Below are 144,179 nucleotides of genomic sequence, written 5' to 3'. Positions count from 1 at the left end.
GTCCTTGAAACTTTAGCCAGATTAATCAGACAATAGAAGGAAATCAAAGAAATACAAATAGAAAAAAAAGAAGTCAAACCATCGATGTTTGCTGACAATATGATTCTATCTTTAGAAATTTTTTTTAAAAATCCACCAGAAGACTTCTAGAGCTTATAAATGAGTTTAGCAAAGTAGCAGGATATAAGTTCAACACCCATAAATCAATAGCTTTCCTATATTCCAATAGTGATTCAGCCAAGGAAGAAATTAGGTAAACTACAATAACCTCAAAAACAAATACTTGTAAATTATTCTAGCCAAGGCAATAAAAGATCTCTACAATGAAAATTACTGAACATTGAAGAAAGAAATTGAAGACTTTAGCATGTTCTCGAATAGGCAGAATTATTATTGTCAAAATGGCCTTAATAACAGAAACAGTATACAGATTCATGCAATCCCCATTAAAATATCAATGAAGTTCTTCACAGATTTTTTTTAAATCTTAAATTTATTTAGAAGAATAAGAGACTCAGAATATCCAAATCAATACTAAGCATGAAAAACTAAGCAGAAGCCATTATAATACCTGATCTGAAATTATACTACAGAGCTATAGTAACAAAAACAGCATTGAATGGGCTTCAAGATAAACATGAAGACCAGTGAAACAGAATAGAAGACAAAGAGTCAAACTCATATAACTTAACAGTCATCTGGTACTTGACAAAGTGCAAAAAATGTATCTTAGAGAAAAGACAGCCTTTTAAACCAAAGGTTCTGGGAAAAATAGATAGGTATATGTAGAAAAATGAAATTAGTCCCCTTTCTCTCACCCTGCACAGACTCAAATTGAAATAGATCAAAGACTTAGGAATTTGATCAAAAACTTTACAACTCTTAGAAAAAAACACAGGGTCAACACTCCATCATATTGATGCTGGCACCAACTTTCTTAGCAAGACCTCTGAAAGTGCAAGAAATAAAATTAATAATTAATAAGTGGGGTGCCATTAAACTAAAAGCTTCTGCACAGTTATATAAATGTTTAAGAATATGAAGAGAGAGAGTGCAGAATGGGAGAAAACCTTGGTAAGCTACTCCTCCAATAGGGGATTAAGATCCAGAATACACAAAAAATGTTCAATGTCTCTAGCAATTAGAGGAATGCAAATAAAAACTACTTTAAGATTTCCTCACACTTATTATTATCTTTTAACACTGTAAAAGGAAGGAGAGCATTGTGGAACATTAAGAAATTTTCATGTGTTTATTTTCTGAATAAGTTATTTCATGAAATGATTTATTTTTGCAGATTCTTAGGGTTTGAATCTTTATCTTAAGAAGAGAAAAGAAAGGCCTTTCTCTTAAAGTGGTTTCTCAACAGTCATAACTGCAAGAGACAACAGGGAGAGAAAAGCTTTCAAACCTTTTATCTGAATGTTCTGTTGAACTGTTCAAATTGCAAGAACTCATGTCTGAGTTTTTAAATTTGAAAAGTGCCCTAAATAAACTTTCTGCCATCCCCAGAAATGATGTGATATTATCTCGACAGGGGAAGAGAGTGGGAAGGTTTAGAACATTCTTTGAGCTTTTTCAATTGATGTTAAATGGAATGGATGCCTTCCTGTGTCAGGAGGCTGGCTCATTTGCTTCACCCTAAGCCTGCCAACGTCCAATATGCTGAAATTCTCACTCAGTGGTTCCTCTCCGTGGGATGCTTCATGCCACCAGGCATTAACTGTTGAACTGCCAGTCTCAAGTACAGCAGTGAATCTTCATAGTCTTAGCCATCAAGAAGAGTTATTTGAGAAATGGCTCCCTTTCCAGGAAGTGGTTTTGTGCCAGAAAGAGTGTGATGTAGAATGAATATTTCAACAAGAGTAGAAACAGATGGAGACCAAGCAAGACGTCAACCCAAGTGTCTTCTTCCTGGAGAATCCTCATTATGCCGCATCATAAAGACACCGTGCCTCCAGGTGTACAAATGATACCTGCAGTGTTCAGACTCTTCTTGATTGTGGAATGCAAGACATGTAACTTAAATCTTCTGGGTTCTCATTTTTCTCATATGTAAAATGTAGACATAGTTCCATTTTTCCATATGTAAAATGGAGATTAGTTCAACTAAAATTTTATAAAAATATATATTTTCACATAGATTTTGCAATCAAAACCTCCAAGACAATACAAGGGTCAGGCAGAAGGTGGCAGCAAGGGAAGACATATAAAGAGCATGTCAGGAATATCAGGGAGAAGAGATGCCCCCCAGTCCTCTGTCCTAAGAGACTTGCTTTCATGATTTTCTGTTGTATCTTGTCATTTTATGCTTTGTCACATAAATTCTTAAAGATATTTACTACAGCATATTGGTCTAGCATTTTTGGATCAACAGAAAAATATCTAGATTACATAGGTCCAACATGTGAACCCAGAGAAAGGTGAAGAAGTAGGAAGTGTCACTGGGAACAAGGTTTATTAGATACGAAAATTTAAGAAGGTGGGCTAAGCATTACCCAATCCTAGAATAAGATTCTAAGATTATATATATTTATATTTAATTATTACATAACTATACATATATATGTATATACATTTATATACTTTCAAATCTCTAACGCTTTTCTAAGTAATAGAATATGCTGCCCCAACTGCCCTGAAACCTTCCTAATTTCTATCCTCCAGATCTATCAAAAAAGGCCTTTTGAAGTGGCCATATTTTGTTCTCAGATCAGCTGCGGACTCCTAATTAGGCATTTTAGAAGACTGCATATATCACAAAAGGTTTTAGGGCAATGCCATCTGGAGATGTGCTGATCACTTACCAATTTGTCCAAAATAATCCAGATTGAAATATGTGTGGCAGAAACATGTGTCACACAGATAGAAGAGATCACATCAGAAGGTTTCATTCATGATTGTTCAGATGACTTTTTCCTCTTAGTTCCAGGTTAAAGAGGCTCCTAGACTCTTTATTATAAATTATTCATATTATAACACATTTAATTCTAATACCTTAGCCTTAGGACACTAACTAAGCGCAAGGAAAACATGGAACTCTGTTTGATCCCATTTATTCCTTACACACCTTTAGGTGTAAGCATTGAGAATGCAGGGATAAAAGACAACCTTTCTATCCTCAAGGAGATGATAGTCTGTTAAAGGAGAATGGCACACCATTATATGTATACAAAATAGTGTAAGTGTGCTTTCTTAGTAGCAGAGGTTGCCATGGGAGCACAAAGACATCAGCCATTGAGTTGGGTCTTTAAGGATAATAAAGAGTAGAAGAATGTTCCAAGCAGAAAACTAGAGAAAAACATGGAAATGGAGAGGAGTTTAGGGATTGAGGAAATATGATGTTTTAGCCTGGGTCTACTAGAAAGCAGAACATGAAGAATTAAGGTGCTAACACTAATGAGGGGTCCAGGAACATAAAAGTAGAAAGGTGGATAGGAGCAAGGGATATAAGATGATGCAATTTCTTATCATAGCTACAGCTTCACAAGAAGAGATACAGAGCACGCCATTCGCCAAGTATGTGTGCTCAGGACAACCCAGAAGAGTCATATCTGGGAACAGCCCATAAGCAAGCAAATATGTCAGTTTTCCCATTTGTCAGGGTTCTCCCTCCAGAAGGTCAGCTGGCCTCTTGATCACTGCTCAAGACTCCAGATCCTACAGTGGGGAGTAATGTTTATCCAATCTGAAAACAAAGGAATGGTCTCCATCATGTGGTGTGACAATCTGGAAAGAGAAGGAAGGAAGAGATCCAAAATTCTGAAAAGCTGTTTACGGTTTTTATGGTTAAAAAATAGAAAGCATGGAAGGAGCATGAGACAGAAATAGCAGAGATTAATTTGTAAAGATTTTGGGTATAATTTTGAAGATCTTAGATTTTATTGTGTGGGTCATGAGTGTTTATAGGAAAGGGTAGTTCAGCCAGTCATAGTACAGGGTTAATTGAATATCTAGGTAAAAGTGGATCTGCAATTTCTATTGATTGTTTCAATATCCGGCCAAGGTTAGAGAAAATTTCTTCTGGGTTCTTCCAAGTTGAGATGTAGAAATAATCAAGTGAGATGCAATAATTGTACAGGGAGCAGACAAACTGTCAATGAATAAACAACAGCCAATGCTCTTGTCTATTTTGCTTAACTTCAAATAGGAATTAAATTCTGATTTACTCAAACAACAGACGGCTACCAGGTCCACATGATTTCTTGAGTTGGTCTTGAATTTCATGCACTGGCTGGTATTGTTGTTGAAACTCTCTGGGAAAATGCCTGCTTTTCACACCTGGCTTACAAATCAATTGCCCTGGAGGACACAACCACATTTAATGTTCTTTGAAACACAACCAAGCATAACGTCTGGTCATTTTTGGAAGAATGATTTTTTTTTTCACTGTGGCATAGTAGTTGTTGTCTAACAACAGCCAACATTTCTAAACAGCTTTTCATAATCTGTGATCTCATTTAATCAGCTTAGCAAGTTTATGAGAAAGCACTTATTACCCTCTTGTGCTGTTATCAAATTTTAAAGACTCAGCAAGATTCAATTTTGTGCCCAATTTCTACAGCTAATTAATGATGCTGCTGAAATTCTGGCTCATACTTTTTGTGATTTACTTTACTATCTTACAGAGGTGTTTTTGTACGAGAATAAAGTTTTGTTTTGTTTTGTTTGGTGGCGGAGGTGCGGAGAAAGAGAGAAAGAGAAAGAAAAAGAGAGAGACAGAGACAAAGAACAAAGTCATAGAAAATGAAAAGTTATCAGAACATTCACATCCATAATTTTTCTGTGGCAACTTTCTGAAAATATTTCTGGAACAGATTTATCTTCTTAGATGAAAAAAAAAAAACCTTAGATGACAAAAAAAAAACCTTGAAGAAATGAATTACAGATATACTATGTGGAGTTATCCTTCCTATTATGGAATCTAGTTCAAACCTGTAAAAATTAGAGTTCCTGTGATTTTAGTATTCTGCTATTCATCTCAAAGATTTTGCAGAATTTTAAAAATCATGACCCTTACATGTCCAAATCCCCTGATTTCCTAGGGGGGATAAGAAAAGTGAAACCTTGCCTTCAGTAACAGAGACTGTAGAGCTGAGGAGTGTTTAGTATATGTATGTGTGTGTGTGTGTGTGTGTGTGTGTGTGTGTGTGTGTGTGTATGTGTGTGTGTGTGTGTGTGTATATATACTCCTTAATCTTTACAGTGAAAGAGAAGGATGATTACTTGCCTCCTGTGTTTTTTTCTAGCAGGTGAGGTCAAATAGGATAGGAGAAAAGGTTGAAGCCCCCTCAGACACTGTCATCTGTTCAGGCTCTGCTTTCCCAGTCCTGGTTATTTCAGATTATGAGTTCCACCTTTAGTTATCCACCTCTTTCCGGCTCTCATTCTTTGGTTTCTGAAATTTGCCTGGCAAACTTGAACCCCTCCCATGGATTCCTACCTCTCACTTATGAGTGGATTCTGTCACCTTCTCATTTTCAGCACCTCTGTGCAAGGTTTTGCAGCAGATTTCTGGAGACCCAGCTATTCCACTCCTCGGTCTATACCCAAAGGACTTAAAAACAGCATACTACAGGGACACAGTCACATCAATGTTGATAGCAGCCCAATTCACAATAGCTAAACTTTGGAACCAATCTAGATGCCCCTCAATAGATGAATGGATTTTTTAAAATGTGGCATATATACACAATAGAATTTTACTCAGCAGTAAAAAAAAAAAATAAAATCATGGCATTTGCAGGTAAATGGACGGAGTTAGAGAAGACAATGCTAAGTGAAGTTAGCCAATCCCCCCCCCCAAAAAAAAACCCAAAAACTGAATGTTTTCTCTGATATAAGGAGGCTGATTCATAGTTGGGTAGGCAGGGGAGGAATAACAAACTCTAGATAGGACAGAGGGGTGGGAGAGGAAGGGAGAGGCATGGGGTTAGAAATGATGGTGTAATGTAATAGGCATTATTATCCAAAGTACATGTATGAAGTCATGAATTGGTGTGAATATACTTTGTATATAACCAGAGATATGAAAAATTGTATTACTCTATATGTGTAATAAGAATTGTAATGCATTCTGCTGTCATATATAAATTTTAAAAATTAATTTTAAAAAAGATGGTACAAGGATAAGACATGAATTATCCCTTTTCCCAGATTCCCATTGAAACAACCAATGAACATAAAAATTAGGCTGCAGAAATACTTATAATATTTGAAAATTTCAAGTATATAGTGCCCTTAAATGTTTCTTTAAATTAATGTGCATTCAAATACAAATAAAGCTGGAACAAAATAATAAATAAATTTTAAAATAAAATATCCTCAGATCATGAGGAGATTTTTATTTATTTTGTTCTTATTTGCTTAAAAATGCTAAATAATAAGCCTGAATCACTTATGTCAACAGAAAAAGAGATGTTATTTGTTAGAAGAAAAATTCAAAAGAAGAACTAAAAATAGGAAATATAATGTTGGCTCAATTTTACAACTAACAAAGACTATAGTTCATTTTTATTTTGTCTACTTTGGATCATAAATAGCAATACTAAGTACTTTGAAATATGCCCCAAGGCTAGTAAATAAGAAGCGCCATAAAATTCCCACAGGAAAAGGACACTGTACATTTTAATGTTCTTGTGGTTAGGCAAAATGTAGATGTTTGAAATATTGCATAATGAGCTTAGTACTAAAATTTGAAATATGCTGTTAAAAAACAACAAAACGTTTAAACATCATTTCTAGTAAGCTGGTTTTAATTTTCTATTTAATCATAAAGAAAATACAGATTAAGTCCAGATTTCTTTTAAGCATCTCTATATAGACATATTTCATTTCAGCATGCTTATTATATCCCTTAAAGCATTCTTCATCAGCATTGTGACAAAGGGAATTTATCATCTTTATTTATTTTTCAGCTTACTCTCTTCAAGGAACACTGCGATACACTGGGCTGTATGTAAGAGATTCACCCAGTGGTGTTCCAATCTAAAGATATCATAACTTATTACTTAGATTGATACCAAACATGGAAGGGGTAGAGAAGAAAGAGGCATGGATAGATGATTACAAAAATTTATTGAGCCAGGTGCAGTGGCACACGTCTGTAATCCCAGCAACTCAGGAGGCTGAGATAGGAAGATCGCAAGTCCAACACCAGCCTTAACAATTTACCAAGACACTAAGCAGTCTCTAAGAGATCCTGTCTCCAAATAAAACACAAAAAATAGGGCTGGGGATGTGGCTCTTTGGTCAAGTGTCCCTCAGTTCAATCTCCAGTACCAAAAAAAAAAAAAAAAAAAAAAAAACCCTTATTGAAGAGCTTAAGAAATAAGAAACTATTAATATTGAACTTTCAAAACTCCTCCAGTGCAATATATGACAATTTATAAATTTTGTTGTCTTAGATTTTTATCATATTCACATATTCTTCCTGTTCCATGTAAAATCTTGAAACATACACATTCTCAGAGTCTCCTTTCACTAATTTTTATATGATGCTCAGAAGTACTACCTACTTCTTTCTAAATATCTTTCTTCCATTCTTTCTCGTTTTTTCTCTCTTTCCACAAATTGATCACCTGCTACATTCCTGGACACTGCTACAAGACAGATGTCCAAATGGAAAAAGTTGTAGACCTTATCTTCGAAGAGTTCATAATTGGGAACAACTAGGCAGTGAAACAGCACATTATATTATGTGCATATGTGAATATGTCACAGTGAACCTTACTATTATGTATAAATATAATGCACAACGTTTTAACAAAACCATAATGAAAGTAAAAACAAGCTCATAGTCAATAAGAGATTACAACTTGTAAAACAAGAATCAGAAGGTCCATAACAACAAATTCTGTTTTGGTTTGGGTTTGGGTTTCTCTTGTTTGGGAAGTTTTTGTTATTGTTGTTTTGTTTTTGTTTTTTGTTTTGTCTTTGTGGGATTCTTGTTTGTTTGTTTGTTTTGCTTTTCTTACATTTTGTGGTGCTGGGTTCACCAGGGCCTTGTGTGTGGTAGGCAAGTGCTCTACCCACTGAACCATATACCCAGCCCCATGATAGCAGTTTCTACAGCATCCCCAGCAGAGAAGAGGTGAGAAATTGATATATAAGACAGTTGATGAGAAGAGCTTGGGTGAAGGGAGATTAATTAAGAGGTTATTGCAATTTTCTTCCAAAGAGAAAATTAGATCATTGTTTATGTTTTGTCCAAAAGATGAGGTTAAGAGAAAATAACTGATGCAATAGGAAGCTGAGGGCAGGGACTGATAGGACTAGTTCTAAGTATGACATACTCTGTGGATGGAGAAGCATACAAATAACTTCAGGAATCACAGTACAATGTGACAACGATTATAACTGAGTTAATCTTTAATTTAGAAAAATAATCATAAAAGTCAAAACCCAGAAGAAACAATTAATTTGTCTATTAATAGTGGGAAACATTATGGCAAGTTTTAGGCTAAGGTCTTACTTTACCTGTACTATCTTAAGCTGATGTTCACTGCAACCCTAAGAATTAAGAGTGATTATAACCTGAAATTTAAGGATGAGGAAATGGATAAATAGGAAAGTTAAACAACAAAATAACACAGTGGCGAAATCAAGATTTCCCCAGGCTCCATGGTCTAGAGGGTCTACTTGTCTGATGTTAGGGTTCACCTGTAGACCTTAAAAAATATTGATTTCCAAGCCCCACCATAGACCAAATAAATCAGAATCTCTGTGTTTGTGACCCAGAATTTGCTATTTCTCTTTTAAAAGTCACCTACACACTCCTACGAGCACTCACGTTGCTTCAGCTCTGCAGAATGAAGGGGATATAGAATCTACAGTTGAGGGATTAACAAGAGTTTATCAAATGGGAAAACAGGAAAGAGGACTCCAGTAGAAAAAGGAGCAATGAGCTGAGACATGGAATGTTAGAACAAAGTGTGCGCGGCATACCAAGACCAAAAACTTTGTGGAGAGGAAAAGGAAACAAAAAAGGGAAAGATTGATTGTAACCAGATTTTGAAAGATCTTGAGTTCTATATTAAGAATCTGTTGTTTTATTCATCATGTAATAGAGATATTTTAAATTTTTTAAAGCATGGGAGTAAAAACTAATCTGATCTATACTTTAGGAGGAAAAAAAATAGCCCTGGAGGGGAACAGACAGAAAAAAGTTTAGTGAATGGCTTAGGGTTTCTTGAAATAAGATGAAGAATCCACACTGGGTAGGGGTTTCTGTTACATTTTACTGGAAAATAAACACATTGCACTACAATTAAAGTTAACCCTTTATGGTACTTTTACATCACAGTTGTTATCCCAAAGTTTGAGAGATTTAAAATAAATTTAACAATCCTTTTGGTATGAACAGAACTAAAGTGAATCACTAGCCTTCATCTGGTGTCAGGAGGTTTTATCCCACATGGAGTGAAGACAGAGAAGAAGTGGCAGCAGGAGTGAAAATTCACATTTTAAAATTAAACACAATTATGCTTCTTCAATCAAGAAAACTCTCATTGAACCATAGGAACAAATGACGTTTCTAAAACCACAATCGAAAATTCACATTTTAAAATTAAACACAATTATGCTTCTTCAATCAAGAAAACTCTCATTGAACCATAGGAACAAATGACGTTTCTAAAACCACAATCTCCCTTGTAAATCTTGCCTTCTTCACTGAAGGGTCGGAAGTTTCCAATCCCCTTACCACATGGAGATGGGACACAAAAAAAGTTTGGTTTCTTGCTTCCTTTACAACTGGAGACAGAGGAACAGTTCCCTGGGGTATGACATAGAGGACACAAGTGGTTAGACGCTCTTCTTGTGTGAGTTTCCATGAGAGGATTCAGCAATAATTCCAGCCAAAGGTACCCATTTGTACAGAATAGATTAACTTCTCATGCATTTAGAATGGTAGGAACCTATATGCCATCCTTGGGAAAATCACAAAATAGTCACTCAAATCATTTTATGCAAGGCCTTTGTTTTCTGGTAAAATCCAAGTGATAGATGGAAAAAAATCATAGTTTGTTCAAAGAAGATGGGGCAAAAATATCAAAGCTCCATTATCTCAAGGATAAACTATTTCAGATCCAAAAAATCAAGAAACTGGTATTTAAGTAAATGCACATATCAAGACTAGTTTCTTTTTTTAATTATTTGATGTTTTCTGAAAACAGCAAAGATGAAAAAAACCTTGAAGTGTGTTAATTAGTCACATGCTTATAATCAGAAACCAAATATGAATCTGTAGGGAGAGATCCTAAGAACAAGAAATTCAGGAGTCAGTCCAAATAACCTTATCTGACCTTACATAAATCTGTAAGTAGACATTTGAATAACTCCATATTCTTTGAAAAGGGGTCTTTAATTTCTGAAGTTAAACAATGTGACCTGAATATATAAATCTATTCTGCTGTCTTCTGAGATTCACCAATGTGATATTAAAAAAAAAAAGTTTAAAGGGGAATTCTATTTTGTGGCTGTGTGGCAAACCAGAATGACCTTTATAATTAAATGCTAGCATAATGATTTCTAAAAAGTTAATGAATTGCATTTAAAGTCCACATATGACAAAACCATAACTAACATAATTCTCAGTGATAAAAGTGAAATACTTTTTCACTAAGATCTGGAAGAAGATGCTTAGTCTTACCACTTCTATTTAACATAGTATGAGAGGTTGAATCAGAGAAAAAGATTAAAGAAAGTAAGAAATAAAAGTCATCCAAATTGGAAAAGAATATTATCGCCATTTTCAGATGAATGATCTTATATATTCAAAACAAAGACTGTACCAAAAAAACTGTTAGAACTAATAGAAACAAATTTAGTAAAGTTGCAGTGTACACAATCATCAATATTGAAGATATCCTTTGTCAATGAACTTGAAGAATCAATATTGTTGAAATGATCACATTACCTAGTACAATCTATAGCTTCAGTACTATCTTCATGAAAAATTTCAATGTCATTCTTCACAGAAATAGGGAAAAAAATTCCTAAAATTCTTTTGGAGAAACAAAAGATCCCAATCATCCAAAGCACTCTTGAGCAAAACGAAAAATAAAAAGCCAAAAGCATAATGCATGACTTCAAAATATAATGCAAATATATAGCAATCAAAAAGGCATAGGATTTGGCATAAACACACATACATCAATGGAACAAAATAGGGAGCCCAGAAATAAATCCACACATTTACAAGTCAATTCATTTTTTACAAAGATGCCAAGAACACACAATACGGGAAAGGACAATCTCCTCAAGAAAGGGTACTGGGAAAACTGACTTTCCCATGCAGAAGAATAAAGTTACTTGAACCATATGCAGAAAACAACTTCAAAATGGACTAAGTATTTAAATACAAGATCTGAAATCATTAAACTATTAGAAGAAAACAGGAGGAAAGCTCCATCACATTAGTCTCCTTAAAAGTTTCTTGGAAATGACCTCAAGGCACAGGCAAAAATAGATAAGTTAGAATGATAACAAATTAAAAAGCCTCTGCCCAGCAAAGGAAACAATCAACATGGTGAAGAGACAGCCTATAGATTGGGTGAATGTATTTGCAAACCCACAGTCTGATAAAGGGTCAATATCAAAATGTATAAGGAACTCAATTTAATAGCAAGAAAACAAATAAACTAATGAAAAAGTAGATAAAGGAACCAAGTAGACATTTCCTAAAAAAAGAAATACAAATAACCAACAGGTAAATTAAAAAAATGCTCAACAACCAAAACCATTGGAGATATGCAAATAAAAACTACAAGGAGATGTCACCTCACACTGGTTAGAACAGCTTTTATCAAGAAGACAAAAGATTAAAAGTGTTGGCAAGGATGTGGAGAAAAGGGAACCCTCTCATGCTGTTGGTGGGAGTGTAAATTAGAACAGCCATATGGAAAACATTTGCTGTTATTAAAAAATTAAAAATAGAACTTCCATATAATCCAGCAATTCCACTACTGGCCATATAATTCAAAGGAAATGAAATAGTATGTCACAGAAATATCTGCACTTCCACATTTATTGTGGTATTAGTCCCAATAGCTAACATACGGAATCAACCTAATGCTCATCCTCAGATGAATGGATAAAGAAAATGTGGTATAGACACAATGGAATAATGTTCAAGCATTTAAAAAAGGAATCCTGTCACCTGCAACAATATAAATGATCCTGGGGTACAATATAGTAAATGAAATAAGCTAGGTGCAGAAAGACAAATACCATATGATCAAAGTTATATCCATATATTTAAAAATTCAAATTCATATAAGTAACTACTGGAATAGTAGGAGAGGGAGTTGAAGGAGTTAATAGTAGGAGAATGTTGGGCAAAAGACACAAAATTTCAGTTAGGAGGAATACATTCAAAAGATCTGTTGTATGACATGGAGACTCTAGCCATTTTTTGTATTCTTAAAAATACCTAAGAGATTGATTTTAAGTTCTCACCACACACACACACACACACACACACACACACACACACAAAATACATATTAATAATGGATATATATTTCAAAACTGTAGGCATACTATAAATACCTTTTAACAAAGAAAATCTATTTCAATTGTGTTAGTCTATTAAGGGAAAAGATTCCTTGACTTAAAATGTCAATTCATTGCAGAATAGGTACAAAAGTAAGGACTCTATAGATGTCAAACAAAAAAGTAAAAGAACCTTTGTTTAAAAAAAAAAGAAAAGAAAAAAAGGTGGCTTTTTCCTAAGTCTCTGTGGAGAAATTTATTTTCTCTTTTGATGACTAAAGAGGGAATGGAGGAAACAGAAAGTGTCACGAGTATACTTCAGATAAGCAAATCCCTGCCCACCTGCCACGCTACTCCTTCCCCTTGTCAGGCCTCAGAGAAAGCTGAGGCTTCTGAGAGTTATATTGAAAGTATAAGGTGAATGTAAAGTAAGTCTGTCTTACAAAATGGTATCATTCAAAAATCAAATTGGTTTGACCTTGGTGCTGATTAGAGGGGAAAAAAAACCATCCCTGAGAATTCATAACTGCACCTATCATTCATACTACTAGTGTAGTCTGAAAAAATTCAGATGATTTAATAGAAAGTAGTTGGCTGTGCTCTATGCAGCAGCAAACAAATTCTCTCTAAAGGAATGCAATATCAATCCAGGCTTCAAAGAATTCCCACAGATACATTCAAAAAGAACATGATGATCTCACAATCAAAAATCCCAAAACACATTAAACACAAAGAACAATCATTGAAAGGCATCAAAAGCAGTAGCCAGTAGAATCAGATCTGCAAGATACCAGATAGAGGTATTCCTAGATACAGACTATAAAATAACTGTGCTTTACATGTTTAAAAAAAAAATAAAAGGAAGGCTTTAAAATGTGAGCAGAAAACCGAGAGATTTAGAAATAACTAGATTGGGGAAAACCAAATCATCCTTCCAGATATTCAAAATACCTTCTACCTTGGATATAGGGAGTCAATAGAGAAAGTAGCTCCTACCTAAACAGTGAGAGGCAGCCAGTAACCTACAAAAATGTTTGAGCCTGTCCCACAACAGGGGTTACAAGGTAACCTAGTGAAACAAATTCCCAAAAGATGACAATGTCCTAGGGAGAAATGGACCCCACAACTGTTTAGCCTTTTGCAGAGAACAGGCAACAACGGGAGGTAACAGAACTGGACAAGAAGCAAACATTTGAGATTTTAATAAAATATTAAACACCGAGTTTGGGCCATCAGCTCGTTTAGAATGCCTGGAAGACCCAGACCCAAGAGGAATCTGAACCCACCCACAAAATCTTTCCACTAATCTCCACTGGATATTTAAAATATCGGTGGCAGGAACAGAGAGCTGAAAAATTTTGCCTCTGTGGTAAAGACAAGCAGAGCCTGCCTAAGTTTGAGGTTGGAGAGCAGAACAATAGAAAAGTTCCTGCACCCCAGACCTTGTGTAAGAAAGAAGTAGAATCCACTGCTTCTGTCAGAGGGCAGGATAGCCTGTCTCCTCATCAGAGTAAAGTCCCTACCTCTCAGTCCGACTCAGGTCACTGCTCTCTTGGAAGTTATATGAAACCTCCTTTGTTCTAAAGTTGCTTTTTATCCCTTTGGCCATATCCTCAAATATAAGGAAAAAGTAAATGATACTACCTGACCCTCCAAAGACTGTTTCATAGGTAAATATAAATACTTATTTGATGAAATATTAAAATAGTCCATTCATTCTTATAATTGAATTCAGGTGCCTGGTTATCTAAAATTCATTGGGTAAAACCAAGATTCTTTTTCTAGGGTGAGCATCAGTACTCCACAGAGAAGCCAGGTGGAAATGGCCATTTCACCTAAAGGCAGCAGAGGAGGCTCTAAATTATGCCACAATCACAGTCCTCCCTGCTACCACCACCAAAAAGTAAAATTAAAAACCTCCTCCAACCTTCAAGTACTTCTAGGCAACTAGAAGCAGCATATCTGGAGACCAAGATTAGGCACATAGACAGTCAGACTAGATAGATAGATAAATCTGGAAAGTAAGATGCCTGTATGAGAAATAATTATATGGAGATGATTTTATTCTTAGATGTGAGCAGAGCACAACTATATATGGAGGGAGATAAAGAAGTGGGTGTCTAAAGAGAGAAGGGGGATAATTTAATTTTATAACCTCAGAAATGTGTTTCATTTCAACAGTGAAAAGTACAGTTTTCGTATGGGTTTTCTGTTTCTGATTTGGAAAAAGACTAATAAGCGATATAAGCCTTCAATAACACCCAGTTACTTGAGTTTCACTTAACAACTATTAATCTACTATGTGCAAGGTTTATTATGGTCATTTAGGAACTCACATACCAGTAAAGGGAGATCAACAATAAAAAAAGAAACATGATAAATTAATAAATTATTTGATATATTAGGAATAAGTGCTATGGCTGAAAGAAGGGGTAAAGAGGATGGGAGATTAGAAATGCAGAGGGTTGAGGGTATAAGCAGGATGGTCAAGATAAATGCCATTGAGAAGGCCAGATAATGAGCACACACAGGAAGTTAGGAGGAGCATTTGTGCAGAGGGGATTCCACAAGTATTTGAGAGATGGTATTCCAGATGTTTTCATGGAACAGGAAGCAGGACAAGCTGGCTGGAATGGAACAAGCAAGAAGAAAAGTAATGGGAGAGGAAGCCACCTCTTCTTCCGTATTCACTTTTAACCCCACTCCAAATTATTAAATGTCACTTAAGAAAATCCCATAAATGCAGTAATGGACTCCACTTTGAGATAAATAACCCAACCTGAACTGCTGTAACTCAGTCCTAGTGATGTTCTCCCTTCTCTAAATCATTTCCCACAGCATAATTTCCAACCCTGTTCTTAGCAAGATGTCTAACTTGCCCCTATGCCCTACCTGTCCACAGAAGTCCTTGACTCCTACTTTGTTCGGTAAAGAGAAGGATATGGAAATGTGCTCACATCCATGCAATTCCACTCCTCCTTCCCATCTTACTCAAAGGGAGAACTCACACTCTGACACAAGACCAGCCTCTGCACCTGGATGCATCCTTTACCCCTTCAACTGTCCTTCCCTTAGGGTCTCCTTGTTGAACTTGGGTGTCTTCCCTCAATCTACAGTATTCTTAAGCAGTTGCATTCATCTCATGCCATAATTTACATAAATGTAAATTTCCATCTACATTTTGACATGGTTTTCTAAGCTACATCTCTAGTTATGACTTGCCTCTGTGGTTTAAGCAGGGTTCCCATCCATGTACTAGATATATGTGTACTATAACAAATCACACATACATAGCATCAAATATCAGGCCTAAAGTCGGTTGTGGTGGTATACACCTAAAATCCCAGTGGCTTAGGAGCCTGAGACAGGAGGATCACAAGTTCAAAGCCAGCAGCCTCAGCACCTCAGCTAGACTCTAAGCAACTTGGCAAGTTGCCAACTGCAGGGAAGGGTCCTGAGGACATGCCTCAGAGGCTAAGCACCTCTGGGTTCAATCCCTGGTACCAAAAAAATAAAATCAAATCTAATGCCATCTCCTAAATATACTCTTCCCCTGCTTCCTATCTCAACTGATATTATCATTATTCTCTCAATCACTGGGACCTTTTCATACTATCTCTTCTTTATCTCTCACTTATAATCAGTCAACTTCTATAAGTTACACTTCCTGAGTGTCTGTCACATCAACATCACCCTTTATAAAATACCTGCATTTATAATTCTCACTGGCCTCATTCATTCAGAGAAGAAAATTAAATCATGCTCACCTTCTCTGTTGAGATAGGGATGGTGAGATAAGTGCCATTTGCTGCATCTATCCTTTTTGGATTTGTTATTTGTTTTTGTATTCTAGTTCCCAGTGAGGAAAGTGCTTAATTTCCTCAAACCATTCCTGTGAGCATGGGAGAAATGATTGGTTTCAATGTAAATTAAATCAATCTTAAAACCACACCACAACAGAGAAGTTCACAGGGGGAAGCTCTTGAGACTGGAGAAAAGTAGAAGCTTAAAAGACAAATAAGAGAGTTTGGAGAGAATTCAGAGATAGCAAGTGAGAGAGAGTACAGCATTGGAGAACATAAAATATGCAGAAAAAGCCTATCGTGTAGGGTGTCACCAAAAAGAAAGAGAAATGAAGCTAAAATGTAGGCAAGAATCAGGTTCTGTATCTGTGGAGGAGCCATTGAAGAGTTCTGAGCAGGGAGTAAACTGAGAAATATAGATGTTAGGAAATACACATGTTCTACTACTGTATGTTGGTGGAAAGACTTGGCTTAAGCCATTTTTTAAATCCTCCACAAAATCTAGTACAGTGCTTTCAAAGGATGTGTAGATGTCAGAAGTGAATTGTGTTAGATTTAAGTAAATGATAGATACTTTGTGGAGAGCAATGAATGGCTGTGTTGTGTGCAAAGCACAATCCTGAGCTGTCTAATTTGAAAGGGGACATATTGGGCTATTGTAAAGTTGAGACCAGCCTTGTGAGCCCCACTCTCCCCGTTTGAAGGCTGGTTGCCATGGTAACAGCTGCATGGGTAGGCTTATTTATAGCTATGCACTATCTTTAGTGAACTCCATAACAGATGAGAGAAAAATTCAACTGTGAAGCCATCTAAGTGCATTGCAAGCACTTAGGAAGAGCAATAGAATTAAATATACAGCAGAGAATCTCAAAAACACTACAGAGAGATCCATTTTAAACAACTGTTTTGTGAATAGTGTTCTGAGTAAATTCAAAAGATAAAGAGGTATAAACTGCCAAAACTCAGACTTTTGCATGCCCTCTGCCATCTCTTCTTCTACAATTTACAAGCGTAAGTACCAGGACAGATTCCAAAAACAAATTTCCTTTACCACTTATCATGGCAAGACACCTACAGACATTGGTCCTTTCCATTCTCACTATAACAACATGACATAGGCACTATTTTTATCTCCATTTTGCATATTAGGAAAGGGAAGTACGGCAATGTTAAGAGCTTCCCAAAGCCTAGGCAGTCTGTTGTGATCTTAACTACGAGGATATACTGACTTATTCGATATGTACAGCAGAAAGATCTGGGGACCAGAACCCATTGGGAGACCAAGAATCCATGCTTATTTCAACTTAAAGTGAATGCAAATCTAAAATAATTATTTTGTTAATGGAGAATACTGAGAATTAATGCTGCAAAACCAAATGTACTCAATTTCAAAGAAGACAAATTAGGTGCATCCTATTCCCATTTCTAATAAGTGACAGCGGGATTCCTTTTCAAAGAAAGTTTCCCTGTCTTCTGTCAAATGAAATAAAATTCACAGAAAAATTGATTACCTGTGTGAGCATGCATGTAAACTTTCGGAAATGCACTAAAACATAAACCTGTAGGATAAGTTTTAAAAGAATGGATATTGATGGCTATTGAGTCTTTTATTTCATTCAACCTTGACAAGTCAATGAAGTAAGAATTATTGATTTCCTAGTCAACAGATGAAAAAAACTGAGGCTCACAATGGGTCAGGCTTCCCGAAACACATATACCCAGTAGGCCGCAGCACTAGGCCTGAAAGCTGTCTTTCTAATGCTAAAGCTTGGATGTTTTCCCAATATACTGTTATGTCATCATGACTTAAATGGCTTGTTTCTCACAGAGGGTCTCCTCAAAGTCAAGGAAGCTGCCTTTGGGTAACCAAACCGCTTATTGTAAGAGAATGACAGGTAGCTATTTGCCCAGAGAGGTCCTAGTTCAATGCATGAACCACTCACTTGTTAAACAAATGTGTGTCATGACACCATGACTTGGGCTAAAATACACTAACATGTTGTGGCTAATGTTCTTCACTGAGGATAGCTTTGAGTAAACGCAAAATGGTAAAGCTTTGGAATTCATATCTATCACTAGTAATCATATAATCTAAGATTCATATATATGTTCATGCTCTTATTACATAAATATTTACCAAGAACCTACAACGTTCTTCTCGGTGTGGTATGTTCTAGGGATACAGTGTTGAATAAGACAAGTATGTATTATAATGTTGAATGGTTGTGAAAAGGCAATCTTGTACTCTGAGAACATTCAGAATAGCCATGCATTCAAGGAACTTGTTTCTGATTCTACCATGCACCAGGTAGCTTGAGAGATACTGAAGACCTATACTGAAGACATGCAGGTGAATAATTCACACTGCTAGAATAACTTAGACATCAACCTTTAACAATTTCTAAATTGAGTACCAAAAGGCTAAGCTTTTATCCAAGGTCATACAGCAAAATTGGACTTAAAACCAATGCTTAATGATATCTTTGTAATTCTCCTAAGGGCTCAAAACAGTGAGAAGCCTCTTTTAATCTCTGGCATTTCATGGTATGGTAGAATTCCTATCCTTTCTTCTAAGTTGGGGGACATGCAAGAAGAAAGTAACATCACGTCTGCCACAAAGATATGGGAGCTACCATCCCAACAACAAAGGATTATCTGGACCCAAATGTAAATAGTTCTAAATTTAAGAAATCTCTGCTCGGCACAGTGGTGCACACCTATAATCCCAGTGGCTTGAGAGGCTGAGGCAGAAGGACTGCAAGTTCAAAGGCAGCCTCAACAACTTAGCAAGGTCCTAAACCACTTAACAAGACCTTATCTCAAATGAAAAAATTAAAAACTGGGCTGAGGATGTGGCTCAGTGGTTAAATACCTCTGAGTTCAATCCCCAATACCCCCAATTAAAAAAAAAAAAGGAAAAGGAAAGAAATTTCCCCCTTGTCCTTTTTAAGTTAAAAAAATATAGAGTATGTGTGATAAAATAAAGATCATTCTTCCTCTCTGAAATAAAATAGGACCTCACATAAGGAACTCAGAAGTAGTCTTTCTGATAACACATACATGCATACACACACACAAGGTGAGACTTATCTTCAAATACTCAAAACTGGGGGAAGAATATTGGGAAGTTCATCACTAGGGATCCTGTTTGGATGAAAGGTTCATTTCCAACTGGACCATGATTATAGTCTTAGATAGGCCTTGACTGGTATACCCAAATTATTTCTGAATTTATATACTTACCAAGTAACTCTCAGACCTCTGCTTGCACTCATAAACATTTCAAGGAGAAAAGTCTCAATTCTGTCTTAAATCAAAAGTAAATAGAGGGCTGGGGCTATAGCCCAATTGGTAGAGTGCTTGCCTTGCATACACAAGGACCTGAATTCAATCCCCAGTACCAAAAAAAAAAAAAAGTAACTAGAACCAAAACTTTAGTCTCTAAGTTCACAGATCCACAGAATATCAAAGTTCAGAGACATAACTACAGCTCTCACCTGCTTCTGATTGTAGTAACTACCTACATCTTCTTACCTTTCTGACCCTGTTTCCAATTCTAAATATCTAAGTTAAAATGCTGAGTCTGGATTTTAGACATTTGGAAAAATTTTAATAATAACATGAACTGCATTAATAACCTAGCAATCCTTGAAATTAGACATGAGAATAATAAATAACTCTCTTGTGCTGATAAAATACTCATTTTAAAAAAATTTAATTATGAAATTGACTCTCTGCCTCAAGGAGTCTCCCAACCCAAAATAAAAAAACACAAAAGAATTGAAGACAAATACATTGGCAAAGATCAAAATATTTCTGAAGATATTTTCAGAAAGGAAAGAGGGAAAGATTTAACATAAGACAAAATAAAATCCAAGCCCTGAAGGTAAGAACAATGGCATCTTTATATTAAGAAAAAGATTCAACCTTTGTTGAACATCTATGCACTAAATAACAAAAAATGGAAAAAATAATAGTTAACATTTATTGAATGCTTACTATTTTAACTTTAATCTTCAAAGCAATCTAATGAGTTAAATATTGTCAGAGTTAGATCATAACTCAATTATTAAAATAAAAAGCAAAACTCTGATTTTATTGTTTACCTAAATAAGAAAAAACTATGCTAATCAGGTGCAACCTTTTAAATCTGCTGATACAAGGAGAAAATTATATACCTAGGATAAAAGTTTTTATGCGCAAATAATGTTGCCTTAAAATATATTTAAAGGAAAAGATCTGTTAGAAATGTATTGACAAAGAGGCAACAAGGAATGATTTCTACTGATCAAACTAATAAAAATTAAGCCAATTAGTAGGCTCTCTATTCACCTCACTGATTGTTTCTTTTTCTGAGAAAAAGCTTTTTAGTTTGAATCCATCGCATTTATTGATTCTCAATATTAATTCTTGCACTATAGGGGTCTTTGTAAGGAAGTTGGGACCTAATCCAACATGATGGAGATTTGGGCCTCCTTTTTCTTCTAATAGACAAAGTGCCTCTGGTCCTGGATCCTAGGTCCTGGATCCACTTTGAGTTCAGCTTTGTGCATGGTGAGAGATAGGGATTTAATTTCATTTTGTTGCATATGGATTTCCAGTTTTCCCAGCACCATTTGTTGAAGAGGTGTCTTTTCTCCAATGTACATTTTGGTGCCTTTGTCAAATATAAGATAACTGTAATTATGTGGGTTAGTCTCTGTGTTGTCTATTCTGTACCACTGGTCTACCAGTCTATTTTAGTGCCAATACCATGCTGGTTTTGTTACTATTGTTCTGTAGTATAGTTTAAGGTCTGGTTTAGTGATGCCACCTGCTTCACTCTTCTTGCTAAGGATTGCTTTAGCTATTCTGGGTCTCTTATTTTCCCAGATGAATTTCATGACTGCTTTTTTTATTTCTGTGAGGAATATCTTTGGGATTTTGACTGGAATAGCATTAAATCTGTATAGTGCTTTTGGTAGTATGGTCATTTGACAACATAAATTCTGCTTATCCAACAACAAGGTAGATCTTTCCATCTTCTAAGATCTTCTTTAATTTCTTTCTTTAGCATTCTGTAGTTTTCATTGTAGAGGTCTTTTACCTCTTTTGTTGATTCCCAAGTATTTTTTTTTTTTTGAGGCTATTGTAAATTGGGTAGTTTTCCTAGTTTCCTTTTCAGAGGATTTGTGACTGATATACAGAAATGCATTTGATTAATGGGTGCTGATTTTGTATCCTGCTACTTTGCTAAATTCATTCACTAGTTCTAGAAGTTTTCTGGTAGAATTTTTTGGGTCTTCTAGGTATAGAATCATATCATAGGCAAATAGTGCTAACTTGACTTCTTTATCTATCTGTATCCCTTTAATTTCTTTCACCTGTCTAATTGCTCTGGCCAGTTTCAAAAACTATGTTAAATAGAAGTATTGAAAGAGGGCATCCCTGTCTTGTTCCAGTTTTTAGAGAGAATGCTTTCAATTTTTCTCCATTTAGAATAATATTGGCCTGGAGCTCAGCATAGATAGCTTTTACGATGTTGAGATAAGTACTTGTTATCCCTGTTTTTTCTGGTGTTTTGAACACGAAGGGGTGCTATATTTTGTCAAATGCTTTTTCTGCATCTAGTGAGATGATCATATGGTTCTTATCTTTAAGTCTATTAATGTGATAAATTACGTTTATTGATTTCCATATGTTGAACCAATCTTGCATCCCTGACATGTCAGATAGAGCACCAATCTCTAGAATACATAAAGAACTAAAAAAATCTTAACACCAAAAAAATAAATAATAAAATAACCTAATCAATAAATGGGCCAAAGAACTGAACATACACTTCTAAGAAGAAGATATACAATCAGTCAACAAATATACGAAAAAAATTCAACATCTCTAGTGATTAGAGAAATGCAAATCAAAACTACTCTAAGATTTTATCTCACTCCAGTCAGAATGGCAGCTATTATGCCTACAAACAACAATAAGTGTTGGTGAGGATGTAGCGGGAAAAGCACACTAATACATTGTTGGTGGGACTGCAAATTGGTGCAACCAATATGAAAAATAGTATGGAGATTCATTGGAAAACTTAAAATGGAACAAACATTTGACCCAGATATCCCACTCCTCAGTTAATAAAAGTATGCTAAAGGGACACAGCCACATCAATGTTTATAGCAGCACAATTCACAATAGCTAAACTGTGGAACCAACCTAGATGCTCTTCAGTAGATGAATGGATAAAGAAAGGTGGTATATATACACAATGGAATATTATTCAGCCTTAAAAGAGAATAAAATCATGGCATTTGCAGGTAAATGGATGAATCTGGAGAATATAATGCTAAGTGAAATTAGCCAAACCCAAAAAACAAATGCTGAATGATTTCTTTAACTTAGGATGTTAATCCATAATATGCTGTGGTGCGGGGTGGAGGGAGATAGGAAGATTAAATGAACTCTAGATAGGGCAAAGGGGAAAAAGGGAGGGAAGGGGCATAGGTGTAGGAAAGACAGTGGAATGCAATGGTCATCATTATCCTAAGTACATATATGAAGACACAAAGAATGTGAATCTACTTTGTGTACAACCAGAGATATGAAAAATTGTGCTCTATATGTCTAATATGAATTGTAATGCATTCTGTTGTCACATATAGCAAATTAAATTTTAAAAAATTTAAGTTAAGCCAAGATATAGAGAAAATATTATTCTTAATAAGATAGAGTTAGATAAAGTTAAATGTCCTGAATCATTTTTTTCTAAATCTTACATCACTTATAGTACATAGTCCTTTTTCTTCTTTAGCTGGTGCAGCAATTCGCCAGTGGATTTAAGCTGAATTCAAGTCCTAACTATCTTGGGGCAATAAGGGTAGGAGAGATTATGTCCTTATGGAAACATGTATTGACCTATAATGTGGAGGCCTCCACTCTATCTTTAAGCAAGCACTTGATAGGGAAGAATGGGTCAATTCTGCAGGCCCAAAGGGTTCAGTGGTATCTGAGATTTCAAATTTATTGAGCCCAGACATCCCTATTTCAAATCTAAGAGTCCCACAACTTTCCAATCAATTCCCTGAATTTGACATAGAAGATGTGTTGGAATAAGGAATTCAAATTTCTCTAGAGGTCTGCTACTATTTTTTTTATTTTTGAAATTGGTGCATAATAGTTACACATTGAAGTGGAATTCACTATGATTTATTCATACATGCACATGACATGACATAATTTGTTCAATTTCAGTCTGTAGTTCCTCTTATTTCCCATACCTCCTCCCCGTCATCTTCTTCCTCCACTCTACTGTTTTCTATTTCCATGAGATCCCTTTCTTTTCTTTTTAGTTCCTGTCTTTCTCTAGCCTCCACATGAGAGAGCATTTGACCCTTGACTTTCTGAGTCTGACTTGTTTCACTCAGCATGATGTTCTCCAGTTCCATCCATTTACCAGTAACGGACATAATTTCATTCTTGACTGAGTAACACTCTATTGTGGATATATACCACATTTTCTTTACTCAATTGTCTATTGAGGGACTCCTAGTTTGGTTCCTTAACTTGGCTATTATGAATTCCACTGCTATAAACATTGGTATGGATGTTTCACTATAGTATATTGATTTTAGTTCTTCTGAATAAATAACAAGAAGTGGGATAGCTGAGACAACATACTGGCACAGCTTCCTTAATAAGACTCCTAAAGCTTAAGAATCGATGAGTGGAATGACTTCAAATTAAAACACTTTTGCACAGAAAAGGAAACAATTAAGAATGTAAAAGAAAGCCAGAAGAATGGGAGAAAAATCTTTGCCAGCTACTCTTCTGACAGGAGATTAGTATCCAGAATACAGAGAAAGCTCAAGATATAACACAAAAAAGATATAACACAAAAAATAATAATAATAACCCAATCAATAAATGGGCAAATGAACTAAACACACATTTCCCAAAAGAAGAAATGCAAAGGTCAACAAATATATGAAAAAGCACTGATATTTCCCCTCACTCCAGTTAGAATTATAGCTATGAAGAATACAAATAACATGCCTGTAATCCCAGTGACTCAGAGGCTGAGGCAGGAGGACCATCAGTTCAAGACCAGCCTCACCAACTTACCAAGATCCTATCTCAAAATAAAAAGGGATTAGGGTATAGTTCAGTGGTTAAGCACCCCTTGGTTCAATATCCAGTACCAAAAAAATACAAGTAACAATAAATGCTAATGAGGATGTGGAGGGAAGGTACATTCATATACTATTGGAGGATTGAAATTAATACAACCAATTTGGAAGGCAATATGGAGATCTGTTACTATTAAGTTTTAGATCTGGCTCTTGGACTTTTCTCCTCTTTTGGCTACAAAAGACAAGTCTCTTTATAGACTGCCAAGTAAGATCTTTAATTTTCTTTCTTATTGTTTTCTCCAGTGTGTCAATATTACCCAGAAAGAGACATCCACTCAATAACTCATAATTTCTACATCCCCCATAACTCTCATGTGTCTGGAATATTATACTAGCCAATGCATTTCCTTCCAATATTATCCCATTCCAGTTTATCACTAGTGAAAATTTAGCAATTGCACACATACAGCATGCCAGGAGACATCAGTACTCTTCCTAACAATGACAATGAGGTCATTCAGCTCCCAAATTGCACTATAGAGTTGTCTCCATAAAGCCATTTCTGGGACCAAGTCTCACAGGCTTGATTTCCTGAAAACATTCTGGAATAGAGATTTGTTTTGAGGTTTCTTGGAAAGTGATTTTATGACAGACACCTGTAAGAACTGGGTAGGGAGATGATGAACTGTGATGCATGATGTAGTTGCCACAGAGAATTTGGTTGATCCCACGGGGAACTCAAGAGATAGTGGCCCTTACGAGTTGTCAGAAATTAAGGCAAGGTTCATTCCTCATAATTCCACATTGGCCTCTTACTGGATGTGAGCTACCCCTGTGAAGGCAAAACCCTAGGAGAGACAGCTTCCTCTGAGGCAGTTCTGGTGAGGAATAGCTGTGAGCCATTAGCACATAATATTCCGAGAAACTGGAAGAATATCGTTGCTCTACAAACAGGAAATAGACCTTTATCTTTGTAATATTATCTTTTCTGTGTATTTTGCCTTTTTGACAGAAAATAGTCCTTACTGTGCATAGTCATATAAGTTTATTTTCATCATATTTTTAAAATGTTCTGACTCCCTACACTGTACTGCCAGATCCATATTTTTAAATTGATATAGAATTACTTTAAATTACCCTTTTAACATTGCCACCCTCAATCATTTACTCTATAAAGAGCTACTTGTTTCCCAAGGATTATTTTTAAACCTATTTATTGAAGATGCAATTGGAGATCCAAGTTATTTAGAATTTTTCTCACAATAATAGGTAGTCTTGATTGACTTTTGACAACTATTTGTGGTTTATAAATAAAAATAATTAATAATATACTGGAAATACCAATCATAATCTCAGTGGCTCTAAAAAAGTTAGTTTGGATGTAGCTAGCTGGTAATATGATCTAGGGTTCTGATTTCCTAGGACCTACCTTACTTAGTTAGTAATAAAAAGAGAATAAGATTTGAAACATATTGTTCAAAAGAGCAAAAACAAAATAATTTGTTAATCCATTTATGTCTTTAGTATAATTTATGTGTTACTTACTAATTTTTTCTAGAAATGAGGTTTACATGTTCAGCAAAATATCTTAGAAATTAAGTCAATGTGCATTCATTCTCTTTCAGTCACTCTTTGCAGTACTATTCATATTTAATGCAGAAACTCAGAGTTCCTAGAAGACTAAGGACTAAATGATGTGATATTCAAAAATACGACAAGTTCAATAAAAGATCTGGTTCTCTTCTCCACTTTGTTTTGTTTTTTTTTTGGGGGGGTTGTTTTGTTTTGTTTTGTTTTTTTCAGTACAAAGATGAAGGAAGTGATATGCTCACTATCTGTGGTCAGTAGCATAAGAATGATGGGTGAATTTTTTAAAAAATCCAAACTTCTAAGTTCCATTTGCTTTCTTTTTCTAATTAGCAGGAATAAAATTAAAATGAGTGAAGAATTCACAAGAAAATATTAGCTACATTGTATTACTAAGCCTTCCAATCTAGATATACCATATTCATAGATACTGAATTGGATATGTCAGCAATCTTTGAGTCACAGAAGAATGTGGGAGGTACAATATAATACCACTATTCAACAAAGATCACCACAATATAAAACTGATCATTGTGGTCATCTATGATCATACGTAGATCACTATGAGCCAACATCAGTTCACTGGGGGAAAAAGTCATTCTGAATGGTTAACAGATTGGGTAGACTAGAAACATGTAAGGTATGGTCTTTCTGAAGTTAAGCTCTGCATTTTATGTTTTATCTCTCATAATATCATTGAGAATGCAATAGAGAAATATCAATTGGTTTCCAGCACAATCAAAGGTATTAGGTGCTTACTGAATTATCGAACTGTCAAAAAACACCTATGAACCCTTTTGAGAAGTGAGGGCAGGGAGGTCTGCACCACATAAGAATGCAATTCAGATGGATAAAACAGCTGAGATGCTGTTCCAGTTCTAATGCTCTCCTGGATGGCTCTCTGAGCAAGTTTATCCCTGCTCTGATGACTGTGGCACTGCTCCAGTGAGATTACTGTCACATTTGTTCTGCAAAAACTAATCCTTGGCATTGGCTCTCAACAAAGCTTGATAACTAAAGTGTTCTTTTAGATTCTGCCCATATCTTAGTCTGGCAAGAACTAAGATTATAAAACTTTGTGAGGTGAACTTTCCCACTCCCACTATACCTTCACGTCTTATCAGCTCTGGATTCCTCTTCTCTGAACTCTAAGCTTCTACTATCCCTAGATTTTCACCTTGAGCTCTGCTTTTGATCAGCCTTGGAATAGCCTTAATCTGAAAGTAGTTAATATTCAAAGGCTATTAAAAAAATCACAAAGGCTGGTGTCTCCCAACAAGGATAGTTCTAGTGGCATGTCACAGCACATTTAAAGAGTGAAAAGAACTAAAGGAGAGAGAGAGAGAGAGAGAGAGAGAGAGAGAGAGAGAGAGAGAGAGAGAGAGAGAGAAATGTTAGTGACTGGGTCAGTTCCTGAGAAGAGTATTTGCAAAGAAGCAGAGATAGACCAAGATGACATTCCAGAACATTCCTCATGTGAAGAAGTCAGAGGTGGCCCTGGGCTTTGAGATTTTCTATATACACATGTGATGACAGCCTAGAGTCAAGGTGGAAAAGATGCCATCATAGGTCATTAGGACTGCCTGAATAATAGTCATGCAGTATGCTTGTGGAAATAATGCCAGAGAAAAACAGTAGGATCCCACCCTCTGAAAAGCACTCCAGCCTTATGAGCTCACTTACTACTGGGAACACCAAAATTCACACTCCAGAAGCTTCTTTAAAAATTAGAACTTTATAGTTATACATAGTAGCTGGGTTCATCCCAAGAAAATCATGCACACATGGAATTTGACTTTAGTTCATGATCCCTTTCTTCTTCTTCCTTTCCCTCCTGTCATTCCCCCCCCATTCCATTTCTCTACTCTGCTAGACTTCCTTTCACTCATCTAATTATTTATATTTGATTGATGTTTTACTTATAAATTTGAAATTCTCCGTGGTATAGTTCTATATGCACATAATATGATTTTTTAAGAATTCGTTCTGCATTGCCTCCCCTTTCCCATCTTTTCCACTCTGCTTCTCAATCACCTTCTGCACTACTGATCTTGTCTATATCTTTATGATATCCTATCCTCTATTTCTCCTCTCCTTTATTTTACTCTAGCATCGTATATGAGAGAAAACATTTGATCTTGGAGTTTATGAGTCTGGCTTATTTAACTTAGCACAATGTTCTCCATTTACATCTACCTACAAGCAAACATCATAATTTCATTCTTCTTTATGGTTGAATAGAATTCCATTGTGTATATATGAAAGACCCCCGAGACCCCAACCCAGAATGGAACACACGAGTCACTGGATGCAATCAGCAGGAGGAGTTTATTCTCATATAGGCGCCTATGGGTGCGAAGCAGAACCTCGGCCGTAGCTCTGGCAGCTTGCACACCCGGGCTCGGGGTTACAGGGTTTTTATAGGGTGCAAGGAACAGGATTCCAGCTTAGCACAGTAACAGCTATTTTATTGGCCCCTCTGGAGCTCCCTGAATAGTGGTCAGGGGGGGGGGGCAGAGTGGTTTTGGAGACCCACCCACTGGTTCCTATTTTTGTCCTCGTTTGCTCAAGTTTTGCTCCTCTGGAACATCTCGTGGTTTAACTGTCTGGGACATCTTGCGGTTGCTTTGTGCAAGACTTGAGGGGGCTATGTGCTGCTGGGGGAGTTTTGACATGAGGGTGTTAACATATGGGTTACAACATGGGGGGTGTGGGGCATGGGTTGCTGTTAGGAGGAAGCATCTTGTGACTGCAGGGCAAGAGGTTATATTTCTTAATGTTAAGCTTAAGGCTTTGAGGCTGGGGTCTTTCATATACACACCACAATTTCTTTTTCTTTTTTTTTAAAGAGGGAGGGAGGGAGGGAGAGAGAGAGAGAGAGAGAGAGAGAGAGAGAGAGAGAGAGAATTTTTTAATATTTATATTTTAGTTTCCTGTGGACACAACATTTTTGTTTGTATGTGGTGCTGAGGGTCGAACCCGGGTCCCATGCATGCCAGGCGAGCGCACTACCACTTGAGCCACATCCCCTGCCCCTACACCACAATTTCTTAATCCATTTATTTATTGATGGGCACTTAAGTTGATTCCATAATTTAGCTATTGTGAATTGTGATGTTACAAGTATTACAGTGGCTGTATTGCTGTTGTACGCTGATTTTAGTTCTATAGGGAATATACCAAGGAGTGGGATAGCTGAGTCACATGGTGGTTCCATCTTATTTTTTTGAGGAATCTCCACACTGCTTTCCAAAATAGTTACATTAGTCTATAGTCCCACTGACAATGTACAAGTGTACCTTTTTCCCCACATCCTTGCCAGCACTTATTATTGTTTGTATTCTTTATCATTGATATTATGACAGAAATAAGATAAACCATAGTGTAGTTTTGATTTGTATTTCCATGATTATAAGATATGCTAAAAATATTTTCATTTATTCGTTGGCCATTTGTGTTTCTGCTTTTGAGAAGTTTCCATTTAGTTCTTTTGAACATTGATTTCTTTGGTGTGTATGTGTGTATGTGTGTGGGTGGGTGTTAAGTTTTTTAAGTTCTTTATAGATTCTGGAGATTAATCCCCTAACTGAGGAGTAGCTGACCAAGATTTTCTCCCATTCTGTAGGCTCTCTCTTCACAATTGTAATCCTTTCCTTTACTGTACAGAAGTTTTAAATTTGATGCCATCCCACTTATTAATTTTTGGTTTTATTTCTTGCACTTTGGGGGTCTTGTTAAGAAAGGTGAGGCCAACACCAACATGATAGAGTGTTGACCCTATGTTTTCTTCTTGCAGTTGGAAAGCTTTTGGTCTCATTCCTAAGTGCTTGAACATTTCAATTTGGGTTTTGTGCAAGGTAGGAGAAATAGATTTAGTTCCATTTTTTTATGTATAGCTATCCAGTTTGTCCAGCACCATTTGTTTAAAAGGATGTATTTTCTCCAAAATATATTTTTGGCACCTTTGTCAGGTACCAGATGGCTGTAAGTACATGGGTTGACTCTGTCTTCTATTCTGTTCCATTGGCCTCATGTCTATTTTGATGCCAGTACCATGCTGTTTTTGTCACTATAGCTCTATAGTATAATTTCAGATCAGGTAATGATCTGATGCTTCCTGCATCAGTTGTCTTGCTCAGTATTACCTTGGTTATTCTGGATCTCTAATTATCTCAAGTGAATTTCAGAATTGTTTTTTCTAATTCTGTGAAGAATGTCATGGGATTTCATTGAATCTGAATATTTCTTTTGGCAGTATGATCATTTTGCCTATCAAGAGTGAAGAAGGTCTTTCCATCTTCTAAAGTCATCTTCAATTCCTTTCTTCAGTGTTCTATAATTTTCCTTGAAGAGTTCTTTTGCCTCTTTGTTTAAAATTAATGCCCAAGGTTCTTATTTTATTTTGTTGTTTGTTTTTTCGACCTTTGTGAATAGGATGGTTTTCCTGATTTCTTCCTCAGCAGAATCACTGTTGAATGTAGGAAATCTGTTGATTTATGGGTGTTGATCTTGCAATGTGTTACTTTGTCAAACTCATTTATAAGCTCTGGAAGTCTACTAGTGGTATTTTTTTTTTTTTTTGCAGGGAGGGAGTTCTTCTAGATATAGAACCATGTGATCACAAACAGATAGTTTGACTTTTTCTTTTCCTATTTGTATCCCTTAGATTTCCTTCTCTTGCTTGATCACTCTGGCTAATGTTTCAAGCACTATATTGAATAGGAGTGGTAAGAGTGGTAAGAGTGGACAGCCTTGTCTTATTACTGATTTTAGAGAAATGCTTTTAAGTTTTTTTCTCCATTCAGTATAGTTTTAGTTTTGAGTTTGTCATAAGTGGCCTGTATGGTGTTGAGGTAGCTTCTTCAACCCTTAGCTTTTCTAGCATTTTTAACATGAATGGGTGCTGTTTTATATCAAAGGTCTTTTTTTTTTCATCTACTGAGATGATTATGTGAGTCTTCTCCTTAATTCTGTTTGTTTAAGTGGTGAATTACATTTATTAATTTTCATGTGTTGAAGTAAGTTTGCATGGCTGGAATGAAACTCACTTGATCATGATGAATTATCTTCTTGATGTGTTTTAAATGAGGTTTGCTAATACTTTATTAAGGATTTTTGTACTATGTTCATCAAGGATATTGGTCTATAATTTTCTTACCTTGATACATCTTTTTTCTGGTTTTTATATCAGGGTTATACTGGCTTCATAGGATATATTAAGGATTGTTCTCTCCCTTACAATTTCATATAATAATTTGAGAAAGCATTGATGTTAGTGCTTCTATAGAAGTCTGCTAGAACCCATATGAGAATCTATCAGGTCTTGGGCTTTTCTTTTTTGGAAAGCTTTAATTGATGTTTCATTATTTGATATTGGTCTGTTTATTTAGGTTTTCCATATCTTTCTGGTTGAATCTGAGCAGGTCATAAATTTGTTTGACTTCTTCTTTTCCTATTTGTATCCCTTGGATTAGACAAATTTGACTATATATTTGTCAATATTTTCTAGATTTTCCAATGTATTGCAGTATAAATTTTCCAATAGGTTCTGATGATCCTCTTGATTTCAGAAAGATCTGTGGTGATATCTCATTTTTTCTTCTCTCATTTTAATGATTTGAGTCTTCTCTTTCTTTTGGTTAGTTTGACTAAGAGCTTATTAATCTTATTTATCTTTTTGAAGAACCAACTCCTTGTTATATTGATCCCATGTATTGTTTTTTATTCTCAATTTTATTAATTTCAGTATTGATCATAATTATGTTTTGTTTACTGATTTTGAAATTAATTTGTTCTTCTTTTTCTTAAGTTTTTTTTTTGTAGTTGTGTATGGACAGAATGCCTTTATTTGTTTATTTTTATGTGGTGCTGAAGATTGAATCCAGTGCCTTACACATGCTAGGCAAGCACTCTGCCACTGAGCTAATAGACCCAGCTCTGTTTTGTTTTGTTTTTTAAGACCTTGAGATGGAGCATAAATTTATTAATCTGGGATATATTTTAATGTATGCACTCAGTGCTATAAAATTTTCTCTTAGAACTGCTTTTATATTATCCCAGAGATTTTGGAATGTTGTATCTATGTTCCCATTCATTTCTAAGATTTTTTTATTTCTACTCTCATTTCTTCTTTGACCCATTTTTCATTTTGGAGAATATTGAACAATATTCTAAAAACACAATCTCCATGTGTTTTTGTGGTTTCTATTATTTCTCTTGCTGTTGATTTCTAGTTTCATTTCATTATGATTTGATAGAATACATATGATATTTTTTATATTTGCTAAGATTTCTTTATGACCTAGAATATTATTTAGAATTTTCATTTAAAAATTTCCAAGAACTTCTGAGAAGGTATTTTCACCTGTTTTGGGATGAAATATTCTGTAGATGTCTGTTAGGTCCATTTAACTTACAGTGTTGTTTAGATTGGAGATATCATTACTGATTTCATGCTATGATGACCTGTCTATTGGTGATAAGTGTGTCTTGAAATTACCCAGTATTGACTGTGTTGGGGTCTATCTGGAATTTTGAGTCCTGGAGTATTTTTTTTTATGTAATTGGGTGCAATGACATTTTGGGCATAAATGTTTACTATCATTATATTTTCTTATTAGATTGTTCCCTTTACCAGGATATAGTGGGCTTCTTTGTTTCTTCTGATTAATTTTTGCCTGAAATCTGCTTTGTTGGTATGAGAATAAGTACTCCTGTTTGCATGAAATATTTTTTCTATCCTTTACCTTCATCTGTAAGATGAGTCACTTATAAACAGCATCAGTAGATCTTGTAATCTGTCTTTTAATTGGGGAGTTGAGTCCATTAATATTCAGGATTAGTATGTATATGTGTTTATTAGTTGTAGATAAACACAATGCCTTTGTTTTATTTATTTGCTTTTATGTGGTGGTGAGGATTGAACCCAATGGTTCACACCTGCTAGGCAAACACTCTACCACTGAGCTATAACCCCAGCTCTATTAGTTTATTCTTGTCATGAAAGTTTTTATTTACACCTTGAATTTGAAGCTTTGCTGGGCATAATAACCTTGGCTTGCAGTTACTTTTTTAGAGCTTTAAATATATCACTCCAGGTACTCCTTGTTTTGCCTCTAAATGTGTCTTGAAGTTTCTCTCTTGCCATGTTCAAGATTTCTTGTTTTCTACATTAGACTTTTTATTATGATGTGCTTGGAGAACTTCTCATTTGATTAGGTCTATTTGGAGTCCTGTTTGTGTCCTCTAGGTGGACATCTATCTCATTTCTGATATAGGAAAATATTCTGTAACTATCTTATTGAAATTGTTCTTAATGTCTTTAGCTTGTGTCTCCATGTTCTCTTGTATCCCAATGATTCTCAGGTTTGATCTCTTGATGTTTTTCTGATTTCTTGTATATTCTGATCATGTTATATCATTTTTTTCCATTTGTTGCATTCTGTGTACTCAAGTTCACATACCCTGTCTTCAAGGCCTAAAGTTCTGCCTTCAAGGGCTGATATTCTATTTTCTATGCAATCTAAGCTGTTAGTGATGCTTTCAAGTGAATTTTTAATTTGAATGATTGTATCTTTTATTTCTAAGAATTCTGATTGGTTTCATTCCAATGTTTATATTTCTTTATTGAAGTAGTCTTTCATCTTCTGTATTTTCTCTTTTAGTTCACCAAACATTTTAATAATCAGTTTCTTACAATCTTTCTCTGGGATTTTTTATCCATTTCAATAGCAATGGGAACCTTTATTGGGGTATTTCAAATGGGGGAATTGTTTGCCTGTTTCCTCATGTTTTCAGAGATCTTGGATTTGTACATTAATTAAGGTGGATTCTAATTCCTCTTTTATATGCAAGTCCTTTGTAATTACTTTATTTGTTCTGGGAGTTCTCATATATTTTCATATATTTTGATACATGAGTAGATGTCAAGGGATGGACCTGAGGTCCCTTTGTGATTATTCTTAGGTCCTTGTTGTTGGTTTGGGGTTTTTGTCTTCTCAATTCTTTGAGCTATAGTAATATTAAAGCTCAGGTGGGGCTAGATTGTGTGTGGGGTGAGATTTACTATTGCTTTGTTGAGATGTGAGTATTTCTCAGCAGCAGAATCTTGATTTTGAAGTGTCTCAATCTCTTTCCAGCCTTTTAGAGGGAGAAAGGAGCCAGAAATGGCACTAATGTCAACAACAGACATAAAGCCTTGAGATAAATATCCAGGGTACACTTTAACATCTATAACACTAATTGCCAACTATATAGGAATTATGGAGTCAGCATTTAATACCAGTACCAAGAACAAAAAAAAAAAATGTAAGCTAGATCGGCATTTAATAGCAGATGTCTACTGTGCTGTCCACTATATCAATAATCACAACTTGAATGTCGAGACAGAAATTACATAATATATATAATCTCTATTATTTAGTGGTATTACAGTTTCTTAAGTAAAATGGAGTAGAAAAGGTAAAAGAAAGTTGGAAGTATTTGAAGAATAATCAAAGGAGAGTCAGAAGATAGGTAGCAGGTGTCAGCTGTAAAAAAAAAGAAGGAATAATAAATGAAAGTAATGAAAAAAAGAAAAAGGGGAGAGAGAGCAGAAAATTTGTGCTATTACTGGGAGAAGAGAGTAAAGAAGGGGAGATAGGAGGGCCCAGAACCTAGGTATAAATGACCAGCAAGTGTAAGGTCAAAATAATTCAAACCCTTGTATAATTGTGCTCTTGTATGTATTCATTATTTAGCCTAGATTAAGTCTAATATAATCTAGGCTAAATAATGAACACATGCAAGAGAGAGCTATTACTGTATAGTAAACTTATGTTAATATATTTATTGAATATATATGTAGAACATACATATTTGAACCCATCCACTCAGTGAGAGCATACACAACCACCCATGCAAACTCACATAAACACAAAACCATGCATAATGAAAAAAACTGAAAATAATACAATATTATGAAATGTTTTTTAGAACATTAAAATTTTTAAAAGAGTCAAAAAATTGGAATGTGAGGGAGAAGAAAAAAGAAAACGAAAAAAGTCTTTATGAGCCATAGAGGGCTTGTTTCCATTGTGGTGGTGGAATCTGTTGGCAGGGATGGATTTTTCAGTCTTTATTTTGGGCTCTGTATATTGGGCCACTGTCCTCGGGTTCCTCACCTAATGCCAGTTGAGTGTAATAGCTCTCTGCTTCCAATCTCCCAGTACTGGATGGGATAGACTAAAGAGTGTTGATGAATCATGTAATCGTGTAATCCTGTAGTGGGGATGATGCAGAGTTCTAGATTGAAGTTTCCAGGTGTTGGGCTTTGGACTTTGGTGGGTTTTGGAACTCTGTTGGTGGGTGTTTAAGATTTGTTCCACTCCCTCTATTAGTGTGGAGCTCCCTAGCTCTACTGGGCTTCTGGATCTCTTGTGCCTCTGGAAAAATTCATTTTTAGGGAAAAAGGACTAAAAAACCTCTACAGTTTTCACCTTCACCACTATGGATGTGAATTACTGGGTACCACCCTGAAGTGTAGATGCTGTGTGGCTGCAGTGAGCTTCTTTGCAAAAGCTCTTATGGGGTGGCAGCTATCATGGGATCTCTCTCCCTTGGGATCCAGAGACTGAATGGTCTGGGTGAAATGTTCTGTGTCCCTGTTTCAGTGTCTCTGGTTGAAGCACCCTCTGGGAATTTTCCCCTTGGCTTTTGTAATTTCCTTTATGAGTTCCCAGTCCCTGTCTCTATTCACAGCTGTGCAAGCTGGGTGGGAACACCTTTCCAGCACCTGGGAACATTCTTCTCACCTGTCAGCATGTTCCATATTTGCAGAGAGAATTCAGCTCACAGAGGGCTCACCATCAGCACAGAAAGCTTTCACCCTAGAGGACCACTTTGGATTTTTTTCACTGACTGAGATGCTCACCTACCAATTCTGCATCCATTAAAATCAGCCCCCCTCTGTAGATCCCAGGTTTCCCTAAGTCGATTTTTCTTTTCTTTTTTCTTTTTAATTTATTTATCCTTTGGCCACGCAGCTCTTTTGTCTATGCTCCTGCTCCACTCTACTGACAGCTGGAGCTGGCGCATCTCTAGGCATTATTTCTTATGCTTAAGTCACCGACGTTCTGCAGCTCTATGATTTTTTTTTTTACAGTTCAGTATTATATTTCAGAAGGTTCCTTTGTTACTCACCTCTCTGAGGAGCAGTCTTCCCATTTTAGAAGTCTGATGCTGAAGAGTGGGTGGGCTTTTCTCTACTCCACCATCTTGACCCTTCCTCCAGCAACTTGACCTCACTATAGATCAGAGGGTAATTTTGAATGAACAATATTTAAAACAATAGAAAAGAGTGTTGGAAAGTCATTTTATATGCTTTTTTAATAAGGAAAATGGAGGTAAATAGTATAATGACATTTTAAATAAGACAGAATTCTATGGTTTTAACCAAGAACTCTATCTAGTTTGTTAGATGACAAATTATATATTTTAGGGAAGTGAACATAATCATATTTTAATTCAGTAACCTAAGTCATCACATGATATAAAACCATATCGTGTATCGAAAATCTCTCAAGGTTTTTCAATCACTAGTTCAAAGAAACATAGTAAAAAAGAAAGTTCTAGTGGATCCTACAGTCACATCAAATTTCATATTTCATGGATTTAACTTGAAGAACGTTATAAATATTTTCTTCTTATTTTGGAGACTCAAATAAAATTAGACATTTAGAGCATCCTCCGTGATATTTGCTCAATATTTTATTAAGATGAATCCTTATTATATTCACCAAGAATTCCTTTCTTATTTGTGGAAAAAATTATCTTTTCATAAGCTCATAACTTAAAGTCCATGAGGTCAAATAAAATAAGTCAATATATTATCTAGTAACTGTTACTTGAATTGTATTTTATGCTGACACAAATCTGGACTGCTATAGAAAAATAAATCAAATTCTTTTAAGAGCATGAAAATAATAGAGAAAAATTAATTGTTATATATTTTCATTAAAACGTCAATTAATATTTATTGAAATCTATTGAAATATTCAGATCTTACATTATTTGATTATTTTTAGATTATTATATACAAAAATCAATGTTTTTTTAGTATTTGGTATTTGCTAGTACATATTAATTCACAGAGGTACTTGTATCTCATTTCTAGCACTTAGCAGCCGCAACCCCAAATCCCTTATTTCTTACATTGGAAACTATAGTTGAACAAAACTTTTCAGACTAATAAAAGATTTATAACAAGGTTATAAGTAGTCTTTTGATTGGATCTTGCTAGTATCACATTGGTTAGGGTTTGGTCTTGAACATGCACACACACACACACACACACACACACACACACACACACACACACATTCACACACACAAACAGTAACCTGGATAATCAGAATGTCCATTGTGGTCACAGATGGTCAAGTGACCAAAGTCAAACTAAGTGGAGCTTCATTGGAATGTTTTCTAGAACTATTGGGAAAGTAATGATTCTCTTCTAGGATTACCATTTAAGATGATACAGTTAAGAATGCTACATGGCCTTAGGAAAAGAGCTTTCCTGAGAATGAGTCCGACAAAGGAATGCAGATCTGTAAAATGGAATAAGAGAGACAGATTCCTGATGACATCAGCCTGGCCCTACAATCAGGTCAAACCAAAAGAGCTTACTCCTAAAAATATCAGTTGTGTGAGTCAATAGATTGCAATTTGTTTCTTTGTTGAAGCTGGTTGAACTGTTTCTGATATTTTCAACTGAAGGAGTCCAGCCAACAACATACTCATTAACATCTGTTTGTGAATTTCTTTTCTTATAGAAAATTATAGTACGCACACGTGCACACGCACACACACGCATTCACACACACACATACACACACACAATGTGCTACAGAAGTCTGTAAATATTGACAAAATGATATCTGTTTTATAGATAATGATTAAAAAAAACTCTATTGGGCTTTCACCTTCATATTTTCATAGGATTTTGCTGAAACCCAGTAACTTTTTATCTGATTGATATGCAACAACATGTTCTGCTTGCAGAAACTTTTTTAGCCATTGACACAAACGTGACAATACTTCAAATCATATCAGCCCTCCATCTGTATAGTATTATTTCTGCACAACAAAACTTACTCTAACGTTTGTTACAAAGTTAGAGTCATGTGAAACATCCAATCTTCAAAACATTGGGCAGAAAATGATGCAAACACCTGAGGATCCTTACCCATGACTACACAGACAACTATTTTTGGACTAGGGCTTTATTCCTTATCAATGCCAACTTGAAAGTGGCATAATTGCAAGTTTTCAAGATCTTTGGCTGGAAAGTGTATTGTCAGAGTTTTTTCGATTATCGCAGAAACTCATAATTGTATTCAGCTGCAAACAAATACAAAGCTAACTCTATAGAAGTTCAATGTGTCTTTTGTTCCTCTGATCAGTATCTTTGGTTTGTCCCATCAAGATGCCCTCAGTACACAGAATATCAAGGTTCACTATATTTAGTATAACATATGCTGTTGAGTTATTATGAAATATATGATAGTTTAATTTTTATTCCCTTTAAGATAGTAGAATTAGAACCACCAAGTTACCAAGTGGGTCTGTGCTAACATTTGGATCTCAAGAGCCAAGTCCAGGGCAGAAGAATAGCCAGAGTATAAATATAAACCAACATACAAGCAAAATAGTCTTACTGAACATAAATCCCAGCTCTCTGAGTAAGTTACCAAATACCCCTAAGCCTCATTTTCATATCCATCAAACTAAAAAAATGAATAAGTAGTACCTAATCATAGGTTTGTGATAGTTAAATTATTTAATTCATTGATGTATCAAAAAATACTAGCTATCAATAAATGAATACTAAATATTAAACAATGAACATTATCTGTTAATATTATTGCTATCATCATCTAAAAGTCTTTTCATGTCAATGAATTTCAGTCTTTTCAACTGTAAAGTGGGAATAATAATCCCTGACATCTAACTTTTTAAAATCAAATGAGAGAATTTACATGAAAAGCATTTTATAATACATAAAGGATATTAAAACGTGACGACAATGTTATGCTCTCTGCTATTGTCTTCATTAATGGCAGTGGGGTTCAAGAAAATAAGCACTTTCACATGTATTTAGCATCCAGAATGGACCAGGCCCTGCTCCGACATAAATTCAGTTCTCTAAATGCTTCTAATTATGGAAAAGATGTAACAAGAAAAACTTTAACACATAAAACAGCCTTTCTTACTATTTTACCTCCCTTCAACAGTAACAGATCAGCAAGGTACAATTGAATTTTCTATGATACTGCAAATGTTCCACATCTGTACCATCCCATATCACAGCCACCAGTCACTGAAATGTGACTAATGTGACTGGGGAACTAAGTTTTTCCTTTTATTTCATTTAAATTAATTTAAATTTCAATGGCCATATCTAGGTAGTGGCTACCCTATTGAATAGCACAGATACAGAAGGTCTTTAATCCCTTAGGTTTTAATAGGTTTGTCATTCCCAACCCTTCCCCCAGCTATAGACTATGATGATTGAGTTTCATTGAGACATTGTATTAAAGATCCATTTAAATGCAGTTTTCAACAAATATATATTTATAGTTAAATATGTGCCCATTATATATAAAAACAAGTTTTTACTTTTCTCTGTTAACAATGACACATGCTATTTAATTTAAATTAATTATATGAGAAGAGGCATAATTTTAAATGTGTATTATATTGATAGTGAGCCAGGAATATAATAAAATTTAAATATAAATGTGCAGAGATTGGTTACTGTGAATAAAGTCATAGCCAGATAGAAGCAATAAGTTCTATTGCACAGAAGGGTGTATAGTGTATACTTCAAAATAGCTAGAATGTTCTCATCACAAATAATGTCTGCAATAATAGATAAGCAAATATCAAGAGTTGATCAATATTGAATGTATAAATGTACTAAAACATTACATTATATCCCCCAAAGAAGTACATTATCTGTTAAATCAAAATTAAAAATAAAATAAAAATTTAACTATGCACCAATAGCATGAAATATGTTAAAAATTACCACTGTGGATACTTGAAATTCTTACATTTCACACAAAAATTACCACTAGTATTTGCATATTTTTGCTTGTTCTGTCTGGTTGTGCATATTCCTCTAATAGTACACTGCAATTAAAAATAAGACTTTGTTCGTGAGGACACCTTGGTGTTTTTCATTTCCACCTGCTCCCACTCATCCTTCCACTTTTCTGCCATGTTAAGATGCAACACAAGACCCTGACCAAATGCAGCTGTCTGATCTTGGCTGTCAGACCTCTAGAACCATGAGCTAAGGTATTTATTTATTTTACTAAAAATAATCATTATTCACACACAAATTTAAAGTATTCTTTCCATTCTTAATTCAATATTGGTTCTTGGATTATTCTAAAATCTCCCAATAAGCCACATGAGAATTTTGATTAAATGGGTGTAGCTTACAGGTTCCATGAAGTTCATGTTGAAATAAATTTGAGAGATAACTTATAAAACAGCCTTTCTTACTTCACAGATCAGCATAGTACAATTGAATTTTCTATGATTCTACAAATGTATACTCCTTACTAACTTGCTATGCTATCAGTTTCTGCATTTCATAAGTCCTGGTCTGAAATAATTTTACAGCATTAAGAATAATTTTATTCTTAGAAGAAAAAAATATTTTATAGCTATATGATACCTAGGCCCACCATAGCTCATGATTGACATTCACCTCATGTTTGACTTGAGTGATAGAGTCATGAACACATTCAGTTGATCTCCAGTGAATACATATCCAAGAATTTTATCTCTGTCTTCTTTCAAAGAGACATGTTTGTATCTGAGGCTGTGTATGAATTATGGGTTCGTTTGAACCATCACAAGGTGGTGGGGTTGCTTTTCTGAGAACTCTCAGTGAAATTCCACCAATTGAAACTGCTCAGTTATGCCGACACACTGCTGCTTAGAGATAGAGAGGAGGTGGGCATAAACTGCCAAGCCCCAAACAACTTGTTTTTCCCATCTTTATCCTATTTTCCTCAAGAAGCCTGTCACACTGAAACCCTTTAATGTTCCTTCCTATAAATATAAAACATGGGCTCATGTTCTTTGTTAGATCCCGTATCCATCAGAGCTGGTCACCCACTGTGCCCCCTACTTTCAATTAATAAATGAATCTTAATTTTATTCCTATAATTTCTCGCTAATTTTTTCTCAGCTGGTTCACAACTCCATGTAGTTTAATGATCCCTTGCTGTGCAGAACACAGGGAGACTTTTGAAAATATTTTTTCAATTTATTTTTGATTGATACATAATAATTGTACATACATTTGTGACACAGTATGAGAATTTGACACATCCTTACAATATATACAGATTAAATCAGGGTAATTATTATTTTCATCCCCTTTTACATCATTTATTTGTGTTTGGTGTCCGTGAACTTCTGCCTTCTAGTTCTTTATAAAGTATATCATAAATTGTTGTAAACTATCATCACCATATTGTGCTGTAAAACAGCAGGACTCGTTCCTCTTATCTAATTGTATGTTAGCACCTGTTATCCAATCTCCTGTCTTCCCTTTCCCTGCCCCTCCTAGCCTCTACTAACCACTATTCTTTCTTCTTCTCCAAGATCAACTAAAAAGAATGACTTATCTGTAACTTTTTAATATTAAAGCACCATTATTTCTTTTGATAACACAAATCCCTGGGATTACTGTTCTTCTTTTGTAATATCAGAATTTCTCAGACCACTTTTAAAGAAAAATAACTTTGAGGAATTTCTTAACCTTCGTGGACTATTTAGACACCTCAAATCCCCCCACTCTCAGCCCACAGAAAACAGCTGGATCCTGATCCATATTTGGGGTTAGATTTGCTGACACAAAAGAGGGGACATGTGAGGAGAGGAGCCCAGAGAAAAGCCAGACCAGACTCAGCCTAAAGAAGAACTCAGAGCCCCCAAGAGTAGATCAACATGAAGAAATTCAGTGCATTGCACCAGAAATAGCAGCAGATCTTAGGGGTAAGATGGGACGGCCTAACAGGAAAGGGCAAGATGGTAGTATAATCACATCTAACTTCACTCCCAACCTGTCCCCAGCCTCAGAGTGCCAATACCTCTAGGAAGGAAAGGTCATGGCAGAAATAAAAGATCTACTTTATTGGAGATGCAAAGCGGGACAACATGAAAAGAGCTAGACAAGGAAAGAAGGTGAAGGTACCATCCTCTTGGCTTGCAAGAGAGGAGCACGGGAGACCTGGAGCAACCGTTTTGGTGGAGGGCGGACACTGATCGGCAGGAAGAGAAAGGGCAGCATGAAGGCAGAGATGAATGGGCAGCCAAGGACCCATGGTGTGGGGACAGTGGCTGCAGTGACGGGAGGCTTGCTGAGGGCACATAGCAAGGCGAATCACCCCAGAGCCAGAGTCACCCTAGAGTCCGCTTCTTCCCACAGTTCAGGGACTCTGACTACCTATGTGAAAATGTCTTTCTCCAAGAGCCTAGGGGATGGTTGGTTTGCATGTGTAAATGATCTCAGGGATTCCTAGAAATATTTAGGGAAATGAACCACTTAATACGTAAACAGATAAGGGCAGGACATAGAGGTACCCAGATTTGGAAGTCAACTCAAATGTGACCAAATATATACTCACCTGTTAATAGAGCTTAAACTAAAGATATACGGTACAATTTTTCTCAAAGAATCAAATTATGGGTACATTTTATAAAATTTCATCTCTTATCTGAATTTCTAAAAGTGCTTTCAATGAACATGTAAGATTTGGGTTTCAAAAAATAAAATGTATTTCAAAAATTAATACCACTGTTTACATGTTACATTGAGAAAACTGAATGAAAAAAAAATAGCAAATAGTATTGGTAAGTGAGTGGGAAGGTAGGCACTCATACTCTGCCAGTGGAATCATAAAGGGTTATACTATTCTAGAATAAAATTTGGAAAAATATCCCCAAAATCATGAAGATTTTTTATAAAATTTTATCTAAGAATTCCTCTTCTAGATGCTTATAATGTATAAAGAATCTTCATGTTTTTATAACAACTATATATAGGTAGAAATAAGATAGGTAGCAAATTATACCTGCAATAATACACACCAAGCTATTAATTATGGCTATCTTAAATAAATTAGATTAAAAAATTAATGTGACAATAAACTTCTGATCCTATTTTCTTCATCTTTTTAATCTATGATTATATCCTATTTGATTCCTAGCATCATTTAATTTCTTGAGATCTCAGCACATTATTTTTATTTTATATATCCCTCAATTTTTGACACTTATTAGTTGAGTCTTCTTAACTTAGTTTTCTAATCCATTAAAATTTTCGTTTATCTTTATTAATTTCTTCTCCTGGTCTCTTTTTACTTCCTCAATTTTCTTTTTACAATTGTATGCACTGAAAGCTCAAGTATATTTATTGTTAGTTATTCCAAATTAACAATTTAAAAATATGATGTGTAAACTTCAGTTCTTAATCTGGGCTTCTTCTTTCAAAGGAGTAACATCATTTATTTAAACAATATCTGTTTTACAAAAAGTATTGACCACCCTGCTCATGCTATCATAATCAAATTTGCAACTGATAGGTAGGCTTGATTTTTAATGGAAATTGTTTTACTATTCAGCATCACTCCCTCTTTTACATATATTAAAATTCATCATTTTTAGGTGCACCGTAGTCTGCATTATGACAAATGTATACCATTACAATCAAGTTATAGGTTATTTTCATCCAAAACTTCCCTTGTGCCTCTCCAATGTCAACCCCTTCTCTCACTTCCAGTATCTAATAATCAAATCTCTGTTCCTACAGTTTTAGTTTCCCATGTCATGTTATTATATGAATATCCATAGTTTGTTCTTTTTTTATTGTTGAGTACTGTTCCATTGTATGCATGTGCCAAAAAAATGTTTATCCATTCCCCATTTGATGGATGTTTGAATTCCTATAAATACATACAAGGAGGTCTCTGTGTGAACATATGTTCACTTGTATAAATGTCTAGAAGTGGGATTGCTGGCCCTATGGCAAGTAGTAGTTTATGAGAAATTGCCAGACTGTTTTCCAAAGTGGCTGTGGTATTTTGCATTCCTACCAGCAATATCTAACAGTTCCAGATGCTCCATAGCCTCACATCCTTGTAAACACTCAGAATTGTTGGATGGGGTTCGTGAGAACCACACACACCCATCTAAACCCAAAAGCTGAAATGAGAAACGAAAGGTATAGGGAAAGCAAAGCTCTTAATGATGGTCTTGGAAAATCAAGTGTCTGGATGGTCAGGTACACCCAGAATGCTAACAATTAGCATTTTATCCCCTAGTGCACAGGTTCCTCCCCTGGTTCCTCATTGGCTGAGTACTTAAGGTGCACAGTATTCACAAACATCACCTAGATTTCACTGTCTCCTATTGGGTATTTAAAGAAATATCCCATTAGTTGTTCCCATCTTCCTTTATTCTCTTGTGGCAGAAAGCCTTCTTGAAAACCTTCTTGGAGTTATGTATACTGGCATGTACATAGCGCCTACATTTTTACCTGAGTTACTATTTCTTAGCAGAGATATTTCTATTTCTGTTGATTAGGCTGACCTGCTCCCCCACCTCCTGTTTGTCAAAGGGCTGTTCAAATACATGGAATTTAGATCTGCCATATCCATAGGCTGTGGTGCTATTGTGTGAATTAACTGCTTGTAATTTTCCATTCTGCTCTATTTCCCCTTCAATTGACTTTCTTACAACCCAATTTTACATTTAAGGCTAAATACTGTATTCTGAAAATGGATCACCAGTCTTTATTTCCCACAGGTATAGTGGGGGTTGTGCAGAGACAAACAGAGGAACAGGGTTCTTCCTTTGTATTTCCCCCCTTTTTGCTCTAATAAACACGTAGTACAGTTCTGATAAACATGTAGTATCTTATAGCTCTAATTTGCATTTCCTTGTTTCTAATAATAAGTATCTTTTCATGTGCTTACTTTCGATTAGTGTCTATCCTTTGATAAAGTATCTGTTCAAAGCTTTTGCTCATTTAAAAATTTTTCTGCCCACCCATTTTTTAAATTGAGTTTGCAATATTACTGTTGAGTTTTGATAGATCTTTCTGGAAACAAATTCTAATGTGTGTTTTACAAACATTTTCTCTTGAAATTTGCCATTTTATCAATATTTTTAATGGTTTGTGTGTCCTTAGAAATCTTTGCCTAATCCAAGGTTGCAATGTTTTCCTCTAGAAATTTTACAGTTTTGGGTTTGATATTTAAGCCTATAATCCATTTTGCATTCATGTTTAAATATGGTGTGAATATGAGTCATTTCATTTTTTTGCATATGTATGTACACTTGTTCCAACACTATCTTTCAAGGAATCTTATCTTTTATTGAATTACCTTGGCACCTTTGTTGAAAATCAGTTGGTCATATTTTTGTGGGTTTATTTCTGACACTTTCATTTAGTGCTATTTCATCAAATCCCATTTCATCTATATAGGCTTTTCTTATACCAATATCATTCTGTCTTAATTATTAGAGTTTTAGAGAACATTTCAAGTGGTCCTCCAGTTTTGCTCTTTATTTACTAAATGATTTTATTGTTCTATGTTCTTTGTAGTTCCGTAGCATTTTAAAATCAACCTGTCCATTTCAACAATGACAAAAAAATATTGATTGATATCCCATTGAGTCTATGAAGAAATGTGAGAATTGACATCTTTACAACACTGAGTCTTTCAACACATGAGCACAAGTTCTTCCTTCATTTATTTAGATTGTCTTTAATTTCTCTCATAACTATTTTTTTCAACATTCAAATATCAATGTTGTGTTTAGTTCTAAGTATTTTATATTTATGATGCTATTACATGGCACTTTTACTCCAATTGTTAATTTTTCATTGTTAGAACATAGAAAAACCTACTGATTTTTATACTCTGACTTTATATACTGATACTTTGCTAAACTCAAATAGGTCGCAGTTTTCGTATTTTTTGTTTGTTTGTTTGTTTAGATTGGGAGGGATTCTCTACATTGATCATTAGATTGCCAATTAAACACATTTTTTTTCCAATATGTATGCCTTTCATTTCTTTTTCTTGCCTTAGTAAACTGAGCAGAACCTCCCACAGTACAACACTGAATAAGAATGGTAATAATAGATAGATAACCTTTTTGTTTGTTTGTTTCATTCTTTCTGTTTTTGTATTTTTTAAATTTTTCGTTTTTGTATTTTTTTATTGATTCATTATAGTTGTACAAACTGATAGGATTTGTTGTTACATATTCATACATGCACACAATACACAATACAGCAATATAATTTGGCCAATAGCACTCCTCAGGACTCCTCCCCTCCCTCCCTGTTTTAGAACCCTTGAGCCCTTTCCTCTAATGATCTTCATGATATCCACCCCCATCTTTCTTTTCCTTTTGTCTCTCTAGCTTATGCATAAGAGAGAATAAACAACCATTAACCTTCTGAATTTAACTTATTTTATGTAACATAATGGTCTCTGGTTCCATCCATTCTCCTGAAGATGACATAATTTCAAATCTCTTTATGACTGAATACAAGTCCATCATGTATATGGACACTTATGTCCATATGTTGATGGACAACTAGGCTGGTTCCATAGTTTGGCTATTGTGTATTGTGCTGCTGTAAACATGAGTGTGCCTGTATCACTGTAGTATGACTTAAGTTCTTCAGGATAAATACCAAAGAGTGGTTGTTATGGCTGGGAAGTGGAGTATCCCCCAAAAAATCTTGTGTGTGAGACAATGCAAGAAGGTTTAGAGGTGAAATGATTGGTTCTTAGAGCCTTAACCCAATCAGTGAATTAATTCCCTGATAGGAATTAACTATGTGATAACGGAAGGCAGGTAGGGTGTAGCTAGAGGAAATGGGTCCCTGGGAGCATGGCTTTGGGGTATATATTTTGTATATGGTGAATTTCTCTCTGATTCCTGATCATCATGTGAGCCACTTCCCTCTGCCACACTCTTCTGACATCATGTTCTGCCTCCCCACCACAACCCCAGGAATGGAACCGGCTGTCTATGGACAGAGAGCTCTAAAACTATGAGCCTCCAAACAAACTTTTCCTCCTCTAAAATTGTCCTTGTTGGGTTGTTTTAGTCACAGTAGTAAAAAAGCTGACTACAGCAGTGGTATAGCTGGGTCATATGGAGGTATCCTGGGGAGATTCCATATGAATTTTCATCATGTTTGTACTAACTTACGATCCCTCTGACAGTTTAAAAGTGTTCCTTTTTCTCCACATCCTCTCCAGCATTTATTATTATTTATATTCTTGATGACTGCTATTGTGACTGGTGTGAGATGAAATCTCAGTATAGTTTTGATTTGTATTTCCCTAATTGTTAAAGATGTTGAACATTTTTTCATATATTTGTTGGCCATTTATGTTTCTTCTTTTTGAGAAGTGTCTGTTTAAGTCATTTGCCCATTTATTAATTAGTTATTTGATTTGGGGTATAATTTTTTTTTAGTTCTTTATATTCTAGATATCAATTCTGTATCAGAAGAGTAGCTAGCAAAGATTTTCAGCCATTCCGTAGGTCTTCTCCTCACATCCTTAATTGTTTCCTTTGCTCTATAGGAGCTTTTTAATTTGATGCCATCCTTTTTATTAACTCTTGGCATTATTTCCTGAGCTTTAAGTATCCTATTGAAAAAGTTGTTGCCTGTGCCTATATGCTGGAGTGCTGACCCTACATTTTCTTCTAAGAGTGGCATAGTTTCTGGTTTAATTCCTAGGTCTTTAATCTATTTTGAGTTGATTTTTGTGCAGGGTGAAAGAAATGGTCTAGTTTCATTCTTCTACATATGGATAATAAGTTTTCCCAACATAAATTGTTTAAAAGGCTATCTTTTCTTCATTTATGATTTTGGAAACTTTGTCAAGAATCAGATGACTGTGGATATGTGGATTTGTCCCCAAGTCTTCTATTCTGTACCATTGTGTCTGTTTGTCTTCTATTCTGTACCATTGTGTCTGTTTGTCTTCTATTCTGTACCATGGTCTACGTGTCTGTTATTATGCCCGCACCATGCAGTTTTTGTTACTATAGCTCTGTAGTATAATTTGAAATCAGGTATTGTGATGCCTCCAGTGTTACTTCTTTGGCTTAAAATTGCTTTGGTTATCCTGAGTCTTTTACTCTTCCAAATGAATCTTAGGACTGTTTTTCCTAGTTCTGTCAAGAATTCCATTGGTATTTTTGTTTCATTTTTAAATGAAATGAAGTCAGTCTTTCATCAATAAGTAAAATATTTCCAATGTAGATTTTCCATTGATGTCTGTTATAGGATTAAAAATTTCCCTTCATCTCTACATTGATAAGAGATTTCTTCTTTGTTTATTTAGGATGTCTGTTGAATTTTGCCAAAAAAAAAAAATCTGCATCTTTTGGGATGACTATATGATTTTTTTCTTTTTCAATCTCTTGATATTGCATATTGCATTGATTTCAAGTGTTAAGCCAATTTTGCATTCCTGACATAAATTTCACTTGGCTATCGCTATTCCTTTTAAAACACAATTTAATGTTTTGTCCTCTAGTTTGTTTCCTTTCTCATTTCAGTATTCCAGCAAGTATCTTTGAGGTCTACTCTCTTTTAGGCATTGATCCAAATACTAAGAAGGGAAATCCCCTTCCCTCTGGAACTTACATTTCATGGGCTAGGGGAGACCAGACAATAGAATGTACATTAAAAATGTTAAAAAGTATAATAGAGTATTAGATTAAAAACTTTCAGGTGCAAGTTACAAAAAAATCCCAAATCTCATTAGCTAAAACAATCAAGTATTCACTCTTTTATAGAACTTCACATTCAGAAAAAGGACATGCTCAAATCATGTATTAATCATTGGCTCAATAATGTCACAAACCTGGATAGATGTCCTCAATTCACCCTGGTTTCTCCAATGTCATGTTTACCTAAGATGGGTCTTCCCTATGGTCACTGTTAGCCTGCCAATGAGCTGGTTCTGGTGAATTTTCTTATTCAGATTGGAGAGCTTGGAATGCTAAAGTTGTCATTCACATTTCCTCACAGACACATTTCTAATGTTAATTAGTTTCTGACAATTAGAACCACTTGCTTGAGATTTGGAGGGCAGGAGTGAGGCAGCATCTGCTTTCTTGTACCTCATTTGGCTGAGTCTGCTGACATGCTTGGTCCCAGGCACCTGAGTTTCTCTGCAGCAGTGTCCATTCTCCAGATGCCTGGTTGTCTGTGGGTGGGGGAGGGTGAAGTTGCAGCGCTGACTTCATGCTCTGCTTTGCTAATCCTTGGCTCAAAGCCATGATTTCCTCACTCTAGCTCCCCCTGTTTGTGTAGACTGTTGCCAAGGTCAATAGCAACAGGAGGTTCTTAATTCTGTGATAGCTCCAGAAGTGGTCTCAAAGGTAGCAGCTCTCCTGTGGGTCAGTTCTGTATTTTCAGATATTCATTCCTAAAAGTCTAGCCTAAAATCTTCTCCCTTTGTCCTTGCAATAATTTAAAAGGAATAGTTCTTTACATATAATTCCTTTATATCTCCAAAACTAAATATGACTACCTTCACTGAAATCTAGCTGATGGAAGATCTAGGTATTTCCATCAAAAAGAAAGTCATCAGCCAGACTAGCGATACCTTGCCCGCCTCATAGGAATTATAGATGTGGAATTCTTTGCCACAGGAGAAGGCAAATCATCAAATAACCAATGAAGGTGCCATGAGAGCAAGAGCCAACACTGGGCAATTACTGTGTTTCAAATTTCTGATGCCAGATCCCCCGGTCGGTGCCGGTGAAGTAATAACTTTATTGTTCACTTCCGTGCATTTTCCTCCTGTGGTCTATCTTCAATGCTCAGAAGCTAACATCAGCAAAAGAGAAGTAAATGGGCCAGGTATGGGGTAAGAGAAACCCCATCTCTCTTTCCCAAGTGCAGTTTGGTTTCTTAAAGAGTCCCGACTGAGCAGGAAGTGTCTCCTTGAAACCCAGGTTAGAGTTCTGAGCATTCCAGTGGACTCTATATTTTAATTATTTAACTGTGTTTTAGAATTATGTATTTCCCAGAGTAACTAGAGAAGTGACTGGCCCTTCTAGAATGTTCATCCAAGTGAGAGGGAGAGAAGTAGCCACATATATTAAAGACACACAAGGAGTCTAAGATACAGTTGCCTTATTGTTAGACATCAAGCATTCATTGTGCTTGCTCGGATTTCTGTCTCTGCCTCTGTATTTCATTAGTAGTTATCATATTAACAAGAACTAATTAGGATGCCCTTTCCACCATCTGACATCTTTTCCCATACTCTACTTCTTCCTGCACTCCCTTGCTCCAAATACATAGTTACTTGGAAACTCTGCAAACTTAGAAACACTGCTTATTTCAAAGGCTGATTTTGTCATTTTTCTTTCCTTAATATCTTTTCCACAGTGTAAGAAAATATAAATGTGTGCCAGTTACATGGTTAAGCTAGGAGTTCCAGATGATCACAGTACTTAGGACAATGACATTGCTGACTACTGTGATAAAGTGATAATGTATTATCTTATCAGGATCAATTCTCACCTTCAATTGTGAAATTTGGATCAGTAATCTCCTAGGGTTGTTGTATGGATAAGTTGAATAATCTTTGAGAAAGATTCAAGAGATCAAGGCACATAAAAGTCACTTGGTTGACTCTGAATCAGATTTGAACTTTACTGTGTACACCTCTCTCTAAATCCCAGTCTACAAGTGCCAAAGGTCCTTAAATTGCAAAGCCTAAAGCACAATCTTATCACTGAGTTCCAAAATTCATTTGGATTAACTGGACTTTATATGGCAAAGAGAAAGAATGGAGGCTAGGAAGGATTTAAGTGTTTGAAGAAAGTTAAGCCACATTTCTAATCAATAATACAGCTGATCATTTCCCATGAAAGAAATTTATTTTTTACTAAAAATTAACAAGTTGTAGTTAATGGCAATCTATCACTGTATTAGTATAACTCAGTGAAATGCCATTAACTTTCTCTGCCTCACTTCCTCTCTTTAAAAAGGTGGTTATGGTTATAGTTGATGACTTTTATGACTGTCAAATTAAAAGTTATGTTCCCAGTGGGAGAGAGGGATTCATGGATTTTAATAACATCTTCCCCTCCATGCAGCATTGCCTGTAATAGGAAATCCCAAGGACCTGAGCGCTGGTGTGAATGCATACTTGTATAATGGAGGTTATATTTACGAGTTTGTAAAATAACATTAATAATGTCCCTTGTCTGCCATATTGTCCTAAAATGTGTTCCTTTCACAGTTGGCAAGAGCAGTTGGTAAGAAGAAAATCATTCTTATAACTTTGTGAACAACCTTCAAAACTAATTTCAATGGGAGCAGGGAGAATTGCAAAGATAATAATGGACATCTAAGAGGTACTTTAGAAAATCAGGTCTGAGGTTTCACAGTTCTGGTTCTAAATAGAAGTCACAGGTATAACCAGATCATGTGCACAAAAAGATATTGCCCATATGAAGCAGAATGTGCCTAAAGCCCCAAAGAAAGTTGTTTTCCTCAGTGTCTAGTTTCAAAGGAAGAATTACATCTAATAAAACTCTCAGTCTGGTAAGCACATTTGTGCTTAAAGATATTATATCTCCCAAATTCTGCTTTTGTTTGGGGGTTTCCTTCATGTGCTACTCAGTATAATGGACACTATGTCCAAGAAAGCAGAAATTCTTTTGAATTCAGGGTACATTGTCATTTACAATACGTTCTCCTATAAGCTTGAAGCTCAAAACTAAGAATACATGATTGATATTTTCAAGTAGCTTGTATAATGACATTCAATGAAGCACCCTCTCAGAAATGCTTGCACACTGGAGAACTCCTTGAATTCTCAAAGGACTTCCTGGAAATGCAGTGAAGCAGGCATTACAAGTGATGGTTCGCATCTAGGATGCTGAAATATAAACTAGCAGGACATTAGAGTAGATATTGCTGGTACTTGATTCAGATCCCCACAATCCTCTTATTCTTTCTGTGTACACCTTCCCCAGTTTGGGTGTGTTTTACTGCCAAGAGTCTATACCTCTGATGGCTAATTTGAGGCTTTCCTATGACTGCCAGAGCATATAGAAAGACAGAAGTGCTGAGGAATTTACATTTCCAAAAGGTAAAACTAAAGGGATAGGAGCAGGTCCATTTCCTTGCTCGGGGACAGGATAGCAATGAGACATAATCTACACCCCAAAGTTCCCCTATAGGATCAAGCAGGTATTACCTTCTGCAGGACTTCCTGAAATTGCATACCAAAGACTTAGTCCTCTCTCCTGTTCCACATTCACCACTGCCTTATTTAATATCTCCTGGGAACATGTCCCTAATGGATTATTTGTACACAAATCCTCAAGTTCTTACTGACAGAAGTCAAAATAGACTATGCCTCACCTCTTAGGAACAACCATAGATACAAAAGAAGGTAATCAAAAATAAAAGAGAATATAAGGGTTTACTCATGTTCATAATAGCATTATTCACAATTGCTAAAAGGTGGAAGCAACTGCATCCATCCATCCGCACATGAAAGGATAAGAAAAATGTGGCATGTAAATACAATAGAACATTGTTTGGCCTTCACAAGGAAGAAAATTCTGACATAGGCTGCAACATGGATAAAACATGAAAACATGCTAAGTGAAATAAGTCAGTCACAAAAAGACAAACACTATGTTATTACACTTACATGAGGTACCCGAGGTTGTCAAATGCATACAGATAGAAAGTAGAAGGTTACCAGGATTTGGGGGGAGGAGAGAATGGAAAAGTATTATGTGATGGGTACAAAGTGTCAGTCTTAGAAAATCGAAACAGTTGCTAATTGAATGGTGGCAATGGTACATCCATGAGGGAATAAGGGCTGGGTTGTGGCTCAGTGGTAAAGCACTTGACTAGCATGTGTGAGGCCCTGGTTTTGATTCTCAGCACCACATATAAATAAATAAAATACAGTTCCATTGACAACTAAAAAAAAAATTTTAAAAACCATAGGAATATATTTCATACTACTGAACTGAAAGTTAGCTTAGATGGTAAATTTTATGTTAGGTATATTTTATCTCAATAAAAACAAAATCAGGGGGAAAAGAATATAAGGATTGAGGAGTCACTTGTCAGACACAGGTCAAGAGACTTGGAGAGAATTCCTGAGGTAAGAAGTTGCAAGGTGCCTACAGAAGACCTCTCATTGCCATCTCAAGGAAACAAATGTTCTTCATTCCAGACATCCAGAATATGCTATAGGTGGCTGAGCCTAATAGCGCTCCTTACAATCCATCGGTTTCCTGAAAGCAGCCAGGTTAATATTAGAGCAAGAGCAGCAGATATCAAGAGTGCCAGAGTTGGAGTAGAAATCAGACACCAGGGGCTACAAGACAAACCTTTAAACTAACACTATATACTAAATGTATATAGATTTACAGATTCATATGTTGAAACCTAATCCCCAGATTCATATGTTGAAACCTAATCCTCAATGTGATAATGCTTGGAGGTAGGGCCTTTGGGAGATGATTGGGTCATGCAGAACTAGCACCCTTATAAAAAAAAAAAAAAAAAAAAAAAAAAAAAAAAAAAAAAGCTCAAGAGAGGTTTATAACTCAACCACCATGTGAGGGCTCAGCTCACTTGGGACCAGGAAATAGAGTCTCACAAGATACTAAATCTGCTGATGCCTTAATCTTGGACTCCCAGACCCAGACCCATAAAAGATAGATTTCTGTTTTTTATGTGCCACCTCATTTGCTGTAGCAGTTTGGTACTTTGTTGTAGCAACCTGAAAAGACTAAGACAAATAGTCAATGGGAATTTATGAGTCACCCACAGAAAGGCTCACAGGGATTCCCCAGGGAAGCAGCTCCATGTCATTACATCTTCTAGGGGAAATGGCATGTACACAAATCACCCCATTACAAAACATAAGACATGATGTACACCATGAGGAATATGCTAATTGAAAACCAAAAATAAAATGCAGAGTATAAAGAAATTGCTTCCAGATGAGATCTGCAGTAGCTACAGCTACGTGAACAAAAGCATGATAATGGTGTTCTGTGAGATGTAATCACCTACAGGAGAAGCTGAGGTACAAGTTATAAATGCAATAGCATATTGATTAAAGCATCTATTGACTCCAGCCAAATGTGGGACTTACTCAAGTGTTACTCACACTTAAACATCACATGCAGACATTCAAGCACTGCAAATGTTCCTAAGATGTACAAAGGTACCTGTTATACATGCTTATAAGTCCATTGCAATTCAGAAGTATATGTTTACTGCCTGCTTGGGTATGGCCAGAGGATGGAAGCAAGAGTTTCAGCAGAGCCTGCAGATCCATTCCCTCTGGATCTTTCTTCCTCACTAAGTTCTGTCTGAAGTCTTCTGATCTCAAAGGGAAGAGTCCAATCTTCATCTTTCACTTTTACCCTCCTAAAGGACATGCTAACCTGCTATTATCTCCAGAAACTTGCAAGGCTGATAAAATTTTCCCCAGAAAAGACTAGGTTCTGCTGGTCATTATAGCACCATTAATGACAAGTATGGTCAGTTTTCAATCAAAAATGAACCCAAGATATCAGCAAATTCATGTGCTCTTCATTGATCAGAATCCATGAGAGGAGCTTAATAATTTGGTGGGTGGGGAGCCTACGAAGGGAGAAACTGTTTACATGAACTTAAACTATCTCTGGGTTTTCTTGCCTCAGCAAGTGGAACCACAGTCTACCCACATGTCCCAGAAAAAACCTGTAAGTCATCTTCTCTTGCTAAGTCTGCTCACTTACATCTATTTAATTGCTATATCCTGGTGTCTCTGCCTCATATTTCTCAGTTCTCTCCTTCATCTCTAATGCCTTGGTTCAGACATGACCATGGCTCAGTGTGTAACCACTCCCAACAACTTTCCATCTCCCTACATTTACTCTGGCGCACTTCACTTGGTTCTCCACATCCCAAATGCCACAGTGAATTAGGAGAACAAAGAAAACCAAGCAAGAGATGATACTAAGAAAAGTTCTGCAGTGAACTCAGTCTTTAGGGGAATTCTAGAGACAGTGTAGTCATCAAAACCCAAGCAATGAGCTAGAATATTTGTATTTCCACTCAGCTTCATTTTTTGGTTAAGGCTGCCCTGCAAACTCCAGAAGGCACTTCCTGCTTTCCATCTGGGCAGGCAAAGTGGGTCCAGGCAGCCCTCCAACACTTGGATACAGGTGCTGTCTGTTGGAAGTAAAAGTACACCTGGGGCTGGTATGCACAAAAAAAGGTGTACCTGGGCCAAGCACTAAGAGTGTCTGCAACAAAATATTATTGGAACTTTCAAGATATTTTTTATTTAACTATTTAAAAAAGAAATTGATTCAACTGGTTCAATGGTGTTTCTATAGCCATCCATCTGGCAAACTTGTTCTAAAAATCACCACTGATTTTAGTTGCTATCAAATCCAGTGTTATATTTTTTCGTCCTTATCCTACTCTCAGTCTTAGCTGAACTATATTGTCTCCCTCTTGAAACACAGCACTCTCTTTCTTAGCATCTCTAACATCACACCATCTAGGTTCATTCCACTTCACACCAACTGATATCTTATTTTTCCATAAATCCAAATGTTAGAACTTATTCTCAGCATCCACATTTTCTTTCTTCATTTCATCTATGACCACAGCTTTAAATATTCTGATGCTGTAGCTTCCTTATTTTATATTTCTATCCCAGACCTCTCCTCCAAGATTTAAGCCTCATCTATGCAACTGCTTACTTGGCATCTCCACTTGGATATTTTTAAAACCATCTCAAAATTAGAAACTCCGCCAGTCTTCCAATTCTATACTTTGCACCCAGATGGTCAACACAATCTCTGGGACTCAATCTGATTGTTTTCTAGATTCCTACATTCAATCCCAGAGCATCCCATGTAGGATACACTTCTAAATCTATCCTGCATCCCCCCAGTTCTTTCTACTTCCACTGCCAAAATCGTGGTCCAATCCTGATTGTCCAGGTGAATGACAACAGTCAAGTCTGCAAGCTTTGACTTCCGTTCCCTTAACACTCAATCTCCACATAACGGAAATAATGACCATTTAAAACTGAATTCTGCCATTTCCCATTAAAACACTCTATTGGCTTCCCATCATATTTTAAATCCTGTCACTCCCCTGATTAAGGCACGATCGTGGCTTCCCAGGGGTTTTAGGTGAAATACTACAATGACCTATATCATCTGGTCTCTGTGTGCCTTTCCAACCTCACCTCACGTTTCCTCTACTCATTTCCCTTTCTCACATGGCATCCTAACGTTTTCCATCTCTCTCTCTCAGCACTGGAACTAGAACACTCTCAATCCTAGTTATTCACACAGGTGGATCCTTCTCACCTCTTCAGTCCACAGCCTAAGATGTTACCTCCTTGAAAAAAGCCTCCTGTATCCTTCTATCTTTCGTTCCTCACCCTTTTATTACTAACGAAAATATCTCTTCTCCATCCTTCATCACAATCAATACTCATTTTGTTCTTTTGTTCAACTGGTTATTATGTTTCCTCTGCTCCGTGGATGCTCCTGGAAGACAGGTATCATGTCTTGTTCACCACTGCATCCCTGGTCCCCAACAGGGCCTGATTCATGTCAGATGCTGAATGAAGACTTTGAGGAGATAAATGAAACATGGGGCTACTACCTCGTGTTTCACTTTTGTTCTAATGAGTTGACTATTTGACGTCATTTTAAATCTCATCCCTTTATATCTAAGATCTAACCATATCTTAGCTATGGCCAACAAGTTAATCTGAAATTCTGGAGGGGAATATCTCATGCTTTCCCTTCATGTTGAATTGATCAGTTAAAAATGTTTAGGGCAGATCAATGCTCAGAATAGGTACAGGACTGTAGGAGACCTTTCCAGAGTCATCTTCTATTTTAGATGGCAATGCAGAGAGTTTCACCGTGATATTTTTCAAACTGTTTTACATCAGGTCTTCTCCATGCCTCTCCTTTCTAACACCAGGTAGAGTCTTGGAGACTAAACCCTGGAATCATTTCTTGAAACTAGGTTGTGATACTTGATTTTTTTTCTCCTTCTTTATAGAGTTTAATTTTAGAATTTCAAAAGAGGATCCAATTTGTATGGTTGGGTTTTGGCCCAATTTCTATATTATTCAGTTATGCTAACTGGATGTGTTAAATGTGTGAATACTTTAAGAGGACACATCTGACACTCTCATGTCTAGAAAAATTTTTCTTTATGATCTGCATAGTTTATCATCTTTTGTCAATGCTAATTGAGATTAACAAAATGAAACTGTAGATATTATCATTCAAGAAAATATGGCTCCCACCAAATACCAAATAACTATTATTCTGACTGTATTCTGACTGTAATTCTCATTTTAGAAAAGTCTGAAAACGCAGAAAAAATTTTTTGAAAGGAGAAATTCAATCATCTACAAATAAGTCCATTATTGTATTTTATTACATTTCTCTCCAGTCTTTTTATTTCTTCATGTACATACTCACTCTTTCACTCATTCATTCAACAAACACCTAACATATGATTGACATCTATCACACGTCAAAAATAAGTCAAGATGCTGAACAAAACAGATGAGGTCATAAATTCATGCAACTTGCATTGTAGAAAGAGAAAGTACACAAACCAAATATTTTGGTTGGTGATAACAGCTCTGAATAACACAAAACCAGTAATGTAACAGAATAAAGTTCATAAAGGGCAACGAGTGAGGGTGGCAGCTTAGGGCAGGTTAACAGAGAAGACCTTTATAAGAAGAAAATATTTGACCTGAGATCCTGAAGAACAAGGAAGGGCCAGTCCTAGGAGGATATGAGGAAGAATATTCTAGGCAGAGAGAACAGCGCATGCAAGGAAGTTCTGTTTCTAGCAACTGCACTGAGTATGGTTAGATTTAGAAAATAGAAAGGCAGAGATATATTAATTGTACACCTTAGCCAGATTTGGGTATTCCTTGTTGTTTATGTTTTGGGTTTTTTTTTTAACCTAGAGAATTTAAGTTTGCATGTTGTCAAATATACCTGTTTTTTTTCTTTGTGATATCTCTCATTAGAAAGCCTTTTACCTAACCTTCAATCAGGAAAAAAAAAAAGTTTACCAGTATTTTTTTTTTACATATTTTATATTATGTCATTAGTACTTACACAGTTTATAATAGTGTTTGGCAAAAGTCCTAAGTGGATGTTTTTTCCTGGGCACAACTTTTTTGATGATCCTTTCTTCCGGGCTAATTTTGATAGCACCTTTTCAAAGGGAACTAAACTCTGGGAACTGATTCGAGAACTCCCTGTGGATACCCAAATCCATGGATGCTCAATCCCTTATAAAAAATGGCACAGAAGTTGCACGTATACACACATCCTCCTGAACCTTTTAAGTCATCCCCAGGTTACCTGCAATACCTAACAATCATAATTCCTATGTAAATAATTGTTAATCTGGGTTATTTAGCAAATAATGGCAAAGGAAAAAAGTCTGAGTCCAGTACAGATGAATTTTTAAAGTTATTTTCCACCTGTAGTGGACTGACTCTGTACTTGCGGAGCCCAGGGATACAGAGTCAACTGTACTAACTTCTTACATTGAAGGCGTACGAAGAGAAGCAAGACAGGAGCCAGTGAACTACACAGTCTATTAGGGTGTTTATTCTGGCTACAGTCTGAAGAAAGGATGATTCGGTCAGGAGCTGGGAATGTAGGAGATCAGCTGAGAAGCTCCAGCAGTGATTCAGACCAAAGGGCCTGAATGAGGATCCAAACACTGAGAATGCAAGAGAAGCCATGGGTGAAAACATTGAAGATGGAAAGCACCAAATGGCTGGGTGTATGGCTGAAAAAAAAGGAGTTCTAAGTGTAACCCAAAGTGTAAAGCTAGAGGCTTCTAGGCCCATTGTTGTTACTTCCTCAGACCAAAATGTCCACTCCTACTCTTTTATTCCAAATGTGAACTAAGTATAAGAACAATGCAAAAATAAAATAATATTTCTTCTAAGATTTACAGAGCACAATTACAAATTGCATCCCAACTGATTTTAAGGTCCCTAAGTCTCATCCAATGCATTTACACCAGGACCTAAGTCATATTTGTTCCATCTCCTGCTCTCCAATCTTCCCTCCTGCTTCATTTTCCTTCTTCCTCACCTGGATTAGCCCCAACAACAGTCGGAGTTCAGTTAACCTTTAGGGTTTGATAAATCCTAAGACGGTTCAGTAATTCCTGGCTGTGAGTCCATTCTTCAACAAAGTTGACCCAGGTTTCTCTTAGTCTTCAAACTGACGTTCAATCCCCATCCCTCTGCAGAAATCCCTGCAACACAATTACTCAGATAAAGCGATTCTCTCTAGGCTTCCCTCCTGGTGGTTTCTGAACTTGACTTGAACATAAATATATAAAAATGGGGTGCTGCCATCTACTTCTGCCTGTGGCAATATAGTACATAGGGTTATGGGATTTTAGAATTATTAGGATTTTAGATTATCTATTTTAGAAATAGATAGTTATGATATTTGCACAATAATGTGAATGTACTTTAATGAATTAATTATACATTTGAAAATGGCTAAAATGATAAATTTTATGTTATGTGTCTTTTTGCCACAATTTTTGGAAAAAGAATGATGTTATGGATATTGTTAACTAGATTTCAAAATGACCTCTCTGAATATCCATGGGAGGAATGTCTCATTATAGTACCAACATTGTGAATTACATAGAGGACCATATTTCCCCCTGACAATGGCCAAAAGGAAGGTTCGATCCAACTTTTGACCCTCCCTAGCAAGTGCATAAGATTTTATAGCTCTCATTTTTGTGCTATGGTGATTCCAGGCTCCTTTGTACTTTCCTATCTTTATTTTTTCCTTTTTGCCTCATTTTTCATTCCTATTTTCAATTTATTTTATCTTGCTACTCTATGTGGATCTTTGTAAGATATCTTAAATCATTTTAGGAATCTAATGGAATATAAATATCCTAACCATCAAAATATGGCCAGATATAGTGTTTGCTGATTTTTTTTCCTTTCATAATATGGTCTTTTTTTTTTTCCTACTGTGGCTTGAAAATGGTCTGTGCATTGAGATTGCCAAGAAATCCTATTAAACCTGAGACACATTTTTATTAGATAATTAACTGCCTCATAGTGAACATATTCTTTTTACTGACTTTATTCATACCTGGCATTTTCCGCTGTTAATGGAACACCAGCTGTCAAACCTCATATTACAAGCACGGTGATAATGAAATGGCCCTAACTCTGAGTAACGACAACTGTTGAGAAAACAAATCATACATACGCTCTGTCGAGCTTTTACTGCTTTCCACAATTACAAGGAAAAAAGAAGCTTAGCAATGCTTTTTTGTCCAAAGTGCAAAAAAAAAAAAAAAAAGCTACATCTTAGAAAATACAACAGACAATTAATGATGTACATTCTTTTTTGTGGCAAACTGGAAAAACATAAATCTTTCCTCAGCAGCTGCACACAAGCTTTTGTCTTTGGGGGTTGGGGAGTTCCCCCATGAAATAGAGGTGGGTTAGAATGGCAGAGAATATTCTTAAATAAGAGTCTCCGTGTTTAATCTGAAACCAATATCGAATAAGTGGGCACTTGGAAATGTCTTGGAAAATAGATGGGTCATTAAAAATGTACTTTGACTGATATGGTGGCAATATGAATTAATTTATCCATTCACTCAACAAATATTTGAGCTTTATATGCTGAGCCACAGGGATAAAACAGTGAGGAAAGATGTTTACTCCTTAGTCAAGGAAACAGAGGCAAAGGCAGGCAATTATGACACAGGCATTATATTGTCCTAGTAAACACAATCTAGAGGTTATGGAAGTTTCTAGAGAAAGTGACTTCTACATTGAGATCTAAAGAATATATAGGACAGGATCAATCTTAGGCAAAGTAGACCTGAACTGGAGACAAAGTCCACTTTCCAGAAAAAAAAAAAAAAAAAGGATGAGAACATCCAAAAGCCCTAAGAGGAAAGAATGGAGAATAAGTGATTGAGTCTGACTGGAACTTAGCATCCAGCAAAGCACTGAATAGCTAGAGAGAGAACTGGGGGGAAAACAGGAGGCACTGGAAGGATTTTGGGAGTGCTAATTACTGAACTTTATCCTGAGAAAACTGGGAGCCTGACTAGATTTACATTTAAACATGTAAACACCTAGCATGCATGTTTTAGATGAGATTGGAAGAAAGCAAAACATTTCAAAATCAGTGGACAACAGTCTATTATAACAGTAAAGGTAAAACATAATGGAAGCCTAAACCATTGTTGCCTACATGTTTTCATTTATTTATTTTAATTAGGTATATATGACACAGGATACATTTAGATTCATTGCACACAATGGCAGCACAACTTTTCATTTCTCTGATTGTGTACATATACCATCATACCATATCTGCAGCCATATACGTACCCAGGGTAATAATGTCCACCTCATTTCACTATTTTTCTGCCCCCATTTCCCCTCCCCTCCCTTCCCTCCCCTTTGCCCCATCAAAGCTCCTCCATTTTTCCCATGCTTCCCCATTATAGATCAGCATCCACTTATCAGAGACAACATTCATTGCCTACATGTTTTGATGATGCACTCATAACTGTAAAATGACTTTCAACATTGCATCCTTATGTTGTGTTCACTTACATATGTATAAAGTATAAACATATGTTGTATTAATAAATGGAACTAATAAACAAAAATAAATTTTAAATGAGATAAAATATATACAAACAAAAGTTCCAGTATTTTCTTTCTGCATCCCAAAAGACTATCTTACACACATTCCTGAATGTACATGCCACATTCTGGAGATCACTAGTCTGAATTAAGAAACTGATGGTGAAGTAGAAAACATGAACAAATTGGAGAAACAGGTAATATACAGAAGCAATAGGATTTGGTCAATTGAACATAGGGGGAGACGTAAAATAAGATGAGCAGCTTCTGTTTGGCTTCTGGTTCAAATATTGTGCTGTGTACTGGGTGATGGTGTACTGGACAAAAACAGAGCTCCTTTGCACAGACTGAAATGAGATGGAAGGGCATAGTAAAGGTGTGGAGAGTTCATCAGACAGTGGCTTGCAAAGAAAAAGAAAAGTCCCCTCATCTTTCCAGCTAAATGTATAAGTCATATATAATTTTCATTCTAATTAAAAGTGAGTATTTTCTTCCTGACAAATGCCCAGGGATCTCTTTTCTATTTGGGGCTGTATAATTAAAGAGTCGACAAGACAGAAAAACCTTAGGCTTTACTTCAAGAAGGTATCAATTCTCCTGAAGAACCATGGCCTTCAGATCTGTTAAATATTAATCTGCTAAATCAGGGTTCGGTAATGGGTACCATTAGGTAAAATGCCTGAAACAGACTATGAACCTTAAATGAAGTTCCAAATAAGTTTTCTGAAACTTCAAGCCTCCATGCTTTATGGCAACATATTCAGGGGCTAGAATTTCTATTCTAATATATAATTTAGAAAATTCTAAAAATCTAAAATATCTTGTATCCACTGATTGCATCTAATGCTCTACAGACAGCAACACAGGATTTACCTTAAAGCTCCAATGTCAATCACTAATACTCACTGTGGACCTCAAGAATTGTTGGAAGAAGGCAGGAAAGTGAAAAGAGCAAGCCAGAACCATATATATATAATTGCAACACTGCCTGTTATACGTTTAACTGATTTCTTCTGAATTCTCTCTTAATCAGAAAGATAGTGATTAAAAATTAAAGTCAGATGCATTACCAGGCTTGACCTTACACTGAAAGAGCATGAAGATTTATAATCCTTAGAAGACACGTTGTCATCTTGTTAGAAAATGCTGGTTTTAAATGGTGCTTGAAAAACCAAGTAGCTATAGGTAGAAAAATGAAATTAGACCCCTATCTTTCACCTTGCACAAAATTCAAATCAAAATGAATCAAAGACTTATGAATTAGATCAGAAACCTTACAATTACTAAAAGAAAACAAAGGATCAACACTCCATCACATAGGTGCTGCCACAGACTTCCTTAACAAGATTTCCAAAGCACAAGAACTAAAACCAAGAACCAATAAGTGGGATGCCATTAAACTAAAAACTTCTGCACACCTAAGGAAACATTTAAGGAAGAACCTACAGAGTGGGAGAAATTATTGGTTAGATATTCCTCCAATAGGGGATTGATATCCAGAATATACAAAGAATTAAATTATTTAGCACCAAATATATATATATATATATATATAACAAATAACCCAACAAATAAAAGGTCAAAAGAACTAAACAGAAACTTCCCAATTGAAGAAACACAAAAGCCAATAAATACATGAAAAAAAAATGTTCATCATCTCTAGAAATCAGGAAAATACAAATCTAAACTACACTAAGATTCCATCTCACTCCAGTCAGCATGGCAATGATCAAGAATACAAACAACAATAAATGTTAGCGAGGTTGTGGGGATAAAGGAACACTTGTACATTGTTGGTGGGTCTGTAGACTAATACAACCAGATGCATTACTGTCACACCATATAACCCAGCTATCTTACTCCTGGGTATTTTCCCAAAAGATCTAAAATTGGCAGACTACAGAGATAAAATCATCACAATTTTTATAGCAGCACAATTCACAATAACTAAATTATGGAATCAACCCAGATTCTCATCAATAGATAAATGGATTAAGAAATTGTGGTAAATATACAATTGAGTTCAACTCAGCCTTTAAAAAGAATGAAATTATGGCATTTACCGGTAAATGGAGACTATCTGCTAAGTAAAATAAGACAGACTCAGAAACTCAGAGGTCGAATGTCTTCTCTCTTATGTGGAAGCTGGAGTAAGATTAAGGAAAGAGGGGGGAATAAGATTACATAAAGAAACAATCAAATACAAATAGACGAGGGAGAGGAAGTCTAGTAGAGTAGAGGAAAGAGAAGGAGAGTCAGGGAGGATGAGAGGGAAAAGGGGGATCCATGAAATGAAATTGATTTCCATGCATATATGAGTTTCTTGGGATGAACTCTGCTACTATGTATAACCATTAAGCTCTAATTTTAAAAATATGCTGATTTTCTGGTATAGTTACACTCTCACTTGAAGGTTATTTAAATAAGGTTATTTAAATACTGGTATTTAAATGAGGAATCTCCACCTGAAAAGCAAAGTATTTTCTAGACATTCACACAGAGTAAATGGCAAGACCAGGATTCAAATAGGACCCATTTGCGTTCCACGAAAGTGATCCTAACCACTACACCATAGTCTCACAGGCTTACCAGCAGCACTGATCAGGTGCTCTAACATCCTGTGATAAAGGCAAAAGAAGTATTGCTATTTCAAAATGTAAAAGTTTAAGAAGACGAAAGCTTTCACCAAGTCACCTGGATCATGAGTACGGGAAGCAAAAATAAATGTGGGCTTCCTTAAACCCAATTCAGAACTTTTGTGCTATGGCACATGCAGGAACACACACACACACACACACACACACACACACACACACACATATGCATGCACATACACACAAAGCAACAAAAACTCAACTTCATAACTGCAGACTGCTGATAATGCCAGGCAAGAAATGCATCACCTTACACTGAAGAAGCTGTGAAAGCAAAAAAATCAATCTACCGTTTTAATAAAAAATGTGAGAAACTGAGAAGATGAGCTATGGTGCAATCACTTTGGGCGGATCTGGCTGTTTTGCTATTAATCATGTCTCTCCTGTGCAGTCAGCAGAACTTTATTCAAGTCTATTCAGTGCATTTCCAGGTCCACTGCAGAGGCACTGTGACCAAGCGGAATGAGATTATAAAACCATCATTGTATCCTCAGGACAAGGAACTGTGCACAAAATTGCAGCCTTCAAATGGAAAAGATTAACCCTGGGAAAAGACAATCATTTTCCCCAAGACTGGAATATTAAAATTTCCTGTCATGACACCTTATATCCTAGTAATTACAAATCTTGGATTTAAGACAAAATCTGATGACACATCTGGAATCACTCTTCAATCACTCCCTTTCTGTTTTAAGAAAGAATTTGAGCAAAATCAGATTAATACCTTACAACAAGGGTCTTAAGTTTTTTTATACATCTGATTATTTATCTTTGCTTTCTGCACCCAAACTAATTTGAGGACATAGCGACTGCCTCCGAAAACTTTTGACCATGCCTGCCTGGTGTCTGACACTCTGAATCATTTTGCTGATTACTGAGTTACTTAGAAGGAATGGGTAATATTTTCCACCAACTCTTAAATTAACCAATATGTGTCAATTAAACACCTATAATATGCAGGATATTGAACAAAAGCTGTAAAATAATAAAAGCAATAGTGTTATCAAGGACCCATCCCTACTCACCAAGAAGCCCATACCAGGTCCTAGAGCAGAATGTACTCTAGATCCAAGAATCCTCCCCTAGGAGTAGATGAAGCTGGTGGTGGACACAGGACAATGACTCCTCTTGAACTAAGGACAGCTGCCACTGGTTTACCAACTTCAAGGGTACATCCCAAGTGAAGATATCAGCAACAATCCAGCAAGCATACGTAGGGCCCCCTTTGCTAAATATGAAATTCCCTCCTAAGACAAAGTCACCTGAAGCAGAGGCTCTTGTTATATTAGTTCAAATGTCTTCTGTTGCTTAATGAAGGAAAAATCCAGAAAGAAAAAAACAAAAGGATACATTTGCTACTGTTATTTTATCTACTTTATTCATATAAACCTTAATCTCATTCTAATCCTGAACATCTTTAAATTGTTAGGACTTTCTCCCCTTACACTGTCCCCAGGTTAAGATAATCATAACAGTATTCTTTAAGAAATCTCTTCATTACTGAAAGCTTGCTACCCTGATGCTCTGGTGACCTCTGCACATTTGTATGCTGTGCAGTCCTATCCTGAGCCCTCTCTTTGTGCCAAGTTCACTCTCTACCCCTTCCTACCTTCTCAACTGCAGCAGCACAAAAAAACCCTCATAATTCTCTGCCCAGTGCAGTGGTGCACGCCTGTAATCCCAACAACTTGGGAGGCTGAGGCAGGAGGATCTCAGGTTCAAAGCCAGCCTCAGCAACAGCGAGGTACCATGCAACACAGTGACACCCTGTCTCTAAATAAAATACAAAAATAGAGCTGGGAATGCGGTTCAGTGGTTGAGTGCCCCAGAGTTCAATCCCTGGTACCCCCGCTCTCCCCCTTTAAAAAAAAAAAAAAAAAGCCCTCACGATTTTCTAGGACTCTAAGCAACCTCTCCTTTGGCAATACTATCTCAGAATAAAGACCTCCCTGACCACCATTCAAGTTTCTAAAGTATACCTTCTTTGCCTACTAGCCACAAAATCTGAGACTTCATGGGCCCCAGGTCCCTTATAGTTTTTCTGTTCACCCTTGTTTCATTGTCAGATTCACCAGTTAGACTAGCCTCAGGACCGACAGTGGTCTTGGTCTAACAGTCAAATCTTTCTGATCTCAAAAACTTCTAGGGTATGAAATGACTGTAGCAGTTTCTCCTGAATCTCCATGATGGTCTTCAAGTTGATAAACATGCAGATCAGGCATATATTATCCTAACTTTGTTACTGAGGTACAAAAGAATCTCTTTAAGATAAAGGCCCAGAGTGACATTATTCTATAGAAAACTATCTTCCTTCCATAGCTTTCTCCTGTTTCCCACTTTCAACATAGCCACTTACCATATTTAGGGGGGCAAAATTTTGACTTCATATTTAAAACAAGTTGGAGGGACTCTTAAAGAAAATTTTCACAGAATGAATTAAATCTAGTTCCTTCCATCAACCCATTCTAGGACATGAATTGCTTTGTCCAAATGCTGAGTTTCTACATGGGATAGTCATCAATTTTGCGCAGATTAGTATAAACCCATTAATTCAGATCCCATTAATTTGATACTTCCAGTGAAGTAAGACTGTGGTTTAACTGTATAATGTGAAAAAAATGCTCTCCTAAGCAAATTAAGACAAAATGATAAGAGAACTACCAATGACATCAATCTTCAATATCTCTAAGTGCATTTTTCAAGACCCTGGAAATACTGGCATACACACATAACATTCTTCATTCATCCGGTCATGACTGAATATTTTGTTTGTGCCAAACAGCTACCCTCAAGGAATTAACAATCTCCTAACTACAAATTCTGAATTTCCTCACAAATAGTATAGCAATTTCTTTCAAAGCACTCTGTAATTTGACAAGTATCTGTTGAAGTATGTTCCTAGCATTGACTGAATCAGAATCATGACTCAAGTATTTTAAAAATGTTAACTCTTAGGCTTCATTTTTTTCAACAAATACTTATTAAATAATTTTAATATGCCAGGTTCTCTTTTGAACCCAAGAATACAGAAACAGAATACCTTAACATTATGTGATTTACATGTTTAGGGGAGAAAGAAATAATAAACAGATAAAATTCCCAATATGCCTTCTTCCATTTGTCTTCCTCCCTCTGCTGCTCTCCTCTAGGATTCCTGGCTTTACGGACTCATATTTTTACATTGCCTGTTACACGACAGCACTGACATCTCTGCATATGTAATCAGAAAACGCAGCTACGGCCAATGTTGAACCATGAAGATTTCATCCCAAAGCGAGCTGCTAGACAGGACAACAAAACAGGGTACCAGCACTTCCTCTAACATGCAAAACAAGTGGCTTTGATGAATAAGTCTCTATATTTAGCAGAAGCCCGTCATCTTGACTGATGTAGTGATCCCTGGGAATATTAATACTGTGTATACTCTAAGTCCTTACTTTTCTCAAAAGAAAAATAATTAGCTTTTTTCCTTATTTGAAAAGCCATTGTTGCTTTAATGGGAAATTTAAGGCTTGCATTTTGACCTTACAAAAGAAATACTGAACCACATACTTTTTGGATAATTATGGAAACAATGCTTTAGGGAAAGTTTGAATCAAGATAGATAAAAGATCTCATACCTAATCTTGCTTAAGGATTCTGTGCAGATGGTCCATTCGCAATCCAGTCCTGAAATCCTCTCTCGATGCTTCTCACCTACATATCAGGGGTCCACATTCTTGGAACTACACTTTCCAGAATCCCTCCAGCAGAGTTCTGGGTTAGAGAATGCCAATAAGAGGTCCTTATACATGATTGGAAGGTAGGACAAGCCACCTCATTGTTCCCCAGCTGCAGTGGACATGGGCTCCTGCAGGTTTGTGGGATTTTTCAGGTACCTCAACCTGTTTCCTCATGAATCTCCGAGCTTCATGAGGTTTCTACAAATTTCTGATGCCCTGGTGATGAGCCCAAGATCTAGCCATGGCCTTCCTCCACTTTCTATATTTACTATATCTATTCTAATGGTTTTCTAAAACAGAAACAACAAACAACTTAAGAATGCATATTCCATTTCATTGTTATTTTAACCATGAAATGCAAATATATAGGAGCTAGGAGCCTCATTTCATAAAAATGTATGCGCACATATTGAACAAGATGGCCTTTTTAAGAATTATGTATTTCTCGCAGGTAATTCAGGTAATTAAACTGGCTGAACTGTAAAGGTCATATTTCTACTAAAGGCCAATTTACTGAACATCAGATAGATATTTTCCAATTCAGCATCCATCTCTGTTAGTTTTCTAGAGCAGTTATTTTTAAAAAGTACCACAAACTGACTGACTTAAACAACATAAAATTTATTTTCTCACACTGGAGGTTTGAAGTCCAAGACTGAGATGTCAGCAGTGCCTTCTGAATACACTGAAGAAAGGTCTACTCTAGGCCTCTCTCCTGGCTTCTGATGGTTGGCAATCTTGGGTGTTCCTTAGCTTGTAGATGCATCAACCCCATCTCTTCCCTCACATTTACAATGTGTTCCCCTGTCCATGTGCATGTCCAAATTTCTCCTTTCATTAGGGCACCTGTCATATTGCGTCAGGGTCCACCCTAATGACTTCATCTTAACCCATTACACTTTCAATTACTCTCCAAATAAGTCATATTCTGAAGTTGTGGGATTAGGATTCCAACACATTTTATAGAGGGACACAATTCAATGCTTAACAGCATCCTTCAAAAGTGTCTGTCAGTAGTGTCAAGGCAAGAGATAAACAACACCAACAGACTGCAAGCCTTGTTTTCATCTGATAACATCCTAACCCCAAAAATTGTAAGTTTCCCTCCCACATGTCACTGAACTGAAGATGGGAAAGTCTAGAGTAGTAGTGCCATGAGACACATGATTCATAAGGACATGAGACACATGAGACCTGGGTTCAGTTCTGCACTAGGACCTGTGGGCATCATCAACCTGCACAGGAAACTTACTCCCGGACCTCAGGTTCCCTGCCTGTAAGACAGAGAAAATAGTAACTTTTCTACCAGCAGTACTTCTGCAATTTCTCTACAGGGGAAGCAATCAGGTTGGAAAAGAGCTTAAGGTAGCATTTGCACTGCATTTTACAAAGGGGAGAGATCAGTTTTCTCTTTCAAACAATAAGAGGAGCTATTATGAAATATTGTGTGGGAATGTACCCTAAGGCATCATTATGTACTTTGTCAATCATCCTGGGTTATTTGATTCTTAACTTACTTTAAATATTATTAATATACTTATATTATTATAACCTCTCCTACCTTATATTTCAAAATTGTTTATTTTAATCTGATATTAGACTAATATATACTCATTATAACTTAAAACTCAGGAGGAAAATAACAAAAGTAACTTAAAGTTAACTACAGCCTCCAATCCAAAGATGTCTTTTGCTATCTTTTTTTTTTGAATCTTGTTAAAACTTTTCTATAAACTGTGCATGCAGGGGGATGGAAGGGGTCATAAATTGGGGTCAACTGTATATTGTGTTGTATGACCTTATTTCTTCTAATACATTATAACAACAATCTCCACTTCATTATTCTTCTGTGCAATTACATTTAAAGACTACATAGAATTCTGTAGCATGAATGCACCATGATTTATATTAGGATTGGGCTATTTTCATTTTGGGTTACAACATATACCAACATAACGTCCATCATGGAAGGTGAATTTTGACATTTCCATGATAATTTCTTTTTAAAATCCTATAAATTGCAGCTACAAAATGTTAGAATATTTTTCATATTAGAAATTTTTGATACATATTACAAAATTTCCCTTCATTTTTTTTCATGCTCTCTCCCCAGAATGGTTGTTTTTTTTTCTTTTCATCTTTGAAATTTACCTAAATTTTTAAAAAATATATGGAATAATCATTTCAAGCCGTGGCTCTTTGATTGCAAGTAAAATTGAACATGCTTTCATAAATGTATCCTCCATTCACAATTTGTATGTGTCTGAAATGTCCCATGACATTGTGGTCATTAGAATGTTGTCTTTCTTATATTGATTATTGGGCTGTGTATATATTAGGGGTACTAATGCTTTATGTATTAGATATATTATAAATGAGCGCAAATTATTTGTATGTATTTTATGGCTCTTATGATTTTATAATATCCAGAAACTTTACATTTTTATACCAACAGATGTGAAAATCTTTGTGCTCCTTTGGGTTCTGGAAAGCCTTGCCTGTCCTGAAGTCAGAAAAATATCCAAAATGTATTACTGATGTTTTTGTTTTACATTTTATATTTAGGTCTTTTCTTTAATCCTAAGAGCAATATGTGGTCTTCAAAATTCAAGCCATGCAGAAATAAACAAAGAAAACTTTCTTGTCCAGTCTTGTCAAGTCCCAGGTTACAGGGAAGTTTGACTCAGCATGCACCCTTCCAGACCTTTTTAATATATGTACATATAAAGTACTTTCCTCTTTTTGTTTATCTAAATTTTCTAGTGTGTCTAAATGTACACATTCTGCTTACCTGTAATGAAAAAAAGAAGTTTTAAAAATGAAATGGGAATTTAATTCCAAGACATCTTGGGTGTATCTCTAGAATTTTGGGGAGAGACCTAGATAGAGACATCCTTCCTGGGAAGCAAGGCAACTTATTTGTTTGCATATTACAATAGAAATATCCATGAAGTTCTTCACCGGTTACTATTCAACTGGAAGAGAACCAACCTGTTCAGTTCTTGGCACACCATAGCTGCTCAATAAATATTAATTAATTAATTAGGCAATAAAATAGTCTCCAGGAAACATCTTTGGGGACCAGAGTCTTGATTAGGAATCTGAGGGGCACAGGTGGTGTTGTCATTGCTTCTTCCAACTAACAGTTGGGAGTTTCAAAGAGAAAGGAGGCTATGGGAGGTGAAAGGCTGTCTATGCAGATGGTGTCAAAGAACGAAATTTAGATTTCTGGATCCCAATCTAAAACACTAAAATGATAAGCTTTGGACTAGAAATGTAGCACATGTCAATAGAACAAGGAAGCATATGTTTGTCCAAAAATCAGCTAACCTGGTTAAAAAGTCTTGGCCAAGGGGCAGGACTCTGGTTGAAACTTTGTCTCAATTAAGCTCAATTAAACCACATCATTAAACAGCTTTCACCCTAGTCAATTTTACCTTTTAAAATTGTAACATAGTTTCTAAGAGCCCTTCTAATCCTAATATCCAATGTGTCTCTGAAGGGGAAGGAAGAAAATAAAAACTAGGGAATGTTTCCACTTACTATGGAAACCCAGCAGGTATGACCTGGAAGGCACCACAATGCCCAAATACTCAGTAGTGTCCGAAAGATGATAAATAACTAACAGCAGATCCAGGAATAATAGCCATGGTCTCAGATAGTTACAGGCCATTATGTAGGATGTGGAGAGAACAAAGAAATCTCAATCTCTTACAAAATAAAGACACATCATGGTAGTCCTCAGACTTGAGAGTTGCTCAGAAATAGAATGTTGTGACTTTTGTGAAGAAAAGAAAGAGAATTTTATACACAATGGAATATTACTCAGCAATAAAAGAGAATAAAATCATGGCATTTGCAGGTAAATAGATGGAGTCAGAGAAGTTAATACTAAGTGAAGTTAGCCAATCCCCAAAAAACAAATGCCGAATGTTTTCTCTGATGTAAGGAGGCTGATTCATAGCAGGGTAGGGAGAGGGAATATGGGAGGAATAGACGAACTCTAGATAGGGCAGAGGACTGGGTAGGAGGGTGAGGGAGGGGGCATGTGATTAGAAATGATGTGGAATGCGATGGACATTATTATCCAAAATACATGTTTGAAGAAACAAATTGGTGTGAATATACTTTGCATACTTCCAGAGATATGGAAAATTATGCTTTATATGTATAATAAGAATTGTAATGCATTCTGCTGTCATATATAAATTTAAAAACTTAGTAAAAAAGAGAATTTTACTGAGTTTAAATAAGGTGTGCACCTTCTCAGAGATTCTTAAATGTTTAGGTGAAAATACCCCAAATACAGGGATGAGAACAAAAGATCAACTCTAATAATTCATCCATCCATCCATCCATCCATCCATTCATTCAACCTGAATGATATTCAAAACATTTAGCAATTGACATGGAACAATCAGAATGTACACTGTATCCAATAAGAAGAGATACTAGCTGCAAATAAATGCTATAGTGTTATGTGATATATAGTGATATGTTATAGATATATCCATCATCCTCCCATACAATAATTAAATACCTAAGATGTGTGTGTGTATGTGTGTGTATATAAAACATATGGGTTGCCTTTAAAGAAACATATACATCCCTAGCACATATGGTGCAACACTATATCATGTACAACCAGAAAAATGAAAAGTTGTGCTGCAATTTTGTACAATGAATCAAAATGCATTCTGCTGTCGTATGTACCTAGTTAAAGTAAATTAGTTAATTTTTAACAAAAAGAAACACCTACATCCCATCTTAAATGGCACCTTAAGCCCAAATTACTGCCAATAGATTCTAAGACTGCATATTTTCTCTTTCAAGAAAAAGTTTTTTGAGATTTTCAATCTAATTAAAAAACTTATTTTACTATGAATGTTTGGTTTCATTCTCTGTTTAATTGGTTTTTTAAGAACCACAAGTTCTTTTATATCACACTTTGCTCATTCTTGGGACACTGGAATAAAAACATCCAATAATATTGCATTTCTCCATGCCTTGTATATATGAGATATGTTTATCTTACCTTTACACAAGAAATTTAATCTAAGTAGGTATTAAATTGATATGGTCTCAAAAGTCTCATCATGGAAATTTGAAATCAGTGCCTCATTATTCTTCTATATTTATCCTTTCTAAGGAGCCTTTTATTCCTTTGCAGGTAACATTAGATGCCTTGAGATGTTTCTCTTCATCTGTTAAATTTTGCCAGCAATTATCTAGATATGAGTCTCTTCTTAATTTTAATTCTCTTTCTCATTTTTACAGATCCTTTCAGGAAATTTTTCTGTGCTTATGTTATATTATTTATTTCTCCTCTATTCTTTTCTTATACTATTCCTTTTTTCAAAAGGCCTATTGTTATCAGCAGACAGTTTTCTAGAATACGTACATAAATTTTATGCTATAAATTATAAACATTATATTACATACATGTAGATCTTAGCACTGGCCTCAAAGTCAGCTCCTCTCCCTGGCTCTGATGCCATTTCTCCATTGGCCCCATGATGCTGAGGTTGCTGACATCACTTTGTTGTTGTCTTGTTGTTTTCAATCCTCACAAGAGAAGCAGTCTTCCCAGACGCTGTGTTTATCAGCATTTTTTATTTCCTTGACCTTATTCAATATACATGTGCACACTTTTTAAAATGGGATCTATAATGAAGGGGGAATTGATGTACACAATCATTGGAGAAATTTCAGGTTTGGGATGAGAAAACAGCCTTTCTGATATCATACATTTTCTTGATGCTAAACTATAGAAAACATCAAATAGACCTAGATACGACACTGTGTTGAAGCAGTGATGCTGGTTTTTACAAATATTTGTTTGTGTCCATGTGTAAGTTCATATATAATTCATAATGACAGTCTATTGTTTAACTACTAACCTTTAATAGAGAGGGATTCAAAAAACCTAAAACCAGAATTAATATAGTCAAATATATTGTTACTAGTGTGGTGTAAGCAGAGAGCACTGAACAGCTTACATAAAGAGCAATCCAAACAATGCTATACATTGAAGTAAATTGAAAGACTTCTTTCGTTCTCATAATACATGGTTGATAATCCTCCTCCCTTTGGCTTTCTTATTTTCCCTGACAGAGCCTGTAGAGTTATATAATTGCAAGATGAAGTGCAGCATGAAAAATGATTTTCCATTTGATACCATCCACTGATTAAGCAATTCAGTTTTCAGCAATGTCAACAATCATTAAGAAAAGTCAGGGATTAAATACTGTATAAAAACAAACAAACTAGGCAAATGAATAAACTGGTTTTTTTTTTTTTTACAATTTGCAATATTTGATAATGGAATTCTGTACTTACATGAAAAATTATTCCACCTGTAAATAATGATGATATTACAGTTACACACAAAATCATTGCAATGCAGTGCATTTCCTATATATCTTCTATGATCATTAAGTAGTAAATCCTTCATGTTACTCATATTTATAGTCTTGACTCCTTGAGGGATCATTGTCCTATAGGATCACCTTGAACTCTTCAACTTTATGTAGAAAAGTCTGAAGCAATTCATAAGATAGCATTACCTTGCTTATAGAGTCTTGCTAAATATTTAATTAGCCACAAATTGTTAGCAGGTCCATTAGCATGACCTCATAGTCTCTTCAGAAGATTATATGTGACTTTCTGTCACCTAATTGTAGAAAGATAACTGAGTCTGGGGGGAACTTTAGAACTGTTATAAACAATGCTACTATGAAAAACCCCATATAATTTAATTGGGTAGTTTCCTAGGAGTGGAAATGTTGTAACATTTGGGAAGTATACGTTCAAAATTTTTAAGGAATTATGGAACTGTTTCCCAGAACACTGTATCATTTTTCATCCCCACTAGTGATGTCTGAGGGTTCCAGTTTCTCCACACTCCTCCCAACACTTACTGCTGTCAGACTATCAAATCACAGACATGCCAGTCAGTGTGCAGTGATATTTCATTGTGATATTAATATGCACTTCCCTCATAACAATTTTTAAATTTTTTTATTGTATTTGGACATAATACCTTTATTTTATTTATTTATTTTTATGTGGTTCTGAGGATCGAACCCAGCACCTCACAGGTATTAGGCAAGTGCTCTACAACTGAGCCACAACCCCAGCCCCCCCCCCATAACATTTTAAATTGTACTTTAGCACTTCTCTCTCTACTTTGCTTGGCTGGATGACTCCATTTTTAATTCAGTTCCTTGTTCTAATATGTCATCTAATCAACTCTCGCTTCAAAAGTTCATGTTTTCTTTAACTGACAGTACAGTGTAGGTACATTTCTGTTTCTTGCTACAAATTATTCTCAAAAATATGTTTTTCCTTCTGCTTTGTTCCATTATCATTCAGAATTATTTCATAGTCTCCATGTCAGATTCCATTCCGTTACCTTCCACTTTATTTTTTCATCCTTGAATGAGTATCGCTGTAACCTGGACTGGTAATTAAATCAAAGTGGTTAATTTCTCCCTGAGTTCCTCCCCTGATAGCCTGGCCACTGTAAAATTCTTCTTGAAATGAAGGAAAGTTCTATAATCTTGCAGCCTGCGGAGAGGATCTGGGACTAGGGGACATCTCGGCAACTGTCTTTTGGTGACCACTTCTTTGTTGAGAAGCCACAACCACTTTTCTGTTTAATTCTCCATTCCTTGTACTCAGTGTGACTGAGGAAGTCCTTCTTCCTGATATGACTGCCCCTCAATTTTGGGGGTGACCCCATCTCATTAGTGAGGAGTCATGTCAAGCAAAAGCCTGATACCTGCTGGCTTCCCATTTGGTATGGCCATATTACTCTTTCAGCCCCGTCAGAGCCACATCCAACTGCTATTGATCTGTGGTGAAAAAAAGGAGCTCCGGGTGGCATGCCCCTCGCTATTGATTCTTCCTTTGCCCATGGAATGTATTCATCTTACCAAGATTTTCACTTTAGGCACAGCCAGTCCTTTTGACCTGCAGATTCAGGTGGTGTCCCATAGAATAAAATTGTTTCATGCAATTTATTTTCTATTTGTCCTGATCCCTTTATCTGCTATTTATTCATTTTTTAATGTCTTCTTTCTTCTGTACCTATCATTTCCTGTCACCTTTACATCTCATGTCCTCTTCTCTGTATTCCAAGGGAGCATCACAAATTTGTCTTCTGCACATCTTACATAATGTTCTAAAAATCTCTTTTGCTTTATGATCTCATTCTGATTTTAAATCTGAAATCATGTTTTTAACTTAATTAAACTCCACTCCAGCTCTTCATTTCTCCACACCTTTCAAGGAGCACTTTTGTCATCTCTCTGTGATGTCTCATTATATTGTCATTGACCTTTCCTCGTAGAGCTGGTGAGATGCTAAGAATTTAGTTCATCCCATAAACAGATGCTGTCAAAATGCTTTATAAGCCCTACAGCAAACCTTTATCAAAAATCTGATGCTTCTGTGCTTTTGTGTTTTTTTTTCCCATCTCATTCTTGAAAAATCCCATATTGGTTTTCCCTACCCACATTGGAATAAAAGAGGTCTGCCAAGGCCTAGGTTTACTCTCACTGCCCACCTGGTTGCTGGACTTCAGTATGAATGCTGCTATATGCATCTTTACTTCACAGTTCTGTGAACCAACCGCATCTACAGTGAGGAGATTTCATGTGTCGTTTTCCTCATGTTTGGTAACATTGCTGTGACAGAGGCCAGCTTTCTCTTCACAGCGTTATGCCTAGCTCAGTTCTGTGCCAGTTACAAGGTCTGGCCCTCCCAGGCCTCCCTCCTGGACCCTGGGCTGGGGGCAAAGCCCTGCTGTGGTGCCAGCTTTGGACTTGGGCTAGTGACCACAGAGTTCATGGGGCTGCTTTCAAGTGTTCTTTCTCCATAGTAGAACCATGGATGCTAAGCGATTTGTTCTCTGACTAGACCCCAGCTCACCCCTGACTTCCCCAAAAAGATACAGAAGTGAGTTTTTCAGTAGCTGTCACTGCCTTAGAAAGGGGAATAGCAAGTCAGCCATTTCCTTCATCTTTAAATCTTTCTTAACTCCAAAATCTGGGAAACTTGTTGATTCTAAGTTCATTCATTCCCCTCATCTCTTTACTAGTGATTATTGGTCATACCCCCCCCAACCAATTTGGAGTCTCAGGATCTCTTTCATGTAGTACCATAAATGTTGGTACACACACACACACACACACACACACACACACACACACACACACACAAACTCATACTATACACACAGTTAACACATTTCCATTAAGATCAGGAACATGATAAACTGATATTACCACAATTAACTATCATTGTTCCAGAAAAATCAATGCAATTAGGCAGAAAAACAAATCCAGTGGTATAACTAATAGCAAAAAATATGGTTAAAACATTGTTTGTGATAGGTCTACTTGACAAGTGGAAGGAAATCAATAGTAAAATTGTAGGAACTTAGGAGAGCATTCAGATCCTATTTATAGTTGAAAGGAACACAATACAAAAACCAGATGAACATTGTTACCCTCTGGATTATGTGAAATGGTGACTCAGCTGTGTGGCGGGGGGAGTGTACAAGAGTGTGGGGGGGGTGTACAAGACAAGAATATCAAAATGTCAACAGTGGTTATCTCCTTGGATAAGATCACAAATTTTTTTTTCCTCCTTATCTCTATTTTTGAAATTTTCTACAGTGAACATGCATTTGGTTTCACAATAAAAAAGATATTTTTAAATGATAAAATGACAATGAGTGCTCAAGTGCCCAGCTAGATTAGTCACTTCTTTCCTATGATTCACCTTAGTGAATATTTAGGAATACATTAAGAAAGATCTTCTTAAATAACAATTCATGTAAAATTGATTATTTATTTTTTATGACAGGTATTTTAACAAAGCACATCTGAAGAATAAATCCGGACAAGCATAAGAACATCATGAAATCAAGAGCAAAGGACTAAAATTCTTCACAAAGAGCTTGTGGGTTGGTGTATAATGAGATTCAGGATTTAATAATAGAAAACAATTTCATTGTAAAATGTGTATATTAATGTCAAGTTGGGATGAAGTACAAATAAGATCAGCAGCTCTGTAGCATTATCTCTTTTGTCTTGTAGATCCCCTTTCTCACCTGTGTCTGAATAGCCTGGGAAAATACCATTCTTCCTGAAAATCTAAAAACTATTTATAAAGCTAAATTGCAAAGGGACTTTCCAAGGGCCACTCATCTGTTTTCCAGGACAAAAGATAATACTGGAATAGACATCTGGTGCAGAGTTCTCCAATCAAAACAGATTCCAATTGTAAATCAGCAAATATTTTTTAGAATATATCAAGTTCTCTGGGCATTTATACACCCTGAAATTATTTCAATTCTGTCCCATCTTCAAAAGGTAAATATCTTTTTCCCAGGATAACTATGAGGACACCTGGGCTCTTTGAAGGGATAAGTCTTGCTCATAATGAAGAGCAAGATGGATACTGCTGTCTTATGTAACAAATGTACAAAGAGAAGCAGATGGGGGACAGCTGTTGATGTCAGGTGAGAGGTTTCTTCTGATCTTAGGATGAAAGTGACAGAAGTAGTGGGTTTCTTTGTTAGGTAAAGCCCAAAAACCATGCTAGATGCCATTCGAATAATCCAGGATGCGCTCTTCGTCTCAAGTCCTTAATCAGATCACCACTGCAAAGTCCCTTTTGCCATGTAAAACAGCATATTCTTTTGGGTTCCAGGCGCAAAGATCTTGGCAGATCATTATTCAGCCTCTTCCATAAGACTAATGTAAAGATGAGATGAACTACAAAATCAATCAAAGACCTAAGAGTAAGACCTGAAACTATGAAGCTACGAGAAGAAAAAGGAGAAACACTTTAAGGGCACTGGTAGAGGCAATGAATTTTTTAATAACATTCCAAAAGAACAGGAAACAAGAACAAAAAAAAAATAGACAAATGGTATAGCACACAAAGAAGCTTCCACACAACAGTGTGAAGAGACAACCTACAAAATGGGAGAAAATATTTGCAAACTCTATCTAACAGAGGATTAATATCCAGAATATAAGACAAACTCAAAAAACAACCACATACATACATAAAAAAAGAAGTCTAACTTAAACTTTGGCAAATGATCTAAATAGATATTTCTCAAAAGAAGAAACATGCATGGCCAACATACACATCAAAAATGTTCAGTATCACTAACTAATCAGGAAAATGCAAATCAAAACCACAATGAGAGATCAGCTCAACCCAGTTAAAATTGCTATTGTGAAAAAAAGGCAAAAAAGTCAATGCTGATAAGAATGTAGAGAGAAGAGAAGTCTTAAACACTGTGGGTGAGAATGTAAATTAGTATAGCCTTTATGGAAAACAGCAGTAAGTTTCCTGGAAAAAAAATTAAAATAGGTCATAAGATCCAGCTACCCTACTTCTGGGTATACACATCCAAGAGAAATGAAATCAGCATATCAAAGAGGTGCCCGAAATCCCAAGTTTATTGCAGCATTATTCCTGATAGCCGAAACATGGAATCAACCTAGGTATCCACTGACAGATGAATGGATAAAGAAAATATGGTATATATACACACAATGAGATTTTTCAACCATAGTAAAAAGTGAAATCTTGTCATTTGTGGCAAATATTTGGGTGGAACTAGAGGATATTATGTTAAGTGAAATAAGCCTGCCACATAAAGACAAATACTGTAAGGTCTGTTTCATATCTGGTAGCTAAAAAAGGTGGTCTTGAAGTAAAAGAGAATAGAATAGTAATTGTGAAGAGCAGGAAAGTGGAGGGAAAATGAAGAGTACCAAAACACAGTTTGAAGAGAAGAAATATGTGCTGTGTTCAACAGCACAGTTGGAGTGACCCGCATTCATAAGAACCTGTGGTATACTTTTTGAAGAACTAGAAGAGGGGAGCTCAAAGTTTCCAAACACAAAGAAATGGTAAGGAGATAGAATGCTAATTCTCCTGACTTGGTCAGTGCACATTATACACAGGTATGAAACATCCTATAGTATTCCATAAATACACATAATTGTTAGATGTTAATTTAAAAAAACAATTTTTAGATGAGATGAGCCACTGTAAGAACAATATTATTCAGCAGATCTCTAGAACTTATTCATCTTGTATAACTGCAACTTTATACCCATTTTGAATAGCAATTCCCATTTCTACCCACCCCCCATTCTCTAGACATCACCATGCTACCCTCTGCTTCTGTGAGACTAGTCTAGGTCCTCAGGTTTTAGCCAGCTTTTTCATCGCTGTGACCAAAGACCTGACAAGAACAATTAAAGGAGGAACAGTTTATTTGAGGCTCGTGGTTTCAGAGGTCTCAGTCTACAGATGCCCAACTCCATTGCTCTGGGCCTGAGGTGGGGCAGGACATCATGGCAGAAGAGCATGGTGGAAGAAAGCAGCTCAGGACGTGGCAATCAAGAAGCAGAGAGAGAGCTCTGCCCAGCAGGGACAGTATATAAACCACAAAGACACAACCCCAGTGACCTATCTCCTCCAGCCACATCCTACCTGCCTACAGTCACCAGGCAGTTAATCCCTATCTCATAATCTAATCATTTTACCTCTGAATATTCTTGCATTATCTTACACATGTGCTTTTGGGGAACACCTCCTAACATCAAATAAGTGGAATCATGTAGTCCATGTCCTTCTGTGACTTAGAATAATATCCATCAAATTGTGTACTTCAAATATTTGCAGTTTTTTAAATATTAACTATATCACAATAAAGCCATTTTTAAAACCTACGAAGCCAGGCATGGTGGTGCTTGCCTGTAATTCCAGCAGCTCCAGAGGCTGAGACAGGGGGATCACCAGTTCAAAGCCAGTTTCAGCAAAAGCAAGGCACTAAGTAACTCAGTGAGACCCTGTCTCTAAATAAAATACAAAATAGGGCTGGGGATGTGGCTCAGTGGTCAAGTACCCCTGAGTTCAATTCCCAGTACACATACACACAAAAAAAAAAAAAAACTATGAGATGTTAGCAAGTACAAAGTATTTATAACAGTGCCTGACTCATAGAAGTGTTAGCTATTATTATTGTGACTATTATCATTCTCATAGCGATGAGTTGTACATGAATCTGGTAACTCTCCAGGAAAACAGAGGAAAGGCCATGCATTGCTCATCTAGCCCGACACAAAAAATTGATGTTGTACAATATCAACTTTTTTTAAAACCTCAAGTGCCTAGCAAATGACCCCTTTGTGTTTTGTTTATACCATTACTATTTAACTTAATCACAAATGCTCTTCCTCCAGAGAAAGTCGAAAGGATATCAACATTTATGCAGCACCTACCATATCGTGGTTTCCACACCTGGAATTTCATGAAACCTTCATGACACTCCTGGGAATCTGGTGTTGCTGTCCCCAGTGATCAGGTGAGAACTAAAGTTTGAAGAGGTGAAATAATTTGCCCACCACCACACAGTTTAGTGAGTGGCCACACCAGGTCTGTTTGATCTGCCTGACTCCAAAGCTCACATTCTCTTCATGTCTCACATCTCCTCATAAAACCCCAAATGTGTGTGGTGAGGTACATCTCTCTGAATTCTGCCATAAAGAGGAGAATAGTGAGTTTGGAGAAATCAAAGCAGCTGGTTGTCGTCTAAGTGCCTCCAAAATCAGGCACATCTGGGAACAAAGGAGACTTGCCTTCCAGAGAGGACAGGGGTTCTCAGTCTCAGCACTAGAGACACTCTGGACCCAGCAATCCCTTGTTGTGAGTACTGCAGGGTGCTCCCAATCCACCAGATGCCAAAAGCAGCACTCCCAGCCCAGATGCTACAGCCAAAAATGTCTCCATGTATTTCCAAACATCCATTGGGGAACAAAACCAGTTCCAGTTGAGAAATACTGCCCTGGGGCCAACATCCTGTGATTCTGAGGGCTTCCATGCCAGAAAGGATACAACTGCTCAGTATCAACTGCCCCAGGTCACATTAGCCTGAGACCATTTAAGAACTGAACCAATAGTGAAAACTAGACACTTTGGTACTGTTTCCCTGGACTCTCTGTGGGACAATGAGCTGACAGACCCAAAGCTAAGGAGTAAATGCCAAGGAACAGTCTATCCACACAGTAAAACAATGCTTGATTTATTTTTCTAGCCAAATTAATGTTAGATGAGAATATTAATTAGAGAGCTGCTACCTGGGGTCCCAGGATTCTATTTTTCATAATGTCATCTTACGAGTATTATTGTCCTATATAAATATAGTCTCAAAGAAAAAAATATCACCTGTAATCTTAAAAACACACATAGATAATTACATTTATATAATCAACATACATACAAAATGTCTGCACACCACATCTACATACAAGTATATGTAGTATGTAATCGACACACACACACACATATATATAAAATCACGTTCAGCTCTCAGTTTGTATTTTCAGTCTGTCTAATCAGTGATAGTTATTTAAAATCTTTAGAGTCAAGTTTTCTTCAACTGATCACTGTTTTGCCTCGTGAACTTGAACAACTATCTGAGTTTTCTGTGCCTTTGTATCCTTATCAATAAAATGGAAATAATAATAGTGCCTCCTGCTAAGGATAAAATGAGTCAACACATGTGCCTTTACAATATACATTATAGATGGTGTCTCACACATAGTATACACTCAATAAACTTTAACTATTACTAGTATATCTACATCTAACATGCTTTTCAAAAATACATGGTTTTTAAAAATTTTTTTAGTTGTCAGTGGACATTTTATTCATTTTTTAAATTTATTTATCTATTTATGGTTCTGAGAATTGAACCCAGGGCCTCACGCATGCCAGGGAAGCACTCTACACCTGAGCTACAACCCCAACCCCAAAAATACATGTGTCTTTTTTTTATTCATCTCTACTTTATTTCAGATATTGTGACATAGTAAAGTGAGTAGCAGAAGGCTATTTATGAATTCTACTATAACAACTTAAAGTCCCATTTCATGAGTTTCTTTATCTGCAAAGTTTATTAACCAACACTAGTCACACACAAAGTAGAAAGTCAGAAAGCAGAAACAAAAGGCACAACCATTTTATCTTAAGAAAATTTGAACAACTTCCTTAATAGGATTCAATACCAGAAAAAATGTTTTCACTCTGACCTCACCAATATCAATAGGCCAAGAAAAAATATACAAAAGTACCTTGTGGTTTAATTGCTCTATGCATTTATTTTCTATTATTAATGCAGAAAGGGACAAAAAGCTCACAAGGAATCTGCACAATTCACAAGACACACTGCAGGGACAAGAGTGACTTAGATGAATCAACAATATTCTAGGGTCTTGGTGGACACATTCCTGGGACATTTTTTTTAACAACAACAAAATAATGTGTTATTTGGTAGCCTGGTTCTTTTACTGAGTAATGTATCATAATGTTGTAAACGTCTCCATGCCTCTAAACCTTCGACAACATGATAGTATGTACTGGCATCAGGTCAATATTGGCATCAGATGTGCCATTTTAGGTCGGGAGCCATTTTATCTAGAGGCTTCAAAGTTTCAATTCTGGGGCAATGCTGCTTAACTTCCCGTAAGAACATGTGCCTGCTAAATGATCATCCCCTCCCCAGCTTACGATGCAACTCCTAAGCAGCTTATGAAATTCCTCTTGTGGGCTATAAAGCTGCTCTGTAACTATTGCTCTCCTCAACAGCCTTGTTGGTTTGCCTCATGTTACTGACAATAAACCTCTTGCATTTATTGTCATGTGTGGCGTGGTCTTTGGACTTTGCATGGACTCTGTGAGTGTCCTTCCAGTATGGATGGACCTTATTTAACATAAACAGTCTCTTATGTGGACACCTGGAGGAAAGTTTGGAATATTAAATATTGTACAAACTTGAACATCTCTCGTTATTACCTTAGGAGACATTCCTAGAAGTAACGTTGTCGAGATAAAAGGTTATTATTATTGTGAAACATTTTGGTATACTCTAGGTCCCAGGATGTACACCCTCCAGAGTTTTTTGTGACATTTTACACTCAGAGAAAAGGAAAGGGCCTAGGAGACAATGGCATGTGAGCCAGGTAGAATCATTAACTCAAGGGACTTTTCTCCCCAGCTATTTTGAACAGAAACCTGAAGCAGAAATGCAAGGTGTGGGTGATATGGGGCAATGTGGGGTGGACGTGGAGGGCTGCCACTCCAGCGTCTCTCCAGCCCCAGGCCGTACTAGGCCTCAGCACACTTCTGATATAACTCACTACACATACAAAAAGCATCCATTGGCCTGAGGGTCAGGAATCCCCCATTTTGCACCAGGAGGAATTTGGGGAAGTCAGAGGACCATTTCTCAGGTTTTCTTTTTTCATTTATCACATTCAGGGATCGAATTCCTCTTGGCAAGGTGTTACAGCCCTTGTGTCAGCAAAGACTAGTATAATTTAGAAATGTGTCCCTAAAATAGCGAAAGGGCTCAAAAGTCTCAGAGGCAGCAAAATCCCTAAAACTATTCCACTGGGAGGAACCTTGCCAGAGGGAGCTAATCACATTGAACTGCAGGAGAGGCAGCTACAGGACATGAAATATACCTGCCTGTTACTAAAGAAGGAGCCCTGAAGAATGGGTCATTGATATTTGTGCTTTGGTATTTAGAGAAGTAAATGCAAAATCATGAATTCATGAACTCTCAGTACTATGGGGATCTTCAAGGTCACCAGTTCTAGCTCAGTGGTCAGCTATTGCCTGACGTCCATTTATAATTGTCCTAAGTGATTGTAAGGTCAGGCAGCCACAAACAAAAGGAGGCAGATTCTAAAAGGCTACTGAACAAGGCTTTATTGAGATTTTGCTCCCAGGCGGAACACTCAGACCAACAGAGTGGGGAGAAGCCCGTGGGGCTCAATCAGACTAGAATTTTTACTGGGTTTAGGGCAGGAAGGAAGGTCTTGGGACAGGAAAAGGGGTTTTTAGAGTCCCTTGTCCTACTGGAGTTGGTCAGTCGGTGGGGGAGCTGGCAAGATTCAGGATTGGCCAGGAGAACCCGCTGTATTGACAGAAGGTTCCATCAGTGCCTGATTGGTGTTTCTTTCGGAGCTTATCATCTCAAACTGACCTAACAATGATCTTCGACCTTGGACATTTACAGTAGCAGGTAATTCAATATTTCACGCAGACAATTCCCTCCGTAGAACCCCTACTGTAACTAGAAATTCACCCTCACTGAGATCTTAAAATCTTAAACAAATAAATAAATGTCTTCAAATCCTTGATCTGTGAGCTAAGGTGTTAAAATATTACTAGCTAGCTCCAGATCTCTTAAGGAAGGAACTTACTTCTTTAGAAAACTACTTGGTAAGCTATTTTTGGTTGACAAAGAGTAGTTCTCAAGGACTTAAAGTACAAGGAGAAAGCAAAACCAAAGTGGTGTGTGCCTTAGAAACTAGTGGACTTTGTGGGTAGGGTGAGCAGGCCAAGGGTGGACATGGGTTTGGAATTAGGAGCAGGGAGAGGAGGGAAACAGACAAGTGAACAACCCTGAGGGAAATGTGGCCAGTAAGAAATTCCCTGTGCCTGAGAGTCTTTTACGAATAATATTCCAGGGCTGGGGTTGTGGCTCAGTGGTAGAGTGCTCGCCTAGCATGTTCGAGGCCCTGGGTTCTATCCTCAGCACCACATAAAAATAAATAAATAAATAAAGGTATAAAAAATAAATATTAAAAAAAATAATATTCTAGCTAGATGCAGAGGCACACTCCTGTAATCCCAGTGGCTAGGGAGGCTGAGGCAGGGGCATCTCAGGTTCAAAACCTGCCTCAGCAAAAGTGAGACCCTAAGCAACTCAGTGAAACCCTGTCTCTAAATAAATACAAAATAGGGTTGGGAATGTGGCTCAGTGGTTAAGTGCCCCTGCATTCAATATATGGTACCAAAAAAAAAAAAAAAAAAAAGATATTTCATTTTTTAAGTTAAATTTGTTTCCATAGTACAAAACATGTATTACAATAATACTTTCAGAAAGAATTTAGTAATATATGTACCCCATTTTCTTTTAGCCTGACGATCCCAGTTCTAGACATTTATCCCCAAAAATTAAATTAAAATATGAAAATGCAATTTTTAAAAAATAGGAAATGATCTAAATCCTAAAACAGGGATTGTAGAATAATAATATATAGAATCATAATGATATAGCTCTTTGATGGCATATTTGCAATTATTAAATATGATGTGAAAAATAGTTTAACATGAGAAAATATATAACAAAAGATATTTATATTAAAAAAATAATAATTAAATGTTAACCTAGGAAGTAAACAAAATGACAAAGAAGTTCTATGTGTAACAGTGGTTCACCTTCTGCTTTGAATATAGCCCTGCTGCTCTGCCACTGCAACTCATTTTTAAAATGGACATGTTTCTTTTTCTTCCTCTCTCCCTGCTTCTCCCTAATCTCTCCCCCTCCCTAATCTCTAGGGAAACAGGATTACCTTTCTTCCCTATCCTAAGCAGAGTTATCTGTCCTTGAGCACACACCCACCATAGGAACCAAGTAATGCAGACTTTGGGGACGGCACCAGAAGATCTCAGAAATGACTATCTCCCAAGTTAACAAGTGAATTATAGCTCCAACAGAGAACATTGAAATGTGGCCTTTGAGTCACCTCTTAAAAAGCCTGTTGATGGCAGAATCTCAGCCTCTGGGACAGGAGTCCTCTGTGTTTCTCCTTTGCTAGTAAAGCAATAAACCTTCTTTTTCCTTTTCCTCAAAATTGTATCCCTGTTAGTGGGTTGGCATCAGGGACAACATATACACAGAAAGAAGTCACCACTAAGGATAATTTTTCTCCTATTTTTCCAAATTTTAAAGCATTTTTACATAGCAAACAGGGCTAACACTTAGGATGAGGAAACCCTTATAGAATCTATATTCAAACATCAATTTTAAGCCTCATTTAAATGTTTTATTCCTGTGGTTCTTCAGCAACTAGAGCAAAATTATCTTATTTTCCTTCTAAAAGTCAGGGGAAGAATTATGAAAAGACCCACATACAAAGCATTTTCTTCTCTGCCACCAAAGGAAACAATATAGGGACCAGGGAAAACAGAAGACGAGTGAGAAGCTCAAAGCTGTATACCCAAGGTCACTAACTGTGAAGCCATCTCTGACCACCAACTCAGCAAATGGCTTCTTATAACTGGTGCCACTTCACCTCACTCTGCCTTGTTACTTCCCCAAATTCCTAGGATCCACCTGGCTCTCCTTTCTCATTACCAGTCCCTCCGAAGTCATCCCCAAATTCTTATGACTGGATCCTTCTACCTCTGAATTCTTACGTCCCGTACCATGTAAGTGAGATCAGGCTCCCAGCCGGGCTCTTGCAATAATTACCTAGGCTATGTCTCAGGCTGAACACCAACTGGTTATTTCACCACTCCAAGGCTAGTGGGCTAAATGATATCTAGGGGAAATTCTTTTTTTTATATAATATATTTATTACACTTTGAATACTCCTAAAATTGGAATACCTTGCAATAAAATTTGAGTCACAATGAGATCAACATTAACTGCACAGGATAAAAGGCAAAAGTTAAATAGAAATGGTGATACTAGAGCCCCAAAATGTTTGGCAGCTGAGTATAAAACTGTGTTAGGCTTCCCAGCAGCTAAGGCAAAAAGAGAAACAGGAACTATGCCACATACCAGGTCAGGCAGGATGACATTGGTATGTTAGGAAAATTTCTTGATCTAACACTCCATTGTTCTATGAAACAATAGTAAATAATAATGAACATAGGGATAATTATACCTAATATTGTACAGTGGCCAGTTCTCATAGGGATAACATTGTACAGTGGGCCAGTTCTCAATGAATCTTCATTTATATTCTCTCCTTTGACTCACACAACAGATATATAAATCAGATGTTATCATCTTCATTCTGCAAATCCATATCAGGGATTACATTATCTATTCTTCCAGAACAATAAAACTCAGACCCTGCTAATTTTTTTTTTGATCCATAGAATGATAAAATGGAGCAAAACTGTATTGCTGTTTATTCAGAGAGGAAATGTGAAATCTCTGTAATTACAGTAATTCCACATTTTACTTATAAGTAATATGACTTTTTCAGTCTAGGTTCAAATCATTTGGGGTATAATGAAGCATTTCAATTTGTGAAGCAAGTCACATCTCCTGCCCAAAAGATAAAGCAGTAGGATTTCAAAGATCTTACTAAGCTCAAGGGACTAGAATTGAGCGTGTACCCCAATAGCTTGTCCAAATACAGAGAATCGTGGGCCTCATACACCCAACTGCACAAACACTTGACTTTGTCTTTAACCACGTACTAATTTTCTGTTGTTGCTGTAACAGATCACCACAAGCTTAGTGGCATAAAACAACCCAAATTTATTCTCTTGTAGTTCTGTATGTCAGAAGTCTGACATGGGTCTCTGTAGTCTCAGATCAAGGTGTGAGCAAAGCTGGTTCTTCCTGGAGACTCCAGGATAGAATCCACTTCCTGGACTTTCCTAGCTTTTAGAGACCACCCACAGTCCTTGGCCCATGGCCACCTCCCTTCATCTTCAAATCTAGCAAGGCAGCCTGCCTCTGACCCTGCTTCTGTCCTTACATCCTTTCACCTGCCCACTTTTAAGGGCCCCTGTGATTAGATAAGAGTCACCCTATTTCAAGGTCCTTAACTGAATCATATTAACCCATGTTCCAAGGATCAGGATATTGATCACTTTGGAGAGCCATTACTCTGCCTACCACAATGATTATTTTCCACTAATTGAACTAAAAAGAACAATCATAGCTAAAATGGATCACTGTCACTTCCAAAGGCCAACACCAGTGTAGGAATTTGCATACATTACCAAAAATTTTTATAAAAATACCACAAGGTATCACTAGCCCCATTCTACAGACAGTGAAACTGAGACAGGGAATCTGAATTACTCTCCAAGCTCCTCAGAGGCAGAGCCGGCTTTTCAACCACTGTAAAACAACTGTGTGCAGCAGAGGCGCTTACTCCTCAATGAGATAATTTATTCCTGGGCATAAAGGGAAGATAGAGATTTTTGGTAACACATGGCAAATGTGACAGATTTCCTGGGCGTCTGCTAGCAGTTGGCATCCTCGCACTGCACAGTCGATTTCAAAGTCATCATTTCTGTCCTACTGAGGCTTTAAATAGCACCTTCTCACAGCCAGGCTAGTGTTTGTCATTTTGTTTTCTATTTGAGAGCATATGAGGGCTCCACGAGCTATTGAAAGTAAATGTCACAGAGTAAAATGCTTGTATACATTCGGTTTGTTTAAGTTACTTTGAGGATGTTGAGAATGGAGACACAATTAAAAAGAAAATCTTCCAAAAAAATAATGTCATCTCCCAAACATCCAAAACATTAATGCTATCTTATCTCTGCAAGATAAATGGAAATGCAGGTGGCACCTTAATGCTGGAGGCCCCAAAAGTGAGAGAATAGAAGACAATGAAATGTAAGAACACAAACACTTATCGAACACCTCTGTTTGCAGGAGTTTGGGGAAAATAATGACATCTAATTTATCTAATAGCTATAAATAACCCAGTTTTACTGGTGAAGATACTGAGTCTTAGAAAGGTGAAGAAACAGGTCCGAGGTCACCCTGCTGGAAACAGGGAGGCCTGGAGTTGTCTGACCATGTAAGGAAGCCATTCAACCATGTACCTGACCAAAAAAGCCAAGCTCAGGGAACTGCCCTGATTCATTTGAAAGCATCGTGACCTGGAAAAACATATTTTGTACACAGACTGTGTGAGAGACAGGAAGCATTAAAGCTGAAGGTAAAATAGAGGTTGCCTCAGCTGATTTAGTTCCAGCTACCACAATCTCAACGCACCTAACAGGAGGGGTGATGGTCACATCTTGTAATTCCACAGCACCTTTCTCAAAGAAGCTCAGAGGTCTTTGTGGATGCATTCACATTCGTTTTCTCAGCATCTCTGGAATGGAGCAGACAGCACAATTACCTTCCTTTTACACATGAAGAAATTAATGCACCTGCCTAAGGTCAGCCAGGGACACAGAGGCCAGGAAAGATACAAGCCCTCAGACTCTTGTCAGACTGCTTATCCACTGGTTATGGGAAAACAAACACAACAAACTGGGCCCACAGACCCCTGGTGACACCCCCACTTAGTCAGCCTTGCTATGCTCTGTAAAATCTCTGTTTAAATAGCGTATATCTCTAGAAGTATATGGCAGGAAGAGTCTCTATATCCCTCATCCCTACACATAGTCTCTCCTGGTAAAGAGGGATTCCTTCTTTCCATAAATAGCACATTTACATTATTGAAAAGCAATCTATCTTGGCCAGAGAAAGGTTTATTTGTAAAATTGATGGTCTAACCCAAAGAACCTCAAAACCCTGGCCAAGAATAACCTCAGTGCTGCTCCAGGAAGGAAACCAGAATTAAAATTTCTAGCCTCTGTAGCTCATTGGTAGAGCGCTTGCCTAGCGTGAGTGAGGCACTGGGTTTGATCCTCAGTACCACATATAAATAAATAAATAAGTGTATTGTGTCCATCTACAAAATATTTTATATATATATATATATATATAACATTATATTATATAAAAATCTAGGAGCATCAAGTGAAGAAAGAACCCAAGAGAAGGCTAGGAGCAAGAAGGGAACAAAAAGGAAGGGGGACCCAGTAGATAAGTGACCTGCCAGCAGGACACTCGAAGTGAATTCACTTTGGCTACCCCAAAGAGACCATACCCAAGGTCAAGCATTGTGGAGTGCAAGCTTGGTGTTTGTAATTGGTAGCTGCGATGATTGTGTTCATTTTGAAGATTGCATGTATAGGCTCTTCCAGATTCTTTGAGGCTTAATGAGAAGGATATGCAGGGTTCAGAATGGCTCTCCCAAAGCCCAACCCAGCATAGCACAGAAGCACATAGAACTCTATTGGTCTTGGACTGAAGCATGAGTCTTATTCCAATTATCAGGGTCACAGAAAAGGTTCTATTGCACTTAGGTAAAAGTCTTTGTGGTTAAAGTTCCTACTATAGGCACAGGACTTCACAACTGACACATGTGGCACCAGTGACCTCAGCGCTAATGCCAGGCCAACCAGAGCGCATCTCAAGTCCTACAGGAAAAGCTCAGGAGTAGTAGCTCCTCCCAGAGGCAGAAACAGTACCACTAAGAACATTTTGAAATCCAATATCTGATTTTGGATATGCTACCGTCTCAAGTATGAATTTCATGAAAATACTAAATAATTCCATTTTGCTTACTGCTCCTCTATGTGAAGAGCAAGGCCATGGTTTCATCTATCCCACCCTCTCCCAATTTCTGATGCATAAAATCTAAAGGAGAAGGAAAAAAGAAAGGGGGAAAGTAGCAATCTAAATTTGGAGAAATCAGGAGAGCAGCTTCAAGAAAATTCTTCTTCATAAGCAGTAGATGAGAATAAAAATTTTGAAAGGACAGAATACAATCTGGCCAGAAATGATCAGAACACAAGGAAACACAGAGAGCCTCCACAGCCCAATCCAGAGCTTCAAGGACAGGAAGCAAAATCTGGCCGTGGAGTAGGAACTGTGAGAGAAACCCCCAGTTTCCTAAGCAATCTCAAGTATAACTATAAATACATACATCATCAATAAAACATTAGAAAATCAAATCTGTCAGGATATTAGAAGAATAATACACCATAACAATATCCTACCTGAAGTAGGCTATATGTAATTGAATGTAATTATACCCCAATATTAGGAATTCTATCATTCATCACATTAGTGGGTCAAAGGAGAAAAGTCATCTGATTGCTTCAATAGATGTTTCTTAAAAAGCAGTTGATAAATACATGACCTAGAAATAGAAAGGTATTCCTTATTATGATATGGAATATGTATAATCAAATAATATGCAACATAATACTTAAATATAAAATGCTTGTGGACATTTTTATTAACATAAAGAATGAGACAAAAATGTCCAACATCATAACTAATATTTCAACAGCATTTTGGTAGTTGTGGATAATTAAATGAAGCCACTAGAAGGGGGAAAAAGGAAGAAATTTCATCCTCACTTGCCTATAATTAAAATGTCTATCTGAAAAATTTAAAACAATATTTTAACATATCATTTTCCAACTGAAATTAATACTGAAACTAACAGAAGAGTTCAGCAATGTGGCCCTTCAAAATATATGTTATATTCAATCTATGTATATGTATATATTTAAAATGATAGACCTTTCTATATGCCAATTATAATCATTTCTTTCCCAGCCCCCAAGAACATGTTGCTGAGGTCTAGCATGCTTAATGTTGGAGGCCAAACACTCTGGGAAAATCTAAAGGAAAATAAGAGTGAAAGAAATTTAGATTTTTGAATGTTTCAGGAAACAAAGATATATATAAAAAAAAAAAAAACACCATATCTCTACCTTATAACTTCCCAAACTGCAATGACAGAGTTGGGAAAAGATGAAGACTATTCAAGGTGAGCACATTTCTTTGAGCACACAGTTACATAAAAATGGGAATTAACAGCATGGCCTTCCCCTGTATTTTTCAGAGTATCCTAAAGTTTCATAACAGTTTGAATCTGTGCCATAGTGTCCCACAGCCAAGCACAAACCTGTTGAGAGCACAACGGTATCTAAACCTGAGACTACAAAATCCATGCCCCAGACCCAAGACCCAAACAGGTAACCTCACCATCAACCTCATAATTCCTAAGGTAGGTTCCTCTCTCTAAACAGCAAGAGCTATTTTACTCTCTTCTTAAACCTCTGGGGTCTTTTCCTTTGCTTGCTTTTCAAATCTTGATCCTTCATCAATTAATTCAATCTATAAACGAGAAAAACTTGGACTTGTTACTTTTACTTGGGCATTAAAATCCTGTTACCCAGTTGGGGTCTGCTCCACGTATTTATCCACTCACACATTCATCCAATAACGGCCTATCTGCTGCCAATGATGAAATGGGCACTGATGCTGGTTGCTGGTGGCAAAATGATGACCAAATTAGATAGAGTAGGGGCTCTCAAAGAAATTATAGCTCAGTCAGGGAGGCAAACACGTCGAGGCGATTACAGTAGAGTAAGTGTAGGTCCTACACAGTAGACTGTAGAGTCATCCAACCCCGGTTAAGTAAAGGGGTGCACAGAGACCTAGAGTGTGAGTAAGTAAATATATAGGTGCGGATGGGGGGAGGAAAGAGCATGACTCATTTTCCTAATTTCTCGAATAAAACACAGCCACACCCTCAATTAACATTCTCAGACCCAAAAGGCAAGTTTCTAAGAGTTGGAACCATTTCAGCTGGTGCAGATACTGGATTACACACAATGTTTTATGACTCCTTGGAGGTCTCTGACAGTGCTCTAAATAATCCTTTGGGAACTAACAGAAGTTTCAAGTAGACATGATGAATTCTGGGCAGAGTGTTTTTAAGAGCCTCTTTATCCTCAGGGGCTGAAACCTCTTTCAAGGACTCCTCCAGCAATCTCCTTGCCAGATGACAACCCCATGGTTACCAAGGATGAGAAAGCACGGATGAGGAAAATACTGCTCCAGACTTGGGTAAATGTTTGAACTCTGTGAGTCTGTCAGTGAAAACTGCAAGGACAAAGATAAATGTTATGATGTGGGCTTTTCCCATCAGAGCTCATGACTCACAAAGTTTTCATAGGCTCAAATCAGGATCTGCTACTATGGTCAGCATTGGAAGTATGTAGCTTAGAAAAGAGCAGCTTTGTGGAGTGGGAAAAATCTTTCTATCTTTTGTCTAGGAGAATCTGAATGTGATAAAGCAAAAAAGGTTATTAATCCCCTGAGAACTAGCACTTCTATTCAATCCTAGCTGCTCTTAGCCACTCCAAATACCACTTTGTTAATAATATATTGCTCCTATCTCCTCAAACATTGTTTACACTCTAAATAAAAAGACATGTTTATTATTGGAATGTTGTTGCCATGATGCATTTCTAATCTTAAACATGTATGGGCATTCTGCTATATCCTGAAAGGGAATAATTCTAATGTCACTCCTATAATTTATAGCAAAATTTGGTTTCAAAGCTAATTTTTAAAAATATTTTTTAGTTGTTGATGGACCTTTTTATTTTATTAATTTGTATGTGGTGCTAATTGAACCCAGCGCCTTACATATGCTAGGCAAGCGCTCTTCCACTGAGCTACAACCCCAGCCCTCAAAGCTAATTTTTATTAAACAATATATTGGTTGCTGAAAATGTAACATGATCTTTAACCTTCAGAAATAAGCCTCTTTTGTAAATTCTATAACAAAGAAAAATGTAATTGTTTTCCCTAAATTCAGGAATAAAATAAGGATATCTGATTTAACTACATCTATAAATATAATATCAAAGCTTCTACAGAAGAAAAACTGTTTTTATCCAAAGATAGTTTGATTGTTTGTGGAGAAAATTCTAATATGTGTATGGAGAGAAAGAAGAAAGGGAGGAAATAGAGAGGAGTGGAGGAAAAAGTTACTACTAAGTGAATTTCTGCATATTTGAGAACTATCAACAATCGAAAGTAGAAAGTTTTGAAAATACCATTACTATACCAGCAAAATGAGATACTTAGGATAAATCTGATAAAAAGTGTGTAAGACTTGTATGCTAGAAACTATGAAACATTGCTAAGACAAACTTCTAAAACATAAGTGGAGAACATACTATGTTCAGGGACCAGAAGACTCAATACCATGAAGATGTTAATTTCCCCCAGATTAATCAATAGATTCAGTGCAGCCAGAATTCCAGAAGTTTTTGTAGAACTTGACAAACCAATTATGCAATGTGTACAGAAAATATAAAGAATAGTCAAAGTAACTGTTTAAGAACAAAGTTAGAGGATTTTGATTACCTGACTTTGAGATTTGTTACAAAGCTACAGTAATCAGGAACATGAAGATAAATAGTTCAAATAGATTAGAGAGGCCAGTAATAAACACATACATACATCTGATTTTTTACAAAGATGCAAAGGCAATTCAATAAATAAAGAAAGCATAAACTTTTCAACAAATAGTGCTGAAGCAATTTGAAATCCATAACAAAAAAAAGACTTTCAATCTATAAATTATACCACATGCAAAAAGAAATTAACTCAAGTGGGTCTAAGTGTAAAGCCTAAAACTGTAAAATTTGTATGAGAAAAATCTTTGGGTTAAGTAAAAATAATTTTAATATACTACTACAAATGATCTATATAAAAATTAATTAATTGTACTTCAAAATTAAGGGTTTGGTTCTTTAAAAGATGTTGTTCATGGAATAATAATGTGAACTACAGATTGGGAGGAAATATTTAACTACATATCGATTAAGAACCTGTTTCAAGAATATACAAAGACATCTCAAAACTCAATAATGAGAAAAAAATAATAAATGGTCAAAAGATTTATACACACATGTCCCCAAAAAGACAGATGGCAAACAGAAGAAAATATGTTCACTATCAGTAGTCATACTCATTAGAGAAATGCAAATTAAAATTTCCATGAGATAAATACCACATACCTTAGAGAGTGACTAATTTAAAAGATTGACCGTATCAGGTTTTGGCAAAGATGTGCATGCAATTGGAACTCTGATACACTGCTGTTGGGAATCTATATGATGCAGACATTTCACTCTTAAATATTAGAGAAAAAACAAAGTATATGCCCACACAAACACATGGACACAAACATTAACAGCAACTTTACTTATATCCAAAAACTACAAATCATCCAAATTTCCATAAATAAGTGAATGGATAAACAAACTATGGTAAATCTCAACAATGCAATACTACTCAGCAAACGGAATATAAAGGCCACCATATGGATCAATCAATTAAAATAAGTAAGACATAAAAGGGTACGTGTCTGATTCATTTGCATAAATTCTAGAAAACTCGAACCACTCCACAGTGACAAGATTCAGTGGTAATCTCTCCATGGTGAGATGGGAGGAAGGAATTACAAAGAGGCAAGAGGAAAGTTTTGGTAGTAACAGATATGTTTGTTATCTTAATTATGATGATATCTGTACCATCTTTGTACTAAAACATCAACTTTTACATTTTAAATATGTACAGCTTATTATATTTAATTATACCTCAATAAATCTGTAACAGAAAAATAAACATACACACATATGCCAAAGTGTTGTCAGTGGTTATTTTAGGGTGATAAAATTAAGAGTGATTTTTTTAAATTTTATTCTATATGCTTTGCTTGACTTCAGAACTTTGAAAAATAAACATATTCGAAGAGCTTGAGAAGAAGATTTACATTAAACAGGGATGAGAGGTGGGAGGGAAAGGGAGTGAGAATGATATATAAGAGGAAAGGAGGGGTAAGACAAGATAATACAAATGGAAGAAATGATTTACAGTAGAAGGGGTAGAGACAGAAAAGGGGAAGGGAGGGGAGGGGAGGGGGGATAGTAGAGAATAGGACTGACAGCAGAATACATCAGACACTAGAAAAGCAATATGTCAATCAATGGAAGGGTAACTGATGTGATACAGCAATCTGTATACGGGGTAAAGTTGGGAGTTCATAACCCACTTGAATCAAACTGTGAAAGATGATGTATTAAGAACTGTGTAATGTTTTGAACGACCAACAATAAAAAATAAATAAATAAATAAATAAAAATAAAAATAAAAAATAAAATAAAATAAAATAAAATAAAAATAAACATATTATACATTTAAAATATTAAAGTTTGATCTTGTTATGAATGCTTCTACTATATGAGTTGCAAAAAGCATAAACATACAATTGAATAATTCAATTATTCACTAAGCCTTATGTTATGGTCTGGATGTAAGATGTCCTCCAAAAGCTCACCTGTGAGACAATGCAAGAAGGCTCAGAGGAAAAGACTGGGTTGTAAGAGTCTTAATCCAATCATTGAATTGATCTCCTGATATGGATTAACTGAGTGATAATTGAAGTGGTAGGATGTGGCTGGAGGAAGTGGGCATTGGGAGGTGTAGCTTTGGGGTATATTTTTGTATCTGACAAGAGGAGATATCTCCCTCCCTCCCTCTCTCTCTCTCCCCCCCTCCCTCTCCCCCCCCCACTTCCTCTCTCTCCTGCCTGATCATCATGTGAGCTGCTTCGCTCCACCACACTTTCACTACGATGTTCAGCCTCACCTTGAGCCCTGAGGAATGGAGTCTGCTGTCTATGGATTGAGACCTCTGAAAACATGGACCCTGAAATAAACTCTTCCTCCTCCACAGTTGCTCTGGTCATGTCCTTTAGTCACAGCAGTGGAAAAAGCTGACTAAAACACCTTATAAGCTAAGATATAACAGATCTTTAGTTATATGTTTTTTAATAAATCTCTAATATTCATTGTGTTGCTAGGTCACAATTTACCGTATCATTCTCTTTCATTCATAACTGAATACCCAACTCTTTTCTTTCTCTTTAACCTTCACAACTACCTTCATGTGCATAATTTACCTATTCTTTTAAAATACATGTTCCCAGTTGTTTTCCTAAAGACAGGTGTCATTTTATATTTTCCTATCCATGCATGCGTGTGCTGGTTTTATCATAATCTCATCAGTGTTGTGTTGATTATTTCTGTTGGTTTTTTTTCTCCCTTTGGAGTTCACTTTTGGGGGGTAGAGTCGAAGTACAAATTAAGGCACAAAATGATACATTGTTGATTATTAACAAGGTTGAGCATCTTCTATGCATTCATTTACTATCTTTATTTGGTCTTGTATAATGTTATTTCATAGCATTATTAAAAGAAAAAAATTACAGTCAATTATTTCCAAGGGAGAGAAAGGAAAGAATGACTAAGCACCTATATAAAATAAATAAGGAAAGGAATGATACATTTTACTAAAGAGGAATAGTGGTAATGCCCTTAGGTAGATGAAAGACAGAACAATAAATGTATAACCTGACATGAATTTCCTAAATCTAAGAAGCATTCCTCTGGAGAGGTGAGGCAGAAACCAAATGCTTCAGGCCAGGAAGGGAGAACATTTAGGGACAACTGCAAGAAGCAAGCAAGCAAATACACTCACCCCTCCTATGGTTTCCAGGTGGTAAGTGTAACTAAATTCAATGTGTTGTTTTGTTTTGATTTGGGGGGTACCAGGATTGAACTCAGGGGTACTTGACCACTGAGCCACATTCCCAGACCTACTTTGTATTTTTTTAGACAGGGTCTCACTGAGTTGCTTAGCACCTCACTTTTGCAAAGGCTGGCTTTGAACTCACAATCCTCCTGCCTTAGCCTCCCCAGCTGCTGGGATTACAGAAATGTGCCATCATACCCAGCTCAATGTGTTTTTAAGATATATGAATTCTTGGTCATAATTGAAATTTTCCCCCATTTTTAAAGTATCACTAATTAAAGAACAAACAAAATGTGTGTGTGTATCTTCAAACAAAATATATCTGGGGTCTGTCTGGACATGCACATTGCCAGTTTTCTGCCTCTGAGATAAGACTGAGTCTGAATATCTTCAAACACTTTTCATGGGCATCCAGTATCACATTTATGAATTATTCCTCAACAACAAAGGAATTAAGACTTTCAATGAGAGAAATCTGATTAGTTGCAACATATTGAACACATGCTTATGTCTATTCCTTCCTGAAACTCCACTGATGAGATACAGAAATTAAAAGGTTAGAATTCCATTAGGAATAAAAGAATAGTAGAGAAAAACATAATCATTAAAATAAAAGAAAATCCATCATAATTTTAAAACAACAGAGAGAGAGAGAAGGGAGATGTCAACAAACTTCTAGAAGATGGAAAATGAATAGGTGAGATATCTGAATACCAAGTACCTGTGGCGGAGGATGATAAGAAGACAGAAGTAAATCAGTTGATACCACAATCCCTGTGAAGGCCTAGGAATTGGCAGCACCAGGTATGCAAGAGGCGCAGATGACAAGTGGGACTGAAAATTCAAGCACTGAGATATCTCCACAAGGAAGAGTCAGACAGCAGGACTCCCTCCCTTTTCAGTGAGAGGTTTAGATATAAGGTGTCCCCCAAAAGCTCATTTATAAGACAATGCAAGGGAGTTTAGAGGTAAAATGATGGAGTTAGGCATCTTAACTTAATCAGTGCATCCATGCCCTGATAGGGACTAACTGGGTGGTGACTAGAGGCAGGTAGAGTGCAGATGGAGGAGGTGGGTCATTGAGGGTGTGCCTTTGGGTTTGTATTTTGATATTTTGTCCATGATAAAGGGAGCAAGTGCTCCCACTCTCTCTTCTCCCCACCCCACCTCTCTCTCTCTCCCCCCATCCTTATTATCATGTTCTGAGCTGTTTTCCTCTACTAAACCCTTCCACCATGATGTTCTGCCCCACCTTCTCCCAGAGCAAGAGAGCCAGTCATCTAGGGACAGGGACCTCTGAGACCTGAAGTGCCAAACAAACTTTTCCTGCACTAACATTGTTCTTGTCAGGTCTTTTGGTCACAGCAGTGAAAAAAGCTGGCTAAAACACCCTGTAAGCATTGGAGTCATTAAATCTTGATTTAAAACAAAATCAAAACAAACAATCCAACTTTTTATAATTAATTCAGTGAACTGAGCAGTAGAGCTGACTTCCAAGAACTCTGAAAATAAAGCCCTGAATAAACCATCCAAACTTTATTCCGTATAATCAGTGAATATTTATACTTAGTGTATACTAGTTGAGGAGAAGACCAAAACCAAAAATAAATAAATAAAGATCCTGGCAGTATGGTCCCAGGTTTAAGAGGCAGTAAACACTGACCATGGTTATAACTCTGAATTTTCATAAATCATCTACACTGACTGCTTCGGCATTTCTGTCTGGGGAACAGAGATAAGACTTACCTTTATCATAGTGGAATTAGGAAAGCTTAGTCGGGAGAAGGCTGGAAACTTCTTTGAAAAGAATATACAAACAGCCTTCTTACATATTGTAGTCCTAATACTAGTGTATTAAGAAAATCCAATTAGATATTAATACTTTCCTTTAGAAAATCCATTTTTCTTTTCTTCATCAAAGGACAATTTTTAAAAAGTAGCTTTCATCCCCAAATAGCTGTTGAGGCATCAGCTCTCAGCCATTTTCAAGGTAAGGAATTGTGGTCTAAGGTAAGGAATTGTGATCTTTCAGGGCAGATGTCATCAAGAATTCTTAAAACCAAATGCCCTTTCAAAAACTGTGATGGCAGTAGATCCACAAACGGAAGAAAAAAAATTAATATAGGAATAAGTAAAAGAAGTTTTACACTTTGTAATTACTTGGCAACACTTTCCTTTTTCCACTCTCATATTGCCATGGCAGCAAAGAGACTTATGTATCAGTTAATAAATAGTTGAAAAAATACCATCAGGCTGCATTTCATAGAGTTAGAGGGCTTTGGCCCATTGGATATGTCAGCAACATTGGACACTTCTTGCCAATGATTCTGCTTCAATAAATCTCAAGTAGTTCTAGAATATTGGCATTTGGGAATGCCAAAGCCCTTTTCTGTCACATTCATTTGTCATGCCCTTTCCTACTGCCTTAGATGAGGTAACTGTGGGGGGAAAAAAAGAAAATATTTATCTTGTGCAAAGGCTTTCCAGGTTATAAGTATTGGTCCAGCAATGATAGAGCCATAAACCCTTCTCAACCTCATGTTAAGTTTTAACCTAAACAAATTCACAGAAATATAAAAACAGACATAGAAATCAAACTTCTTATAATGCTTTTTTCGATTTAATTCAAATAACAATGGACAAAGGCACCAAAAACACTAGGGCTCACATTTTAAAAGCTATCCTAGAACAGGCAGAGGTAAAACTTGATTTGACTGCACATCAAGCTCTATAAAACTGACTCAGCAGTAGGAAAGAGCATTGTGTCACCCTTGCAACTTATTTCCAGTTTAAGGGAGAATTCTAAGGAAGGAGTTGAATGTTCAAGTCTCTAGAATTATAATAAAACATGCAGGAGCTTTTCAGAATATTCAGGAAGAATTCAGATGAGTACTTGCTTAATTTTGGAAAGAAAACCTTGTTGATTGCACCATTCTGAAGGGGGAAAATACATATATATATATATATATACATATATATGTATATATATATTTTTTTAAGCAAAGAACTTATTAAATTAGCAGCTGAATTTCTAGTTACAGATTCTTGGTTCTCTTTTTTACTTGCACTGATACCAAATATGAGTTTATGAGTCACATTTATTCAATAGTAGGAGCAATGAATTTTCTCTTTACCTGCAGATCAAGGCACTTTCCTAAGCCTCCAGCAGAAAGAATCCTCCCACACAGAGAAACCATGATGCAGGAAGCTGACAGGCTCAGCTCCAGTGTTCCTGAGCAGAGAGCCTTTTAGGCAGTATTGAACAACTATGCAATGTTCACATCACACCTATTTCACACAGTAACACGTTAAAACCCTACAAGAATACCAAAAGCTGGGGACTGCAACACCTGGGTCAAGAAGCCCGGGGTAACTAACTGGATTCACGTAATTTTCACGGGTGCAAAAGTATTTTGATAAATCCTACCTCATAATTTTGTGTGGGAGAGCCTCTCGTGAAAGGGCTTTATAAAAATAGGCTGCATGGGAATCGAATATTGTGGTAAGGGGGAACCACTGGTCAGTGGAGAGAGGCCAACCAGCAGCTCATGTGTTCTATTGGGCTCATGAGTTGACAGGGGCCCTCAGTGCTGATTCTGGGGAAGTGCCTGCCAGGTATAATAAAATAAATCACTGCATTATTAAATGTTTTTATGAACCAAATAGCTGATGAAGAAAGTTTTTTCTTCATAGAAGAATCCCTACTAATAGTGCAGAAAAAAAAATAAGAAAATTAGAAAGTCACTCCTGTAAATGCTAATAAATAAGTACCTGGGTCACAATGGAAACTAAGAGGATTAAGTGACAAGTTGATGGACAGTCTGGTTAACGCTAACTGAACTCCCCAGTCACCCTTAAAATACTATTAATTGTGAAACCACCAGTCGTTCTGTGCTTTCCCACCTGTGCATTATTCTGGGCAAAATAATTGGATTCAAATCTAGCTGAGCCTCTGGATCAAGTAACCGGTTCAAGAAACACATGAAATTGAAGGTAATGTTAAATGACATTATGAGAAGGCAAACAGCCCAACTAACTTCAGAACAAGGAAAACATCACAGGAAAAAATGTTCCAGTTTCTTTAAGAAATTAATGGGCAGGGGGAAATTTAAAAAGAAAAGACAAACAGGCAGAGGCTACTAGAAATTGAAATAGGCTTCATAACTTCAGAAAGACAGTAACCAAATACCTTGTTCGAGCCTTGTTTGGATCCTATTTCTAACAAAACAACTATAAAAAGGCATTTGGGGACAAAGGTGAAAATCTTAAATGGGATTACTCAGTCAGGTGATATTACAGGATCTTTATTAAGGTATAATGATATTATTAAATTCTTATCTATTATAAACATACTGAGGTATTTCTGAGTGAAGTAATATGATGCTGTGGATTTGTTTTAAATCTCCCACTAAAAACTAAAGGTATGAGGACAGGATAGATGAACCAGATTGGAAAAATTTACTAACTTTTGAAGCTGGTTAATGGGCAGCTAAAAGGTACTTTTTATCATTTTGCATTTGTGTAGGTTTGAAAAATTCCCTAATAAAAAATTAGAAAGGGAGAAAAAAATCCCTATGCTATGGCAAGATGTTTTCTTTCATTTAGTTCCCACTAAAGTAACCTCTGGGCACACGAAGTTCATTGAGGAGAAAGGGGACAAAAAAGAGAGGAAACAGGCAGCAAACAGGAGGGAGAACACTGTGGCTGGGCAAGCAACCTCAGGTCACTGTGACTTCTCTAAAGGAGAAGAATCCATTTCACTTTTGTGGCTGGTTCCATCTTCTTTAAGAAAAAAATAATCTCAGCTCAGTCCTTTGGGCTTAAGCAAACATTCTCACTCATCATTCTTTCTTTGGGGAAAGATAAATGAAATAGCATAAATGCAAAGAGTGAGTAAAAGACAGAGTACCTATTGGTGATAAAAGTTATAGGAATGTCTTTGCCAGAGTTCTATCACTAAAGCTTTCGTGTTTGTTTATAGAGTACTTCTTGGTTTCATGGATATAATAATGCCATTGTTTCTCCCATGAATAAAATGGGTGGGTGCTGGGATAGGAAAAGGCCTATGTATCAAGAACTCCTCATGTAGATAGAATACGTGACCCCAGGATGGCAGAAAGATAATCGGGCATGATTTTATAATGCTTTAAAAGCAAAGCAAATTAAACTGGAACTCATGAACCTGGACATGAACACTGCCACCCTCCTGATATGCCACATTATATAAATCTGAAGATCCCTCCATGTGCTGATGTTGGACTCCTGTGACTCGGCATAACAGTCCTGGTGGGAGCCATTGGTCAAGATCACTTGCCTGTGAGATTTCTTTGTAAAGGTGTGAATATTACCCATTGTCAGTTGTTCTGAGAAAGATTAGATCCAGGGACATAAAATACAGACTGAGAAGGCACACAGAGCCTAAAGGAAGAGATCGATTCCTTTCTCTCTCCGGAAATGGATGTGGCCTCCAAACTGTCACCAGGGTCATCAGGATCTCATCATCATGCATCCTTCCAAGCCTTTGCAGCAGAGTGCTTCCAAGTTACACCCCCTGCTGTGTACTTCCCTACACTGTCCTTGAATGTCCATTGAGTGTTGTCAATATTATGCTGGTTTTGGTCATTTCAAGGGGATATTTCAGGAAGGGCTTGTGCCCATACTCATGGAAAATAAAAAAGTAAAAGAAAAGCTGCCACTCAGGAACTGAACCGAATGACCTAAAGCAGAGTGAGCAGAGACTCATGTGCAGAGCAGAAGGGAAATCAAAGCTCCAAGAACAAGTGAAAGCCTTGGCATCAGGACAGACTGGTTTAGAGCAGGTCGGCATCTGGGTTTCCTAAGAACCTGGCGGAGACCTTACTGATGGCGGGAGCGTGAAAAGTGTGTAATTTAGGGCATTTCTATAAATCTGTACTCACAAAGTGAGGTGGGCCTATACTGGTTAAAATCATCAAAGAGAATTTTAATTTTAGTCCGGATTTTTTAAAAAATTTAAAAATCTGTGCATTCGATTATAAAAAATAAATAAATAAATAAAAACTCTCCAGCTGAAACTCTTACCAAAAAAATTTTAAAAGAGGCTCAAAAAGTGGGGCTGGGTGGGGCTGGGGTTGTAGTTCAGTGATAAGAGCACTTGCCTAGTATGTGTGAGGCACTGGGTTCGGTTCGGTCCTTAGCACTGCACAAAAATAAATAAATAAAATAAAGGTATTGTGTCCATCTATAACTAAAATTTTAAAAGGAGGAGGCTGGGTATATAACTCAGTGTTACAGTGTTTACCTAGTATGCAGAAGCCATGGGTTTAATACCCAGCACTGAAAAAGAAAAAAGAAAAGAAAAAAAAAAAAAGCTCCACAAGTTCACTTTGTTAGATTTGAGTATGTGTACAACAAAGGAAAGAATGACTGATACAGAATCACATCGGCCGTCAGTATATCCACATCTCCTAACACCAAAGTAGGAAAGGATTCTTTTTCGACATTAGAATTTACATCAAATCCCATCAGCTGGTGATCAGCTGCTCTGGTGGTTTGGCTCAAATGGAGAATGATGGTGCCCCTCTGACGATGCCTTAAGGATTCAGAACGTAATGTCAACTTATGATAAAGAAGAATGGAGCTCTTCCAAAAATGATAATAAGGTGTGCAGGAGTAACCAACCTCCCTAGCAGATAGATGCCAACTGGTATAACCCTAGCCCAAATCTGACTCCTTCAAAGTGAGACTATACATTGGGGTCTTCTTGGCATCTCACCCTCATCTGCCTCTGCATTAACCCCATTTCTACCCAACGTAGTATAAGACTGAATGTTGATAGATAGCCCTGGGCCTTTCTCCCTGAACATGATTCCCTAACTGCCACCTACCCACCTGACCAGGAGGAAAATCTCTATTCATTCCAACATCTTCTCTTATCCACATAAACACATCAAAGAGAAATTATCCTTTGTCCTACCACCTTTAAATTAATCCCCACTTTACTTTTCCCTCCACCCAAATATTTCTAATGAAAGACCACAACCCTTTTTTTAGTTAACATTAAACATATCTAACTTCAGTGAAATGACTACCATATAACTCATATGAATCATCAGTTAAACAATTTACCAAAAATTTATTGCCCCCTCCTTTGTGCCGAATACCACATCGTGGTCTAACTGTACTTCCCAAAATAGAACAAACTTAGGATGTTTTTATTCACCAGTTATTAGTCATTGTTTTTATTAATCAGTCATATATCACTTATTATGCCACAGGGCTAAGTGCTGTTATATGGATTAACTCCTTTAATTCAATTAGCTAATATATATTAATTGCCTAATGTACACCTAGGTGTTAGATACTGTAAAAGGAACAGAAAAGTATAGCTCTTTAAACTTCAATTCCTTGAAATATAGTCGGGTAGATAAGATTAAACACAAATAACCATAACACATCCATCATCGCCACATAAGTAGTTCAGACAGCAAGTTTTATAGGAGCTCAGAAGAGAGGGAAAGATATAAATGACACATAGTAAACATGCAGTCAATGTCTGATTGAATTAAATTGAACCAGGGCATTTAATATTGAAAATAAAGACAGGTAGAGTGATATGAAAATTTGATAATCTGGAAATGTACAGGAAAATGCTAAGAGATTACATGCTTGTTTTCTTTCAAGTAGGCTTTTTCTTAAAATAATATAAAAACATTAAAGTGACATATTTTGTCAGACAATATCACCACTGCATATGGGCATCTCTGGAGGTGGCATATCTGATACTATACTAAAAATATGAACATAATTATAATTGATTCTGAGTTTTGATAGACTATCACTACAATTGATATGCATCCTATAGAATTTTAATTTGAGCCTGCTGAGAAAAAATGTTGTCACTTGATTAATAAAGTTTCTTCTTTATTGATCCATGGCTTTCTTATTTGTTTCAAATACCAAAAATAAAGAATATGATATATTCTAGAAGTTCACAATGAAAATCTGAAAAGTCACATTTTGGAAGAAACACTACGCAAGTCACATTATAGACATGAAGAAGAGGTAACAGGAATTCTGTCTCCTTTACTATGACATTAATTCATGAATCAAGAGTAGTTCCTCACACTAGCGTGATTTTCAAGACAGAATCTCAGGACTAAAATATTCATATTAAAATGGAAGACAAAGAAAATGGATCAAATTGTGCCTATTAAACCAGGAAGCTCATAATTTAGGATTTTAGATAGTAATGCCAGTGTCATAACCTGAATGACGTCTTGGAACGCTCTCTCAGAACGAGAAAAGCAAGACATCTTGTGAAAGAGAAATTACTAAGAACATAAGAAACTCACTGGGCTGAGATTGTCTCTCAGTGGTAGAGGATGAGGCCCTGGATTTGTTCTTCTGCACCACATAAAAAAAATAGATACATAAAATAAAGGTATTGTGTCCATCTACAAGTTAAAAGTAAAAAAAGAAAAAACTAAAAACTAATACATGTCACACTGCCTGATGAAGAACATGAAAGGGACAGCATGGAGCAGGGAAAGGGATGTTCACAAGACCAGGTGTCTCCACATTGACTGGATAAAGAGCCCTGGCCACGTGAGAAGAGAGAATAGGCCTAGGTGGCACTGTCTATTAAGAGCCTCACCACACTTCCTGCTGTGGACCAGCCCCAAGGAGCCCCCTATTCTTACTGGGCTTCCCCTAAATTACTGCTTTAACTCCACAGATGAGTGTTGCTGATCGTCCTGGAAAACAGGTTTTCTTTAAAACTAATAAATAATTTGGCATACAGCTCCCAGATTTTCATCTTGAACTGATTATCTTGTGGCTGATCCTCTGAGATTTAACTACAGTGTAACTGATGTTGTTAGTCTGAGCACCCCCCATACTGTGAGATCACTTTTATAATAATAATCACAACAATCAATGTATTATTACAAAGTTTCTTCCTGTTTAAGTCAGTTTTTTCACTGTTGTGACCAGAATTCCTGACAAGAACAATTTCAGAGGAGAAAAAGTTTATTTGGGGGTTCCTAGTTTCAGAGGTCTCAATCCACAAATAGCTGGCTCCCATGCTTGGGGCCCAACGTGAGGCAGGACATCATGGTGGAAAGGTGTGGAGGAGGAAAGCAGCTAAGGACATGGAAGCCAAGAAGCAGAGAGAGAGAACAAAATATACACCCCAAAAGCTTGCCCCAAGGGACCCACCTCCTCCAGCCACACCCTACCTGCCTACAGTTACTACCTAGTTAATCCCTATCAGGGGATTAATGTACTGACTAGGTTAAAACTCTTAAAACCTAATGGTTTCACCTTGAAACTTTCTTGCATTGTCTCACACATGAGCTTTGGGGGGACATCTCATAGCACTACCATGTATGAGATGCAATAACAATGGCTGATATCTCTCACAGTAAGAAACCAACTTCAAATGTATTTATTTCAAGTTCTGAATAGAGTACCTGGAACATAGCAGATGCTCAGTAAATTTCTGTTGAATAGGTCAACAATTGAACCCAACAAACCCATGAAATCTTTAGCCTTCCCTTCCAAGGAAAAAGTGTCCATGGAGAAAGAAAGAATCTGCTCCTCCCTGGTGCTTTAGTTACAAGAGGTTGGATGCCAAACACATATACACTTATATTTTAATATTTTTAGTTGTCAATAAACCTTTATTTTTATTTATATGAGAATTGAACCCAGTGCCTCACACATGCTAGGCAAGCACTCTACCACTGAACTACAAACCCAGCCCCTACACATCCACCTTTTATGACAGCATCTCCATCTCAGCTCTCTTAACTTCAACCACCTCAGTTCCAAATAATTAATTAGGCTAGACTAATTCTTAACCTCCTCTTGTCTCAAAGTAAAATATTCAATGTCCTATGCATGACAAATCTGTGTAGAAGTTAAGGGAAGTTAAAAGAATAAAAAAAAAAAAAAAGCAAGACATAAGATTCATCACATAAAAGACATCTCCAAAAGCCAAAAATGGGTTTGAGTTAAGCATCAAAGCCAGTTTCTAAGAAATAAGTGCTAATCTGAGTTTGAGATACCATCTGGGCCAGCAAATCCATGATAAAAATGATAAAAGATTTCTCTAGATGCAGGGTATAATTTTAGGAGGGTCATTCTGAGATAAGGGAAAGGGATGGTTATAGGAAATCAGTTCCAAAAAAACATCCAAACATTCATACATTTATTCATTTAATAGGCATTACTGCATGTCTATTATGTATATGACAATTTGCAGGGTATAGGCTACAGAATCATGAATGGGACCTTGCAGTCTAGTGGAAAAGACCCATAATAGATAGGACTGTGCAGCCTGTGGTTCTGACCAGAAGCTACAGAGCACAGGTGAGTCACCTACCTCAGCTAGGACACCATACCTGGACTAGACTGCATGCAGAGCAAACAGATCACTCTGCAAATAAATATTTCAGCTGGCTCTTCAAGGCATGAATGATATTTGAAATATCTTCTCAGGCAATGTCAAAGCCAATGTTAAAAATCTTTGGGTGAAAACCATAGGCAGGGAGAGATAACCCTTCTCCTAGAAATTGTGCTAATCTAACTCACTATATCAATAGTCACATTTTAAGTACTCTTCACTTCATAAAAATGTACTTGGTAATATTCTGATGCTTCTAACCACTTAGGAAAAATGTCTTCCCATGAAAACTTAGCTAAACAAGGCTTAAAGTAACTTGACGGTTTGGAGAGAAAAAAAATAAAATATACTTTTTCCCAGTGCAATCTGAAAGAATTTCTTGAAGAAAGGGCTGCATCAATTTATTTATTTTGTAAATCATGTATATTGAATCGCTTTTATATGCTCTTAAATGCAAATATTCTTCATACCAGAGTATGATATGAATAAAAACACTGTAAATGCAGTTTTGTACACTTTTTTTGGACACTGATATTTTACATAATGATGCCATAACACTGGTTTCCTCCCACTAAGGAAGAAAGAGCTGAAATACAGACAGGGAATTTTTTTTATTATCTGTGTTTTCCTCTCAAACTCTACAGATTCCAATAATTGTACCTGGAAAGTATATTGATTTTCTTTTTATATTGAATTAGTGCATGAATGCACTAAGTCAATTACTAACACGGTTGATAAAACAAGATCATTTTAAAGAAACCAGTGATTTTCATGTTTCTGACCAAATAATAAATATCACTAGTGCTACAGACTGAATATTTGGTCCCCCCAGAAATCACATGTTGAAATTCTAACCCCCAAGGTGATGACTTTCAAAGGTGGCAATTTTGGAAGTGATTAGATATTCAGGGCAGAGCCCTCATGAACAGAATTAGTGCTCCTCCTAGAAGGGGCCTGAGGAGGGTCCCTTGCCTCATCTGCCACGTGAGAACACAGCAAAAAGATGGCCTCCTTAGGAACCAGGAAGCAGGCCCTCACCAGACATGGAATCTGCCTGCACCTTGACCTTGGATTTCCCACTCTTCAGAACTGAGAGAAATAAATTTCTGTTATTTATAAGCCACCCAGTATATAACATAGCCAGTTCTCTACATCTTTGGGCTCCACATCCTCAGACAACCAATGACAAATTGAAAATATTATATAAAACTTACATTGTATTAGGTATTATATGTAATCTAGAAATGATTTAAAATATTTGGGAGAATGTGCATAATCAGTTATATGCAAATGCTATGCCTTTTGGTACCTATGGGAGTCCTAGAACCGAAGCACAATTAGCATTAAAGTCTTAAATATGGCTGTAAAGAAGGAAAGAATTTCATCAAGGACCGAGCTAACAGAGAATTTTCTCCATCTTTAATTAGAAATCATTTGGTATTTTTGTTTGGTTTTGTTTTTACATGAATGTGTGTGTGTGTGTGTGTGTGTGTGTGTGTGTGTAATTGACTTTATGATATTAGCAGGTAGTGAGAATTGAAGGGATGCTATTCTATATCTGTGGACAGCCATGAAGGTTCATATTTATGAGAAGGGTTAACATTTACAATGCATTGGGTTAACATACAATGCACTGATGTTCAAAATGCTATGTTGACATTGCTAAATTAATATATTTAACCTTACTTTTTTATATAACAGTACATTTTGAAATATTATACATACATAGAATAAGTATAACTCATTCCAATTAGGATCCCATTGTTGTGGTTGTACATGATGTGCAGTTACATTGGTCATATATCCATATATGTGGACAGGAAAGTAATGTCCGATTCATTCTACTGTCTTTCTTATTCCCATCCCTGTTATCTTTTCTTTACTCCCCTTTGTCTAGTCCAATGAACTTCCAATATTCCCAGCTCTTGCTGTGGGTTAGCATCCACATATCAGAGATATGGGTTTTTTGTTGTTATTGTTGTTCTATTAGTTACACATGACAGTAGAATGCACTTTGACACATCATACACAGATGGAGTATAATTTCTCATTCTTCTGATTGTACATGATATAGAATTCCACCAGTTGTATAGTTATATGTGTACACAGGGTAATACTGTCTAATTTATTCTACTATCCTTTCTACCCCCATACTCCCTCCCCTTGCAAGAGCAAGCAGTGGTAAGAGCAAGCCAGATTCCTGAATTGCTTTCTGGTTTCCTGTTTGATGATAGGACTTCTCTTCCTCCCACACATCTTCTTACCATACACCATAAGGTCCTCCCCAGAGCTGAGTTGACCTAATGCCCGCCCCAGGCCACTCCAGAACTTTTCTTTATAAAGTTAGCCTGCCTTAGGTATTTCACTATAGTAATAAAAAAGGACTGATACAGAAAACTAAGTAGAAACTTCTAAAGGATGTACTACTCCATGAGAAGGAAGACAATCCCAGGTAGAAATACTGAAGAATTGGTGAGAAAATGTAGTGGCACATATATGGGTAAACCTAAAGAAGTATTTACTATATAAGACCTAATTGAGAATATATTAAATCACTAATATGAATTTCAAATTCATGGGGAAAATAATATTTTATTCAATAATATTACAAGGATAACCCCCAATGTAACTCTATTTGGAAACAGGGCCCATAAGTATATAAAAGGTTAAATGAAATTTTAAGTAGGGTCTTAATTCAGCAGAAATGTTTACCTTGTACGAGAAAGAGATATCAGAGACCTCTGTCTCTCTGAGTGGACACAGGAAAAGTCATGTGAGGAAGAAAGCAGCCACTACCAGCCAGGAAGAGAGACCTCACTGGAAACCATCTCCTTGACTCCAGAAATGTAAGAAAATAAATTTCTGTGTTTGAAGCCAACTAATCTGGATATTTTGTTATAGCAGCACTGGAAGACTATTACAATAAGCTACATTTTTTAAATACCAGATTTATTAAAACTTAAATATAAAGTTAACATGATAAGAAAATTAAAAATATGCAAATTTTTGAGCATCTGAATAGGAGAGATACTGCTAAGCATGATAACAAAAACAGAAATCACAAAGGGAAATACTGATTTAATGCTACTTTAAAATGCCAAAAATATTACAAAACAAAGTAAAAATGGCGCATTTGGAAATTACTTGCAAAATAAATGATAAAGAGAGAATTTAAGAACTTGAACAAATCAATATGAAAAGGACAATGACTAGTTTAAAATGGGAAAAGTATATGATCAGATAATTCACAAAAGAGTGAAAACAATGGTTAGTGAACATGAAAAGCAAGCAACTTCCTTATTAAGGTTGCACATGTTACAAGAGTTATGAGTTGTCTATTTTGCCTCTGAGTCAAGTAAGATTAAAATGTACATTCCCATTATTTGAGAGAGTGCATAGGCACATTTGATAGCATGTATCACAGCCTCTGCTTTCATTCCCTATTTATATGGATTTAACAGAATAATAAACTGGGAAAATATGCAATAAAACATAGATATTTATTTTTGTTCTATTTCAAAGAAAAAAAAGTTAAAAACTCTCAACTTATTTATCAGTTGTAAAATTGGTTAAATAAATAAGATGAAACCTACAGTAGAATATTATCCGATCCTTAAAAATCATGTTGGCAGAGAAAGATACTAATGTTATATTGGCAAATGGTCATTATCTTGTAAATAAAGCAAGTTTAAAAACTGTAGGTAGAGTGTGATATCATCATGTTTGAAAAATAAATATACATATAATACATAAGTTCAAATAATTTAAATAACTGCTCCAGAATACTTTTCTGTCATTGCAGCTGCACAATCAGAATATTCTCCTATGCAAAACTTAAAACTCTAAACCACATTTGTTGATGATGTAATTCTTCATAGTTTTATATATTTCTAGTGCTCATTAAGTTTGGTGGCAATTAGGAAGAAAAAATACTCTATTTTCTTCATATCACCATCATGTTCAAATTACACAAATACATGATGAATGCACATGTTACTAATCACAAAGGAGCATCCTGATTTAATGCTAATTGAAATTACTAACATGTGCATTCATCAAGTTTCAGTGAAAAATGCTTCAATAGCTTTATGTGCTCACTATTTTAAAGAAATTATTTTGGTTTCAAATTTCAACTTCCATGTGTGACATGTAAGTTTTGATGAGCCCATTGCTTCTTTTGCTAGTACACCTCCACAATGACTTACTGCAAATCCAGCCCCCACAATGTAAAATTCACCATATCTGACATCCAGGGATCCTCTTGCCTGAAAGAAAAAAATGGGAAAATACTTTGCATAGTGCAGAGAAAAATCTATGCAGGCACAAATGTTATCAATAGTATGTAAGGACATTAAAAGAGTTATTGTTGTAGTCCATAAATTCAAATTTCTAGAGACACGGAAGATATCTGGAAGAACCAAATTGCATTTTTAAGATTATAGCTACAATGCATAAGATGAAGATATGCTGATGGGGCTAATGGTAGGACAGAAATTGAAGAAGAAAGCACTAGAGAACTTAAAGACATAGCACTAAAAACTATGCAAAAACAAAAAGAGAAAAGCATTTTCTAAAATAACATAGTTATCAACAAACAGTGGGACACATTTAAGTGGCTTATTATATGTTTCCAGAGGCACTGAAAAGAAGGATTAAAAAGAGGACCAAATTTTTTTGAATAAAAATCGCCAAAATTCTTGCAAGTTTGGTGAAAATTATCAACTCACTGATCCAAGAAAATCAATTAATTCCAAGCAAAATAACTGAGAACAGAATTACACCAAAGTGGACCCACATGGGAGCCAAGGCCTAGGCCCCAGCCCAGGACCACCCCTGCCTATGCAAGGGGGAGCCAAGGACAAGGTAAGTCCCAGGACCACCCTGCCAACCCACAGGGAAACAAAGGTCCAGGCCCCAGCCCAGGACCACCGTGCAAACAGGCAGACCCACAATGGATTCTAGGCCTACCCACCTCCATACTGGCGAACTGCAGCCATCGCCATAGCCCTCCCTATGCAGTAGTATTCACCTTGGGACAACAGATAGGGCCTGGAGGCAGCTGCATCTGCAAACATACAGCTCATGGTTTCAGCCCCATCTCTGAAAGTGGTTGCTTCCATCTTGGGACAACCCACTGCTATCTTGAATCACCTCCACTATTGCCGACACCACCTTTAGTTACAGTAGCATTACCATGGGACACAGGCCAGGGCCTAGAAACCCAACACCAAGGGGAGGTACTAGTAATCTGCAGGAACACTATAAGATTATAGGGTAGAAACTGTAATACCTCAGATCTGCAGTGCAAATAAGTAATACATATAGACAACATGAAAAAACAAATGATAAAAGTGCTCTAAACAACCTAGATACTACATAATAGAATCCATGGAAGTGCAGGTGATGAAATGTCAAAGGAGGAATTCAGAATGTATGTAATTAAAATGATCTACAAATTAAAGAATGACCTAAGTGAGCAAATACAGGCAAAAATTGATCACTCCAACAAAGAAATAAGAAAACAAATACACTGATCACACCAAAAAAAAAAAAGAGAGAGAGAGATAAGGAAGCAATACGGATAGCAAAAAGACTACTTCAAAAAAGAGATAAGAGATTCTGAAAAAAAAACAATTAAAAAATCCTTGAAATGAAGGAAACAATAAACAAAATAAAAAACTCAATAGAAAGCATCACCAACAGACTAGATCACCTGGAAGACAGAATGTCTGATAACGAAGACAAAACATACAATCTTGTAAATAAAGTTGACCACACAGTGAAGATAGGAAGAAACTATGAACAATATATCCAAGAGATATGGGATAACATCCAAAAACCAAATCTAAAATTTATTGGGATAGAGGAAGGAACAGAGATTCAAAGCAAAAGAATGCATAATCTTTTCAATGAAATAATAACAGAAAATTTCCCAAACATGAAGAATGAATTGGAAAACCAAATATAAAAGGCTCACAGGACACCAAATATACAAAATTACAACAGATCTACATCAAGACATATTAGAAAGAAAATACCTAGCCTACATAATAAGGATGGAATTTTAAAATCCAAAAGAGAAAGGAATCAGATTACATATAGGAGCAAACCAATTAGGATCTTTGCAGATTTTTCAACCAAAACCCTGAAAGCTAGAAGATCCTAGAACAATAGGATCTGAAAGAAAAATGGATGCCAACTAAGAATCTTATATCCAGCAAAATTAAGCTTTAGATTTGATGATGAAATAAAAACCTTCCATGATAAAAAAAAAAAGTTAAAAGAATTTAGAACTAGAAAGCCTGCACTACAGAACATCCTCAGCAAAGTATTCCATGAGGAGGAAATGAAACATCAATAAAAATCAACAGAGATATTACACTAAAGGAAAAAACAATCAAAACAGAAACCAAGTCAAGTTAAATATCAAAATAAACAAAATGACCAGGAATGCAAATAATGTCTCAATAATAACCCTGAATGTTAATGGCCAAAACTCACCAATCAAAAGACAGACTGGCAGATTTAAAAATAAAAAAAAAACAATATGCTGACTTTAAGAGATTCAACTCATAGGAAAAGACATCCACAGACTAAAGGTGAAAGGTTGGGAAAAAATATACCAAGCTCATGGACTGCAGAAACAAGCAGGGGTTCCATCCTCATATCAAATAAAGTAGATTTCAAGCCAAAATTAATCAAAAGGGATAATGAAGCACATGTCATACTTTTTAAGGGAAACATACATCAACAAGACAAAACAATTATAAATATATATGCCCAAACAATGGAGCATCTACATTCAAACAAACAAACTCTTCTCAAGTTTAAGAGTAAAATAGACCACAACACAATAATTCTGGGTGACTTTAACACACCTCTTGCACCACTGGACAGATCTTCCAAACAAAGCTAAACAAAGAAACTCTAGAACTCAATAATACAATCAATAACTTAGATTTAACAGATATACAGAGAATATTTCAACCATCAATAAGTGAATATACTTTCTTCTCAGCAGCACATGGATCCTTCTCCAAAATAGACCATATGTTGTGCCACAAAGCAACTCTTGGCAAATATAAAAAAATAGAGATACTACCCTGCATTCTATCAGATCATAATGAGATAAAATTAGAAATCAATAATAAAATAAAAAATAAAAGCTACTCCAACCTGGAGACTAACTTATATGCTATTAAATGAACAATGGGTTGCAGAAGACATCAAAGAGGAGATTAAAAAATTCTTAGAGATAAATAAAAACATTGATACAATATATCAAAATCACTGTGACACTATGAAGGCAGTACTAAGAGGAAAGTTCATATTCTTTAAAAGAAGAAAAAGTCAACAAATAAATGACCTAACATTACATCTCAAAGCCCAGAAAAAAGAACAACAAACCAGTAGCAAAAACAGTAGAAAAAGACAGGAAATAATTAAAATCAGAGCTAAAATCAATGAAATTGAAACAAAAGAAAAAATTGAAAAAATTGACAAAATAAAAAGTTGGTTCTTTGAAAAAAATAAATAAAATTGATACACCCTATGGTATCAATTTTATTATTTATGGCTATGCTAATAAAAGAGATGGAAAGAGAAAACTCAAATTACTAACATCCATTGTAAAAAAAAAAAGGAAATATCACAACAGATACTACAGAAATACAGAAAATAATTAGAAATTATTTTGAAAATTTGTACACCAATTAAACAGAAAATATTAAAGGCAATGACAAATTTCTAGTCATATGATTTGCCCAAACTGAATCAGGATGATATACACAAGTTAAACAAATCAATTTCATGTAATGCAATAGAATACACCATCAGAAGCTTACCAACCAAGAAAAGCCCAGCACTGGAAGGATATACAGCCGAGTTCTACAAGACCTTTAACAAAGAACTAATACCAATACTCTACAAGTTATTTCATGAAATAGAAAAAGAGGGAACACTTCCAAATTCATTCTATGAGGCCAATATCACCCCGATTTCAAAACAAGGCAAAGACACATTAAAGAAAGAAAATTTCAGACCAATATCTGTAATTAATAAATATAGATACAAAAATGCTCAATAAAATTCTGGCAAATCAAATACAAAAACATATCAAAAAAGATAGTGCACCACAATCAAGTAGGGTTCATCCCAGGGATTCAAGGTTGGTTCAATAAACGGAAATCAAAAATAATGTAATTCATCACATCAATAGACTCACAGATAAAATCATATGATGAGGTCAATAGATACAGAAAAAGCATTTGACAAAATACAGCACCATTTCATATTCAAACATTAGAAAAACTAGGGATAACAGGAACATATCTCAACATTGTAAAAGCTATCTATGCTAAGCTCAAGGCCAATATCATTCTAAATGGAGAAAAATTGAAAGCATTCCCTCTAAAAACTGTAACAAGACATGAATACCCTCTTTCACCACTTCTATTTAACATAGTTCTTGAAACTCTAGCCAGAGCATTTAGACAGATGAAAGAAACTAAAGGGATATGAATAGGAAAAGAAGAATTCAAACTATCTCTATTTGCAAACAACATTATTCTATATCTAGAGGATCCAAAAATTTCACCAGAAAACTTTTAGAACTAATAAATGAATTCAGCAAAATATCAAGATATAAAATCAACACTCATAAATCAAAGGCATTTCTGTGCATCAGTGACAAATCCTCTGAAAGAGAAACTAGGAAAACCACCCCATTTACAATAGCCTCAAAAAAAAAAAAAATACTTGGGAATCAACTTAACAAAACCAGTGAAAGACCTCTAAAATGAAAATTTCAGAAAACTACAGAGAGAAATTAAAGAAGGCCTTAGAAGATGGAAAGATCTTCCTGTTCTTGGATAGGCAGAATTAATATTGTCAAAATGACCTTACTACCAAAAGCACTATATAGATTTAATGCAATCCCAATCAAAATCCCAATGACATTCCTCATAGAAATAGAAAAAGCAATCATGAAGTTCATCTGGAAAAATAAGTGGCCCAAAATAGCTAAAGAAATCCTTAACAAGAAAAATGAAGCAGGTAGCATCACTATACCACACCTTAAACTATATTACAGAGCAACAGTAAAAAAAAAATAAAATAAATAACCAGCATACTATTGGCACCAAAATAGACTCATAGACCAATGGTATAGAATAGAGGACACAGAGACTAACTCACATAATCACAGTTATCTCATGTTAGACAAAGGCACCAAAAAACATATATTGGAGAAAAGATAGCTTCTTCAACAAATAGGGCTGGGAAAACTGGAAATCCATATGCAACAAAATGAAATTAAACCCCTTTCTCTCATCATGCACAAAACTCAACTCAAAGTGGATCAAGGACCTAGAAATTAAACCAGAGACTCTGCGTCTAATAGAAGAAAAAGTAGGCCCAAATCTTTGTCATGTCAGATTAGGCCCCAATTTCCTTAATAAGACTCCTATAGTGCAAGAAATAAAATCAAGAATCAATAAATGAAAACTTCTCAGCAAATGAAACAATCAGCAAGGTAAATAGATAGACTACATCTTGGGAGCAAATTTTTACTACACACACATCAGAAGAGCTCTAATTTCTAGAATATATGAATAACTCAAAAAACTTCACACACACACACACACACACACACACACACACACACACAACAAATGACCCAATTAGTAATTGAGCCAAGGAACTGAACAGACACTTCTAAGAAGATGATATACAATCAATCAACAAAAATGTTCAGCATCTCTAGCAATTAGAGAAATCAAAACTAAGATTTCATCTCACTCCATTCAGAATGGCAGCTATTATGAAGACAAACAACAATAAGTGTTGGTGAGGATGTGGGGGAAAAAGGCACACTCATACACTGCTAGTGAGACTGCAAATTGGTGCAACCACTATGGAAAGCAGTATGGAGATTCCTTGTAAAACTTGGAATGGAACCACCATTTGACCCAGCTATCCCACTCCTTGGTTGATACCCAAAGGACTTAAAAACAGCGTAATACAATGATGTAGCCACATCAATGTTTATAGCAGCACAATTCACAATAGCTAAATTGTGGAACCAACCTAGATGCCCTTCAGTAGATAAATAAATAAATACACACACACACACACACACACACACACACTGGAATATTACTCAGTGTTAAAAGACAGTAAAATCATGTCATTTGCAGGTAAATGAATGGAGATGGAGATTATAATGCTAAGTGAAGTAAGCCAATCTCCCAAAAAAACAAAGGCTGAATGTTTTCTCTGATATGTGGATGCTGATCCAAAATGGGGAGGAGGGGGGAGAATGGGAGGAATGAAGGAAGTTTAGATAGGACAAAAGAGAGTGAGGGAAAGGGAGGGGGCATGAGGGTAGGAAAGATGGTGGAATGAGAGGGACATCGTTACCCTAAGTACACGTACAAAGACACGAATGGTGTAACTCTACTTTGTGAACAACTAGAGACATGAAAAATTGTGCTCTATATGTGTAGTATGTATTAAAATGCATTTTGCTGTCATGTATAACAAATTAGAATAAATAAATAAATTTTTAAAAAATTACACCAAGGCATATAATAATGAAATTGTATGTGTAGAGATACACACACACACACACACACACACACACATATACACACATACACACACATATTTGCTATCCAAAAAAAAATCATAAAGAAATTATAATGCAAAAAAAGAAATTACAATGCACTAGAAAACTATTAGAGTCCTAGATATGTGAAATATTTTGATTGTGGCTAACATTTCAGTGTATACATATATTATATATATTTTTTTTAAAGAGAGAGAACTTTTTAATATTTATTTTTTAGTTATCAGCAGACACAACATCTTTGTTTGTATGTGGTGCTGAGGATCGAACCTGGGCCGCACGCATGCCAGGCGAGCGTGCTACCGCTTGAGCCACATCCCCAGCCCCATACATATATTTTAAATAGTGTACTTGAATAAGGCAGTCTTAAAAAGGGCAGGTCAAAGATGTGAGAACAGGTCTTTATCCTGGTCTCAGACTTCAAGATTCCTTCTTCTTCTTCTTCTTTTTTTTTTTTTTTTAATTAGGGGAGATAGTCTTTATAAGTCACAAGTTCCATGGCTAAAACACCTTATAACAAAAGACAAAGCAATAAGAGAAATGCATAGAATATTTTTTCTATCACTCATGCAAATTTGGAAAGCAAGGGATGTGAGAAATTTCATCTTCTATTCTCCCCTGGGCACTACAGGAAGAGATCTAGGAGAACAGACCTTGGTGAAAGATGTTTTACCTTTTTGCCACATTTTTTTTTCTTTTAGAGCACTTCAAGGGAAGCCTTTTTTTATTTGACATATTTGTTGTTGACATTTATTGATTGATTGATTGCAATCCTGAGTATTGAACCCAGAACTTAGTACATGCTAGGCAAGTGCTCTACCTCTGATCCACATCTTCAGCTCTGTCTTTTAGAATATCTCAATTTCTTTTCTGGCGTGAACATACTTTATATACAGAGTTACGAAAAATTGTGCTCTGAATGGATAATAATGTAATGGATAATAATATAATGCATTCCATTATTGTCAGGTATGTAAGAAATAAATAAAAAAAGAAAGGAAGACAGAAAGATGGGCAGAAGATCCCTTCTTAATTTTGTTTTATTTTGCCTTTATCTCTGAACAACCTCAGCTAACCTAGTCTTCTCCTTTGCCTGTGAAAATGAAAACAATGCTGGTTAAGAAATCAGAACCCAAGTTTTATATTGGTACTAAATATTTGTGAGCCCTGAGCACACTACTTAAACCTTCTTGGATTTGAGTGTTTCATCCCAAAAACTGAAGAAGTTTGACTGGATAATTTCTTGAATTCCTTCAGCATCTCTCATTTCCTGTGAATTGCATCTGGAGCAACACAAAAAGATTTCTTTGCCTCCAAACTGATCTGAGAGCAGCAGGAGGACTTGCATCTGGGCAGAATTCAATCACCCACCAGCTTCAAGGAAACAGTGAAGCAAGGAAAGCAGAAAGGAGGTTTGGCACCGAGTCCGAAAGTCCCACCTGTCCTCCATTCAAAGGTGATCAGGAGAGACAGCACTGACCTGCAAACTGGATGTCACATCACTGGGGCACACCAGCAGAGCAGGCAGATCTGCCCTGCCATTCTGGTCAGACAGACACGTGCCCACGGAGCTGGTACAGTGGGGCCCATTTTGAATCACAGAGGAGGGCTTCAGACTAAACGGTCTGTGAAGGCCCTCCTTCTTGCTCCAACAGTCTGTGATTTGCATTTTTATTGTAGAATAAGGATTAAAATGGAAACAGATGAACATTTTTCACACCCAGTCCCAGTTTAACATGAAATGTTTCTGCACAAAAATGTTTAATTGCTTTGCAGAAGTCACAAAGATGATTAAATGCCTCTTTCCTCTCCCAATATGTATAACTATTAACTCTGCTTGTACAATATAGAAAACATGATGTTTTGGGATGATCTAGGAAATGAACATGGACAATATTCTCTGAAATAGCTATCACTGGTTTCTAAGTCAGCAAATGCTTGTGCGATGTTGTTATGCTTATTTCTCTTTTTGGCTTTGGCCCTTAAAGAAACAAAAAAGGATGAAGCGATTGTTCCAAAAACTATGTCTGTGATGGCTGCTTACATTTATTAGTGAACGTGGCAGATACTACCAATAGCTCTTCCTGCCTACCGTTCCTCCTCCTACTCCCCGCCTATCCTTGAACTGGGAGTGGCTGCATTACTTGTATTCATGTGTGTCTATATCCAGTTTGTATCATGATCATAGCCATGGCCTGAGGTCTTTCCTATTACCAAGAACCAACTGTATGCATTTATCATAAGCCTGTTATCTGCTTCAGGAATCACATTCACTTCATTCACTCATTTAATAAAATGCCTACTGTGTGTCATATTCTGTCATTTTGCATTTTCTCAACTGATACATGCAAGGACTTATCAATCTTTGTCATACAAAGTGCTTCAAACTCTATGGTCCTATATTTTTTTACTACAAAAAGAGTAAAATACTTACAATTTCCTACATAATGTTACCAGAAGTTTAGATCAAGGAAAATCAAATTTGTACTATAAAAAGTTGGATAATTAACATCTTAGACTTTATGAGCCATAAATTCTGTTGCCACTGCTCAGTTTTCTCATTTTGATACGAAAGCAGCCATCGATGATATATAAATGATTAAATGTGCCTGTGCTGCAATAAAAATGTGTTAATACTGAAATGTGAATATCATCTAATATTCAAATGTATAAAATATTCTTTCCAGTTTCTTTCAATGATATAAAAACACACACACACACACACACACAAAATCCTTCTAGGTATACAAAAACAGGCAGTGAACCAGCTGTGGCCTACTAACCACAACTAAATAAATTCTACAACTTTTGCCCTGAGTGCTTTAGTTATCTCGTTATGCCTTACAGAGCAAGTGAAAGGGAACTTTCCAAAATGTACTGCTTTACCATGTAGTTATTCCTAACAAAGTGTTTAACAGGATCTCTGATGTGTATTGCTTTAAATATTAGTGGTTATAAATTTCTTAATTTTTGCTTTGATTTACATGGAGGAAATTGGCCTTATTGCATGGCAAAAGGCAGAATTACCATGAATGCATCATGATCTGAAATCACATTCGCACTCAGAATTGATAACCCCATGGAAGCTGCCTCCACGCGTAAGCAAGTAACCCCACTTACCACTGTGTTCATGCCTGTTGCCCTCCCCCAAGCCTGCCCAGTCACGGCCTGTTTTGCCCATGTCACACAAGAACCTTGGCAGGGTAATAAAGCAAGGTGTTCTTTAGTGGGCTCAATGTTTTCAGCAACCTCCTTGAGTTTCATCTGTCCCCTAGAAGGACTTAGTTTCCTCTTTCACATAGAAGTTAATGCGACATAGGGTTGCTAAAAATAATAATAGAATTAAGCAGGGAAAATTGCTTTTGTATTCCTTGTCCCCCCCCCAAAAAAAGACAAGGCAGAATTATTTACAAAGTATTAAAAAGCATGTTTCTTATCACTCTAGGGATTAGCAACATAACCCCAAAGAATGACTTGGTCACTTTTTATATTGTTATTAGGACTAGCTTTCTCTCTCAAGATTATCTTATCTCTATCTATATATCTATATCTATACATATGCATATACACATATATACATATATGCATATATGTAGAACATTTGGCATTGATAACTAATATAAATCATCTTTTTTATCAAATATTTTCTGATTCCTTCTTTTGTTAACCAGAACAGGAACCAGCATGTTATGCAGAAGGCTTGGGCAGCTGTGGCCCACCCACTTCTGTCCTATTCATCTAAGTTATTGCCCTTCTTAGCCTGGCACAACTCCCTTTCTAGAACTGGAGCTCTGCCCACATTTCCATTATTTTTGGCTGGAGTTCTATTAAATGAAGGTGACTGTGACTTCCAGGATCAAGAAAGAGACTCAAGGATGGGTAGACACTGTGAATCATGGATGGTTTACTGAGACACCTTCTAATAACAAAACATTAATGCTAAGCTCTTCATATGTTTAGCACCTTCTTCATGTTATTCCTTTCACTGTCAATAGTACTTTGAATTGGGTTCCTTAACACCATTTTAGGATAAGAAAATTAAAATTAGCTAAATCCACGTTGCTATAATAGGTGTTATACCTTCCATTAATCACAATTCTACTTCCTTGAGTCTAATTTTTTCTGTTTCTTCCCCAAGAGTCTGAATTAATCTCCAATGTCTCCATATGGGTTTGAGAGAAGCTCCCCAAACAATGACCACCTGGCAGTGGATACTCTGGCATCTGAGTACTGACTTTAGAGTACCTGGAACTATGCCCAACCTTTCCTTCCAGAGACTTGAGAATATTGTATTTTGAGTAGCCCAGCTGTTTTTCCAGACCACATCTTTTTCACTAGATCACTGCACTCCAGTTCCTGGCCCATTCCCTGGTGAATAGCTCTCACTCCCACCCTGACAGGCCAGTATCTCTGGTTACCTACTGTAACTAAAGCATGTTTACCCAAGTCACATTATTTCATTGTAAATTTTTAAATGTATTGTCTTACCAATGAGAAAGAAGAGCATTTAAAAATAAACGGCATGATATGATTTTACACAATTAAATGTGAATTTTTCTATGAAACAGAACATTCCACAGAATTGTTCATTTATTTCTTCAGTAACCCTTCTGGAGTGCTAGACCTTGGAAGGCATAGTGATATGCACAAAGAGAACATGGAGCTTTTGTTACATATTTAAATTATTAGGTTTATTTCCAAATCCAAAGTTCAAGAAAATTGGCTACTGAACTGTTTCAGTCAGCCTTTTCACTGCTGTGACTAAAGGATCTGACCAGAATAATTTTAAAGGAGGAAAAGTTTATTTGAGGACTCATAGTTTTAGAGGTCTTAGTCCATAGAAGGCCGGCTCCATTCCTCAGGGTTCGAACATGAGCTGAGGCTGAACATCATTGCAGGAAAAGGTGGCAGAGGGAAGCAACTCATATCGCGGCGATCAGGAAGCAGAGAGAGACACCACCCTCCAGATATAAATACATACAACAAAGCCACGCCCTAATTCCCACCTCCTCCAGCCACCCCCTACCACTTTAGTTACCACTCAGTTAATCCCTATCAGAGGATTCATTCACTAATTGTGTTGAGACTCTCACAACTCAATCATTTTTCCTCTGAACCATCTTGCATTGTCTCACACATGAGCTTTCGGGGGACACCTCACATCCAAACCATAACATGAACTTATATCAACCATAACTGCAAGAGAACCTATTTTATGTTGCATAATGGGGGCACAGGAACTCGGTCTGGGACCACGCCAAATGCTAAAGTAGTTGAAGTTATTGTTGATCTCTCTTCACCCTTTCTGTGGTGCCTTGTCCCCAGACTGCTGCCACATATGACCTAGACCTGCTCACACAGCTCCCCTGACCTCCAGCCCTCTCATTTCCCACTTTGTTCCTATCATTATTGCCTGTCCAGCATCTCATTTTCTCAGTCATATTCTTTATTTCCAACAACAATTGAAAAAGACAAATCTATGAAATTATCCAATTATAAATGTCTTCAAAGGTAACCGATTATCAATTTGGCTTCCAAGATTGGAATAGAAGTCACTGGTCAGAACGAGGAGAGTCAAGGTAAAGGATTTCAGGTGACCCCAGAAGCACAGAAGGAGCCAAGCTTGGCAAATAGCCAGAGGATATGGCAGGTACAGATGGCAGCAGTCCAGCACCCAGGGATTCAGCTGGCAGCTAATTGACAGGAGAAAATAGCCAGGCAGGTGGCTAACAGCACAGTCTCAGCTATCTGAAGTCATGTCAGGCACAGGGTCAGAAAGCCAGGAATAGACATCTTAAAAATGAGGAATCCATAGAAACTCCATGTGAAGAAGTTGAATGACTGAACCACTTCCCTCCCCAGCTTTGGACTGCCTTTTCCAAGTGTGGTCAAGCAGTCCTGAGAATAAAAGGGATGTGAAAGGCTCAGATGACCAGACATGACACAGTACCTGAGGGGCTATGGTTTAAAAAAGCATGAGTCAAGCCTCAGGAACAAACTCTGATTATTCCCTTTCTCCAGGAGAGAACAGATTCATGGTACAGGGAGAAAGGTAATGACTAAATCCATTATAAATTCAATATTCAAGTCCATTCTCTAGCAAGGTGGAAAAAAGTCAGAGATGAATTCCATGTTACAGCAGAAAAGAGGAAAGCAGAGAATTGAGGAAAGTCAGGACAGATATCACAAAGGATATAATTTCATTTTTCTTTATGGCTGAGTAAAACGCCATTGTGTATATACACATTTTCTTCATCCATTCATCTGTTGACAGACACCTAGGCTGAGTCCATAACTTGGCTATTGTGAATTGTGCTGCCATCTCGAAGAAGATAATATTGAAGCCTGATCATGAAGCATGAATAGAATGTTAGTCATGTGGAATGAAGGACATTCCAAAAGGGGTACAGTGTGGGCAAAAGCAAGGAGGTTTGAAAGTACAAATTGTATTTGAGGAACTGTGCATTATTCCCTGTGATTGGCACATAGATAATATGGCAGGAAAAATTAAACTGTAATATGTATGTGTGTGAGTGTATATATATACACACACACACATACACATACACCTATGTGCACATAGACACATATATAGTCAGCTTTCCATCTCCAGAGTACACATCTGAGGATTTAACCAACCACAGAACAAAAATATTCCAAAAGAAAATTGCAAATGTACTGAACATATACAGACTTTTTCTCGTTATTATTCCCTAAATAATATAGTGTAACAGTCATTTATACAGCATTTACCTTGTATTTGTTATTACAAATAATCTAGAGGTGATGGAAAGTATACAGAAGGATATGCAAAGGTTATATGCAAATTCTATGCCATTTTATATAAGGGACTTAAGTACTCAGGGATTTGGTATCTGTGGGGGGTCCTGAAATCAATCTCCAAAAAACAAATGTGTGTATTTATAGACACACTGTTTTAGTCAGCTTTTGTACTGCTGTGACCAAAGACCTGACAAGAACAATTAGAGGAGGAAAAGTTTATTTTGGCTCCTGTTTCCGAGGTTCAGTCCATGGCCCAAGGTGAGGTAGAACATCCTGCAATCAGGAAGCAGAGAAAGAGCTCTGCTCACCAGGGACAAAATATAAACCCCAAAGGTATGCCATAGTCACAGTGACCTACTTCCTCCAGCCATACCCTATCTAAATACAGTTACCATTCAGTTAATCCATATCAATGGATTAATCCATCCAACGCAATTCTTGCATTGGCTCACATATGAACTTTTGGGGGATGGATACCTCATATCTAAACCATAACACACAAATACACATATATACATTCAAAGAATATCACAATATGATTCCAATTTAACATATTCATGTGTGTGTGTGTGTGTGTGTGTGTGTGTGTGTATAACTACTAGGGAATGTTAATTGGTCTTAAAGGAAAGTATTCAACTGTTTGAATCAGGAAGATAGACATAACCAGCTTTGAAAAATTAGTTACAAAAATATAGGGGGTAGACTAGAAGAGAGAACCACAGCCCAGAGACCATCGAGGCTATTCCAATCCATGCAGGAGATGGCGAAGCAGTAGCAAACGGAATGGAGAGCACAGAGTGTCTTCACAACACTGGGGAATAAAATCATCCCACTTACTGACTTATTTTACACATAAACTGAGGTTCCTAACTTATGCATCTGAAAGTGGATAGGATGGAAGTGTCATTTATTAAGACAAAAGGATAGAAGACATATATACACATATATACACACATATACACATATATACATACACACACACACATACATATTATAGCTTAATTTTTTCCTGCCATATTATCTATGTGCTAATCACAACATGAATAAGATTTAAACTTGAAGGAACTTAAATACCTGGAACAGTAAAATCCTGCTAAAGAATTGAGAATCTATGAATCAGTGATATTTGAATACTTGTTAAATCAGAAAACCACCTAGAAAAAGTTTCTAGGAGAAAGGCAAGAAAAAGAAGCAGAAGAGACTCTTCACAATGGGGCAGGACTGCAAAAGTAACTATGTAACCAGTGATTCAGGAGACTGAAGCAAGAAGATCCAAAGTTAGAGGCCAACCTCAGCAACTTAGCTAGAGACCCTGTCTCAATAACAAACAAAAAGGACTGGGAATGCAGCTCAGTGGTAAAGTACCCCTGGATTCAATCCTCAGTACAAAAAGAAAAAAAAAAAGAAAAAAAAAAAGAAAAAGTAACTGCAGACATTTAGTCAAATGGGTGCTACCCAATAGATTCTTAAATTTGAAATAGATGTAGGAGAGGAGAACCAAAAGGAGATGTATTTTAAAATAGGAGGGCTGTTCCATACCCAAGTCCACCCACTTTGAAAGAATGCTACCCTCTCTGATTAAGGCTTCTTGAAAGAATAAAAAAGCAATAAGTTATAGTCCTATAACTCTTTCCTCAAGAACTTGCTTAACTTATAACTTATATCTAGTTTATAGAATCTGGTCCTTCCACTACCTGACACAGGCTGGAAATAATACAGTCTTCGTCTAAAATCAGTCTGAGTGTATGGCAACCAAGTCTACCATTGAAACTATAAATCAGCCAGGATGACTACTTTCTGGAAATACACTGGTTCTGTTATATTAAATTAAGTTTTTAGGTTCCCTCTCATTGCCTGGTAATAAATAACTTAGAAGTAATTTTTCAGACCATTCAGCTTCATATAGTAAATGGACTCCCTATTGCACTGATCATAAATACACATCCAGTTTACCAAGTTTCCCCAAACCTCAGTATCTTCCATAGTAAAACTCTGATACCAAATCTACCTTCAGGGTTGTTAATGAGAGTCAAATACTTGGATATGTTTTTTAAAACTTTCACTTACTATATATTTGTTAGTTGTTATCAACAATATCAGACCTCTGGAATTTAATGATAAGTAGGATGAAATGGCAAAGCGGTTTTTCTCTTATCTTTACTATTAGGAAATAAGATACAAACCCAAAGAAATATGACATGATAACACCCCAAATTTGCATTCTGATGAGCCGGCTAATAAATATTTATAAAATTGTAGACATCCAATGTAGCACCTACATAAATATAAACAGAAACACTCACCCTTTCATTGTAAATGATGGAATAAACCAAACTAGGCTTACAGTGGGAGCCTGAACTGATGTGCTTCCTCCAATCAACAGCACCAAGTGAATGGTGTTTACTGAACAGGGAACCAAGAAGACATCAATTTCTGGAAATAGAGAAAATCATGCTAAATGAAATAAGCCAGACCCAGAAAATCAAGGGTTGTGTGTTTTTTCTTATGTGGAAGCTAGAGAAAAATAAGGGAAAGAAAGCAGCAGGGGAGGGGATCAGGAATCCTAAATATATAGGGAAGATCAGTGGAGTAGAAAGAAAGCAACAGGGAGGGGGGAAGAACAGGGAAGGGAAGAGATACGGAATGGATTTAACAAAAGCCCGTTATAGTCATAAGGATACCAAAGAGAATTTTTCCTTTGTGTCTACATAGAAAGTACTAATTAAAAATTTGAAGAAAAAAAAAGAGTGAAAGGAAGATCAGTGGAGGAAAAAGAACAGGGGGAGGGAGAAGGGAAGAGAATGGGGTAGTGAGTGGGGATAGAAAACAAATCCCTTGCATGATGATTCTGCAAATCAAAAAATGAACCCAAATACTATGATAATTATAATGCTTTCATTTAAAAAGACCTCAATTTGATCATTATATTCTTGGAGTGATACCATAAAGGCATTTTAGGAAAAAAAATCTGTTCCAAAATGATTAATCAAAGCCAGTTAAAATGCAGAAGAGAAGTTAACCTTGAGTCTAATTTCCACATCTCTGCAACACTTTACACCTAGGTCCAAGGTGAGGGGGGCAAAAAAGAAAGATAAGATGAGGCGGCCGAACCCTTTAGCAGTAAAACCCTTGAACTCATGGTAGAATGATGATGAGACTAGTTGGCTCAGAAGAAAATCAGAAATGGAGAAAGCTTTTCACTCCAGGTAAGCAAAGTAGATACAAACTCCCACATTTCACAATATACATGTTCATAAAGGAAAAAAAAAAAAAAAAAAACCTCGACAAAAAAGTCAATTCTGAGTATCCCGAGCAGCTGGGGACATCAGGAATGCAATTTTTGTTCAAGAAAGAAGCATCAATAGGTGTTTGTCTGGAAACATGAGCAGAAAGGGTAGAGAAATGGAGACAAGGAATCATCTCTACTCAAGAAGACAGCTACAGATTCATGCAGAGGTCATCTTTAAGAAAGGATCTTAAATAGGCTCACACTACTGAGTGTTTCCAGGACTTCCTGGGCATTTCTTCCACAGAGGCCCTGGCATGACAGCATACACTGATTAGATAGATGGCCATTAACATGAAAATGTGGGGCCAGGACAAGAAGAATCAGTCCCAGCTGTCTTCTTAGGTGATCACAGGATAATTTCTAAAGCCCCAAGGTTTTCTTTGATTTGGTGTTATGGCATCTGAGCTCATTTTTTTTTTTTCAGTAGCTGAAAACACATGACTATATATTTGCCACTAAATACTTTAAAAGGAAACAGAAAGCCATATTTCTCAAGAGAAACAAACTTGGCTGGGCTATACTGTAGATCACATTAAGTGGGGGCCATCGGGTAAATGAGCCTAGATTTAGGACAACAAATTCTGTCAGTGGATCTGGCTCCATTTAAACTTGGGTACAAACGATACCAAAATAATGGGATTTGGTTGCCTGTGAGAAAACTATAGAGCTAAAAAAAAAATAAATTGTGCCTTCCCATTACAAGCAACTACTAAAGGATTCTGCAAGGGAAATGCACTAAAATGAATTTGTTGTATAACTGTTACTCTTTCATTAAAATGATTTAATAGTTCTACAAATGTCATGGCATTAGCATTTTATGCAAAGCTATAAAACAGTAGCAAGTAAAAAAAAATCAACTGCCTTTAAAAGTCAGCACTTTTAGACTATGTTTATGGGACTACATGGTCACTTTGTGATATGAAACGGCAGCATCATGAAGATAAATATCGCTGGGCTGGCCTGTTTTATTTTGGGCATGAGGCCATTAAAGGAATGAGGCTGCTGAATTCATCTTTTATTTGGAAGGGCTTCAACAACCCATTTACACCACCTAACTCATCCTAAGATGTCTCTAAGGAGAAGGGAAGCTTTTCTTAGTATTTCCTTAAGAAATTACTTAATGGCATATTTAACAATGCTTAAGCTGCTCCTGCCAGGGCAACCTAAAAACTTATTTACAGGCAGGTGATAGACATGACACGGCAAAACCCTAACAAAGGAATTTTCTAGAAAAAATAACGGGCACATGTGTAGGTACTGACTCTACTGACAATCTATTTCCAAGTCCATTGGTTCTCTAAATAAACATTAGATGTTTCCTGTTCTCAATAGAGTATGGTAGGTGGTGTTTCATACTTTTTGTTTGTTGCTATTTCCAAATCTAATTTTTAAATAGTTCTTTCATAAGAATTAGAAGCACACTTAGGACACTAACCTATAAGCTTCCACAAAGTCTAAATCATTAATTGGACATTGACCAGCTGCAAAGACATAATAGTAACAAGTGCCTAGAGAGAGAGCTGACATTCCCATTAAAAATGGAGATTTGGATCGACATAATTTTGAGTGTAAATAGATAGGATTTCAATTGCTAATATACTGTCAGCAATCCTTCAGGAATTGATGCCACATAGGAGATTAGTCCACACACACACAAAAAAAATGTGTATACACACACACACACACGTGTATGTATGTATGTATATATGATCAGAATAAGTCTTCTGTGTGCTGGGTTACTGGCCCTATTTGCATATGACCCAGGCTATTCCTTGACTACTGTGCTTAATAACATGCAATCCAGAGGAAGTAGGATGATGTAAGGGGAAAACATTAAATCTGGAATATTAAAATCTGGGTTAAAATCTTCAATTAAGCTTAGGAAATTACATAGCTCATCTCTAAATCTAAAAGACCTGACTGGACAGTGTGGACAAGGACAGTACCCTGTCATCACAGAAGAGTGCAAGGCCACTAGTGATTTGCCCCCACAATTGACGGTAGCAGCCAGAAGGTATAGACAAGCTTCTGTGTGGCCCCTCAACAGCCATCTAATTGAGTTGATGAGGAAGTCTTGTCACAATGGATTAGAAGTGGACCTTTCTGCCCCCACTTTGATCTCACTTGGATAATAAGCTAATTGCCTTCATTGTCCTAAACTTCTAAATGGTATAGTAGTCTTGTTGCTTTTAAAATGCTACTTTCTATTTTATTATAACTATGGCAATACCTCTGTTTCTTTAATATTAATAACTCCTTAACTTCAAAGGAAGGCAAGATGAAGCAGGAAATGGAGAGGCAGTCAGTGTGATGAGTCAGTGTGAGAATCCAGAGTAGCACTCATGGATTGGTCCTAACTGCAGGGCCTTCAGTGACCAGAGGTTTGAAATGGAAGTTCTGTCCTATGAATCCTTTCCACTGTTACATGAACACATTCCGTTTTGCTGCCTATGTCAAAAAGTGTCAATATTGATTAAGCACATAATAAATGTCTAAATGTCCGTTGCACACTTTAGGATTCAGACGCTGTGACCAAAATACCCAACAACTTAGAAGAGGAAAAAGCTTACCCTGGCTCATGGTTTCAGAGGGTTAGTCTATAATCAGCCAAGTCCATTGGGGAGGCAGAACATCATGGTGGAAGGGCATGGTACAGGACCACTGCTGACCTCCAGATGGACAGGAAGTAGAGAAAGAGGGGAAGAGGCTACAGGGAAGATGAACCTTTCCATGATACACTCCCAGTGACCCACCTCACCACCACCATGACCACTCACTTGGTCCTTTCAAACTAGAATGTACTGATTAGGTGAGGGTTCTTATGGTGTAATTATCTCACCTCCTGCATTAACACAGAGCTTTGGGGGGCACTTTGTATCTAAATCACAACAGACGGTATAAATACATAATATAATCTTGGACCTCAGAAATTTACAGACTGATTAGAAAACTGGATATAAAAATGAAAAAGCAGCAGTGTGCACAAGAATTCCCAAAACGCAATTTGTCAGAATCACTCAGGAAGCCTGTTAAACATGAAGATTCCCAAGCCCACAGACTCTAAGTCAATAGATCTAAGGTGAGTTCAGTAATCTACACTTTTAACAGCACTGATATAGGCAATTCTAATGCATGTAGTCATAAGACCACATATCAAGAAATACCAGTGGATAAGAGCTCATGTTCTAGAGTCTGGTGGTATGTATTTGCTCTCTAGATCCACCCCTTTCTAGAAACTTGATTAAGTTGCTAAGGGCCTCTGGGCTTCACTGCTCTCATCTATATCATGAAGATAATAGTAGTATGTGCAGGTTAGGTGGCTTTAAAATTGGTTCCCAATAAACAGTAGAAGTTGTTCTTGTTATCATTGATATTATTGAAACACTAGTGATTGACGAAGTGCTAGTTGTCCTGGCATTGTCCCAAGAATTCAATGACCCAAAAGTTCTCGATAAAGGTTGAGAAAGCATTCAGTAAGCAGAAATTTCTGGATAAAGGTAGGGGAAACTTTAAGGAGGAAGAAGTTGAATGAAGCATTAATAATCCAAAAAAAAGAGTCTAAAGAAGAAATTCTGGGTGAAGGAGTCATAATGAATGCATTCAGGATGCGAACCATTAAGGGAAGCAACTTCTGAAGTGGAAAGTTGAGTTAGGCACAGCAGGAAATAAGTGGCCAGAAGACTGACAGCTCAAAAACCTGGATCTTCCATCACACTGTTTAAAACTCCTGTTTTAAAAATGCAGCTACATTGGACATACCCCCTCCCATTAAGAAAGAGGACCCAACATATTGATTTATAGTAACTATTCTTACAACAGTAATTAATTCTTTATTTACAAACTGACTTATTGCACAGAACCTTAATTCATTAGCTTCATTAACAGTTTGTGACTCTTTTCAATTTACTGAGGATGAGTAATTCAACCTTTCAATACAAGACGGTGAACTTTTTTGAAAGCAAGAGAGCACCTTCCTCGTGACAGGACCCCAGACTCTCACTCTGTACCAGGAATATGCTAATAGCCTTATATGCAAGTAATGACTCAATGAAAGAGTCACACATATTATGAAGACAAAAAAGTATCATCATCTTAAAATTTTTCTTTCCTTTGAGAGCTACCACGTCCATTTATTGTTCATATTCCTAGGTGAAGCTGCTGCTCTGAAAACACAACCAAATTCATTGCTTTCATTTATACTGAGCATCCATAACTACATAAGCCGGAATAAATTAAATTAAATATTACACATGTCAATAGTCAGCCTAGATAATTCAATTGAAAATACACTGAACTTTCATTTGACTTCATAGGTATATGAGTAACTCCATTAAACTCATAAAGTAGTGGTGAATGAGAAAAGCACAAGGGACTGAGGCACTAAAATCCCATCGTGTTCCTCTTCTCAGACTTCTGTTTACATGGATTCTTATAGGTTGACTGACAGCTGCAAATTGATCCTCCAGGAAACATGTATATATCTGAACTTTTAGAATGAATGCATTCCCACTTGCCCATGGATTTCTTCTCTGATTTGGAATGTTTCAAATTCTCTTTTCCTTACCTTGGGAAAATAATATTCAAGGAGCATATGCAGTAGGTGTTTTGGGGTTTTTTTTTTGGGGGGGGGTTGCTTTGACTGCTCAAATGTTGTCTTCAAAATCAAGGCACTCAAAATATGTGGTCCAGAAGTTCCTGAAGATGGGTATACCTCACTTCCATAGAGCCTGCTGTTCCCACAGACAGAGCAGCTACGTTTACCACCTAGATGGTGTGAACTAACTGTGTATATCATGGAATAATGCCACTGAGGACTCATTAACCTAAGCACAAGGAAATGTCTACATTGGTCATTAAAATAATCATACAGTAGGAAAGATCTGCCTTAGAACAACTACAGTAGAAGCACAAATTTATCTGAAATGATACTTATATATCACCATGCCTACAAAGTAAGAACTACAGTGAAAATATTGCATTAATGCAATTAGTGCTCTTTGATGAACTAGAAAATGTCTTTGCTCCAACTACCATGCACTTCCTGTTTCTGTGGCCTGGGAATAAAAATGGCCAACTGAAGCTTCACTTCACAAATTTGATTCCAGTTAATGCCCCAAGGGGAGCTATCAGCATGTCTCCTCCAATTGCCTCCTAGGGAACAAGAGAGAAATATTTGGCCTATTAAAAACAATGGATGCTTTCACTTCTGTGCTGGCGTGATGGGGACCCTGGGCTTCCGTTGACAACTGCCCAGGTCATACGGCTCTTTGATTACCTCCTATCAGCACACTCACAACCAATTCAGGCCAAGACTGGAGATAATTAAACCTACTGAAACAGAAGCAGTTTTTATGGTCACACCTGCCTAATATCCCTTTATTTTCACACACATGTAATTAATAGCATCCTCTGCCAATAACTCACATTTCCAACAACACAGAGTATGGTGGCGAGAGCTCTGCCTTGGATGAGCCCAGTCAGAGCTATGTTCCGGCTGCTGCAGTTTGCAATCCACATCTTGTTTCTCTCTGAGCCTCAGCTTCTCTGTCCCATCAACAAAAATAATAATAATCTGTCATAAGAATGTGTATATGAAGAGCTTAATATATGTGTACTCAACCAATGTTAGTGCATTTGTAAACATTGCTCAGAAAAGATGTTAAAATTACTATAGCAGATCTTTGGGACTTAAAGAACAGAAATGGAAAAACCAGGCAGTGATGGGCACGGAATCTTTGGAGTTTCGTTTTACACAAATTAATTTGTCTCATAAGTTCAAAAGGTAATTAGGTACAACAAATTGGTTTCTGAGATCAGTAGAATAGATGAAGGGGATTGACAGGGAGGAAGAAGGGATGGGAAAAGAGAAGAACAGTGGAATGAATCTGACCAAACTTTCTTATGTATATGCAAGGATATACCACAGCCAATCTCAACATCAAGTATATCCACAAGACACTAATTTTTAAAAACTGTAAATCAATTGCAGAAGGATAGAGTAGAGAAAGGGGAATAGGGGAGGGAGGAGAAAGAAGGGGTAAGTGCTGGGGGCTGAATTAGAGCAAATTATATTCCATGCTTTGATGATGATGTCAAAACGTATCTTAATTTTATAGAGAAGTAGAATCTATAAAAATAAACAAATGAAAACAATTTGGTTTCTATCAAGTATAAGTACCTCCATATGAAGTAATACTGCATGACCCCACTTATATATCTAAAATAATTGAATACAGAAGCCATAGAAGCAGCAAGTAGGTGGTGGTCCCCAGAGGCTGAGAGAAGGCAGAAATAGGAGCTAATTAATGGGTACAGGGTTTCAGCTATGCAAGATAAATAGGTACTAGAGATCTTCACATGTACGGCATAGGTCCTATAGTTAACAATGCTGTATTGTGCACTTAAAATTTTTGTTAGGAGGGCAGATCTCCTGTTAGTATTCTTACCACCAAAAGAAGGCACAGGGAAGTGTTGTAGGTGATGGACATGTTAAATATCTTAATTGTGGTGATGGTTCCAGAGGCATATGCATATGTGCAAATTCACCAAATTGTACACATCAAACATATGCAACTTTTTATATATCAATTATACCTCAATGAAGATGATTTCTTTGGAAAAGATGAAAAAAATTGGACCGCTTAGAAAGTTTCTGTCCAGCAGTTCTCTACCCACAACATGAAGAAGAATGTTATGGTAACTAGAAATCTCTAAAGATGCTGCTTCCTGGAAGGACCCTAGTTTTTTTTCTATGTGCCTCACCCAATTCTTCCTTCAAGACTCAGTGGAAATCTTCCCTCCAGGGCCCTCTCTCATAGGATCCTGCTGCACCTCATTCAGACCTTTAAGATTGTACAGAACACTTTCTCGTGGTTTAACCTCCTCTATTGGACCACGTCTCCTTATCCATGGACCCCAGAACCTACCAAGCACAGTGTCTTTAACACAGCAGGTGGCCAGTGGCAACTATCAATTGACTGGATAGACAGACACTGGCTTCAGAGTCAGGGACATAGAATCAAATTCTGACTCTACCACTTCCCTATTTGCCTTTTCTGAAATTGTGACTCTATATAGCCACGTGACTCATGTTCTCTCTTCATAGAACACGATGGGACAGAACGCCAAGAAAGCAAGAATTACATTTGCTTTTGTATTAACCACCTCTGTCAGCTGCTTTTTACTATAAGCAAGAACAGAGTAGCATCTTGAAATAGATATTTGCTCTTCAGAGATTTGAGTATTGTCTCTATTGTCTCTTATGAAGGATGAACAATAACAGAAATATTTTTGCCTTACTCTGCTGCACCATTTTAGGCCTCTCATGATCCCCATTAGCAAATACAGCTGGTTTAGAAAGGAGAGACCCTTTTTCATATTGAATATTCCCAGGAGGCAAGGGTCTGATCCCTCCAAACCCTGCTCCCTGATTCAAAGCCAGGAAGAAATGAAGTTAGACCTAGATGGTCCAGAAAAGTCTCAGAGTAAAGAAAGGCAAGGCTTCTGAGATAAAATTACCTGTGGAAACAGGTGAGTTAAGTCAGTGATGTGGCCTCAAGAGCCTGGGATTTGGGAGTCAGAAGGCCTGCTAATAGCACAATGCATACTGATAATAGAAGTCTCTTGGAACTCAGCCATCCCAGCACAGTGTTTGGAAGATAAGTTTCAGTATGGACTGGAGAAACAGTGATCTTGAGAGTCCAGTGTGAGGCACTGCAGTGGTCTATGCGGGAACCTGGACACTCATCATATTGCAAAGGGATCACCAGCATCCACGGGACACTACAGGATCAGTTTCGACAGCAGTGCCATGAGTTATATGAAGCAATGACCAGGCTTCTCCTTTCCTTCTGATTCTGACAATTCAAGGAGAAATGACCCTCTCTACAGTTTGGGCATGGTAAGTTTTGGGATTCTTGGAAATTTTTAAGTGGGAGGCCTCAAGGCAAACACTGGACATACTCTTACGAGGGTAACCGGGTCTTTCAAAATTTAACCAAATAAAGGTGATATGACCATATCCGTGCCCTGAACTAATAAAGTTATATTGGTTATGCTGTTGCAAAAGCAGGATCCACCAGTCCAACCTGAGAAACCAGCAGGTATTGACCTATTGAGGAAGCAGGTGTAGGCAAGAGACAGGCATCTACCTCCAAGCAGCATGAACAGCCACCTTGAAAACCCAGGCATTCAGTGTTCTGCGTGAGATTTCCAGATAAGACAGAAATCATCTTGGGTCCCATTCCCAGTGTCAATTTCAGGTATCAATAAAAACTTTAAATAGAAGAAGTATGTGACATCATACGTTTACACAGTGCAAACCATCCTGCAGAGAGAACTGGGTGGAAGGAGAGGGTGGCCCTATGTCAGACAAATTCACCTAGCAAATAAGTGGAAAAGAACTCAGTATAATTCACTGAAAGGGACAAGGAATTGAGGGAGGCAAGGGCTGTAAGTGAGGCCATCGAGCGTCACATTAAACTCCCCCCTGAACCTTTGGAAATTGCACGGGTGCTAGAGGTCACACCAATCAAGGAGGCCAGGAGGATCTCACTCCAGCACACACGCAGAGGAGACTGCCATCCCTGACCTAGCCAGGGAGCACTGCGTGGCCAGCTCACTTTGAGAGCAACCCTGCGCACCAGAAAAAGCAGCACTGCCATCGCAGCATTCTGATTGCCTTGGCAAACATGAAAATAAACGTTGGTATTCGTTCCCAGTTTTTCCCCAGCAGGATGCTAGACCTCTGAACTAGTTGGCAAGTCGAAGACTCCAGACAACCTACTTTTCATTTTCCCTTCTTTAATATGCCTGAAATATGGACACAAGGATCCGCATTCCCTTCAGCAGGCGCATTTCAACTAGGAGGAGGACAGACAATCCTGGGAGAGGAGTAAACAGGAAAAAAAAAATCACCAAACACAGAAAGCAACAAAGCAATTCCAATGAAAGGGGGAATCTGAGGATCCAAAACAAATGCATATCTGCAGATTGGTGGCAACCAGAAATAGGAGAAGACGTTACAGGTTTCCTAACATGCATTGTCAAAGAAGCGTGGAGGGGAGAGGACACAAACATGAGACCACAATAAGTTGCCATGAAGATATAATAATCTGATGTCAGAAAAAAATAAACACAAACACACACACATAATGAACACATAGTAAAAAACAGAAAAAGTAGTCATGAAATTCATTTGGAAAAATAAGGGGCCCAGAATAGCCAAAGCAATCCTTAGAAAGAAGAGTGAAGCAGGAGGCATCACTATACCAAACCTTAAATGATACTACAGAGCTACAATAACAAAAGGGCATGGTATTGGCACCAAAACAGACATGCAGACCCATAGAACAGAATAGAAGACACAGAGACAAACTCACATAAATACAGTGACCTTATACAGACAAAGGTGCCATAAACATACACTGGAGAAAAGATAGCTTCTTCAACAAATGGTGCTGGGAAAACTGGAAATCCATATGTAGCAGAATGAAATTTAACCCCTATCTCTCACCCTGCACAAAACTCAACTCAAAGTGGATCAAAGACCTGCACATTAGACCAGAAACCCTACATCTACAAGAAGAAAATGTAGGACCATCCTGTCGGCTTAGGAACTGACTTCCTCAACAAGACTCCTAAATCACAAGAAGTAAAATCAAGAATCAAAAAGTGAGATGGTATCAAATTTAAAAGTTTCTTCACAGAAAAGGAAACAGCCAAGAATGTGAACAGAGAGCCTAAAAAATGGGAGAAAATCTTTGCCACCTGCCCCTCAGAGCATTAATCCCCAGGATATACAGATAACTCAAAGAACTTAACACCAAAAAATCCCAAACAATAAATGGGCAAAGAAACTGAACATACATTTCACAGAATAAGAAACACAAATGATCAACAAATATATGGAAAAAAATGTTCAACATCTCTAGCAGTTAGAGAGATGCAAATTAAATTCCATCTCACTCCAGTCAGATGGCAACAATCAAGAATACAAGTAACAATAAACTTTGGTGAATCCTTGTGTCATACATTGTTGATGAAACTACAAATTGGTTCAACCACTCTGGAAAGCAGTATGGAGATTTTTCAGAAAACCTGAAATGAAATCACCAGTTATTCCACTCCTTAATACATACCCAAAGGACTTAAAATCAGCATACTACAGTGAGGCAGCCACATCAATGTTCGATTCATAATAGCAAAGCTATGGAACCAGCCTAGGTGCTCTTCAACAGATGAATGGATAAAGAAAATGAAGAATATATATACACAATGAAATATTACACAGCCATAAAAAGGAATGAATTTATGACTTTTGCCAGTAAATGGATGGATCTGGAGAGTATCATGCTAATCAAAATAAGCCAATCCCAAAAAACCAAAGGTTGAACATTCTCTGTGATTTGTGGATGCTAACACACAACAAGAGGTGGGGGGAGAATAGAAGTTCAGTAATTTAGACAAAGGGGAAAAAAGAGAAAGGAAGGGGAACAGGAATAGGAAAGACAATGGAATGAATCTGTCATAACTTTCTTACATACATATGTGAATATACCAGTGAATCGCCACATCATATACAACCACAAGACTTGGTTCTAAATTAGAATAAGATGTACTCTGTGTTTGTATAAATATGTCAAAATATACTCTACTGTCATGACTAACTAAAAAGAGCAAATTTTTAAAACACTACAATGGATGTAGTGAATACCTGGCTCCTTCCTAATAGGTAAGCAGAGAACAGAAGTCAAGCTCAAAGTATCTTCACTGAAATGCAGAAAATATTGATTAAAAGGCTTTTTTTTCCCTTTTTTTCAGTACTATGGATCAAATTCAGGGGCACTCATGACTGTTAACATTCCCAGACATTTTATTTTATTTTATTTTCACTTTTTGTTTCAAGAGAGGGTTCACTAAGTCGCTGAAGCTGGCTTTGAACTTGCGATCCTCCCATCTCAGCCTCCCACGCTGCTGCTGGAATTACAGGTATGAGCCACCACGCTCGGCTAACAGGCTAATTTGATGAAAGAAGGAAAAGATGTCTGGAGAAATACAGGATAGTTTTTATATCTGTAGAAGTCATGTCATAAGCAAACCAAAGAAGAAATAACTTAAAATTAGAAGAAAATATATTAAGTTGAAGAATTCATTTTGCAAATGTCAACGTCTAAAGGAGTTCTAGGCAAAATTATTCAGTTGTAACTCAAATACAATTTTGAATTTCAATATGAGTGGGGGGAAAATGCAGCAATCTAATCAGGGGGAAAAAAAAGGTGATCAGAAAAGGAACAAGTACCAGATGGTCTCAATCTTTATCAACTGAATTTTGAGGGGGAAAGAAGTGACCTGGAATTGTACGTACGCAAATAGGTTTTTTTTTTTTTCTAATCTTCAACAGCAAAAAAAAAAAGAAAAGAAAAGAAATTTCACTCATCTGAAGACTCTGTACTCTTTTTTTTTTTTTATTGGTTGTTCAAAACATTACAAAGCTCTTGACATATCATATTTCATACATTAGATTGAAGTGGGTTATGAACTCCCAATTTTACCCCAAATGCAGATTGCAGAATCACGTCGGTTATTATGTAAAGACTCTGTACTCTTCATTTAAAAAAATCTAAAATATACACAAAAGATGAAACCAAGGATGTGGTGATGAGTGAAATACACATAAAAATTAATAATATTAATATTAATAAATTAATAGACATAAAATTGAATGCAAATGTCAAATAATTATGAAGGGATTATACATTGCCCAGTATAAAAATAATAGTTGTCTAATTATCTTAATTGAGGGGTTTACTGGGCATTGAACCCAGGGATACTTAACCACTGAGCCACATCCTCCTCCCTTTTCATTTTTTTATTTTGAGACAGGGTCTCACTAAGGTGTTGAGCTAAATTGCTGGAGCTAGCCTCTCTTACTTGTGATCCTCCTGCCTCAGCCTCCCAAGTCACTGGATGACAGGTGTGTGCCACCACACCTAACTTCATCATTCAAAACCCAATTCACAACAAAGAACTGGCAAATATGGAGAGGAGTGAGAAAGTTAAGTTCTGTGAAGTTTTTCATTTTCCTGATGACTCAGAAGAGCCAATGTTGCTCTTCTCTTACCAACTCCAAGTTCACAGTCATTGTGCTGATAGCTTCAAATCAGCCGCAGAGGAAGCATTTACGCCACAAAAATCAACAAGTGCTACAAATAAGGATGTTTTACCCAGACAGCCACCACTGACCCCATGGTATATCATTTGTGCTCAAAGTCATCCTCATTTCACAACACTACAGGGAAGGGAGCTCCTGTTTCTGCTTTCCAGGTAAGGAAAGGGCTTAATGCTATCAATCCAAAGGCAAGAGCCCAGCCAACAGGACATGAAGCAGAAGGCGATTTAAGTAGAGAAATTCAAGTCAAAACATCCCTAACATTTCATCTCACTCCAGTCAGATGGAAATTATCAAGAATATAAGCAACAATAAGCGTTGATGAGGATGTGGAGAAAAGGAACACTCATACATTGCTGGTAGAACTGCAAATTGATACAACCACTCTGGAAAGCAGTATGGAGATTCCTCAGAAAACCTGAAATGGAACCACCATTTGACCCAGTTATCCCACTCCTCGGTTTATACCCAAAGGACTTAAAATCATACTACAGAGACACAGCCACATCAATGTTTATAGTGGCCCAATTCACAATAGCTAAGCTAGGAAACCAGTGTAGGTGCCCTTCAGCAGAATGAATGAATAAAGAAAATGTAGTATATATACACAGTGGAGTATTACTCAGCCATAAAAATGATGTTATGACTTTTGCCTGTAAAGGAATGAATCTGGAAAGTATCATGCTAAGCGAAATAAGCCAATCCCGAAAAAAAACAAAAGCTGAATGTTTTCTCTGATAAGAGAATGCCAATAGTGGGGTGGACTAGGGAAGAATGGAGGAACCTGGGATGGGGCAGAGGGGAGTGAAGGGAGGGGAGTGGTGGGAAGGACGTAGAATGAGATGGACATTATTTCCCCAGATACATGTATGATTGCACGACTAGTGTGACTCTGCATCATGTACATCCAGAGGAATGAGAAATTGTGTTCCATTTGTGTACAATGTGCCAAAATGCATTCTACTGTCACGTATAACTAATTAGAACAAATTAAAAAAAAATTTTTTAATCAGAAGGCAATCTCACCAGGAACTGAAAACCCAGTGTCCAGAGAGTCAGGTACCTGACAGACTCAAAGTGTGGGCAATCAGCAGCACGTGTTTTCCCTGTGCCCACACCAGGATGCAATGCTGGGGTGGGATTTCTGCTCCTGAATGTGCCCAGCTGAGGATGGGGGTTGTAGAGGGGACTGTGTGGCCTCTTGGGATTTGGACAGATCTTACACTCCCAAGAGTCCCCTAATAAGGCTTTTTTTTTTTTCTTTCAAATCAAACAAGCCAAAAAGGTAGAAGACAGTGGTACTCAACACGGGTACTCATTGGAATGACAAAGCCTTTTAATTGTTAATACATATCAATTTACAAATGAATGGATTCACATTCCCCCACGTGCATAGATCCTATTCCTATTCCCCCACATGCATAGATCCTGCATTGATCACGTCTATCACCTTTCTTCCACCCTTGCCCTCCCTCTTCCTGATCCCTTGCAGTCCCCTCCCCAGTCCTAGGAATCACTTTCGACTTCCACATTGACTTTTTTATTGTCGTTGTTTTACATCATGAGAGAGAACATACAATACTCATCTGGCTTGTTCTGCTGAACATGTTGTCCTCCAGTTCTCTCCATTTTGCTGCTAATGACAGGATTTTATTCTTCTTTGTGGCTGGAGAGTACACCTTTGTCATTTACACCATATTTCCTTTATCTGCTCAGGTACTGACAGGCATCTAGGCTGATTCCTGCCTTGGCTGTTGTGAACAGTGCTAATGAACAGGGGCATGCAGTATCCCTTCTGCATGCTGACTTCATTTCCTCTGGGTATACAATTATGCGTAAGACAGCTGGACCTGCAGTAATTTCATTTTTAGCCTTTTGAGGAAAGATCTCCCATGTTCGTGAATTGGAAGAATTCATATAGTTAAATTGTCCACACTACCCAGAGCAGCTCTGGTGCCCAGGCTCACCCTAAACCAACTGCAACAGAATCTGCAACAGTGTCTTCAGGACTGAGAGCCACTAATACAAAGGCACCACTTTCAATAAAGAACTGAAACTTTGTATGCATCTGCACCACACAGGAAGAGGCTACTGCCTCTGCTGCGGCTTTTTTTTTTTTTTTTTTTTTTTTTTGACTCTCATTCCAAGGAGTGAAAGGCCACAGGATATTCACAACAGCTGGAAGGACACACAGATGGTTCATAAATTGAACAAAATGAAAAAATGACGCAGGTCACTCCAACACCACCTCGTCAGCCAAGATTAAACCATGATTCAATTTAACATGGGATCTGGCTCAATCCTCCACTGGTTTTATATCTCCTGCTCGGTTCATTCTGCTGCTTTGACTCTCTAGAGGTGGTCCCTGTGGATTGTGCCAAACAAGCTTATTCTGATTGACTCCCTGGTGCTAAGACCCATTCTAAGATTATCCAACCTCCATGGGATTATTCAGGGGGTCTTCAGTCCTTTCAAAGGTAACAAAAAAAAATGTTGCAACATATGATCAGGAGGATGCTGCCCCATCACAGTTAATAATGCATTTTCTTCCAGCAAATAGGTTATAGGGACAAAAGCTCTGAATGGCTTCAAACATTATT

This window comes from Ictidomys tridecemlineatus, chromosome 4 (genome assembly GCF_052094955.1).
Source record: "Ictidomys tridecemlineatus isolate mIctTri1 chromosome 4, mIctTri1.hap1, whole genome shotgun sequence".
NCBI lineage: Eukaryota > Metazoa > Chordata > Mammalia > Rodentia > Sciuridae > Ictidomys > Ictidomys tridecemlineatus.
Note: the sequence above shows the minus strand (reverse complement) of the source record.